We start from the raw sequence: 119,525 nt of genomic DNA, 5'->3' as shown, positions 1-119,525 counted from the left end.
ATTTTTTGAGACCCTTTAAATGACATGAACATCACATGACGTAACACCCTCCCATAAAGAGATTACTACTACAAATGATCTTAACATCGTCCATATATGTACAACTCTGTGTGTATATAATCTCTTATTTTTTATTTTCCTTAATATTATATTAAGTTATCTAAGATTTCATATATTTTAGGTCTATAAAAATATCTTTAAATCTATAAATATTCACTAGATAACTATTAATGTTATTATATTAATTAACTAGTTTTATAACCCGTGTAACACACGGGATGATCTAAATAGTTAAGTTACAAATAAAACAATACATAATCTATATAAAAAAATGTATTGCATCTATGCTTGTATTATTATATATAAATTGATTTTATTTATATCACAAAATGATTTTTTCAAAAGAAAAATTAACTTAATAAAAAAAATAATGCACGTACAAAAACATACCCAAAAACACTCTATCTATTGAAAAATTATTCTCAGTATCATATATTTATAATTGAAAGAAATTTTGTTATGAACCAATTTCGGAGAATAAATCTCATATAATAATAGTTATGAGCTACACCATAAAAAAGATTTTGATAAGTTTGAGGAGCTTCTTGACTTTGCCAATTGAAAAAAAATAGCAGGTTAACCCGTTAAATTTTGTGAATATTTTGCTTCACTTGAGCATAATTTGTACGATATGCTTCACATACAATATTCTTATCACTATTCAAGGAAAAATCAATGTTGACACAAATGTTTCTAATTTGATAAAAGTTATAAGCATTGATAGCCCTGAAACTCTAGAAGTGGCATGTCGAAAGTGTTTATCATTTTTTCTTAAATTTTAATAGTCATGGAAAAAATAATCAATGTGCAAAATCCCGAATATTTTGACTATTTCCAAAAATGTCCTTAAAAAAATTCGAAACCCAATCGCATTTGAAATTATAACTTTCATTTTTTTTTTTACATTTTCTACTCAAAACTTTGAACCCGTAACAGGTTTGACGATAAATCTATTTACATTCTCAATTTTTTTAAAATATTCAGATTACCCTTTTTTTACCCGTAACAAATTTGAGCCAAATGTATTTAATTTATACCAAACGATCTATTTATCAGCTTTTAACCTGTAACAATCAAATTTAAGTTTACAGTATTCAACAATATACATAGTATAATATGTTAATGATAACATTTAAAATTATTGTATTTTCAATATTTAACAAACACGGTTTGTTGTTGATTTTTGGATTTCACCAAGTGTATTGTGAAATATATTTTAACAATGTATAGTAGCACAATATGTAAATATTTATTTTTATAAAAGTGTATAGATATAATATAAACAGAGTTTAAAGAAAAGTGAATAATTTAATTATATTATAGATATAATATAAATAGAGTGTAAAAGGAAAGTGAATATTTATTGATCTATGAAATATATTAGTTTTGGAGGGAAAAAATTGTAAGGATTAACCATAAACTGACACGTGTCTACAGTTATTTTACTTTATTAGAATAGGTATATAGATTATTTAATTAAATTTCCATTGTAGACAATCATATAATTTTAATTGATATTATTGTGTTAGCTAAACTTAGTTGTTAACTTTGTAAGTTATTTAGATATACAATTTCAAGTTCAGTGAACCTTTATCTATATCATTATTATACGAGTAAACTGCGGTTTTCGTCCCTATGATTTGTTCAAATATGCGGTTTTAGTCCAGTAGTTTCAAATTTGCGATTTTCGTCCCTGTGGTTTCATTTCACTTGCAATTAAACCCGAATTCATTAACCTCGTTAAGTCTGGCCGTTAAACCCATCAACGTGAGGGACATTTTTGTCCTTTTACTCCCCAAATAAACCCCAGTTGTAATTCGCAAGCCCCCCTTACGTGAGGGGCTGAGGTGCATTTGGGAAAAAAAGGACAAAAATGCCCCTTACGTGAAGTGTACGTTGATGGGTTTAACGACCATACTTAACAGTGTTAATGAATTCGGGTTTAATTGCAAGTGAAATGAAACCACAGGGACGAAAATCACAAATTTGAAACTTTTGGACTAAAACCGCAGATTTAAACTAACCATATGGACGAAAACCGCAGTTTACTCTTATTATACGCATTTAAAAATTCAACAAAAAATTTCCTTATTTTTACATGCATGTGTCATGTCTAGTTAATTCTATATGTTGGCACCAAAAAATCTAGACAGCTTCTTCAAATTGTACATCTAAAAATGGCATGCAAAATGCTAAATCTTCATATCCTTTTCATTTATGTGAAATATTCATGTTTCCAGGAAATGTACAAAAATTATTCCTTTATATGAAGCATAGGAAAAATCAAATACTTCTTTGTAAATTGCTTATTTTTTTATATGTGACGTAAACACAAACTATTTATAATTCAAAACTTAATCTCTCTTAAGAAAATTCAAAGTTCTACCTAACAAATAAACGGTATGACAGTATGACACAAACATAGTTCACTAAATGACATCACAATGTGACATACTAATGTTCACAACATATTTTATCCCCAAGAGGCAACACCCAAATGGATTAAAAGTATATTTTTATATTGAGAGAACGCTATTTAACTATGAATACTTTGTGTACGTAATCACGCAATATTATGATTATATACACATATTCTTACAAAATTATATTTATAGGACTATATGCATATGATGATATGGTAAGAGAAAATAATATAAATGATCAATTTGACGAATGGAAAAAGCTCTTTTGATCAAACTTTTGCACCTTTAGCCATTTTAACTTCGTATAATATTGACTAGGGGTGAGCAATTAACTTAACCGTCATAACCGTTTAACCGAACCATAACCAATATAACCGAACCGATTTTAACCGATAACCGACATAACCAGTGGGTCGGTTTAGTGAATTTTCAAAAACCGTCAATATGGGTCGGTTTTGGTTAAAGATAATTCCAAACCCGCCATAACCGAACCGACCCATTTATTTAACCAACAATACGTTTGAGGCTAACTTCCACCGAACATATGGTCGGAATATACCATTTTGATGGAATTTCATTGTTGGATTATATGTTGCCGCTTTTCTTTTTTAAATATTTGGTATTAGTATTATGGATTATATATTTTGTCGGACTATGTAATGTCATTTTTTTGTAATAACTGGTACCAAACTTTTAGGCGTAGATACATTGTTTTGGTTACGGTTAACCGACCCAAACCAACTCGTTATACCTTCAAAACCGATTAACCGAAACCGCCATAATAGATTGGTTATGGTTATGAATATCCATTAATCGACATATCGGTTATGGTTATGGATTTGGCTTATAATCGCCCCAAACCGACCCATGCACACCCCTAATTTTGCCCATAAACGAAAAGAAGGGGATGTTTTCTATTTTATCGGATGTACGATGAAAACCGATTTAGGATAAAGTTTCACTTAATAAATGATTTTGGATGTGTTTTAATAAATTATGTATTATTAATCAACTATCAATAGTAGTAGAATAAAGATAATTACAAAGTAAACAAAATAAATAATATTTCCTAACTATGATTATAATATAATACTAAACTCTGATAATATATTTTCAAATAATCAAGTGGAAGGAAAACGCACAAAAGCTCAGACAAATGTATGATAAAAGACTAATTTATCTAGTTAATATTGTTATATATACTTTTGATATTGTTTTTATTAACACTATTATCACTGGCGGATACATGTTAAGCCCAGGGGGAGGACATACCCCCACTCAACTTTAGCCCAATAATATGGTATTTTTTAAAAACTAGGTCCAATAGGTCCAATCAAAATAGACCCCTTCAATTTTTGTTCCCTCAACTGCCACCCTTCAATTGTTTTTCATTTGCAATTGTTTTATACTTTACTATTTTTTAATTTGTATCCAATTGAATTTATATTGGCATTTAAATCGCAGGTGGTTGAACTATATATTCTTTTGTGTTTGTTGTACTTTGTTAGCCAATATTCACTCAATTTAGCTTTGTCAAATTGTTCTATCACTTCTTTTAGTGTCATAATTGTGGGAATTTCGTTTGTTACCGTTCATTATAATTTTTTTTACTGGACCCATTATGAATTACACATTCTAACATGATACATTTATTTTACCCCCACTGACAAAAGTTTCTGAATCCGCCACTGACTATTATTATCATCATTATTTCTCAAGTTATTTCAATATTGTTACATTAATTACTGTCACTAATTTTTTGGTCATTTTCAACAAAATATAACTTTACTTCCCAATATTCCAATGTAAATATTAATGAGAACGGAGTTGTGTTCATAATAAAATATTTTTTTAAATGAGGAAATGATTTCACACATGCAATGGTTAGATAGTAAACACGCATGTATAAAGTTCCTCACAAACATTTTGAATAGTTACAACTTACAAAGAAATACCTTGGTTGGCCGGTGTTGTAAGCATTGTCACATTTTGAAATTACTAATTTAATGATTTAATATCTTATATAATATATATTAAATATTAGTTAATTAAATGCCACTAGTTCATAATGGATCATGGTTTATAGTCTTAATATCCTTCTTTTTATAAAAGGAATATTGACTAACGAGAGACATCCAAACACAAGTATTCAAGTCATAAGTCTAAAAGATTCAACACGTAAAACGATCATGGTTTCTGAAGAGGTAGGTCCCAGCAGAGCCCAGTTGGACCCGCAAGACTCACCTTAAACAGGGACGTCTGCGCAGAGACCAACTGGATCCGCAGGACCAACCATGCTCAGAGACGTGACGTCCTTACGCGCAGTACGCAAGCTGGTCCCGCAGGAAATGCCTCCCAATGGTGAAGGACTCCGCCTGTCCCCGCAGCCTCGGATACAAGCCATTAGGGAAGGCCACCCGCGCAGCATGGCTACACGCACAAGGCACTTAGCTCTCAATCGTTCAGTGTCACCTGAAGGAATGAGCCAAGCCGGGAGCAATCCCGCACAGAGGCGGGAGGGGGAATACTCCCGCCCAAATAAGCCAGTCCGTATACTGAAGGATCTTTTACTGTACCTGACGAGGTATGGGCAAAAGATCTGATCAGAGATGCGACAGCTCACTGACAGCAGCATGGCAGACAGCACGCCACAGCACTGTGACCAATAGCCGCCGCCTACCCACCAACTCCTGCCATACCACGTGCCTAGCCTGTAGTTGGCAGAAGAGGAAGAGTGCACGACACGCCTGCTCTGTGTCAGCCGCTACCTATCCACCACTCACAGGCAGGGCACGTGCATAGGTTACAGTTGGTAGCGTGTTGGGCCGGCTAAACCCCTTGGAAACCTACCTTCGGCTATAAATACCACAAATGGTATGATCATCTCATCTTATCATATCTTACAACATCTTATCATATCTTACAACATCTTATCATATTATACCTGATATCTGCTCTAGCAATCTCTTAATATACTTTTATATTTAAAGAGCAATCTAGTCTGATTCTCACGCCGGAGGGTGGTCACAAGGAGGAACCCCCCCCCTTCTCAGTGACGAGCTCACGGTGTCTGTTTTGCAGGTTATCAGAAGAACCATCTTCCAAGGGTCTAACCCCTCGTGGGAAACATCTCTCCAACCCCCAGGTTACCAGTAACCTGCCCGGGGTCCGGTTAGTGTTTCTTCATTGGCGCCATCCGTGCATAAAGCTAGAACTACAATTTTCTCCAGTTTTTTCAAAACTTTATACAAAAGATGGTTAGAGAAATTCCGGTAACCACAACCCCAGCTATTGGGGGGAATACCGGCAACACAGTTTTTACAAACACTACTCCGGCTACCGAAGCCGGAGCAAGTGAAGTAAATTTTACGAACACTACCCCACTTACTAAAGCAGGGGCAAGTGCAGTAAATGACCGCCTACTGGGATCCACCGATACCCAGTTTGAAAAACGAAGACTCCCCCGCCAGACTCTCGACGAAGTCAAGGCATGGGCGGAGGCACGACAAAAGGAATTCCAGGCTGAGTTAAATGAACGCTTGCGTTCCGTGCAACAGGCCGACGAATTCGAATACTGGGAGGATGACTCGGAGGAATCCGACTCCGACGCGAACCCTCGTCATAAAGCAAAAGGGAAGCGTAAAGAAACGGAAACCCAACCGAAAAGGCATTTTGGACAAGCCTTCAAACCAAAAAGCATAGATGGAAGTCCACGAGACTTCTCTAAAACGTTCAGACCAAACGTTACAAATGCAGGAACGTCCAAATTTGCAAGGGACATTGCTGAAGCAATTGCCCCGAAAAGTGCTAAACAAATGCCTAACATAGGCACATATGACGGCCTATCTGATCCAGACGATCATTTGAACAGGTTCATAGCGGGGGCAACCGTTAGCAATTGGACGGAACCCACGTGGTGTTACATGTTCCAAATGACGCTGGTGGGGGCTGCTAGGGCTTGGTTTGATCGTTTACCGGTTAACCACATTTACGACTGGGCAGACTTCCAGCAGAAGTTTAGCCAACACTTCAGCCAGCAGCGAAAGTATACCGAGGAGCAATGGACAATCCTCAAATGCACACGGGAAGAAGATGAATCTCTGCCAAACTTCATCACTCGCTTCAACTCAAAGAAGTTAAGTTTGGGCAATATCAGCGAGGATCTTGTTCGCGCAGCCTTCATCCAGGGCGCGCAAGACCCAGAGCTTATCCGCACCCTAACGGGTAAAGATGGAATGCCATCCACATGGGATGGCATCATGACAGCAGCCAAACGCTATGCGGAAAAGGAGAAGCAACTGGGTAGAGACCTTCCGCAGAACACAAACCTTTACACCCAGAGGACGAGAGAGGACAACGTCCTCACCGCCCGATTGAACAAAAAACGGAAGCAAGGCATTTGGCAGTCAAGGGTAAACTTTGACACCTCATCCGGCTTACAGCACCGATTGGGTGAAAGGGATAATGTAAAGCCGCACTGGAACTCCAGATGGACGCCACTTACCAAAAGCGTCACTGACATATTTGCTACTGAGGAGCTCCCATGGCCAAAGCCTCCAGTAATCCGGCATCGTCACGATGCTGATCGGAGCAAGTACTGTGACTATCACAGAACAAAAGGCCACAACACTGAAGAATGCATAGACGTAAAAGACACGGTCGAAACATTCGTCAGAGATGGGACGCTCGCGCACCTCGTGGCGAAATAAAAGCTAGGCAGGCGAGTGCGTATAGAACCCCAGCTGGGGAAAACACGAACCAATTCCAGCTTCAAAATCGAGACTACATGCTGCGTAAAGAACGAGATCCCGAACCAGGTGCGTATCGGCTCGATGGCACTCCCATCCCAACATGGAAGGGAGTTCAATTACACAGTTTGCATGTAATCAATTCCAATTTGTAAAGAGAAGGCCAAGAGCCACTTCTAATGGAAATGATTCTCTTTAAGAATATCGAAGCTGATGATTTTACATTTATACTTTTCTGGACACTAATATGCCGGTTTTCACCGCATAATTACGTGAAGTCATTGCATGGGAAGGCGGTCCTACCCGCACGAACCCAATAACGTGACAAACCTTCACGCAGGTCAGTTGAAGGGGAAAAAGTTCAGCACCCAAAAATGAAAGTGCTGGTCTATCCGCATGAATCATTAAGGAAACTGAATAATAACCTGTCAACAACCGCGCGTCGAACGGTTAAAACTATCCAACACTGGTGACGACATTCACATTACGTGAAGTCGTTGCGTGGGAAGGCGGTCTTACCCGCACGAACCCAATAACGTGGCAAACCTTCACGCAGGTCAGTTGAAAGAGTTCATCCCATTAAATGAAAGTGCCGGTCTATCCGCATGAATCATGAAAGGAAAATGAACACTAACCTATCGACAACCGCGCGTCGAACGGTTCAAAACAAAATTCTTAAAAAGATGAGAAAAACCTACACGCAGGTCAGATAAGGGTAAAGTTCTGCCATCCTACTAAGTGCAAGTGACGGTTCTACCCGCACAATCACGAAAGAGGAAGCAAAACTTCACCTATTATCAACCACGTTCAAAGGTTAACTTATCCTCAAAAGATGAGAAAAACCTACACGCAGGTCAGATAAGGGTAAAGTTCTGCCATCCTACTAAGTGCAAGTGACGGTTCTACCCGCACAATCACGAAAGAGGAAGCAAAACTTCACACCTATTATCAACCACGTTCAAAGGTTAACTTATCCTCAAAAGATGAGAAACCTACACGCAGGTCAGATAAGGGTAAAGTTCTGCCATCCTAAGTGCAAGTGACGGTTCTACCCGCACAATCACGAAAGAGGAAGCAAAACTTCACATCTATTATCAACCACGTTCAAAGGTTAACTTATCCTAAAAAAGTAAGAAAAACCAGCACGCAGGTTAGATAAAAGTTAAAGTTTAGCCATCCTACCAAGTGCAAGTGACGGTTCTACCCGCACAATCACGAAAGAGGAAGCAAAACTTCACACCTATTATCAACCACGTTCAAAGGTTAACTTATCCTAAAAAAGTAAGAAAAACCAGCACGCAGGTTAGATAAAAGTTAAAGTTTAGCCATCCTACCAAGTGCAAGTGACGGTTCTACCCGCACAATCACGAAGGAGGAAGCGAAACTTTAACCCACTATCAACCACGTTCAAAGGTTCTTATTCTGAACACTTGGAAAATTGCTAATTTAAACATGCAAGTCATAAGTTTATAAAGCAAGGAACCCAAAGAAGGAAATAACAGTCTTATACGCAAAAAGATTAATATTTCAATGATGTATTACAACAGTGGCCGGGTAACTACCCGCCTAAAAGAAATCTATACAAAGCTAAGTCTATCCTAGCGGTGGGAAGAGATCTTCAGGATCAGGCTTCAGGGCCACCTCCGCTTGGACCAGCACCGTCTGAGCGTGGCTGCCCAAGGAAAGCCTTAAGGATGTTTAGCCCATCATCAGCAGCAGCAGCCTCATTCACCTTCTCCACCACTGGATGCGGGAAGGCAGCGTACTGGTTCACAGCTTGGTCATAAGCAGCTTCAGTATTAACATTGAATAAAGGGAAGTTGGAGGGCGGAAAGCCTCTCTCAGCAAACCCTAGACCAAGCAGGAAGCCAGTCTTCTCCCCATCCTCATGAGAAGCGTTGAGGGCTGCGCTCATCGCATCGTCATAAGAGGTCTCTGAAAGGACCCGACGCGCAACCTACAAAAGAATACAAGTTAGAACATTTTCTAATTACGAGCGGAAAGCGTAAAGAAAAAGATAAAGATACCTGAGGCAACGCTTCTCGAAGCAGCCATTGGAGGGTAGCTTGACTTTCTTTGTAAGCACGTTCGGCTCCGTTTTTATCAAGGTTGGCAAGTTGAACTTCCTTGGCGGCAGCCTCTTCGACGCTTTTGAGTTTCCTTTCAGTGCGGTCAAGCACCCCCCTCTGGTCAAGGATCTCCTGCAGCTTCTTGGCATCTTCCATTGCCAAGGCGTCATGAGCATGCTGAAGAGCCTTTAATTTGCATTTAAGCTGCTCATTCTCTTCGCGAAGCGGCTCAACAACAGCTTCAGCCTTGGCAGCCCTCTCAGTTGAGTTTCGCGCAGTCTCCTTGGCCAGCCGAAGCTGTTCATTCACAGCTTGGGCAGCCTTGGAGCGGGCCTCGAGTCGCGCCTGGACTTCAACCTCGAGGGCCTTGAATGCCTTCTCCTTCTCGGCTGCGGCAGCGGCCAACTGCCGGTTCTCCTCCCGAAGAGCCCGCGCTTCAGATACATCTTTGGCGCGAGCTGCTTTTAACTTGTCGTTTTCACGACAAAGCAGCTCGACGCGGGGCTGCGTCCGGGCCTGGAGAACCCGAAGCTCATTGGTTAGCCTACCCTCTTGGTAGCTAGCCATGGCTTCCCCCAACGCACCATGAGGAGCAGCGTGGCGAGCCCAGTCCACGCACTCCACAGGGGTACGAAGGGTTGTTCCTCGGCGTATGTTCCATCTTGGAACATACACTTCATTGGAATCCGACACTGCAAAAGAAACAAAGGCAGTTAGGAAAAGATGATAAAAATATATAAGGGAAAAAGAACCCTACGTACCTGTAGGGTCAATAACAGGCCGATAGCCGCCAAACCCATCACCTGAACCTAAAGGAAATCCATCCAACAGGTCAGGCAGACGGGAAGGTGGCATAGATCGGCGGGAAGCCTGGCGCATACCTGATGGTCCGGCCGTCGGGGCCGGTGGCGCAGGTATAGTGGCAGCCGCTGTGGTAGCCATGTTTGGCGCCACCTCCTCAGCAACAGTAACCGCCGGCTCCGTGAAAGATGCTGTAAAAATTGCACTCACGGCCGGCGGAGACACCTTCTCAGCTGGAACAGCCTCAGGAAGGCTGGAACCAGCGGAAGCAGGCGTAGACGCCTGGGTCGACGCCTCGGGAAGGCTGACCGAGCCTACCGTCATTGGCGGGGGAATACTTGCTCCAACTCCACCCTGGAATGCGTCAACATCCACACCTGCACAAGCAAAAGTGTTAGAAAAATTTATTTGAAACAACAAATCTAGACAAGAATTATGGGGGTACTCACGGGGTTTCTTGAGCTTGAACGCACGGACGAGCGGGGGCGAACCCGATGGAGCCGGCCTCTTGACACCGGTAACCGTCGTCGTCGCTGCCTCCCCGGAGGTAACACCTGCAGCCTCCGGAGCGGTGGTCTCCTCACCACCGGGCTTCCCCGCCACCTCTGCATTATCTGACTCCGAGTCAGATAGGACTACCGGGTCGGCCGTAGAGGCCACCTTCTCCTTGCCCTTCCCGACGGCAGCCTTTTTCTTCCGCACCAGTGGAGGACCTTCTGCGGATTCCTCAGAAGAAGAAATGTCATGAACTCCAGCAGCAGGCACAGCATTGAGAGGTTCAGGGTAGAAGATAGGCTTACCTGGCCGTCGGTGGCTCAGGATCTCTTGGCCTGGCGGGTAAACCTCCACGAACCGACCCGCGGTCTGCTCTAAGATGGGCAACTCGTTCTCGTCCAGAGCACGAGTACCCATCCGCGCGGGACCATCTTCCTCCCGCGGGTTCAGGAGCGACTGAAGATCGTTCCCCTCTGAAATCAACAAGAAAGTTAGTAAAAATCGAAGTCAGCAAAATGAAACAAGACGTACCATAAGGGACAGAGTTCGAACCATATTCAAGGACGATCGGAACCTTATCCGCATTCGCCGCCTTCCACACCCGGCTCATCCCCAACATCACCATCGCCGACTCCGGAAAACGGAAAACCGGGGACTGGACCCGGGAAATCTTCGAGAACCATTCCGCCTCCTCGTAGTTGAGGGCGGGAAGGTTCGGAAGCGCCTGGCCATTCTTGAACTTCATGGCGATGGGGATGGCGCGAGCGGATATGAAGAAGAACTCTCTTCTCCATGAGCGAAGACTCCGCTCGGTGGTACAAATCTTTAAACCCTTGATACGGGTTGTAAGAGTGTACCACCCTTGGATGCACCTCCATGTATAGAAGGTCATCAGGCGATCAACGAGGGGCTCAAGGCCCAGTATCCGGCACACCCACTCAAAGTGCCGGACCTTGGCAATGGCCATGGGGTGCACCTCTGTCAGGTGCACACCGTGCCTCTCTAGGACACGGTACACAAACTTTGTCAACGGAAACCTAAGGTTCCCGTAGACAAAGAATGCAGCATAAACCCCGATCTTGCCACTAGGGGCATCGTACACAGTATGGTGGGGTTCAGGAAACTCAGGCTCGAGAGACTCGAGCATGAACTTCCTGATGATATACTGGTACAGATCGACAGGAAGAGAGCACTGGCATTCGCCAGCAGTCTTCTGGTCATCAGCATCATGAGAAGACATGGTGGAAGAAAGACGAAAAGAGATTTCAGGGTAATGCTTTACTGAACAGAAAAATTCGCCGGAAATTACTTGAGAAGAAGAGATGAAAGTGGAAAGTGTGAATTGCAAATAACCCTCTCCCCCTTTATATAGTAATCGCAATTAATGCGGTGAATTTAATGCGGAGGAGAGAGAAATCAAATGTGCAATGAAACTATGACACGTGGCAAAAAGCAAGCTGGCAACAGCTGTTGAAAGGACGTGTGCCAGTAATTTCGCGGCCACGCGCCCGAAAAATCGCTCTCACGCGCCTGAAAAAGCGACTGGAATGACCATGTTCTGTCACGTCACCATAACTTCCTGCACGTCCTGACACAGTCAGAAGAAACCGTCGCACGACGTTTCAGAGGTTTATCTTTTCACCAACTCTTCGAATTTCAAAATTCAAAATTCGAAAGTATTAAAAAGTAAGCGGGAAAATACCCCTTACCCCTTGGCAAGCAAGTAACCGTAAGACGGATGCGGGTACAGTGTAAAGGCAAAACCCTTCACATACCTAGCACCCGCAGGGAATTGAAGCCAAATAAACCTTGGCAAACAAGTAACCGTAAGCCGGCTGCGGGTACAGTGTTAAGGCAAAACCCTTCACATACCTAGCACCTGCAGGGAATTGAAGCCAAGAACCTTGGTGAACAAGTAACCGTAAGACGGATGCGGGTACAGTGTTAAGGCAAAACCCTTCACATACCTAGCACCCGCAGGGAATTGACGCCAGGAATACCTTGAGAGTAAAGTAACCGTAAGACGAGCGCAGGTACAGTGTTAAGGCAAAACCCTTCACATACCTAGCGCTCCGCTGGGAATTGAAACCAAGAAGGATCTTCTGGGCAATGCTTGCGGAAACGGAAATAGCATCCCCGCATAGCGGGAACATCGAGAACTACGTTGTTTGAAGCTCCAGGATGGAATTGGTGGTCTTAACATAATTGATCACTATGTTCAAAACTACCAAAACCTCATGGAAAATACATACAACTGGGACTCAATGCTCCTGACTTGCGAGGAGGTTACAGACCTACCCGCATCATACCCAAAGACCAAGCAGGAAACTCGGGCATTTCTGCAAGTGACAAGGACTTCCGCGGAAAGAATCCCCATGGAAAACCTTACAAAACCCTTTTCAAAACCCTTTGCTCAAGTCCAAAAGTTCACCTCACTTCATTAAACACTCATGAGAAGAACATTGGACTGGGGGGACTTGAAGAGGTAGGTCCCAGCAGAGCCCAGTTGGACCCGCAAGACTCACCTTAAACAGGGACGTCTGCGCAGAGACCAACTGGATCCGCAGGACCAACCATGCTCAGAGACGTGACGTCCTTACGCGCAGTACGCAAGCTGGTCCCGCAGGAAATGCCTCCCAATGGTGAAGGACTCCGCCTGTCCCCGCAGCCTCGGATACAAGCCATTAGGGAAGGCCACCCGCGCAGCATGGCTACACGCACAAGGCACTTAGCTCTCAATCGTTCAGTGTCACCTGAAGGAATGAGCCAAGCCGGGAGCAATCCCGCACAGAGGCGGGAGGGGGAATACTCCCGCCCAAATAAGCCAGTCCGTATACTGAAGGATCTTTTACTGTACCTGACGAGGTATGGGCAAAAGATCTGATCAGAGATGCGACAGCTCACTGACAGCAGCATGGCAGACAGCACGCCACAGCACTGTGACCAATAGCCGCCGCCTACCCACCAACTCCTGCCATACCACGTGCCTAGCCTGTAGTTGGCAGAAGAGGAAGAGTGCACGACACGCCTGCTCTGTGTCAGCCGCTACCTATCCACCACTCACAGGCAGGGCACGTGCATAGGTTACAGTTGGTAGCGTGTTGGGCCGGCTAAACCCCTTGGAAACCTACCTTCGGCTATAAATACCACAAATGGTATGATCATCTCATCTTATCATATCTTACAACATCTTATCATATCTTACAACATCTTATCATATTATACCTGATATCTGCTCTAGCAATCTCTTAATATACTTTTATATTTAAAGAGCAATCTAGTCTGATTCTCACGCCGGAGGGTGGTCACAAGGAGGAACCCCCCCCCCTTCTCAGTGACGAGCTCACGGTGTCTGTTTTGCAGGTTATCAGAAGAACCATCTTCCAAGGGTCTAACCCCTCGTGGGAAACATCTCTCCAACCCCCAGGTTACCAGTAACCTGCCCGGGGTCCGGTTAGTGTTTCTTCAGTTTCAATATTGATCAACATGCATGTACAAGTAGAAAACTCGTAACATGCATCGACTTTTCATCTTGATCTACGTGTACTCCTAGAAAAAACCATCGAACATGCATCGACTTTTGGACGAACGATCAAATAGTTTCTATTCATTTGGCCATTTGACAAGAAAAGAATAAAAAAATCATATTAGCAATGAATTTCTTTGAAATTTAATTAAATAAAGACAAACATTTATTTTTCTCTCTTTATATAACATATATTTCAGTTTTATTTAAATAAAATAAGGCCAAACAATTCATTTTTCTCGGGAGGGGCGCATGTTATTCCCGCCCCAAACTGCAATTTAGTCTATATAATACGTGTTTGGATAAAATACAAATAACATATTTTGTACAAAATGCACAAATCAAAGATAAAAGGGACACGTGTCAAAATGTATATAATAAAGTCTGCTCGATCAATTGATATAACAAAGCTCTAGTTAAATAAAGTAATTACTATTGTTTTATATTTACCCTACTTGTGAAAATAATTACTCTATATTAGAAATTATAAGTTTATAACACTACAAACAAATATGGTAGTTAAACAACTTAATTACTCTAGTTCACAATTTAATTATATAATTACTTTAGTTACGCAAACATTTACTCTAGTTTTGATCAAATAATTGTTCTAGTTATACAAGCAATCAATAAGTTATGATTAAATAACTACTCTAGTTATAAAAATAATTAGGTAGTGTTTGGTACATATAAATGACAAACGGAATTGAATGATGGGAATGAAATAAAAAAAGTGTTTAGTGGGTCAATGAAATGAAAACAACGATTACACAATGAATCATATTTCATCAAAACTATTCATTCGCAAATTACTCTTTCTTTTTCCATTCCAGTCTTCTTTCTTATGACTTTCTTGACACCACCGTTGTCGCCGCCTCCTCCTAACCACCAACACCGTCGTCGCCATTGTCATTTTTTTTGAGGTGGGATATTTTTTGTCATTTGTATTCTATTATGCGTCTGTTTGTGCATACCAAATAACATAAAATAATTATAATATTTCCATAAGCTAACCAAACAAGACAATTAATGGTAATGATATATTTCATTTTATTCTCCATTTATTAATTTCCTCGCCATTCCACTTCATATCTATTTGTTACACCATACCAAATATAGCCTTACTCTAACTATGCAAACACTTATAGGAGCCACAACGGGCTACGACCTAGAGGTCAGGAGGATATGGCCAAGCAACGAGCGAGAGGGAAGCGTTGTGGAAAGAGGTCTGGCTGGGGAGGGTTTGTTGCTACAGACGGACGAGCGGACGTAAAGGTGGCCCCCGCTCTCACTTTCTCACATCACACACACACACACATATATATATATATAATTTTAATAATTTTTTAATGAGTTTATGGAGATTTGGTGTTACGGATGAAAATAAGAGTTTTTTGAGATAAAGTTTGACATTTGATGTGACGGTTTTTGAATGTTTAACATTGTGGATGTTCTTACTCTATTTGTGATTAAATAATTACTCTAGTTATGTATATGCATGCACTAAACTTCATCGGATTCAAAAGTCCAAGCTTGTATTTTGAAAATCAAATTTCATCAAATTCAAAATTTATTCTTCCACAATATTCATTCCAGTCCTACGCATATTCATTTACGATTGTTAATCAAGAGTCAAATTCAGTTCATGTTCTCGTTAGCAATCAATTTCAAATTCACACCTCATTATCAATCACATTCATATCCTCCATAACTATTTCGTAAGATTCTATATTATATTTCGCTATAAAAAGTTTACAACTTTAGTTGAGAAGGAGAGTTAATATCTTTTATCTTTACACAATAGTTACGTGTTTCCAACCTATGTGTATGTATACTTTTATTCTATAATATAGTTTGGTTGTTAATTATACGTCACCGGTGATGAATATTCTGACGTCATGCCATTCGTGCTATTTTGTTATCTAGGGTTCTCGGGTGTAAATAATAAACTTTCTTTTTTTCTTTTGACTAACATGTACGTTGTAAATTTCGTCTTTGTCATTGCTTCATAAACGTGAAACTAAAAAGTTTAATCAATAATTTATATGATAAAGACTTTAAATTAAACATTTAATAAATTTATGTATAATAAGTTGTCTACGATTTAGCAAAGTCTAAAGCTTAATCATATGTTAAATTTTGGGTTGATCGTGGCCATTCGAAGATCTCATCTTTCTGGAGCTTTGAAAGACAAATATATAAATTTCTTTTAAAATAGCAGTTCATGATAGTTATGTATTCTCTCTCTTAAAATCCGGTTGATGACTATATTATACTATATGTATTCCCTTCCCAAAGGTTATTATTGATGGAGGATGACAATGGCGACGTTGTTGGTGGTGGTGCGGTATCATCATCATCTTTGGCACATTGAATGAATTGATTTTTGTCTATTACATAAAAATGAGGACAATTCAAAAAAAATGTTTCAAAATTTAACTTAACATAATTTATAAATGTCACGTTAAAGTTCATCTTTTAAAGATATATATTGTCGACTGTATGTGTTAACAGATTATATTATTTTGTATAACTATACCCGTTTAATATATGGGTTTATTCAACAAATGAAAAGACTTTTTTAAGATGAAATGAATAATAAAACATTGTAATGTTTTGAAAACACTCCTAGCAATTCTCGCGGAAGAAGGTATGATCCAGTTTCATTATTCTCACAAACGATATAATCCACCAATATGAAGATGAGAATCGTTTGATATGTTTAAAGAAACTAGATCCTTGAAAATCAAGATACATTGACGTGTAGAAGTTGACATAAAACACACATAAGCCTTCTATCCAAAATAAACTATTTGCTATGCATCGCTACAAGAGCGGTTTTACACTTTTTAGGAAAAAAATGTTTTTCCGAAGAACCCTATTATATATAGGGAAATGATTATCTAAAAAGTCTATTTTATCTAGGTATGTTACGAGTGATTTTTGTTTTGGATTGAAACTGACTCAACTGAATTCTGATTGAACTCATTCCAGGCTTCCAGTGGTGTGTAATCGACTCCTTAAACTGTAAACCTAAACTCTAAAGCTAAAATCATAGTGTTAAACTCTACCGGCTAAACCCATAAATCGTAAAACTGAATCCAAAAACTAAAATGATAGAGTTCGATGAGCCATCTCCAACACCATTGGCCGGAATAAGTTCAATCGAAGTTTGTTTGTGCCGGGTTACCAATAAAACAAAAATTCTTCTTATTTAATACCACCCTATGCATGCCGTATACACGCACTAACAAGTTCTTTTCTTACAATAAATATATACTATCTCGTAATTTCCTGGAACTTTCTCCATGTGCATCCCAATCCAATCCCCTATAGCTAAGCACCTTTAAAAAAAAGGAAAAGAAGACCTTGACTTGTTATCCATATCTTTCTATAAAAACTTCAAGATATCCTTCTTGGGTTCTTCATTATCTTGACCAACACAAGACTTGGTTAATAACAATGGTGGAGACTTCTCATGGTATTGATCTTAACGTCACCCCCTTTCACAAAACTGATAATATCCATGTAAGTATATCTCAATCCGGTCTATGCAAATCGATCACATCAATATTTAGTGAATCCGAATCAAATACAAATTTAAGCTATATATTCGTGAGAAGTATGCGAAAAATAAGTGTCCGCTTTACAAAGTTATTAATAACTTAATTACTAATGCACAACATCAATTTATGTTAGTGGATTCAGAAAAAGATGCACTTAATGCACAACTTCTTACACAACTCACAAATATTTAGCATGTATATATATGGTTTATACATATGTATATCTAGGTATTATATGTGTTTTGTATCATTGTATGTATACAAATATCAGAATATCAATGATGATTCGGTTGGAGAGCTAAACAAAAATATGTGCTTAGAGAACAAGAAGCTAAAGGAGATGCTAACACTTGTTTGGGACAACAACAATTTCCTCGAAAATCAAGTAAACAAATTAATAAGAGACCATGATTTACTGACATCTAATTCTGTCAAAAGAAAGTTTAGTGAGTGTGTCGATCAGTGCAACACAAGCGGAAGCAAGGAGTATCATCATCAAGCATCGTTGAAAAGGCAAAACAACGGCATCTCACAAGTTTATAGACGGACAGATCCGTCTGAAAAAAGCATGGTACTTTACATGTTATCATGATTTTCTTTTACAATCTTTAAAGGGTAGCACAATGATGAGCGCTCGAGTCCTTTAGCAAGGTCTCATGTTCGAATCCAAATTTCACTAGTTTTCTATCTCTAACCCCTTAAAGACGTAACTGGCAAAAACTAAAGATTTTTAGTTATATATATATGTAACGAAATTTAGGTTTTGTTGAATGTGTTGTGTAGGTCGTAGAAGATGGATATCAATGGAGAAAGTATGGGCAGAAAGTGACCAAAGATAACCCTTCTCCTAGAGCTTATTACAAGTGTTCTTTTGCACCATCCTGCCCAGTCAAAAAGAAGGTTGTATGTCTATCAATAGTCTATTTAACCTCGTTTAAATAAACTAAAATTATGACATGATAACAATAAAAACTGCTAACAACTTAAATTTGTCATTTCTAATGTTGTGTAGTAAGCATGGATTTATCAACGGAGACCCAAGTTCAATCTCCAATTACAACACTTTGGGGGAACATGGGTGGCCTCGTAAAGGAAGACTGAGATCTTTGTAATCTCCAGTCGATCATGAAGGGCGTCCATATGTAAAAATCATATATGGTTGGTTTATACAAATTACACATGCTTCCTTAAGTTCGATCATATATAAGCCATATATTGGTAAACAATATATGGTGTAATTTGTATGGACGTGCTTAAGGATTAAACTGGACGCCCTTCGGATCAATCTGGACATATGTGGTTTATAGGTATATATGCATATCTGCTACATTTATATGTCCATATGTACATATGGAAAACCATATATGGTTTATACGTTAGCATGTTACCACCAGTGGGCCTTCGGACGAGTTGGTTTTCTCTGGAACTGGAGATAACTTGAAGGCGCTTAAGGGTTCTGTATGGCTGGCAGTGGTCTTTTGCCATTGGGTCACCCCGTACGAAGTACCTAGACATTCTATGTTTATTGGTCATTTAAAAAAAACTTAAATAGTTAAATGGATATACATCCATCAATAAACGTTTCTAGGTGTGTTTTAATAACATTTTGATCTACTGATCAATATTTCAAGACAACTAAATGTAGTGGACTTCAATTTCAGGTACAAAGAAGTGTGGATGATGCCGACCTTCTAGTCGTGATCTATGAAGGGGAACACAACCACAAATCAAGCGTGGAGAAAGAACACAAAACGGATGTGCAGAAATTTGATGAGGTGTTTGTTGAAAATATGGCTAATTCGTTAAAAAGAAACCCTGATTTCATCGAAGAGCTTGCCGAGGCCATTTTCTCCAAAGTTATGGAACAAGATATTAATTTATCTTGACACATTATAATGGATAGGTCTTGGTTCTTGCAGAGATAACGTAACCTAACCATATCATATGCTCTTTCTGGCCGAATTGCGGTCGCTAAGAGTAGTTGGTTGAAAACGTGGTCACAAAAGTCATTCGCAAACAAAGTTTAAGCCTAAACCGGTCACAAAACACTCACAAAATGGCATTTACGAAAAGTGCTCCTTAAATTTTGGGTTAGGAAATTAAATGTAATGTTCTATGATATGAGGGTAGATATCTTTATTGTCATCCATGTAGGTGCACGTTATCTGTGGAAGAACTGGTACATATTCATTTAACCAAGACTCATTCGATCAGAAGGATCTTTAAACGAAGACCATTGAATATATAATATAAAATTAACATCTTTTTGAGTTTGTTGTTATGGAACTAATAATAAAATAAAGATGGAAGGAGAAAATAATCACGGTACCAACTACCAAAAGTTAAATCAAATATTAAGTTGGGTGCTACAAATATGTATTTCATGCATGGAATAAGAAACTTGTACAACTATTACAAACACACACATTAAACTACCTTTAACTAATTAATCATATTTAGCTTTCGATTTCAAGCCACAAAAATGATCACACAATCAAGCCACTGAGGAATTAATAACAGTAATTCTACACGAAGAGAAGGCGTCTAAAGGATTTATAGATCCGGAGTTTATGTATTACTGAACATAAAGATGGGGAGATTTAAACATGACATGGTTAGATGATAGCATGTTATAGACCTAAGGCATTAAAAATCGGTTGTGGAGATTAGGCCGGATGATCACCACAATAATATCACAACCAGTCCGGTTGATATTTAAACCATGCGTAGTGAGGCATTATGGATGCCACATAGCACCCCAAACCCCCACCCCACCCCCACCCAATTTTGGTCTCCGGCGTTATGTATATAGCACCTCCCCCACCTACTTCAACCAATTATGTTTTTCCTTCACAAACTCTATCCAATAAAATATTTATGGTATTTTATTTAATTATAATTACAAGATTAATTTGGAAGGTTACCTATTACACATTTTTTGAGACCCTTTAAATGACATGAACATCACATGACGTAACACCCTCCCATAAAGAGATTACTACTACAAATGATCTTAACATCGTCCATATATGTACAACTCTGTGTGTATATAATCTCTTATTTTTTATTTTCCTTAATATTATATTAAGTTATCTAAGATTTCATATATTTTAGGTCTATAAAAATATCTTTAAATCTATAAATATTCACTAGATAACTATTAATGTTATTATATTAATTAACTAGTTTTATAACCCGTGTAACACACGGGATGATCTAAATAGTTAAGTTACAAATAAAACAATACATAATCTATATAAAAAAATGTATTGCATCTATGCTTGTATTATTATATATAAATTGATTTTATTTATATCACAAAATGATTTTTTCAAAAGAAAAATTAACTTAATAAAAAAAATAATGCACGTACAAAAACATACCCAAAAACACTCTATCTATTGAAAAATTATTCTCAGTATCATATATTTATAATTGAAAGAAATTTTGTTATGAACCAATTTCGGAGAATAAATCTCATATAATAATAGTTATGAGCTACACCATAAAAAAGATTTTGATAAGTTTGAGGAGCTTCTTGACTTTGCCAATTGAAAAAAAATAGCAGGTTAACCCGTTAAATTTTGTGAATATTTTGCTTCACTTGAGCATAATTTGTACGATATGCTTCACATACAATATTCTTATCACTATTCAAGGAAAAATCAATGTTGACACAAATGTTTCTAATTTGATAAAAGTTATAAGCATTGATAGCCCTGAAACTCTAGAAGTGGCATGTCGAAAGTGTTTATCATTTTTTCTTAAATTTTAATAGTCATGGAAAAAATAATCAATGTGCAAAATCCCGAATATTTTGACTATTTCCAAAAATGTCCTTAAAAAAATTCGAAACCCAATCGCATTTGAAATTATAACTTTCATTTTTTTTTTTACATTTTCTACTCAAAACTTTGAACCCGTAACAGGTTTGACGATAAATCTATTTACATTCTCAATTTTTTTAAAATATTCAGATTACCCTTTTTTTACCCGTAACAAATTTGAGCCAAATGTATTTAATTTATACCAAACGATCTATTTATCAGCTTTTAACCTGTAACAATCAAATTTAAGTTTACAGTATTCAACAATATACATAGTATAATATGTTAATGATAACATTTAAAATTATTGTATTTTCAATATTTAACAAACACGGTTTGTTGTTGATTTTTGGATTTCACCAAGTGTATTGTGAAATATATTTTAACAATGTATAGTAGCACAATATGTAAATATTTATTTTTATAAAAGTGTATAGATATAATATAAACAGAGTTTAAAGAAAAGTGAATAATTTAATTATATTATAGATATAATATAAATAGAGTGTAAAAGGAAAGTGAATATTTATTGATCTATGAAATATATTAGTTTTGGAGGGAAAAAATTGTAAGGATTAACCATAAACTGACACGTGTCTACAGTTATTTTACTTTATTAGAATAGGTATATAGATTATTTAATTAAATTTCCATTGTAGACAATCATATAATTTTAATTGATATTATTGTGTTAGCTAAACTTAGTTGTTAACTTTGTAAGTTATTTAGATATACAATTTCAAGTTCAGTGAACCTTTATCTATATCATTATTATACGAGTAAACTGCGGTTTTCGTCCCTATGATTTGTTCAAATATGCGGTTTTAGTCCAGTAGTTTCAAATTTGCGATTTTCGTCCCTGTGGTTTCATTTCACTTGCAATTAAACCCGAATTCATTAACCTCGTTAAGTCTGGCCGTTAAACCCATCAACGTGAGGGACATTTTTGTCCTTTTACTCCCCAAATAAACCCCAGTTGTAATTCGCAAGCCCCCCTTACGTGAGGGGCTGAGGTGCATTTGGGAAAAAAAGGACAAAAATGCCCCTTACGTGAAGTGTACGTTGATGGGTTTAACGACCATACTTAACAGTGTTAATGAATTCGGGTTTAATTGCAAGTGAAATGAAACCACAGGGACGAAAATCACAAATTTGAAACTTTTGGACTAAAACCGCAGATTTAAACTAACCATATGGACGAAAACCGCAGTTTACTCTTATTATACGCATTTAAAAATTCAACAAAAAATTTCCTTATTTTTACATGCATGTGTCATGTCTAGTTAATTCTATATGTTGGCACCAAAAAATCTAGACAGCTTCTTCAAATTGTACATCTAAAAATGGCATGCAAAATGCTAAATCTTCATATCCTTTTCATTTATGTGAAATATTCATGTTTCCAGGAAATGTACAAAAATTATTCCTTTATATGAAGCATAGGAAAAATCAAATACTTCTTTGTAAATTGCTTATTTTTTTATATGTGACGTAAACACAAACTATTTATAATTCAAAACTTAATCTCTCTTAAGAAAATTCAAAGTTCTACCTAACAAATAAACGGTATGACAGTATGACACAAACATAGTTCACTAAATGACATCACAATGTGACATACTAATGTTCACAACATATTTTATCCCCAAGAGGCAACACCCAAATGGATTAAAAGTATATTTTTATATTGAGAGAACGCTATTTAACTATGAATACTTTGTGTACGTAATCACGCAATATTATGATTATATACACATATTCTTACAAAATTATATTTATAGGACTATATGCATATGATGATATGGTAAGAGAAAATAATATAAATGATCAATTTGACGAATGGAAAAAGCTCTTTTGATCAAACTTTTGCACCTTTAGCCATTTTAACTTCGTATAATATTGACTAGGGGTGAGCAATTAACTTAACCGTCATAACCGTTTAACCGAACCATAACCAATATAACCGAACCGATTTTAACCGATAACCGACATAACCAGTGGGTCGGTTTAGTGAATTTTCAAAAACCGTCAATATGGGTCGGTTTTGGTTAAAGATAATTCCAAACCCGCCATAACCGAACCGACCCATTTATTTAACCAACAATACGTTTGAGGCTAACTTCCACCGAACATATGGTCGGAATATACCATTTTGATGGAATTTCATTGTTGGATTATATGTTGCCGCTTTTCTTTTTTAAATATTTGGTATTAGTATTATGGATTATATATTTTGTCGGACTATGTAATGTCATTTTTTTGTAATAACTGGTACCAAACTTTTAGGCGTAGATACATTGTTTTGGTTACGGTTAACCGACCCAAACCAACTCGTTATACCTTCAAAACCGATTAACCGAAACCGCCATAATAGATTGGTTATGGTTATGAATATCCATTAATCGACATATCGGTTATGGTTATGGATTTGGCTTATAATCGCCCCAAACCGACCCATGCACACCCCTAATTTTGCCCATAAACGAAAAGAAGGGGATGTTTTCTATTTTATCGGATGTACGATGAAAACCGATTTAGGATAAAGTTTCACTTAATAAATGATTTTGGATGTGTTTTAATAAATTATGTATTATTAATCAACTATCAATAGTAGTAGAATAAAGATAATTACAAAGTAAACAAAATAAATAATATTTCCTAACTATGATTATAATATAATACTAAACTCTGATAATATATTTTCAAATAATCAAGTGGAAGGAAAACGCACAAAAGCTCAGACAAATGTATGATAAAAGACTAATTTATCTAGTTAATATTGTTATATATACTTTTGATATTGTTTTTATTAACACTATTATCACTGGCGGATACATGTTAAGCCCAGGGGGAGGACATACCCCCACTCAACTTTAGCCCAATAATATGGTATTTTTTAAAAACTAGGTCCAATAGGTCCAATCAAAATAGACCCCTTCAATTTTTGTTCCCTCAACTGCCACCCTTCAATTGTTTTTCATTTGCAATTGTTTTATACTTTACTATTTTTTAATTTGTATCCAATTGAATTTATATTGGCATTTAAATCGCAGGTTGTTGAACTATATATTCTTTTGTGTTTGTTGTACTTTGTTAGCCAATATTCACTCAATTTAGCTTTGTCAAATTGTTCTATCACTTCTTTTAGTGTCATAATTGTGGGAATTTCGTTTGTTACCGTTCATTATAATTTTTTTTACTGGACCCATTATGAATTACACATTCTAACATGATACATTTATTTTACCCCCACTGACAAAAGTTTCTGAATCCGCCACTGACTATTATTATCATCATTATTTCTCAAGTTATTTCAATATTGTTACATTAATTACTGTCACTAATTTTTTGGTCATTTTCAACAAAATATAACTTTACTTCCCAATATTCCAATGTAAATATTAATGAGAACGGAGTTGTGTTCATAATAAAATATTTTTTTAAATGAGGAAATGATTTCACACATGCAATGGTTAGATAGTAAACACGCATGTATAAAGTTCCTCACAAACATTTTGAATAGTTACAACTTACAAAGAAATACCTTGGTTGGCCGGTGTTGTAAGCATTGTCACATTTTGAAATTACTAATTTAATGATTTAATATCTTATATAATATATATTAAATATTAGTTAATTAAATGCCACTAGTTCATAATGGATCATGGTTTATAGTCTTAATATCCTTCTTTTTATAAAAGGAATATTGACTAACGAGAGACATCCAAACACAAGTATTCAAGTCATAAGTCTAAAAGATTCAACACGTAAAACGATCATGGTTTCAATATTGATCAACATGCATGTACAAGTAGAAAACTCGTAACATGCATCGACTTTTCATCTTGATCTACGTGTACTCCTAGAAAAAACCATCGAACATGCATCGACATTTGGACGAACGATCAAATAGTTTCTATTCATTTGGCCATTTGACAAGAAAAGAATAAAAAAATCATATTAGCAATGAATTTCTTTGAAATTTAATTAAATAAAGACAAACATTTATTTTTCTCTCTTTATATAACATATATTTCAGTTTTATTTAAATAAAATAAGGCCAAACAATTCATTTTTCTCGGGAGGGGCGCATGTTATTCCCGCCCCAAACTGCAATTTAGTCTATATAATACGTGTTTGGATAAAATACAAATAACATATTTTGTACAAAATGCACAAATCAAAGATAAAAGGGACACGTGTCAAAATGTATATAATAAAGTCTGCTCGATCAATTGATATAACAAAGCTCTAGTTAAATAAAGTAATTACTATTGTTTTATATTTACCCTACTTGTGAAAATAATTACTCTATATTAGAAATTATAAGTTTATAACACTACAAACAAATATGGTAGTTAAACAACTTAATTACTCTAGTTCACAATTTAATTATATAATTACTTTAGTTACGCAAACATTTACTCTAGTTTTGATCAAATAATTGTTCTAGTTATACAAGCAATCAATAAGTTATGATTAAATAACTACTCTAGTTATAAAAATAATTAGGTAGTGTTTGGTACATATAAATGACAAACGGAATTGAATGATGGGAATGAAATAAAAAAAGTGTTTAGTGGGTCAATGAAATGAAAACAACGATTACACAATGAATCATATTTCATCAAAACTATTCATTCGCAAATTACTCTTTCTTTTTCCATTCCAGTCTTCTTTCTTATGACTTTCTTGACACCACCGTTGTCGCCGCCTCCTCCTAACCACCAACACCGTCGTCGCCATTGTCATTTTTTTTTTGAGGTGGGATATTTTTTGTCATTTGTATTCTATTATGCGTCTGTTTGTGCATACCAAATAACATAAAATAATTATAATATTTCCATAAGCTAACCAAACAAGACAATTAATGGTAATGATATATTTCATTTTATTCTCCATTTATTAATTTCCTCGCCATTCCACTTCATATCTATTTGTTACACCATACCAAATATAGCCTTACTCTAACTATGCAAACACTTATAGGAGCCACAACGGGCTACGACCTAGAGGTCAGGAGGATATGGCCAAGCAACGAGCGAGAGGGAAGCGTTGTGGAAAGAGGTCTGGCTGGGGAGGGTTTGTTGCTACAGACGGACGAGCGGACGTAAAGGTGGCCCCCGCTCTCACTTTCTCACATCACACACACACACATATATATATATATATATATATATAATTTTAATAATTTTTTAATGAGTTTATGGAGATTTGGTGTTACGGATGAAAATAAGAGTTTTTTGAGATAAAGTTTGACATTTGATGTGACGGTTTTTGAATGTTTAACATTGTGGATGTTCTTACTCTATTTGTGATTAAATAATTACTCTAGTTATGTATATGCATGCACTAAACTTCATCGGATTCAAAAGTCCAAGCTTGTATTTTGAAAATCAAATTTCATCAAATTCAAAATTTATTCTTCCACAATATTCATTCCAGTCCTACGCATATTCATTTACGATTGTTAATCAAGAGTCAAATTCAGTTCATGTTCTCGTTAGCAATCAATTTCAAATTCACACCTCATTATCAATCACATTCATATCCTCCATAACTATTTCGTAAGATTCTATATTATATTTCGCTATAAAAAGTTTACAACTTTAGTTGAGAAGGAGAGTTAATATCTTTTATCTTTACACAATAGTTACGTGTTTCCAACCTATGTGTATGTATACTTTTATTCTATAATATAGTTTGGTTGTTAATTATACGTCACCGGTGATGAATATTCTGACGTCATGCCATTCGTGCTATTTTGTTATCTAGGGTTCTAGGGTGTAAATAATAAACTTTCTTTTTTTCTTTTGACTAACATGTACGTTGTAAATTTCGTCTTTGTCATTGCTTCATAAACGTGAAACTAAAAAGTTTAATCAATAATTTATATGATAAAGACTTTAAATTAAACATTTAATAAATTTATATATAATAAGTTGTCTACGATTTAGCAAAGTCTAAAGCTTAATCATATGTTAAATTTTGGGTTGATCGTGGCCATTCGAAGATCTCATCTTTCTGGAGCTTTGAAAGACAAATATATAAATTTCTTTTAAAATAGCAGTTCATGATAGTTATGTATTCTCTCTCTTAAAATCCGGTTGATGACTATATTATACTATATGTATTCCCTTCCCAAAGGTTATTATTGATGGAGGATGACAATGGCGACGTTGTTGGTGGTGGTGCGGTATCATCATCATCTTTGGCACATTGAATGAATTGATTTTTGTCTATTACATAAAAATGAGGACAATTCAAAAAAAATGTTTCAAAATTTAACTTAACATAATTTACAAATGTCACGTTAAAGTTCATCTTTTAAAGATATAAATTGTCGACTGTATGTGTTAACAGATTATATTATTTTGTATAACTATACCCGTTTAATATATGGGTTTATTCAACAAATGAAAAGACTTTTTTAAGATGAAATGAATAATAAAACATTGTAATGTTTTGAAAACACTCCTAGCAATTCTCGCGGAAGAAGGTATGATCCAGTTTCATTATTCTCACAAACGATATAATCCACCAATATGAAGATGAGAATCGTTTGATATGTTTAAAGAAACTAGATCCTTGAAAATCAAGATACATTGACGTGTAGAAGTTGACATAAAACACACATAAGCCTTCTATCCAAAATAAACTATTTGCTATGCATCGCTACAAGAGCGGTTTTACACTTTTTAGGAAAAAAATGTTTTTCCGAAGAACCCTATTATATATAGGGAAATGATTATCTAAAAAGTCTATTTTATCTAGGTATGTTACGAGTGATTTTTGTTTTGGATTGAAACTGACTCAACTGAATTCTGATTGAACTCATTCCAGGCTTCCAGTGGTGTCAGGGGCGGACCCACATAGTGTGGATCGGGGTCCCGGGACACCAATGTTTTTTAAAAATTTATTAGAAGCGGTATATTAAATTTTTTGAGGACCCCATAAGATTTAATACTTGGAACCCATACTATTATTGTTGATGTGGTCTGGTGGAAAGTCCCTTGTTTTATCTTTGAAAGGTCATGTGTTCAAGTCTTACAAGGCTCAGTTTTTGGTTTTTTGTGTTAATTTTTAGTGTTAATCAATCATTTGATTGCTAATGTTGCAATGATAACTTTGGAAACATTCAAACACCTCTAAAATACATATAATTGTTTTCAACTTTATGCATGGTTTTCTTTAGAAACATTCAAACACTTTAAAATATCAGTTTTATTTTTCACTAGTTTAAGTTAATGGTTTTCAACACATGCTTATGAAAGGGTGGATCTAGGTTCTATCTCAAAAATGTTTAAGAAAGGGAAAACAAAGTGTTTATGTGTCAACCCGACCCATTTTGACCCGTTCAGGTAGTGATGATTGAAAAGAAAGTTTTATTATGATATTGTTTTTTATTATGTTCTTCGCCTCGACCCGACCTGAACAACGACCGACCCAAAAAATTTGAACACCGAAAATATGGGACCCCATTGGCAAAAAATCCTGGGTCCGCCACTGAGTGGTGTGTAATCGACTCCTTAAACTGTAAACCTAAACTCTAAAGCTAAAATCATAGTGTTAAACTCTACCGGCTAAACCCATAAATCGTAAAACTGAATCCAAAAACTAAAATGATAGAGTTCGATGAGCCATCTCCAACACCATTGGCCAGAATGAGTTCAATCGAAATTTGTTTGTGCCGGGTTACCAATAAAAAAAAATTTCTTCTTATTTAATACCACCCTATGCATGCCGTATACGCACTAACAAGTTCTTTTCTTACAATAAATATATACTATCTCGTAATTTCCTGGAACTTTCTCCATGTGCATCCCAATCCAATCCCCTATAGCTAAGCACCTTTAAAAAAAAGGAAAAGAAGACCTTGACTTGTTATCCATATCTTTCTATAAAAACTTCAAGATATCCTTCTTGGGTTCTTCATTATCTTGACCAACACAATACTTGGTTAATAACAATGGTGGAGACTTCTCATGGTATTGATCTTAACGTCACCCCCTTTCACAAAACTGATAATATCCATGTAAGTATATCTCAATCCGGTCTATGCAAATCGATCACATCAATATTTAGTGAATCCGAATCAAATACAAATTTAAGCTATATATTCGTGAGAAGTATGCGAAAAATAAGTGTCCGCTTTACAAAGTTATTAATAACTTAATTACTAATGCACAACATCAATTTATGTTAGTGGATTCAGAAAAAGATGCACTTAATGCACAACTTCTTACACAACTCACAAATATTTAGCATGTATATATATGGTTTATACATATGTATATCTAGGTATTATATGTGTTTTGTATCATTGTATGTATACAAATATCAGAATATCAATGATGATTCGGTTGGAGAGCTAAACAAAAATATGTGCTTAGAGAACAAGAAGCTAAAGGAGATGCTAACACTTGTATGGGACAACAACAATTTCCTCGAAAATCAAGTAAACAAATTAATAAGAGACCATGATTTACTGACATCTAATTCTGTCAAAAGAAAGTTTAGTGAGTGTGTCGATCAGTGCAACACAAGCGGAAGCAAGGAGTATCATCATCAAGCATCGTTGAAAAGGCAAAACAACGGCATCTCACAAGTTTATAGACGGACAGATCCGTCTGAAAAAAGCATGGTACTTTACATGTTATCATGATTTTCTTTTACAATCTTTAAAGGGTAGCACAATGATGAGCGCTCGAGTCCTTTAGCATGTTCGAATCCAAATTTCACTAGTTTTCTATCTCTAACCCCTTAAAGACGTAACTGGCAAAAACTAAAGATTTTTAGTTATATATATATGTAACGAAATTTAGGTTTTGTTGAATGTGTTGTGTAGGTCGTAGAAGATGGATATCAATGGAGAAAGTATGGGCAGAAAGTGACCAAAGATAACCCTTCTCCTAGAGCTTATTACAAGTGTTCTTTTGCACCATCCTGCCCAGTCAAAAAGAAGGTTGTATGTCTATCAATAGTCTATTTAACCTCGTTTAAATAAACTAAAATTATGACATGATAACAATAAAAACTGCTAACAACTTAAATTTGTCATTTCTAATGTTGTGTAGTAAGCATGGATTTATCAACGGAGACCCAAGTTCAATCTCCAATTACAACACTTTGGGGGAACATGGGTGGCCTCGTAAAGGAAGACTGAGATCTTTGTAATCTCCAGTCGATCATGAAGGGCGTCCATATGTAAAAATCATATATGGTTGGTTTATACAAATTACACATGCTTCCTTAAGTTCGATCATATATAAGCCATATATGGTAAACAATATATGGTGTAATTTGTATGGACGTGCTTAAGGATTAAACTGGACGCCCTTCGGATCGATCTGGACATATGTGGTTTATAGGTATATATGCATATCTGCTACATTTATATGTCCATATGTACATATGGAAAACCATATATGGTTTATACGTTAGCATGTTACCACCAGTGGGCCTTCGGACGAGTTGGTTTTCTCTAGAACTGGAGATAACTTGAAGGCGCTTAAGGGTTCTGTATGGCTGGCAGTGGTCTTTTGCCATTGGGTCACCCCGTACGAAGTACCTAGACATTCTATGTTTATTGGTCATTTAAAAAAAACTTAAATAGTTAAATGGATATACATCCATCAATAAACGTTTCTAGGTGTGTTTTAATAACATTTTGATCTACTGATCAATATTTCAAGACAACTAAATGTAGTGGACTTCAATTTCAGGTACAAAGAAGTGTGGATGATGCCGACCTTCTAGTCGTGATCTATGAAGGGGAACACAACCACAAATCAAGCGTGGAGAAAGAACACAAAACGGATGTGCAGAAATTTGATGAGGTGTTTGTTGAAAATATGGCTAATTCGTTAAAAAGAAACCCTGATTTCATCGAAGAGCTTGCCGAGGCCATTTTCTCCAAAGTTATGGAACAAGATATTAATTTATCTTGACACATTATAATGGATAGGTCTTGGTTCTTGCAGAGATAACGTAACCTAACCATATCATATGCTCTTTCTGGCCGAATTGCGGTCGCTAAGAGTAGTTGGTTGAAAACGTGGTCACAAAAGTCATTCGCAAACAAAGTTTAAGCCTAAACCGGTCACAAAACACTCACAAAATGGCATTTACGAAAAGTGCTCCTTAAATTTTGGGTTAGGAAATTAAATGTAATGTTCTATGATATGAGGGTAGATATCTTTATTGTCATCCATGTAGGTGCACGTTATCTGTGGAAGAACCGGTACATATTCATTTAACCAAGACTCATTCGATCAGAAGGATCTTTAAACGAAGACCATTGAATATATAATATAAAATTAACATCTTTTTGAGTTTGTTGTTATGGAACTAATAATAAAATAAAGATGGAAGGAGAAAATAATCTACGGTACCAACTACCAAAAGTTAAATCAAATATTAAGTTGGGTGCTACAAATATGTATTTCATGCATGGAATAAGAAACTTGTACAACTATTACAAACACACACATTAAACTACCTTTAACTAATTAATCATATTTAGCTTTCGATTTCAAGCCACAAAAATGATCACACAATCAAGCCACTGAGGAATTAATAACAGTAATTCTACACGAAGAGAAGGCGTCTAAAGGATATATAGATCCGGAGTTTATGTATTACTGAACATAAAGATGGGGAGATTTAAACATGACATGGTTAGATGATAGCATGTTATAGACCTAAGGCGTTAAAAATCGGTTGTGGAGATTAGGCCGGATGATCACCACAATAATATCACAACCAGTCCGGTTGATATTTAAACTATGCGTAGTGAGGCATTATGGATGCCACATAGCACCCCAAACCCCCACCCCCACCCAATTTTGGTCTCCGGCGTTATGTATATAGCACCTCCCCCACCTACTTCAACCAATTATGTTTTTCCTTCACAAACTCTATCCAATAAAATATTTATGGTATTTTATTTAATTATAATTACAAGATTAATTTGGAAGGTTACCTATTACACATTTTTGAGACCCTTTAAATGACATGAACATCACATGACGTAACACCCTCCCATAAAGAGATTACTACTACAAATGATCTTAACATCGTCCATATATGTACAACTCTGTGTGTATATAATCTCTTATTTTTTATTTTCCTTAATATTATATTAAGTTATCTAAGATTTCATATATTTTAGGTCTATAAAAATATCTTTAAATCTATAAATATTCACTAGATAACTATTAATGTTATTATATTAATTAACTAGTTTTATAACCCGTGTAACACACGGGATGATCTAAATAATTAAGTTACAAATAAAACAATACATAATCTATATAAAAAAATGTATTGCATCTATGCTTGTATTATTATATATAAATTGATTTTATTTATATCACAAAATGATTTTTTCAAAAGAAAAATTAACTTAATAAAAAAAATAATGCACGTACAAAAACATACCCAAAAACACTCTATCTATTGAAAAATTATTCTCAGTATCATATATTTATAATTGAAAGAAATTTTGTTATGAACCAATTTCGGAGAATAATTCTCATATAATAATAGTTATGAGCTACACCATTAAAAATATTTTGATAAGTTTGAGGAGCTTCTCGACTTTGCCAATTGAAAAAAAATAGCAGGTTAACCCGTTAAATTTTGTGAATATTTTGCTTCACTTGAGCATAATTTGTACGATATGCTTCACATACAATATTCTTATCACTATTCAAGGAAAAATCAATGTTGACACAAATGTTTCTAATTTGATAAAAGTTATAAGCATTGATAGCCCTGAAACTCTAGAAGTGGCATGTCGAAAGTGTTTATCATTTTTTCTTAAATTTTAATAGTCATGGAAAAAATAATCAATGTGCAAAATCCCGAATATTTTGACTATTTCCAAAAATGTCCTTAAAAAAATTCGAAACCCAATCGCATTTGAAATTATAACTTTCATTTTTTTTTTACATTTTCTACTCAAAACTTTGAACCCGTAACAGGTTTGACGATAAATCTATTTACATTCTCAATTTTTTTAAAATATTCAGATTACCCTTTTTTTACCCGTAACAAATTTGAGCCAAATGTATTTAATTTATACCAAACGATCTATTTATCAGCTTTTAACCCGTAACAATCAAATTTAAGTTTACAGTATTCAACAATATACATAGTATAATATGTTAATGATAACATTTAAAATTATTGTATTTTCAATATTTAACAAACACGGTTTGTTGTTGATTTTTGGATTTCACCAAGTGTATTGTGAAATATATTTTAACAATGTATAGTAGCACAATATGTAAATATTTATTTTTATAAAAGTGTATAGATATAATATAAACAGAGTTTAAAGAAAAGTAAATAATTTAATTATATTATAGATATAATATAAATAGTGTGTAAAAGGAAAGTGAATATTTATTGATCTATGAAATATATTAGTTTTGGAGGGAAAAAATTGTAAGGATTAACCATAAACTGACACGTGTCTAAAGTTATTTTACTTTATTAGAATAGGTATATAGATTATTTAATTAAATTTCCATTGTAGACAATCATATAATTTTAATTGATATTATTGTGTTAGCTAAACTTAGTTGTTAACTTTGTAAGTTATTTAGATATACAATTTCAAGTTCAGTGGACCCTTATCTATATCATTATTATACTAGTAAACTGCGGTTTTCGTCCCTATGATTTGTTCAAATATGCGGTTTTAGTCCAGTAGTTTCAAATTTGCGATTTTCGTCCCTGTGGTTTCATTTCACTTGCAATTAAACCCGAATTCATTAACCTCGTTAAGTCTGGCCGTTAAACCCATCAACGTGAGGGACATTTTGTCCTTTTACTCCCCAAATAAACCCCAGTTGTAATTCGCAAGCCCCCCTTACGTGAGGGGCTGAGGTGCATTTGGGAAAAAAAGGACAAAAATGCCCCTTACGTGAAGTGTACGTTGATGGGTTTAACGACCATACTTAACAGTGTTAATGAATTCGGGTTTAATTGCAAGTGAAATGAAACCACAGGGACGAAAATCACAAATTTGAAACTATTGGACTAAAACCGCAGATTTAAACTAACCATATGGACGAAAACCGCAGTTTACTCTTATTATACGCATTTAAAAATTCAACAAAAAATTTCCTTATTTTTACATGCATGTGTCATGTCTAGTTAATTCTATATGTTGGCACCAAAAAATCTAGAAAGCTTCTTCAAATTGTACATCTAAAAATGGCATGCAAAATGCTAAATCTTCATATCCTTTTCATTTATGTGAAATATTCATGTTTCCAGGAAATGTACAAAAATTATTCCTTTATATGAAGCATAGGAAAAATCAAATACTTCTTTGTAAATTGCTTATTTTTTTATATGTGACGTAAACACAAACTATTTATAATTCAAAACTTAATCTCTCTTAAGAAAATTCAAAGTTCTACCTAACAAATAAACGGTATGACAGTATGACACAAACATAGTTCACTAAATGACATCACAATGTGACGTACTAATGTTCACAACATATTTTATCCCCAAGAGGCAACACCCAAATGGATTAAAAGTATATTTTTATATTGAGAGAACGCTATTTAACTATGAATACTTTGTGTACGTAATCACGCAATATTATGATTATATACACATATTCTTACAAAATTATATTTATAGGACTATATGCATATGATGATATGGTAAGAGAAAATAATATAAATGATCAATTTGACGAATGGAAAAAGCTCTTTTGATCAAACTTTTGCACCTTTAGCCATTTTAACTTCGTATAATATTGACTAGGGGTGAGCAATTAACTTAACCGTCATAACCGTTTAACCGAACCATAACCAATATAACCGAACCGATTTTAACCGATAACCGACATAACCAGTGGGTCGGTTTAGTGAATTTTCAAAAACCGTCAATATGGGTCGGTTTTGGTTAAAGATAATTCCAAACCCGCCATAACCGAACCGACCCATTTATTTAACCAACAATACGTTTGAGGCTAACTTCCACCGAACATATGGTCGGAATATACCATTTTGATGGAATTTCATTGTTGGATTATATGTTGCTGCTTTTCTTTTTTAAATATTTGGTATTAGTATTATGGATTATATATTTTGTTGGACTATGTAATGTCATTTTTTTGTAATAACTGGTACCAAACTTTTAGGCGTAGATACATTGTTTTGGTTACGGTTAACCGACCCAAACCAACTCGTTATACCTTCAAAACCGATTAACCGAAACCGCCATAATAGATTGGTTATGGTTATGAATATCCATTAATCGACATATCGGTTATGGTTATGGATTTGGCTTATAATCGCCCCAAACGACCCATGCACACCCCTAATTTTGCCCATAAACGAAAAGAAGGGGATGTTTTCTATTTTATCGGATGTACGATGAAAACCGATTTAGGATAAAGTTTCACTTAATAAATGATTTTGGATGTGTTTTAATAAATTATGTATTATTAATCAACTATCAATAGTAGTAGAATAAAGATAATTACAAAGTAAACAAAATAAATAATATTTCCTAACTATGATTATAATATAATACTAAACTCTGATAATATATTTTCAAATAATCAAGTGGAAGGAAAACGCACAAAAGCTCAGACAAATGTGGAAAAAATATGTAGATACATGATCGGTTGTCACGTAAAGCAAGAACAAAGTCGACGATAGTTAAGCGATCAAAGCAAATCAACTGCAGCAACGACTATTTTTTTTTTGGTTTTTCTTGTTTATTAATTACATGAAACGTGAAAGAATCAAATTCTTTGTAAAATGCATCATTTTCTGTACTTTATTTAAGGTAAACACTAAAAATTTAGTTATAATTCACGACCTAATCTCTTTCTCGAAGAAAATTCAAAGTGTCAACGATTTATTACCCACTCCTAGAGGTGTTCAAATTCAGTTGACCGTGGGTTCGATTAATTAACGGTTTGGTTAGATCGAAAAGTCTTAACCATAGTTGATAGTTAGTTAACCATGGTTCGGTTAACCCAACGGTTATGGCTATTTCGGGTTTTTTTTAGCGTTTTGAGTTTGGTGCATAATTAAACCTAAGTTTTCCACTCTTTTTTATCGATAGTTAGAATCATATTTCAATTCAAAGTGGTCGGTGCAAATATTAGAACTTTTGTTCTTCAATTCCTGGTCTTTGATTCAATTTGAAGTTGTTTGATCTAGTAATGACAAGCTTGAAGAAGAATCATTGCAAGGTTAATGTCTAGATATGTAGCTTGTGTGCATTATCATAGGTTGACCTCAAAAGTACTAAGAACGTATGACTAACTACAATTTGTGCTACAAAGAAGGAAGCTGGCAAGGTATAAACTTTAAAGACATTCAAAGTATGACAAGCAACCATTCACAAATCTATTATATTGACCAATATATATCAAAGTAGAAATGTAAATATGGAAAATATTCCTGTGAAAAATAAATGTTTCCTGGGTTGTGTTCGGTTAAAGTCAGTTAACGAGAATACCTTAACCGTAACCATAGCCGAATAGTCAGTTAATCACATTCACTTAACCACAGCCGATAGATTTGGCCAATTTTCGGTTAATTTCAGTTAACTTTCCGGTTATTGGTTCGATTATTTGCTCGCCCCTATACTTCTACTTCTACCTAAAAAATAAATGGTACGACACAAACATCGTTCACTGCAATGTCATCATAATTAGACCAAACCCTTATCTTTTTCCTAAAGTGTGGTTGGTGGTTCGGCCTATAATTTATCAAAACCGCTCTAAACGGACCATGAACATCATGCAGTTTTAATAATGAACCACCTTTTACCCGGATTACAAACGCAGACCGTTGTTGTAAACTTTGCATGAGACTAGCTAGTGGCAATCTTAAATCTTGAAGTTTATTTAGGGTTGGTTTGTTATAACTTATAGCCAACAATCATCATGACATACAACAATAATTAAACCATCTACCACCAGTGCCTATGACATTACTTTCTACTCATGGTCCTATATATAATTCATGGTCAATTAAACATACTACAAATTCCACAAAAGCAAAAAATGCTAATGATATTGATTGCACAAAACTTGATTCCTTATATTTACCAAACAATATAAAAGTCATGATGATGTTTTAAGCATAATGACTCCCAAAACAGCCCCCATGCACTAGGCATAACCTTGTATATGTGCATTGAAACATAAGTGAAATACACACCAGAACAGCACCAGGTTCCATTTAGCAAACTTCTCTAAGAATGCAATATATTTCATATCAAATTCTCAATCCTTTTTTTCTCCTAAAACGACTCGTTTCAATTTGAGCCGAGCCCATTTTTATTAAACTCGTTTTAATCCGGACTTAACTAACACATATCTCAATATTTTGACACCCTATTAATTTGCTATATATTAAATCTTGGGAAGCAAATTCAAAATGTTATAAAAACATTCATTCTAAATGTTATAGTTACACTGACAACTTTGAAACACATATCTAAACATCTTTAAAACCATTAACCTCTTTGACGATCCAAATTCATCAGATTTATTTTGTAAACCTAAGTTTCTTCCGGAAACATGAGTTGGCCGGACACTCTAGTTATAGGCATCCGGCCAACATGAATTGCGTTGAAATACTTTTGTACAATTTGTGCGTCAATCAGATTCCAACGAAATGACAGTTTCAAATGCACCAACCAACGCGCTCACCTTAGTCTTTCGTTTTTCACGAAGCTTGTTTACGGTCTCCTCTATCACATTATTATACGCCGTATTATCATTTTTCTCAAGACCCACCCCTACATGGCTGTTCACAGCCACCATATTCGCCGCTGTTTCTCTATCCTTTGCCGCCTTTCCACCACCGTCTCCCACCTGTTCATTGCCTTCCCTTTTCACTTCTTCTACCTTTTTGGATTCCACCTTTTTCGGTTCTTGATTTTCTTGGGCTACATTGGGCACCAGGAACCGGCTAGCAATAAGAGCAATCTTAGGCTGTTGCTTGGGCTGTGGCTTCTTGTTCGGCTCAGGCTCTAACTTCGGTTCAAGCTTATGCTCTTCTTCGGGCTTTGGGCTTATTTCTAGCTCCAACTTTGGCTCTGGCTTATGCTCTACTTCAGGCTCTTTTATCTGTTCCATTTCAAGCTTAGGTTCTAATTCGGCTTCCAGATTTGGCTCCGGCTTATACTCCGCTTCTGGTTCTGGCTCCGGTTTTGACCCTGGCTTTTGCGGCTCAGGCTCTAATTCCGGTTCCATAGTTTGCTCTGGCTTATTCTCTACTTCTGGTTCCGGCTCTAACTCATGCTCCAATATTGGCTCCGGTTTCTTCTCCACAACATGATACGACTCGGACTCTTGATCTAGCTCTGGCTTATGCTCAGCCTCAATTTCCTGCTCTGATTCTGGTTCCGGTTTTGGCTCTAGTTCTGGCTCCGGCTTATGCTCCACATCAACATTCATCTCCGGTTCTGGTTCTGGTTCTGGTTCTGGTTCTGGTTCTGGTTCTGGTTCTGGTTCTGGTTCTGATTCTGATTCTGATTCATCTTGACGACTTCTTATTTCTTGTTGATCATCAACCGATTCGTTACATAGAGAACTCACTTCCGACGCATCGCATGATGGAGGCATAGAGTGATCATACTCCATTACCACCGAAGACCGCCTCGAATCAATAGATTCAATATCCATTTCACTCTCATCTCCATGTTGACTCTTGTCATAATCTTGGTCAAGATTCAATGCATTTTGATCGTCTTTCGGTTTTGATTTCGGAACAAGCTTTGTCTTTGGTTGTTTAATTACCTTCTTGTTGGTACCTCCATTACTAGAACTCTCCTTCTTAACACTTGTTGGGCTTCTCTTAGTTCCTGGTTTAGGAAGTGGAGGAGATTTCACAGGTGCTTTAGTCTTTCCCGTCAAATTGGGCGTTTTCAATGATAAAGATTTTGTGCTTTTTTCTCTAATGTTTGGAGAAGGGCTGCGTAATCTATCTCGAATATTTGGAGAAGGACTACGTACTCTATCTCTAACATTCGGAGAGGGGCTGCGTAATCTGTTATTAACGCTTGGGGAAGGGCTGCGTAATCTATTATTAACGCCTGGGGAAGGGCTACGTAATCTATTATTAATATTTGGGGAAGGGCTGCGTAATCTGTTATTGATATTGGGAGAAGGACTGCGTACGCTAGGTGAACGTCCTCGAGCAGGCGATGGTTGTTGTTTTTTGGTGGTTTGGGTACTAGAAGAATCAGGGTTTGGTTGAACCTTTTTGGTTTCGTTTGGGGACGAGGCTGCTTTCTTCATCGAGGCAGGATTCGTGGCCGGTTTCTTTTGTTGGGCAGAAGTTGTGGTTGCGGGTTTTTGTGTTGATGTTGATGAAGATGTTTTTTTATCCTTCGTGGCCGCTTTTGACGCCATTCGTCGAGCCTGCAATATTTGCAAGGATATTTGTTGATAGATAGAGGTTGATGAAAATGGAATCTTTAAGGGGTGAAGGGGATCATAGGACATGAAAAAGGAATCATTGTCTACAATCTGTTCCTTAATGTTTTGATTCCATAAAAGTTGGAATGCATGTGTTGGTTTGAGATAATGTATGACAATTTGTGATGTTCCAAAGAAATTGGCATGCTTTGTGGGACATCAAGATTGTGTCTTAATGATTTGTTGATCAATCCATAAAACTTGGAATGCATATATTTGGATAATGGATGTTTATAGGATAAAAAGGGAGGGGAGGTAGATGAGGGCATGGTTGTGGTGATTCGGGTAGTGACAGCGTGGTGCTAACAGTCGTTTAAAAGAAAATGAGAAAAATATAAAAGAGTAAACTGTCAAAATCGTCTTCAAGATTTGTAAAGGATATATTAGAAACCAGTTAATCGATATTTGTACCTCTATATTCTAGATTATACTGATTAGTTAACAGATCTCTTGGGCTTTTAAGCCCAAAAAACCTAATTACTTAAAGGCCCAATCGAAGGTTTGACTTAGCTTAACTCTTAAGTCTCTTATTTAGGCTATTTACTTTGTTTCATTCATACATTCAATTCTTTAATCCATTTATTAAATGTACACTCTTAATAGTAACTATAATCAGTGGCGGACTCATGATTTATGGCCAATGGGTCCCACTTTTTGGTGTTCAAAATTTTTAGATTGGTCGTTATTTAAGTCGGGCCGGGTCGAGACGAATCGAGAACATAATAAAAAACAATATTATTATAATAAAACACACAAAATCATAGGTGGTCACCTCATTAAAATGATCTCCGAGCTTTTTATTTGCATATCTAATCCCGTGTTAATATTTTCAACTTTATAATAATAACGACTTGTGACGTAAGTTTTTTTTACTAGTTCTTGTTCACATGAACTAAAAAAATGGTTTTTATGAAGATTCTTGGCTCTAATTCTCTAAACATGGGTTGAGTTCCATCCTTTTGACTATATTGTCTCCATGTATCTATAAATTTTGATTTTTTACTAACAAAAAGCATTCTTTTAAAAGGTAATGAAGAATTTTGTCTAGGATAGCTGAAGAATCTTCTTGAGAGTTTGAGATGTGTTTGTTGTAATATATGCACACAGTAAGCTTAAATGTTTGGATCCGTAACTAAATAAGTAATATTGAGTAGGGTTTAAAAAAAGATAATAAATAACAGGGCTCTTGTAGAGCTCAAACTTTGGACCATTCATAGGGAAAACAAAGGACTTTTCACTAGACCACATCAATATTATTGACAATGGGTTCCAAGTGTTAATTCTTATGGGTTTCTTAAAAAAAATTTATATACCGCTTCTAGAAAATTCTTAAAAAACATGGTGTCCCGGGATCCCGATGGCGCCTATGTGGGTCCGCCCCTGACTATAATAAAACTACGTTTTCATGTATCAAAGTTTTAATTTTCTGTTATTGGTATGTATGACATGTACAAATATATATGGCCTATCATGTTTTTTTTTCTTTTACATCAAGTAGCTTTACTTATTCGATACACACCTTCACCGTCACCATGACCACCTTTACAACACGATGATAAACACTCCCCAAACACCCCGATTACCACCTCTGGCCAACAAAAGATGAAACACACTCAAACCAAAACATAATTAATGAAACCCGTCACCACATCCGACACCATAATAGTCAAACACCCAACCCTGAGGAATACGGCCGTCCATAAGAGAGGGGCGATCGCTACTGGCTACTTGCCATTAGAAACGATGACGTGGTGATTAGTTTGTCTTGTTAACGTCTTATATGATAACTTATGCAATGTCATCAATCAAACCTCTACTAAAGTAAGTTTTGAAAGTTTAATACATCAAAATATAAGTTTGTTCAATCAATATTCGTAGCATGACTGACATTAAAACATCTATAAAAATCCTTAACATGTGTGATTTCTAATCTAATGCTTAGCTATATTTTTTCATAAATACCGGGTAAGGATCCTAAGAGAATCCTTTGAAAATTGAGAACTTTCAGAACAATTTTAAGTAAAAAAAAAACCTCTAAAGAAAAATATTTAAAAAAATCATAAAACAAAAAATAACAAAAATTTTAAAAAAGTAAAAAAACCAAAATTCTTATACGTTCCGGTTTCATAAAAAAAACTTCGTATTATACACATGTGTATAATTTCATTTAATCTCTAGTTACGTAATGTACACATATGTACATTATCATATACCTTAATTTGTACATATGTGTATAAATATATATATATATATACTATATATAATGCATCACTCATGGGCAAATTAAGACACCTACATTTTAAGTAATTCACAACTTGTAAAGCTTAAGGTACACCTTCTATAGCATGTAAGATAGGAACAAACTTGTCCATTTGAAAATATACATGAAAAAAGTTACAACATTACCCCCTCATCACTCAACTTTAGTAGATTTAAAAAATTATTACAACTTTGAACCTTCATCTTTACCTATGTATTCTTTTTTATTTTAATTGTAACCAACTTCCCACCAATGATTTTCCAACGGCCGTAACTTTTTCATACGTTAATATATTTTTTTTAAAATTACACCATAAAAACGAGCATTTTATTGTCTTTAATTTGGGTATGGTATTACTATAGTTTTTTTCAATTAAAAAAAATTAACTTGTTACATATAGATGTTTACAATTCAGTTTTAACGGTTTCTAAGTTAAATAGTGAGCTAAACCGTTGGTTTGATTTTTTTTCATTGAAAACGAAAATTAAAGCGTCGAAAATTTAAACTGAATCGTTACTAATGGTTTGGTTTCACGCATTGAGTTTCAATTATAAGTTTACGGTCCAGTCCGGTTTTATATGGCCTATTTTTTGTATAAACCGTAAACCGAACTGTTTCTATGGTTTGAACATTCAGAAACCATCTAATCAAAAGTGGCTATTGGTTTAAACGTTTTCAAGATTTCAAACGAACTTTGAACATCCGTAATTGTGACATGATTACTAGGATTTTGGTTTCCCGCAGCATCGCGCGGGCACCCGTCTAGTATATATATATATATATATAATTTAAAAAATAAGTATTATACATATGTGTATAATTTTGTTAAACTGATATTTTTTTTCAATTTTTTTGTTTTTTTTATAAAACCGGGATGAAAAATAAAAACTTTTGGTTTTTTTACTCTTTTAATTTTCGAGTTTTTTTTTGTTTTATAATTTTTTTTTGTTAAAATGGGTGTTTTTTGTGGTTTAAAATAGTTCTCAAAGTTCTCAATTTCAAAATAGTTCTCACATGATCCTAATACTAATCCTATATATATTATATATAGGTTAGTTTTCAAGGGTTTTTTCAAGTTCTTAAATAATTTAACAGTTCTGTAATGATAGTTATCATATATATATATATAAAGAAAATACAGAATAACAACTGAAAAGGCCTCACTTAATACTATTATATTAATTTGAAACATTAATGAAAAGAAATTTTATTTATATAAATAGAAAAGGATAATATATTTATGTCCAGCTTTACTCTTGTTAATCTTGTCATGTTGCACTTAACTATGGTCGCTGCTTTTTTTTATCAATGAAACAAAATATTTTATTTCTAAACTTTTATTTAAATAATGTCAATTATTTGGAAATCCTAAAAGAAAATAAAAACTAACATACCTACCAACCAATCACACATATATGGTATGCCGTTACCAGTTAACAAATAATAATGTCTTCATGTATCTTTTGCTATTTAAAAATTAAGAAGTACAGTAACTTTGCTTGCATATTTCTTTTACAGCAAGTGTATACTGAGTCAATGAATTCTATACTAAGATATAGACATATAGTCATCGTTATATTCTTTTTCACTAACATGTTTTTTGATACATATTTTACCAAGTCATGAAGTTATCCAAAATGTATATCCAAATTGGTGAAGAAGTCTGTGAAGTCCCCTGCGGAAGTCTCAGTGGCGTCTGGTTGCGAGACCATGAGAACCAACCCGATATGATCTCCCAGCTTGACATACAAAATGTAGTAAATATGAGTACTCTAAGATAAAAACTTTACTCATAAATATGTAAAAGTAGTTATAAATAGAATAATTAGATAAATAATAAGAAGGCGAGTTCAAAGATCGAACTTAAAATAGCTACATACGAACCGAGATCAAACTTAGACAACAATGATATTGGTTCATTTTCATCCCTAGACAAAATGACCATGTAACCAAACTATACGCTTATCTTGCTGGATCTATTATTATTTTAACCGTGATTAATGAGCTTTGGTTTAGAAGTGAGGTAAGTAGCACATGACGATGTTGTAACTTGCGCTGGACAGGAGGTACGTGTCAATTAATAGACGGTTGAACAGAATAAAAAAGTGCTCAAAAGGAGTCGACTCCACGTTCTACCTGTAAATGCTACAGATTTTAAAACAAAAATATGATTCCTGCATAACCAATTTTAGTTTGTTTCTATAATGGCATGTGATTCAAATGAAATATTTTTTATTTCATACACTGCTTCCATGTACCAATATGATTATCTTTTGCTTCTCAGCTTTTGTGTTCACTTGGTATATTTAGATACTAGTTTGAGGCCCGTGTATTATTCGGGTAATTGTTGAAAATTTTGCACTTTAACCTTTAAGTGAAATATAGTTAACAACATGATCATATATTTTATGCTGTTACAATTTACATTAAAATTACAAAAATTATATAACTAAGATTACACAAACATGTTACAAATAAGTAAAACAGTCTTTGTACACTACATTTGTGATTGTATTGGTTGGGATACATTGTTTATCACAAATCAATCCTTTAGTCTATGTCTGCTTGTAACTCTTGATAAGGTAACATATAGGTATGTTTATACTCCTGATATAGCCACGTATAATTATCCGTGTGATAAATAAGATTTTTCTACTGCATACCAACCCTAAATAAATGATAATAAAACTAACAAAAAAAAATTCATACACGCAAAATATCATACCTATTAATCAATTAATATATACAATGTCATTTGAGATCATGTACTCATGTTTATCCCAAAAACATGATTATTCAATAAAACATATTACCTGAACTTTGATGATATAGTCATCCTTATAATTTTTAGAATCTGAAATTGATTGATCATGATAAATTCGGTGTCATTAATATTCTGTGTATGACAAATTATTACTTGATTTTATATATTACAATTAACAATTGTATAATCAAGCCACATATAAAACCGGAAATTAAAATATAACAAAATGACTTTTTTCATTTCATATTAATGGAAAATAACAATGACATACTAACATTAGAGCCATGTTTAAATAAAAGTGATTATTCTGAGTTAGTAGAATAATAGAAGATTTAAATTTGTATACAGTAAAGGTAGTGATTGTTATTTATAAAAGTTGAAAGTATTTGATAAGAAATGTTTAGATTTTTAATATTAATACCCTGTTATTTGTTAATATTATGGAAGTTGTTGGAATATTTAATTAATCGATATATATATATATATATATATATATATAAACTTATAGAAAAAAATACAAAAATTTCGGATTTGTAGGAAGTATGGTAAATGACTTTTAACCGAATTAACTATTTTTTTAAAAAAAATTAACATAAAAATATATGTTCAGGAGCATTTTGATCTGAATTATAAAAAAAATATTGAAAACTAAATATTGATTTTTTTATTGTGAAAACCCTTTATACTACACAATAAAATCATATAAATAAATGACATATACTTTATATAGTAAATCGGTATACATATAGATTATAAATATATAATTCAACTTCAATAATATAATGCTAAACACCAAGATATATAATAGGTATTCTCTATGTTTGCAATATTTATACAACACGTTTGGAGAATATTAAGAAAATACATATTTTCCCGTGTTCAAATGTATATGAGAAGATTTTAAATCCAAATTTGAAACCAAGCTTATATAAAAAAATTATGCACTGTTGCTCGAATCCCAGTTTAAAAAACAAATTTTAGTTTACCATACAAATCCAAATTTTTCGACAATAATGCACCTTTATTTGCTTTAATTTGCAATTATTTGTGACTTTAAAATTATATTCTAACAAACCTGTAACGATAAATTGATGAAACAATAGCGAGTCCAGTAGCGGCTTCAGCAGTTGCAATAGCTATAACAAAAATAGAAAAAATAGACCCTTTAGTTGACGACTATCAAAAAAATCAGAAAATGTTACAAAATTGAGATTAACCTCATTTAATATAAGTTCAAGACACATAAGAGCCCTAACCATATTTCGACTTGTAATCAATCCATATAGACCAATAGAAAATAAATAAGCACTCAAAAAAAGTACATGATCCAATTTTAATATTTCCTTATTTTTTTATTTCACCGTTAATGTTAACGAATGAATTGATTAGGATTTACATATAACAAAACAAACTTGAATTCATATATTGACATGGCTTAAAAGATAAGGACCATATATTGAAATAAGTGAAAAAAATATGGGGAGGGCTATGAGGATGACAAGTGGCAAAAATATGTAGTCTTTTATTAGAATAGATAGATAGATTGTAGATTTAGTCAATTTAAAATTGAATATAATTAACATCTTGATTTATAAATCATATCACAACTATATATATTTTATTAGACAATCTATATACATATATAATATTATAGATTATGGCGGCAAATCATAACACGACAAAATGTAACCCGTTTAATAAAATGGTTAACCTCTTGAAATTTGTGGATTAAGTTACGCTAAAAGAATTTAAACATTATATAAAAAAGAAGTAAGTAAATAAATAAATTATTTGTATGTATTGCATAGGTTATTTGCATATGGATGTTGTGTGTTTATTACAGAACAGTTTGAGGAGAAGTGAAAATGGTTAGATGGGAAATTAAAAATAAATTATAGTTTAATCATCAATCCACATGCTCTTCTAGATATAAGCAATATTAGATGAGCTGTTGTAAATTATTTATTACTATAAAAATGATGATGTATATAAATTAGTATATATCCTATAATAGCAAGACTCGATGCAATGGGAAACAATTTATAAAATAGAGGATACAGACTTCAGAGGATTAAAGGTTACAAACCATTCTATCCATCAAACGACTCGTAGTCTAATGGTATCGAGGATTTAAAGGAGTGTGATTTTCAAATAACAAGGATTCAAGTCTTATTACAAATCATGTATATTTATGAATAACAAATAAATGTGTATATAAAAAGTTTGACATGATCACATACAAGGGTACTCTTAATTCCTACTTCAAACGGGACAAAATAATTGAATTTTAATTATCATGTCTAACTCATTTAATAAACAGATCATGTATGTACGGGTTGACCTACTTAATTAATTCGAATCATGTCAATTGTTCTAATTTACATAGTTAACAAGTTAAGAGGCTTTAATATATTAAAATCAAAATTATTGCACCTCTTCAAAAAAAATTAAAAGATAAATTGAATTTTGATAACTCAAACTATCTCTTTTAATCCTTATTCTCGTTATGACACTCATAACTTTCAACTTCGTCGTAAAACACAATCACAATAACATAATCAAATGAAAAAGTAACTTGGTGTCCCCTAATGAATAACAACCGTATTTTTGTTCATTCATAATGTTATAACTAGTTTTGAAACAACATAAACAAAAGCTAGGAGCAAAAGGAGTATATATTAGTTTTAGTAAGAATGTCCTTGACAAACAAAATGAATATTAGGAGTATCATTGGCTACATTGACTATATAAATTATTTCAGTCAATCAATCACAGTTTGGATCACTAAAATTTAATTATCTTCTTTTTTTTTTTGGTTACTAACTTGTTTATGTCCCCATCCTAAAATACAACACTTAACAAATCTCTGGTTGAAATCTTTTTCTTGGAATATAATCACTCCAACAAAATTCCCATCTTAGGAATCTTTTTCCCCTATATATATTATTAAGTATTTTATTACAATCAATAAAAAAAACTAATGAGCATAAGAAGCCAGACATTTGTCAGGAACACATTTATGTGTTGTAAAATTATATATATATATATATATAATTTGCTGTTCAATGCATATAGCCTTTTGAGCTTCTCTTCTTCACATGCTTCATCTCTCCATTCTCTATGCACCATTGATTGAACTTATTTGTTTATTCATTGACTCATGCATCCATCATCACTTTACAGATCTACACACCAACCAATATGCATGATTGATTTGCAAGCTCAGATTGCCACCATTTTGTTGTTAACAAGCCAGTAATAATATTTACAAATTATTGAATATTGTTAACTTGTTAATTTCAACTGAAACAAATTGTTGTGTTTTGATCATATGTTCTAAAGTTTTGTGGCTGTTTTTGCATAGCAATCAACAGTATTGATTTCTCAGGTTTCTTTCTTGGAATACCCGCCATTTATTATTTTTTTATATATACATATAAAGTTGGGTTTTGATCATTTGTGGTTGGATGTATATTTTGTGGGGTTTTTTTGCCATTTTTTTCAAAGACTGAATAGCATTAAGTTCTCCAGTTTCTTGATTTGGGCCCCACTATGAAACTGATTTGGTTGTATAAATTTTGGCAATTAATTATTTTTTTTAATGATGTTGGGAGTTTCAAGTTTCAATCTTTACTTGAAAATTTTTGATGGTTTTGTTCATTTTTTGCAGATTTCTGAGCTTTCTTGATTCTCCATTTGAATCAGTTCATGTTCTTCTTCAAACACAGTAGATCAAATTGACCGGTAAGTGATTGACTTGATGAAACAAGTTGTCCTTTTTGATTACATTAATCGTTTGCATATTATTGTATATATGATGATTATTGCTTGAAAGTTGAAACAGTTATTTGTTGTATACTATATGGGAAGTGTGCAATATATTCTTGTTATCAGTATTTCCTTTAAAAAAATTGAATTTTTATTGTTTTATGACTATAATCTTTGGAATTTAATTTATTTTGGATAATATGAATTTGAATGACCCAGTTAACTTAGTTATCAAGTTGAAGTCTCTATTAATGGTTAATTTAGAAGTCAAAGGTAGATCTTAATTTGACATTTGAAGTGTCAAGCAAGGTACTTTTAAACGTCTAAATTGACGAAAACGGCATTGTGTAAACTAAAAAGTTTGATAGGTACTATTAAGTATTTAATATGGGGTATGATGTTGAAAAAAAATGTAGTTAAGAGATATGAACATATGGTAATTATTCGAATTTAAAAACTTACTACAGTTTAACAGTCAAAATTAACCTTTTCTTTAGTAACTTTCTGATCATTTCAATGCAGAATCAAACGATAAATGTTGTTCACATAATCTGAAACCAACAAATTTCACTACAAAAACGTATCTAAACATCGATATATGATCATCCAACTATTCTGAACCCGAGTTCAAAATGGAAGACGACAATGCCGAAGACATGGAGGTCGAAATCTTGTCTTCAATGTGGCCCGAAGACATCGATGCAGCTGGAAACAAGTTCAATGTGGAAGGACCGGGTGTTGATCAAGACTTATTAGAAGATTTGACTTTAACTGAAGAACCGAGCATAGCTGACTTCAAACGACTAGTTGAGCTCACAAACTATAGTGAAAAGGGGTCTTCTCAATTATCCTACCTCGTAAAAAACTGGGAATGGAAACAAGAAAACGCGGTGAGACTTTTGAGAGAAGAACTCGAGACTTTAAGGAAACAACAACATGGATTTGAGCTCAAGAAGTTAGAGATTTTAGAAGAACATAAGTTTGAAAACGATTGTTATGCTGACGTTAAACGCCCGGTTTCTATACTTGATGAAGTTTGTGAAATCTTTCAAGATGTTCCCAAGAGGAAAACTGGTGTTATTGTTCAAGATGAGAGGTTTGAAATAGAGGATGAATATGATACAAATACGGTTAAGTATTGGAAACAACGCGCATTGCATATGGAGAAACTATTGAACGCGAGTGTCCAACGGGAGCGTATACTTTTGGAAAAGTTGGAAGAAAGTCTTGAAAAGCTCGAGAAGCAATCTTCACCTGTTGAAGAGCTTTCGCAAATCTTGAAACGAGCTGATAATTACTTGCATTTTGTTCTTCAAAATGCTCCCGTTGTCATTGGCCATCAAGATAAAGAGTTGAGATACCGGTTCATTTATAATCATTTTCCAAGCTTGAGAGAAGAGGTAAATAAATAAAAATGTAATATGCTATAATGATCACACCAAATGATAATATTGATGAAAGTTTAATACTTGTTTTAGGATATTATTGGGAAAACAGACGTCGAGATATTCAAAGGTGGCGGTGTTAAGGAATCTCAAGATTTTAAAAGGGAAGTTCTTGAAAAAGGAGTACCGGGAAAGAGGGAAATTACATTTGAAACCGAGTTATTTGGGGCCAAGATGTTCTTGATATATGTCGAGCCCGTTTTCAGCAAAGCAGGCGAGACGATTGGTGTGAGTTATATGGGAATGGAAATAACAGACCAGGTAAGACTCATTGTCATCTATACATCAACTTAAAAAAAAAAAAAAAATCCTACCCAACTCGTTTTGGACCGAACTTAAACCCAGTCCGTTATGCAATCTATGATCATTAATGTGTATGTTTTCAAAGTTTCTACTTTTCAAACTTTTGGGAAATCATGTAGGTGAGAAGAAGAGAAAAGATGGCAAAGCTTCGAGAGGAAATAGCCGTGCAAAAGGCCCAGGAAACCGAGCTTAACAAAACTATTCATATAACAGGTTTAGTGCCTTATTTTTTGCTTTCATCATTTATTATTATTGCTTACTGATTTATGCAATTTAAATGTAGAGGAAACAATGAGAGCGAAACAAATGTTAGCAACCATGTCACACGAGATAAGATCTCCTTTATCTGGGATCATTAGCATGGTGGAAATATTGTCGACTACAAAGGTTGATAAAGATCAAAAACAACTCTTGAATGTCATGTTATCTTCGGGTGATTTAGTCTTACAACTTATAAATGACATTCTCGACTTCTCTAAAGTTGAATCAGGTTGACTTTCTATCCTTTCTTGTATCATTTTCAGTTGACCATTATGTTACATTTGCCTTAATGTTTAATGGTTTTTTAAAGGTGTTATGAAGCTTGAAGCTACAAAATTTAGACTGCGAGAGGTGATCAAGCATGTACTCCAAACCGCTGCAGCGTCACTGAAAAAGATGCTAATATTGGAAGGGCACGTGGCGGATGATGTCCCCATTGAGGTGAGATATATATTTTTCATATTTACCTAAACTAGTATTCCTTTTATCCTATGAAAAATGTGTCGGTCTACCCGGTCCGTTTCAACATGTACATTAACAGCGTAACAAATTTGCAGGTTATTGGTGATGTTCTTCGAATTCGACAAATCCTCACCAACTTGATCAGGTAGATTCATTTAGTCATACTACTTTTTCAAAGCATACAATCTGGCCCGACCCGTTTTGACCAGTAACCTGTTTTAATTGTTTTACCACTTAAATTCTTTTATTTATTTTTAAGTCGTTTCGTGCAGCAATGCCGTCAAATTCACCCACGAAGGGAAGATTAAGATAAAACTTTATCTAATAACGGACCCATGTCCCGAACATCAGAAAAAACATGAGAACAACGAACCGCAGTCACACGAAACAGTTGTGTGGATACGATGCGACGTTCAAGATACCGGGATTGGAATCCCAGGTACATTTCTACATTCTTAATCTTCCAAAAAAAACATTTTTCTGGTTTCTGACCCACATTTTTGTCGATGTAACTTGACGGAAACCGCATTACCGACCCTGTTTAAAAAATACATGCAAGCTGGCGCTGATACAGCTCGTAAATATGGCGGGACCGGATTAGGCTTAGCCATATGCAAACAACTGGTAATGTTTTTTAAAACATTCTTTTTGGAAACAACATGTTTCTTAAACAAGGTTTCTGTCAACAGGTTGAACTCATGGGTGGACGACTCACAGTTACTAGTAAAGTAAATCATGGATCTACATTCACTTTTGTCCTACCGCACAAAGTTCCACAAGCGTGTGACAGCTCAGATGAAACTGATGAATTCGAAGACGGACATGACAATGGTTCCATGGAAGAAGATGATGAGGATGTAAACTGCGGGTTTTTCCAGTTCAAGACACGGACTTTAGGCTCTCTTTTTACTTCTAACGGGTCCGACCCAACACATGACAAAGTAGACAGAATCAGTGTTCTAGAGAATAATAATAATAATAATAATAATAACAACAACAACATGAGTGTCGATCAAGACCGTCCATTTCACGATCCATGTATCCAGAAAAACCGTCCCTCTGTAATGAGGGTGGACTCTAATCAAACTACTAGCAAATCATCGGTAAGGCATAAAATACTTCTTGTTGAAGATTATGTTGTGAATGTGATGGTGGCAAAGCGGATGATGAGGCAGTTGAATCAAGATATGGATGTTGTGAATAACGGGGTTGAAGCCTTGCGTGCGATTCAACGTTATGATTACTCAATCATTCTTATGGTAACTATTATTAGTGTTCTTATTATTAAGTCACCATCAATGTACACATATGTTTACAAATGTTATGGTTTTTATGGTGTAGGATGTATGCATGCCTGTTATGGATGGTCTTCAAGCTACACGCTTGATCCGGTCATACAAATGGCAACTGGGATGAAGCACGCTTAGCCGGAGTTGACTTTCCGGAACAAATATTAAAGCAGTCCAGAAAGAGAATTCCTATAATTGCTGTAAGTAGATGGAACTGTTTGAAGGTTATTTTGGTCATTTTTATTGTTTTAACTCGGGTTAAAAACTTGATGGTCTTGTAGATGACTGCAAATGCAATGTCTGAAAGTGCAGAAGAATGCTATGCCAACGGTATGGATTCGTTCATAACAAAGCCGGTTACGCTTCAGAATTTAAACCAATGTCTTGAAAAGTATTTGCCTTCATAAGGCACCTTGTGAATATATATGTGAAGTTTGTATAGCAAGTGAATACGAGTTATTTAGGGAATTTTTTAATTGTTTTTTTCCTGATTCGGGTTAAGTTTTGTCCTCAAAATTCGGGTTTTAGATGGGTTGAATGGACATATATTGAGTTAGACATTGACAAAAGAAAGTTACTATGTGGTTTGGAATTGTAACTATCAAGTAGTGACTATGAAATAAACTGTTTCTGAAATAAGTAATATCTGTTATGATCTGCCAATGACAGACATGGTACTGATAGTAGATATGGAGTTAGACCTGTTTTATTCCATTATTTTTTAAACAAAGAATTTCAAATTTTGTTCCTTAAACATACATTGACAATTTATGAACTAAGTTTAAAATGTTTACTTTCAATCGTTGTCCTTTATATGACAAAGTGTCTCGCTTTTAGTCCTTTGTTAAACATGAATAACTTTTTTATACTTTAATTTTCAAAACAAGTTATCATAAAATACAAAAAAAAAAATCTTTAATTACAACATTGTGTTATTTTAATATAGTATTGCTATATTAGAAAAAAAAAAATTAAAGTGTCTTGGGCATGTATAACATTATAAAGAATTTTTGAACAGTTAGTAGCATATATTTGTACTCTGGAGGGTGCAAATGAACCAAGCTGCTTGCAAGCTACTCGAGCTTGGATCAATAAAAAGCTTAAAAAGAGCCGAGCTTTTTCGGGCTCGAGCTCGAGCTAAGCCCGGGCCTTAAATAAAGCATGTTCAGTTATTAACCCCGAGCTCAAGCCTTGTATGGAAAGCTTGTTTAGGTTTGTCAAGCCTTATGTGTTTTTAGATTTTAGAAAAAGAGCTCGAAACAAGTTAAGCTCAAAACCCAACCCATCAACCTACACAGCATTTTTTAACATATTATACGTTATGGAGATGGGCTTGTACCCAACACAAACCTTATTCACAAAAAAGTTCAAATCTTCAATGAACCATCAACTCATCAAGCAGCATAAAAAGCACACATCTACTTGAAAATTCAAAAATATTGATAAAATTATGGAGCCACAGTTCCTGGATGCATTTATACCAAACCAATTGTACACAACAACACTAAATTTAACAATATTCCTTGCTGCTAACCTAAAAAAAACAGAACCAATAATTATGCATTCTAAGGAACAAAGATACCAAGACTCATTAACTTCAGCTGTCTACCAACCTGAAATATATAATATCATTAATCCAATCCACCATGCCAGGTTTAGCAAGCAACTCCAATAAACCAAAAACTCCCATTTCATAAACCAACTTCAGAAACTTGATTCTTCCTTTACACTCTTGAGTTCCTCAATATGTACAAAGGAACCGTTCTCGGCTGATGACGAAATGATGTCACGCTGATGCAATCGTAGGCGTTGGAGAAGCAGATAACTGTTCTTCAACACCGTTACTGAACTTACCACTCTGTTGTCGGACTTTAAAACTACCATGTCTCACGGGCCTCGGCACATAAAGAGAATTTAACATTTTTTCAAGAGATTGAGCGGTGAACTTTGCATACTTGCTAGCACTAGAATCTTGTTCGACAAGTGGCCCGTAATTCTGCATATAGCTTCGGTAAACAGGCACAATTGCTTGAATAATAAGATGGCATGTCTTTTCTCTCAACTCTTTATCCAAAAGAACCCAAGTTGAGTTCTTTTTGTAAATCTCATCAAAGGCTTCATTAAAAGCTTTAAGTCTCTTTTTCACGAGATCCCGTGCAGTGGCTCGCCCTCCTGAGAACAAAATCAAACCTTCCCGGCTTAAATGAGACGGAAGTTTTGACCAACTTTCTCTTAAAAAGAGAGCCGAAAAATATTCTACATAATCTTGGTGACCTTTTAACCATTGATCACCTAATAAAGCTCCAATCTTTGTACCTTTAAGATGCTTATAAAGATGCCAGTGATTATTCATCAAGAAAACATACGAAAGAATTTGATCATTATAAACTTTTGACCAAGTTTCAAGATTCAATTCAATGGCTCGGATGAGGTTAAGAAGCTCATCATGAAGAAGACTTTCTTGAAACTTTTCATGTTTCCAACTTCGTTCAATGGCTAAAACTTGGTTCAAGATTGGCTTATAGTTGCTTCCCATAAGCCGATTAGAGTAATCAGTTATAAAACTCACAAGTCTCGGTACACCGCCATCTGGTGGTGGCGGTGCTTGTCTTTGCAACTCCACTTGAAGCAGAAGCTCCCAGAAAATCTCGGATGCGCCTTCGATCACCCGTTTGATAAGATCCCGTGTGAGATTTTGAATCTCAGCACATGCGGCCCCACCAAAAAGACGGTTAAAATCCAATCTTAAACGATTTAAAGATGCAAAAATGTCTAGTAACTTCAATAATTTAATCGGATCCTTCTTACTCTCGGTGACCGTTTTCCCAAACTGCAAAAACGCAAGCATTCCCGCTTGTGCTGCTATATTTGCAAAACAACCCCTCCATACATCCAACCCTAGTTTCTCAAAAACATCATTACAAAGCTTATATTCAGCCTCAAACAAATGCTTAACTGCAAACTCTAAATGCTTACTCCAATTCGCTATGTAACCTTCAATATTCTGCACATTATTAAACTCCGAAACCGAAATCTCCAAATAATCCAAGTTCAACACGCGTAAGCTCGCTCTAACGATCGAGCTACGCACATCAACATAAATAGATTTGCAGTTTTCTAGCCGGTTGTTTGCAATCAAGCCCCCGAGAATCTCTTGCAACTTTTTAATAACAGGAACGGGTAACGGAGACGGTGAAATTACAGCCGGTTCATCTTTCAAAGGAGATGATGCCATAGGTAACGGGATACTATTATCAGTCAACAGGCGGCGGAACTCGCCTTCTAACCTATCTAACGCCGCCACTAAAAGCCCACCATCAAGCCTACCCTTTTCTTCATTCTGCAACTCCTTTAAATAATCTAGTGCCTTTTTCAAACTAGAAGTATATCTTTCATCCGCCACATTATTATCCTGCAAATACTCGACAATATCATCCAACCACTCAATAGCCATCCCACAATTATCCGACAAAAACTGCAACGCCTCCTGTAAATTATCCAACACCTTAAGATACCCCGAAAGATCCGACTGCGGGTCCGACAACGACTTCTCCAACCCGTGAATCGCATCAAACACCTTCAACACCGCCGCAGCCGGCACAACCGCTTTATTAATATGCCCACCGACCGCATCAAGCGCGTCACGTTGCGCCCGAATCGGACGAACCGCAGCTTCTAAACACGGCAACCTCTGATTAATCTCATCTAACCTCGGCCCGGCTTTTTGTAAACTTAGCCCTAAATCTTTCGACTTTTTGAAATTAACCTTCAATAACTTCCTTGCAGACACCAAATTCATAATACCCTCTTCACCTACCGACTCCATATTATCCAATTTCACAAACCCTAGACCCAAATTACCCAAATTAAACTACCTGACCAGATCTAGGGCACAATCGATTAACTTCTAGAGACACGAATCAGTTCCAATTGAGGGAATAACACATCAAAATCGAAACTTGAAGATCACAAAGCCTAGAATTGAAAAATGAGATTTGAAATTGAGAGGTGGGTGAAAGAGGAGCTTACGATTGGATGACAATTGATGTGATTTGTGAAGTATGAAGGTTCAATTGAGTGTTTATAGCGTGAAAGTGTGAGTAATTGGAATTGGAATTGAAGAAATTGGGGGAAAATAAGAAAACCCTAAAAGGAGAGAGATACAATACAAATACAGTGAGGACTGACTGAACACACGGTTTTGTGGCTTTTTGAGACTACTTTTTATCTCTTTTTGCCTGTTTGAGGCATAAATTCATGTTTAAAGCTTTTATATTTTGCTTTCAAAAAAATTTTTGGTGCAACTACGATTGTGGGAAATGAGACTCGTGGTTGGTTACGGTACGTTTTTGTTTTAAGTGTGATATGAAAATAGACGGGTTGTATACCAACTATAATATATATTATGTATAGTTTATCAGGTTCTCATAGTTTTTAATATAAAATTGCATCTGAAAAAACATGAAAAAAAACTATAAAAAATTGACTGTATGTCTTCTTGAATTCTACGTTCTATTTTACATGTAGAATTGATATTGGAGTGGGTGATTATCAAATGCTTGAATACTGAAAATTACAACTTTACCCGAGAAAACTAAACGGTGAACGATATGAGAAACCAAGGGTTTGTGAAGGTGTTACAAAATAGTGATGCATTTTAGTCTAAGGGTCGGGACAAGAGGAGGGTGCGGGCCTCGACGGTTGTTTAGTGTCTGATTTCAATATACTCAATCGGATTATCGATACACCTACTGGATTTCTAAGGCCCCATTAATCATTTACGTACATTAATTGGATGCTAGCAGAATTTCATGATTTCTTAGCTTTGTCTTGATTATTGTTATTATAACTATCGTCGCTCTTTGAAAAATATTATATATTTTATAGTACTCGTATAAGGCATCCAAAATGTCAAAGGCATACCATACCATATCTAATCTTCATGCATATGTGCTCTACCACCATCTCCCCTTTTAAAAAATACTCAAAAACTATTTAAACATTGAATAGTAGTGCATTTTAGTGTTATTGGATCCAAAGTGCTTTAGGAAAAAACCAATTTAACATAAAGAATATTCTTCAGAAAACTGACTTTATGGTTGAATATTTGAAAGAAGAAAAAACCTTACATGTGGTCTTAATTATTTTATGCACCTCCTTCGAGATGAAGAAAGCAAATAATAAAAAATGCTATAATGCTATGGATTTATATTGTGGTATTTTAATATTATTCATACATTTTCAAATATAAAACTAAGTATGTATTAAAAATCAATGTCGGCGGGGTGGTGATGGTTTTAATATGATAAGGCTGTGGGGGTGTGGGGGGCGCGAGAGGGGGCGCGAGTGGGGGCGCCAGCCAATAATATTGTGACGTGTGGCAGAGAGAGAAACTTGATAAGATGGGTGTTGGTAGTGGTGCTCGCGCCCGGGGGCATGGTGTGGAGGGGCGCGAGAGGGGGCGCGAGCGGTTTTTTTTTTTATTTTTTTATAAATGTATTAAAAAAACGTATTATTAAAAAAACTCATAAATTAATTAAAAAACACACATTAATTAAAAAAACACATTAATATCTAAAAAAAAAATTAAAGTACTAAAAAAAACATTGTTCTTATTCTTCGGCTTGGTCTTCTTCGATCAACCTCTTCCGGATACGTTCCTTTTGTTTTTCCATCAGCATTTGGTCGACCGGATTTAGGTTACTGAAGTCTCTTGTAAGGAATTCCAAATCTCTCATTCTTTTTTTTTCCTTTTTGTCATTAGAGACCACCTCCATGGTTTTGTTGAATTTATTGAGGGATTCAACAAGATCGTTGATGTTTACGGCTTCCCCCTCAGCAGGTTTTTTGCCCCTGGCGTCCCTTCCCAATGGCCGCCTCCTCGGCGGTGAAGACGTTTCCTCCCCCGCAACGTTTAGGTCGAATCCAACCCGGCAATCCGACCCGGCGGAAGTGCTGTACGCTCCAGACGAACTAGTTTTGGTCCGTTTCGGCCGTACTTCCGCATCAACGTCCGGCGCCACCAGCTCAACCCACTTAGAACACCTTCTCAACCTCTCCCACACCTTTACATCGTCCCACGTCTTCACCGTCCCATACCTCCGCAGGCACTCCTGCTTCCACTCTTCGACGGTGAAATTATAAACCGCCAAATCGTCACTGCCACTTGGTCTCATACGACCGGCGTTCCTGTTGAACAGATTAGTAAACAAGCCGACAAATTTTCTGATTTCGGTCCACCGACCCGAAATCATATCGGCGTTCCGCTCTGTACTCCCAACGAGCGAATAGAACGTCTCCCTAACCTTTGTCCAAAAGACTTTGCTCTTTTGGTAGTCCGCTGCAAAATGCATAAATAAATTTGTATGTCATTTAACTTTTTTATTTAACTTTTTTATTAAAAATCATTTTTAAAAACGTTAAAACAATTACCGCAACGCCGATCCTCAGAAGTGACTATCCAAGCCCGACACAGGGCTTCCTTCTCATCCGATGACCACGGAGTGATTTTCCGTTTCGTCCTTCCGGTCGAAGCCGAACCCGACCCGTCCGTTGCAATTTGTTTTTTCCGGTGGACGCGTCTTCTTTGTCCCGCAGCTTCACCTTCTGGTTCTTGTGTCTCCGGAACTACAAAGTTAGGAGACGGTTGTATGTTGGATGGTTGAAAGCCGGATGGTTGTTGCGACCCCGAATAAAACATCGCTTGGTCCGGTGCCGACCATAAATCGTCGTAACTGTAATCTGAATCTAGGTTTGGGTACCAATTTCCAGCCATGTTTTTAAAAAAAGGTTTGGAAGATGGGGTGATTTTGGGTTTTGGGTGTGGTATGTGATATTGGTATGTGATATTGGTATGTGATATTGGTGTTGGTTTGGGTTTGATATATGTTTAATAGAGAGAAAATTGTATGTTTTATTTTGATGTTGGTATGTATTTGATATAGATATATATAGAGAAAAAAAATTTTTTTTTTTATTAACTAAAGAGCCAACGGCTCATTTTTACCACCTCCAACGTCTCTTTCCCATTTCCCAAAGTCCCTTTACGCCCATCAGCTCCCGCGAGACCCCTTGCGCCTGCCTCTTTTTCCGCGCTCGCGCCCCTCTCGCGCCTCGGTGGTGTGGTCCTCGCGCCCCGGGGCGCGACCGGCTACCCTCTTGCGCCCTTTCTAGCGCTCCACACCCCTCAGCCTAAGTCCAATACGCTATGGGCGCGGAAGGGGCTGCCTTGGGGCGCAAAAGGCCCAGCACACTGCCGAGGGGCGTGGTTCAGGGGGTGCCCAGCTTTACAGACCGACGCCTTTGTATCAAATGTGTGGGCCCTCACTCTTTCTCCCTCTCATACACACACATGACACACACACACACACACATATATATATAGGGGCATCCTTTGAATCATAGCGGGACGTTATCGCGAAGGGCTTTGAAGCCCTGTTTTCTACGTGGCAATGACGTGGCACCATCGAAAACAGCCTAAGGTTCTTATATGGTGCCACCAAAGTTCTATAAGATTATACAAAAAAACCCTTAAATTAAAGTTATACAAATAACCCATCAATTTTGACAAAGTTATACAAAAAATCTTGAACTTCCTTTTACTTAGAACTCAGAAGTCAAAACCAATACCGATCAAAACTCGCTGCAACACGCAATTAGATCGCAACTACTTTTACATCAAGTTCTAAATGTTTTACTTACCTTAAAAATTTATTGATATTAGGCGTTTAAAGATGTGAACATTCTTTCCAAAAGTTATTACATTTTTTTAAATAAATTACCTAAATGAAACATACGAATTCTAACTAGACAATCCATATCGCCCGTGTTTTTAAGTTGTGGGGCCGCATTTGGATGGGGTGCATGAAGTTGATGATCCATATCGCCCGGTATCCAATGGTATGTTCTTTGTGTTTTTTATGTTTGCTGTTTGGTCAATCTACTATTATAATAAACAAAAATGATAGTTCAACCACATATTCCCTAATTGGCCTAATATGTTGCCAAGTGGCACCCCTAACTTTTCATCTTTAATTCTTAATTATTTTATTAATATAAATCATTTAAAACCTTCCATAATGTATCCATTTATCTATATCACATCAAAACACCATAATACTAACATGATTTTTCCGGTTAAATTTATTTTTAACAAAAACAAATGTTCCTTAATGATATCCTTTTACAATACATGTTTTAAAAGTTTAATATAACATTCTATTGTTTTTTTTGCTAATTTAATGACTTATACAAAATAATAGTCTTAGTATTTTTATATTTAAAAATGAATGCTTTCAATTTTGTACTTGATCTTATTTTTAATTTAAACTATAAACTACATTTAACACTTTAATTCTTCAAAACCATTCATGATTTTTAAAATCGCGCTTTCCGACTATAATTATAACTTCTATTATATTCCAAATAAAATAATAATAATAATAATAATAGTAATACTGATAATAATAACTTGCTAAAAAGCATATAAACTAATTTTTATATAATCTTACTATCATATATTTTTTATTAAAATTGGTTTATTTCAATTAAAAACAAATGCTTAAATTAGTTTTGGACAATCATCCAACAACGGCAATTTTCATTGTCGGTCATGCGGTATTACATGTTAATGTGCATCAAATTTAAATAAATACATTTCAGAAAAAATATGTGTGAATATTACCAAAATATCTGATGGCCGTTGTTATCCAAAATCTATAATGGTTTCATGTTGTTTGAGATGTTTGTTGCTTTAAAAAGGTGAAGCTGTTTTTTATATTTAAGATAATATTTTTTTATGTTTTAAAGTACTTTTTCAGAATTTGTGGATTAACATTGTTTTAAACTTTTAGATTTGTTTTTTTGCTTATTTGATTTTTAAAAAGTAAAAGTCAATTTTGAAAAGCTCCATTTTGAAGCTTTTGGAGAAGCTTTTCTAAACATCTTTTGTTTTTCAACAAACAGATAGCAAATAAGCGTGTTTTAGAAGTTTACCCAAACACCCCCTTATTATCCAGTGTTATGCTTATATTTTTTTAAAATGTTAAACCCATATATTAATTTATATTGCTTTATAATATTATATATTTATTTAAACTTTGTGTATTGTTTATTTAAGTATTTGTATGAGTTATATCAATCTTTTTTATTAAACACTATTATTCTCAAAAATATAAATCTCTTTATGTCAGTACAAACTGATTTATGTTTTTAGTAACAATCGTGTGTTATTAGTAAGAAAAGTTAATTAAATAAATTTTACACGTTATATACAAGGAAAGTTTTTAGAGATTTAAGTCGCACTTTTTAGATAAAGAGTGTAACTATAAAATATTGTATATGAAGAAATTTTTAAAGATTTATGAAAATTTACCGTCTAATTTTTATTTTATTTTATTCAACATTGTAATACATATTCATATTCATTCATCTAATACCAAATTAGTATAAGTATTTCACATTGTTTTGTTATTTTGTTAATATAGTTTATCCAACCCGTATATGCACAGGTATTTAACCTAGTTTTATAATAAATAAATATATTAAGTGTACAATAAATGTGCCAACTAGAGAAGGTATTTATGAAAACGAAAAAATAAATGTAGAAAACAGATATGATGTTGAAATGAAAGAATTTGTAAAAACGTAAGGATAGAGAGGAAATGAGTGTTTTTAAAATACTAGTAAAAATATGATGTGACAGCTACATGTTAGTACTATAACACATTAAATAAAAAAATCCTTTCAATATAGTTGGAATCCAATGGCTGACCTTTTCCAGGTTTTTTTATTTGATATCTTACATCAAGTTAGTATCAAAAGTAGTTCCTTTTCCTATTAATCATGTGTTAGTATAGTAACACACTGTTAAAAAAATCATATCCAAATTGCTGCAAATCACTTTACCAAATAGTAGCACCACAAACCACTATACACGAAAAAACTGTGCATGCTGGCCGCTTGTATTTAATGCAGTAAAAACTGTACCTTGCTAAAATAAAACAAACATATCAAAACCCCAAGTTTCACTGCTCAACAATCTTTGCAACCATCTTATAACAAGTAAACCCAAGAATATGGGGTATAACAGAACTACACATATATATGCAACTTTACCTGTCCTACACAAAATAAAAAATCTTTCAAAACATTTTCAAGGGCCAAACTCATCTTCATACTATATGAATTAGAAATCTTGATTGTGAAGCATTCTGCAGAGCTAGCCCAATTTATTGGTGAGGTTTTAAAATTCACTGAACAAGATTTGTGATTTTCTGATAAAAGATGAAGAAATCACACCCACTTGTACTCGCTGTAACTATGTAAGATATAAACGCATCAAAGACGAACCAATCTACGGTTTTTAAACATCATCATATCTTCTAATAAATGAGAACCTGCAAGTAAAACAAAATGTTAGTTAAATTTAAAACTTAAAAGCAATATGTATTTACCATGAAACATAAAACTAAAAGAAGAATCTAACCAGATCAGCTGCTTCTCAAACTACAAAAACTGCAAGAAGTGCATGTATCAAAGCCCAATATAGAATAAGACTTAGTCGAAGAGCAGGCTGTCGCATCAATGTCCTATCACATGAAACCCTGAAAGATAACACGTTTCATATATCACACACATATGCGTGTACAAGTGTCTATGTATGTAACTTTTAGAGAGAGAGAATATACCATAAGCCATCAACAAAATCTGTAACGGGCCTTGTGAATCTTGGAACAAGTTTTGATGTAGCAAGAGACTTGAAACCATGAGCTGGATGAAAAAATAAATGACTGTTATACCCTTAAACCAAAAAAGAGAAGACAGTTATATTTTTAAGCAAAATATGACCAATACCTTTATCATCATCGTCATCATCTAGCTTATCTCTATCATCTGAATCCACATCATCTATAGAAATCGCAAGCTGATCGTTGTTTACTTTACGCAAGCTTCGAACTTGAGGTGCCACAGAGGTCCCTTGTGATGGCCATTTATTTAACTGCACAGAAATTATGAAGATAAAAATTGTTTTTATTCATGAACCTGGTAGACTTTGTTTGTAACTTAGTTAAAAATCACTTACCAGAGGTTCAACTTCAACAATTTCGGAGGTCACAGATGTTTGTTGTGTAGAAGAACCTTCATTTTCATGAAAAGTTAATCGAGTTTCCTTTTCCCTTAACGAACGCGCCAACTCATCAACTTTGCTTCTCTCTGCATGCAATTGAACATCTTTGATTTGTGCCACCTGGCTTGTATCTTTTAATTCTGAGATTATATTTGTGATTTGCTTCTTGAGTATTTCTTTATATTCCTGAACTTGGTCGTTTTTGTTGTCATCAAGATTCACATCGCGTGTTTCTACTCCAGAAGCCATTGAATCTAACCAAGTCAAAATGTCTTGGAACTCGGTCAAACCTCGTTCATCAGTTTTCAGTGTTTGCAAGGATTCACTGGTGATGCGTGTAATTTCATCCCTCAAGAACGAGATTTCTGAATCACGTTCTTGAAGCTGAGACTGAAGCTTATCAACTTCAGAAACTAGGGTTTCTGATAAATGATGAAGTTCATCAAATTTGCTCACGGTTACTGAAAGCTTCTTCAAAGCTTTTCCACGTGCTGACTCAGCACTTTCCAAATCAAGATTCTTTTGCTTAACAACTTGTTCCAATTCAGTGATCTTGTTTGTCAAGTCTTCCATTTGAGCCTCCTCTTCATCAAGAGCCTGCAACAATGCTTCATTTTCTGCAATCAACAAATAAATTTTGTTAAATAATAATAATAAATTATATAACTAAAACGGTGCAGAATCAAGATCAAGACCTTGTTCCTTTGCTGTCATTGCTTCTGTAAGTGATTTGACTTTTTCTTGTAAGTCAACCAATACGGATTCTTGACCTTTGAGCTCTTTGACCCTTTGTTCCAACACGTTATACTGATCCTTCAAATCTTCTATATGAGCTTTTGCAGATTCAAGTTCTTGCAAGTGGCTCATAGCAGTCGCTTCGGCTCGCTTAATCTGGCTCACAAGTTCCACAGAGATTCTATCTTTCTGAACATCTTTTTCTGTAAGTTCTTTTTGTAAATTGGAAATGGTAGCCTTCATTTCCTTCAATTCAACTTCCACATTTTCAGTCTGAGCACTGTGAATATCCTTCACAGCCGACAATAATCTGTTTGTAATACTCGTGACACCTTCTTCAGATACGGAAACAGTTTCTCCACCTATAATATCTTCAACAAACGAATCATCTGCAACCATTTGACCTTTGCTTTTCTCAATTTCCAAAACTGAATTCTTGCAAGCTTCATACAAAATTGAAATGTTTTTACGTAGCATTAAAATTTCAGTTTCTTTTTGTTTCCCTGTGGATTCTAACCAAGCAATCTCTTCATTTGCAGATTCAATGGAGTGTTTTTGGGAAGTGATTTCTTTAAAAAGAGTCGGTACTGTCTCACATAAATGGATAGCTTCTTCATGTAAGGATTTTGAATGGTTCTGCAGCTTTTCTTCAAGAGAAGTGATATTGATTATTAAATCTTGCACGTGGGACCCAACAAACCTCCATAAATCGATGATGGTGCTGTCATTGTGTAGCTCTTCTGTCTTGCTGTCTAAGAAAGATTTGAACTGCACATTGACATGTAATAAGCGTCTAATTAGAAGTATAAAGGAGTAACAAAATAGCATGAGTTGCAAAATTAACTTAAATAGAAAAGGAGCAGATGCAATCTGAAGTTATAAGACTAAGAAGTACAACTGATTGCTTACCTTGGACTCTGACCTGGAAGTTTTTAGGGTTTGACCACCAACATTAGAAGCATCACCTGATTCAAGTAATGATTTAACACCAGCTTCAAGATTATAAAGATAATCTAAGTCTTTAGGCAAGACATTGTTAAGCAGATTGGAGATTTTGCTTAATCCAGGAGTTAATTGTTCTAAACCAGATTTCAAATTTACAAGTTCAGAAAACTGGCTACTTCTTTCCTCCGAATGAAGAGCAGATAACTGTTCAAAGCGTGTTTGAGATTCACGTTTAGAAGCTTCTGCTGAATCCCTTTGCCTTGACAATTCTGAAATTTCTTCTAGAAGATCTTCATTTCTTTCTTGTACTTCATTCAGCTCAGCAAGAAGTAATTCAGCTGCTCTTTTGGATTTTCTTGAATCTTGTTCAGCAGATGCTGTTGCAGCTTGTAAATCTTGAATTACTTGCTCAATCTGTTTCATTTGCTCAAATGGGTCATTAGTTCTCGAGTCAACTCCAAGTTCAATTTCAGATAAAGCACCTAAAATCATGCTCACCGTCTTTCTTTTATCAACCAGCTCGTTTTCGGATTCATATAGACGGTTTTTAAGGGATTGAATTTCAGAATCTTTATTTTCCACCACTTCTTGTGAAACAAATAAATCCTGCATCTTTTGTTGGAACTCCAAAATTGTATTTTCCCGAGCTTTAATTTCGCCATTCAAACGCTCAACCTGAGAGGTCAAATCATTGATGGTTTGCTTCATACTGTCTCTCACTTGAACCAAAGATTTCCCTTTTCTAACTGCAACATTTAACTTCTCTTTAACTGTAGCAGTCTTCTGCTCTTCCTGAACAAGTAAATTCTTCAATTCTTGATTCTTTAACTCTAACGCTTCAACTTCAGTGGTCAAAGTTTGAATTTTTTCCACAAGTCTCTCTCTTTCATCCTTCGCTTGCTCTAAATCACCTTCAACTGCCTCCAACTTTCTTTCCAACTCATCTTTAACTGCAGCAGTGTTCTGTTCTTCTTGCACAAGTAAATTCTTCAATTCTTGATTCTTGACCTCCAACGCTTCAATTTCGTTAGTCAAAGTTTGACTTTTCTCCACAAGTCTCTCTCTTTCATCCTTCACTTGCACTAAATCACCTTCAACGGCCTCCAGCTTTCTTTCCAACTCTTCTTGCATGTTTGACTGGTCAAGGCTTCTTTCTTCATACTGAGTGATGTGTTTGTCTGCTAGCTTTTTCAGTAACCCTTCCAGACACTGAATATCACTTGTATTTGAAACAAGATCTTCTATTTCTGAAACTTGAAGCATCTCCTTAACAAAACCCTGCAACCGCCTTATTTCACCATGAATATGATGTATTTGCTCCTCATCCACACATTTTTCATCCAATTTTGAATGCAACGTATCAACTTCAATTTTAAGTTTTTCATTCTCGGTTTTGTATAATGCAGCTTTCTCAGAAATTTCATTATAATCACGACCTTGAGCTTCACAACTAGCAGACAGCTGTTCTCGCTCATCAGTGACAGCCTTTAGAGTGGACTCAATGTCAACTAATCTCCTTTGACTTTCTTCAAGATCAGCAGCAAGTGATTCACGAGTCTGTTCCAGTTCACTAATATCTTGCTGAAGGAGGGCACAACGGTCATTTGACTCCAAAAGAGCAACTCTTAGCCACTCGATTCTATCTTCTGGCTCCAATGATCTAAACTGTGAGGGCATATTTATCTTATCTAAAACTTCTTCCCACCTCTGCACAAGATTATTTCTCTCCATTAATGATTGTTCTAGCATCTCATTTTGCTCAGCCAACCCGTAAAACTTATTTTGAAGTTCCTCATAATTTCTTCTCAATTCATCATCAAGACCTGAAGAAGGTTCTAGAACTTCCCTCCAACCATCCAAATCCCTTGAACCGGATTCAGGATACGAGCGTGTTCTTTCAATTGTACCAGGTTGATTTGATGCAGGAAAAGAGTTTTGAGACTGAGAAACTGATTTTGCTAACCAATCAATTTTGTCAATGATATCTCGGTCATGGAAATCTTCCGGAAGATCCAAATCTTCAAGAATTTCTTCGATTCTCTGAAGAACAGAATCTTTAAGAAGAAAAGATTCTCTCAATGCAGTAGCTGAGTTTCGAATGTAAGAAAGCTCGGATTCAAGAGCTTCCATTCTCTCACCAGCTTCAGAATATGTTCTAAGTTTTGCTTCGGTTTCTTGAAGTGTGGCATCTTTTAACTGTAACTCATGCAAGCATTTCTCCAGCTCGCTGGAAGTGGATGCAAGATTCTGTTTTAAGCTTTCACGTTGTTGAATTAAACCTTTTCCTTTTGTAACAGCAATGTGAAGTTTTTCCCTTAAAGCAGATACACGTTGCTCGGATTGACCAAGTTCAGTTTCTTTTAATTGAGTATCAGATTGAAGATTAACAATCTGCTCCATTGCAGTAATCAAACTTCCTTCTAAAACGTGACTTTGAATTTCATAAGAAACAATTGAGGACGTTAAATGGTCGATTTCATTCTGCAAATCGATCACTTTCGTTTCATTATTCTTCAAATTCTTGATCAGGAAATGAATAATAGACTCAAGGGAAGACAGTGGTTCATCCGGTTTGATCTCGATGTTGAGTAGTGTAACCGAACTCTGAATATCTTCAAAGAACTTGAAAATAGCATCAGGATTAATGCACCTTTTATTTAATGCCTCCAAATCTTTCATCCTTCTCAATATCTCCAAGTTGTATGCTCTGTTCTTTGATTCAAGTTGTGCCCGTTCACGAAGTACCATTATTTGTCTTTCTATAAAGACATCATAATTGCTGATTTCAAGATGATCCAGCTGCTCACGTGCAGTATCATCTTCACTTTGTTCTGTAGCCGGGCCCAAATCTTCTACAAGTTTCTGAAGATTATCAAAAACCTTGTGTATCACATAGGACGCCAGCTCATTTGTACTTTCTAAATCCTTGTTCGTCTCAGTCATATGATCTGCCTGCTGCTGCAATTCATCCACTTGTTCCTGCAATTCTTGGATTCTTGATTCAGTGTTGAATAACTTTTCTGTAAGCTCAGAGCTCTTTGTTCTAGAAGTGATCACTTCCTGCCTCAAGTTTTCACATAAAGTTACAAGTTCACCCTTTTTGCCTTCAACAGTGAACACGTATTGCTTCACATATTCATCCAAGATCGCTTTTTGTAGAAAAGTTTCCTCATATTCCACCTGGAGATCATTTATTAAGGTTTTGCAGTTAGTTAATTCTGCCAAAGCCTCCTCCTTTTCAACAGTCAAACGGTTGACTTCTTCTCCGACTCTGATTTTCTCTTTTGTTACCAAATCAAGATTCTCACTTAACTTAGCAATTTCTGCCTGTAACCTTTCCACTAACTGCTGTGATTCTGATAACTCCAAAGAAACTTCCTTACTACTGTGGACAAATTGCTCATTTAATTTGGCATTCTCTGCATGTGATAATTCCAGCAAATATCTGAAGTTTGTTAATTCGGTCAAAGCCTCCTCCTTTTCAACAGTCAACTGGTTCATTTCTTCTCGAAGTCTTGTTTCCTCCTTTGTTGCCAACTCAGCATTCTCATTTAAATTGGCAATTTCTGAACGTAAACTTTCAACCAATTCTTTAGATTCCAACAACTCCATAGATAACTTCTTAATCTCCTTCACAACGTCCTCTTTCATTTCCTTTTCAACAGCCAAACAGTTGACTTCGTCTCCAAGTCTGGTTTTCTCTTTTGTTACCAAATCAAGATTCTCACTTGACTTAGCAATTTCTGCATGTAAACTTTCCACCAAGTGTTGTGATTCTACATATTCCAAAGCAACTTCCTTACTACTGAGAGCAAACTGCTCATTTAAATTGGCATTTTCCGCATGAGATAATTCCAACATGGATTTGCAGTTTGTTAATTCTGTCAAAGCCTCCTCCTTTTCAAAGATCAACTGTTTGACTTCTTCCCCAAGTCTTGTTTCCTCCTGTGTTACCGACTCAAGATTCTCCTTCAGTTTAGCAATTTCTGAACGTAAGCCTTCCACCAAATCTTGAGATTCCGACAACTCCAAAGAAAATTTCTTATCTTTCTCTTCCACTTCAACAGTCAAACGATTGACTTCTTCTACAAGTCTGCTTTTCTCCTTTGTTAACAAATCAAGATTCGCACTTGATTTAGCAATTTCTGCGTGTAACCTTTCCACCAACTGCTGTGATTCAGAGAACTCCAACGGAACTTCCTTACTACTTTGAGCAAACTGCTCATTTAAACTAGCAGTCTCCGCATGTGATAATTCCAGTAGAGATCTGCAGTTTGTTAGTTCTGTCAAAGCCGCCTCCTTTTCAATGGTCAACTGTTTGACTTCTTCTCCAAGTCTTGTTTCCTCCTTTGCTACCAACTCAAGATTCTCATTTAGTTTAGCAATTTCTGAACGTAAACTTTCCACCAGTTCTTTAGATTCCAACAGCTCGAGAGAAAACTTTTTAGTCTCCTTCACAAAGCCCTCTTTTTCTTCCTTTTCAACAGCCAAATGATTGACTTCTTCTTCAAGTTTTGTTTTCTCTTTTGTCACCAAATCAAGACTTTCACTTAATTTAGCAATCTTTTCTTGTAACCCTTCCACCAAGAGCTGTGATTCTGATAACTCCAAAGAAACTTTCTTACTACTTTGGGCAAACTGCTCATTTAAATTGGCAGTCTCCGCATGTGATAGTTCCAGTAATGATTTGCAGTTTGTTAGCTCTGTCAAAGCCTCCTCCTTTTCAGTGGTCAACTGTTTGACTTCTTCTCCAAGACGTGTTTCCTCCTTCGTTACCAACTCAAGATTATCATTCAGTTTAGCAATTTCTGAACGTAAACTTTCCACCAGTTCTTGAGATTCCAACAACTCCAGAGAAAATTTCTTAGTCTCCTTCGCAAAGCCCTCTTTCTCTTCCTTTTCAACGGTCAAATGATTGACTTCTTCTTCTAGCCTTGTTTTCTCTTTTGTCACCAAATCAAGACTTTCACTTAATTTAGCAATTTTTTCTTGTAACCCTTCCACCAAGAGCTGCGATTCTGATAACTCCATAGAAACTTTCGTACTACTGTGGGCAAATTGCTCATTTAAATTGGCAGTCTCTGCTTGTGATAATTCCAGTAAAGATTGGCAGTTTGTTAATTCTGCCAAAGCCTGCTCCTTTTCAACGATCAACCGGTTCACTTCTTCTCCGAGTCTCGTTTCCTCCTTTGTTACCAACTCAAGATTCTCATTTAATTTAGCAATTTCTGAACATAAACTTTCAACCAAATCTTGAGATTCAGTCAACTCCATGGAAAACTTCTTATTCTCATTCACAAAGTGCTCATATTCAGAAACATATTTTTCTTTTTCTTCTTCCAGTTTAGCAAGACTTTCTTTAAAGTTGACATTTTCAGCTTGTGATAATTCAAGTAAAGATTTGCACTCCATTAATTCCTTCTTAAACTTCTCATTATCCATATTCAAATCTTCTTTCTCTTTCTCCAGTGAATGTTTTTCCTCAGTCAACGAAAAAACATTCACACTCAGGTTTTCTTGCTTCAGCTGCAATTCTGACAACAAATTCCTGCTGTCAACCAATTCAGATGACACATTTGACAACTCATCTTCAGACCTTTTAAGTTCAATCTGAAGCGTCTCCATTTCACCTCTAACACGGTCCAGTTCAGATTGACATGCAGCAAGCTCTTCAGAGAAAACTTTGTTCTTCCCTTCAACATCACGAAGGGAAGTACTAAGAGATGATTTCTCAGAATCAATTTTCTTCCATACATCCCATTCTTCACACAGTTGCAAATAAGTCAACTCTTTTTCAAAATTATTGATATATAACTGCTCTTTAAGTCTTTCAGGTAACTCGGCAGGGTCACGCTTCATATCACCATCATTAACTGCCTCTCTTGCTGCTAGCACAAACTTAAGTTCATCTTCACTAAGAAGTTTTAACGCCTTTGCAAGCTGAGTGAGGCTAGCTGGAATGAACTCAGAATCACCCGATTTATGAGGCAACTTTACACCCCCGTCATCATGAAATCCTGCCACGTCATCTTCCTTTGGCTGAATTGTAGATCCAGGACCAGAAGATTGAGGCCCATGTTCACTAGTTTGTTCAAAAGCACTGTTTGCATGTTCCATCTTCGTGTCTTCTTCAAGTTCCCCTGATTTAACTTGATCTCTATCATCCTTTTCAACATGTATAGAACTGACTGTATTATCTGGTACTGAAGGTGAATGATCAAGTTCCTGCGTAGTTCCTACCAACAACAATAAGGCTCGATTATAAACCATAGAAACGAATAGCTTAAAATTTTGGGGACCCAGTTTCATTTAAATAGTTAAAGCATGTATATTTGTAAGAAATGGTAATTGAGAACAAGAGAATACAGGCACAACCTACATCTGGTACCTGATCTTCCCCACATGCAGCTTCCACGTCACCTGATTTACCAGCAAAATTATCAACAGGTTCCGTAGACACATGATCACTTTCAGGTTTTCCTTCAATATCAATTGATTTTAAAGATAAATCAGTTGGCATTGCATCATTAAGATTAGAACTTTGAAGGTTTTCTTCTGAAACTGAAGTATTAATTGACACATCAGTCTCCGAAATTTCTGATGGTAAATCTGATGTGGATGAGAGATCAGGAGTCGCCATGTCAGCATTAGATGAATCAACAGACTCTGTGGCTGAATCTTGAGCGGGCACTGGAGATTGTTTCTTTCCCTTTGTTGGTTTAGCAACTGAAGATGATTCATCAGTAATCACATCAGGATCAGGTTTATTAGCCTTACCTGAGGATTTGCTGCCTTTACCATCCTTCTTCTGCCGATATTGTTGAAGCTGATAAAAAAACAAACAATGTCAATTTCACCGTATCTACAGTGTACTGCAGAAATCAATACAAGAAAACTTTCTGAATGAAACTTATATCTTTTTCATGCTATTTCATTATAGCAAAACCAATTAACACAATTCAATATACTGTATGAGTTTGCACTTTACGTTCTGACACCATAAGTAAGATGCCTTTCAATTTATTTTGCTTGTTATAATATAGCATAAGCTATCAAATAAAGGTTGCCAAAAAGACCAGGCTAATCCTTATGATTCGTCAACTTGGCGGTTCGCTTATTGTGAATAACTAGATAGGAACAAACTCTCAACTCTCTGTTCTCCAACTGATGATTTAATCAAATAATAGCCAACAGAATGATGTGGTAATTTAACCACAAGTTAAATGCGTTTGTGGTATAGAGCTGGTTTTCAAAGTCAATTAGGCAGCAACACTAGGATCGACAACTATTCCAATGAAATAAAATAATACTTTCGTTGTCTAAAAATTGAAATGCAGCGACGCACAATGTACAATGGATCGATGTGTATATTTTGATTTCAGTATGATTACATTAATCACGAGCAAAGAAAGCTTTCAAGAAGAATAATCATACTAATTCAGATAATTCCAGTTTCCAAGAAGGCACATCTCTAAGGTATCTCTAGTTTGCATGACGAAAACAAAGCAAATCTACCACTTACATATTTTAAGCCAATATGAGACACAAAACTTATATAACTGACAGCTCAATAAATTGTTAGTGGAATTAGTGAATGAAGGAAAGTAGCCAGTAGGTTTGTCTTTCTGTTAATTAAACCTTGCTAACAAGGTTTTAATATCTTAAAGCTTCAAGGGTATTACCTTAATATGCAAACACAAATGTGACAATATACTATTTGGAGAATACAAATAATGGATTGACAAAATACGTAGATTTTTATATCGTTTTATGTGCATTTTCAATATAACTATTGCTACTTGCAGAATTAGAATCAAATCATAAAATGGTAAAATCTTCGGTTTCTTACAGCCACATCTAACTCACAATTAAAAATCATTGCTTTGACCTAAATTAATCAAAACATCATAACATATCGAAAACCCTCATAAGATTAACCAAGCTTTATGCAAATTAGGTTTTAGGGTTCTACAATTCCCCCTTTTTAACAATGTCAAAATTTGATAAAAACCCAAATCCTAAACTAACAATAGCAATCAAATTCCATTCAATTAGCAACGCAAGATCAGCAAAATCAATTAATAAGCAAAAAAAGGCTAACCTTTTTACGGCCAGCAGCGAGCAGATCGGTTCGGTTTTTATTCTTATCCATCAAAGCTAATTATTATTATTACTATTATTACAATGAAATGGTGAAAAGGCAGATCATGCTAAGAATATCAACCCACAATAGATCATCAAACACCTGCAGCAATTGGACATCAAAATGATTGAATTGATTTGATAGATCGAGTAATAATAAGATAAGATAAGAGGAATCGATGAAGCTAACCTGCAACGAGCTGAATGAGGGATTTGGATAGATCTTGTGGGTTGAATTGAAAGAAATTGAAAGGTTCGTTAGGTCTGTTAGATCTAAAATGCAACAAGAGGAGGTGTTTTTGTTACGTTTGGTCTGGTCTGGTCTGGTCTGGTTTGGTAAATAATAAAATGCAGGTGAGGTGTGTTTTTAGGGTATGGGTATCTTTCAAAATTACAATTTGGTTGGAGGTTGGTTTATGTCAAACCTATATTTATTAAATTATTAATTAACTAATTAATTCTTACGACTTTTAAATGGCCGTAACTTTTTCACGCGTTAAATTTAAAAAAAAAACTTACATAAAAGCGAACATTTTATTATCTTTAATTTGATACCCAAAGCTTGACTACCAAGTTTGTAATTCATTTTCTACTCTTTTAACCTACTCCTATCGAAAAAAATTAGCCGGTTGTGTATAGTGGCGTCAATATGCGAAATTTACCTTATGCAAATCAAAAACACCCCTTTAGAGGAACTCCTGATAATGCAATAAGCAAACCTAATGTATAGAAAATTGAAAAATGAAAGACAACACACTGCAATAATAACTGTAAGTTTTCACTTTTCAGTATTATTAATTAATTAAAAATAATGATAAATAAGTTAATCAAACGTGAGTTTGAGCTTAAGCCTAAAAGTAAGCTCGTTTGATAATTAAGCCCGAAATCGAGCCGGCTCGCGAGCCTAAACGAACCTGTTATTTATATATATTTTAAAATATATATTTAATAATTATTCATTAATATATACAATGTTATGAAAAAGTAAATCCAAATAACTAGATACTATATATATTTTTATACATAAAATTATAATAGAAAAAAAAATATAAAAATAATTATAATTATATAAAAAATAATTGATAAATAGTAAACAAGCCGGGCTCGAGCTTGATAATCTACTCACGAGCCGAGGTCGAGCTTTGAAAATAGAGCTCGAAATAAGTTGAGCTCGAGCTTTGTGTAAGTTAACAAGCCGAGCTTGAGCCTAGTCAAGCTCGGGCTCAGCTCGACTCGTTTGCACAACTAAACGGAAGTGATAACTCTATCGGAAAGAAAGTGAAGATTTGTGTCAGATATTGCATGGTTTCAACTTTCAAGTTTGGATCCTATCCTAACTTCGGTTTTATCGTAGTGGGCATTCGGGTGACGGACTTTCCTAGAACAATAAATGGTGGGCTTGGATTACCATAGTTAGTTGTGTTCGTGGGCGTATATGGTCATCTTTTATCATGGTTACCCCAAATAGTCGAACTTCTATCGTTGATCATTCAAAACACAATAACAATTAATAATAACAATAATAACTAAACTATAGTAGAGATTGAAGTTGGTTCTAAGTTTCCACGACATAACTTTATATCTGAAATATCTAAGACGCATAGTATCATGAAATGCCCTAGAATAACAATTTGTTATGTAATATATACAAATATATAAATAGTATATCAAACTTATTACAAAATTGGGATTATTACAACGATATAATTAATTAATTATTACATATATGATAGAATATTTCATATTTTAAATCGGTTTTAGTGCAAGCTTAAGATCAGTCTTATAATAATGAGCATCTAAATATGATAACCAAATTGATATATACCATACTTGCGGAATTGGTAATAGATGCCTGACGTGATAGCTTTATAATCAAATACGTAATTTGATATAACAAATTATTTATTCAAACAAGAAAAAGGGAAATGAAAGACACACTTTTGAAAAAAATATAAGAATTTAGTTATTAAAGAACTAGATTTGACCTTTTTATTTGTTTGGACTTTGGACTCACGATTCAAGCTTTTATTCATAAATTAATGACAATGTTTTATTAAATTAAGAAATTTTGATTTGGATTGAGCCAGTTGAGACCAAGGATAAGTTTTTTTAGTGAATGGAACCATCTTTTAGGCTATGCGTAGTGGGCGTCGATTTGGGCGACTTTTGGGCGACATTGGGCGCGAACACCCCCCCCCCCCCCCGGCGATATGTGGGCGATTTGGAGCGAGGGCGAGGTGTTTTCATCGCCTGGAAGAAGTATATGTATATGTATATATGTTGTGTGTGTATATATATGTATATGTATATATGTTGTGTGGTGATATATATGTATATATGTTGTGTGTGTATATATATATATGTATATGTATATACGTTGTGTGTGTGTATATATGTATATGCAAAATGAATCATAGAAACAATCCGAACCACCCATTCTCTCCTTTCGGTCAACACCATGGTTCGCAAAACCAACCGAACGTGAACTTACAATGGAACCCAATGAACCTAAACCAACCGAGCTATCCGTTTCAATTTACCGACCCGAACCTAAGCATGTACGCCAACCGAGCTATATGTTTTTTTATATTTTTAGTTATGTATTTTTTTGTATTTTTTTTTAATTTTAATGCATTTTTATTTAATTATTTGAAGAAATTGGTTTTTATTTGATTAGTTTAATTATAAAAAATAATAGTAAAAAAAGATACTGTATGCCCAACTTATAGCCCCTACACCATTACACCCCAAAAACAAATTCGCCCTATTTGTTGACTGGGCGTCACGTGTCACAATTCGTCCCCATTTGTAGTCCATCCATTACACATATCCTTAGGATGACAAAGAAAGTAGTTGTTTTTGTCTTTACGTGTATCTATTTAAAAATATCATTGAAAGCCCAAATGTGATTTTGGTGAAAATAGTTTAACATAAACAAGCCGTCATCAATTTTCTACATTTACAATTTTTATATTGACTTTGTTTGAATCCTTATTAATTCCAAAGTAGACAACTATAGAGGTTAAAGAATTTTGTTGTGATGTTTGATTGATCATTGAAGGTAAATATTATAAAATAGATTATGAGACTAGTGTTGAAAAACTTTCACGGGTATGGGCTAGGTATGGGATATGGTGATAACAGACCCGTTTACTCGAAAACACAAACTCGTTTACCCGAACTATATACCCAAATTATAAACTCAAAAATTTTAATTATTAATTTCATTTTTCCTTAACCCTTATTTAATAACATTTTATTTTTGTAGGTTCACTATACGGAAAAAAAATACATTGTATTAAGACATGTATTTAAAAAATATTATTTATATTTTATATGTTACCATGTTTATACATAAAATTATAATACTATTGTTTATTTATGATAACGCTTATATGTATATAAATTGTAGTGTGTCATATTTTAATTTATATAGTTCATATATAAATAAAATATATATATACGATAAATATAATGGTAAAAAAATATATTTTGAAATCCTAACATAATTTTTTTAACAATCAAACGAACCCGAGGGGTAGTGGGCCGGGTATGAGACTGAATTTTATAACGGGGTACAAGTATGAGATTAGCGATAGACGACCTGAACTCGACTCATTGACATCCCATATGAAAATATCAGTGGGCGCTTTATCTAATTTAGGATCTTGACGGGTTGTTTGGTTTGGCAATTGTTTGCTATATTAATATGAGACCTGACTGATTATGAGAGAACATTTGAATCATTCACCATGTTTCTGTAAATTAACCATAGAAGCTCCATGAGCCATCAGCGCCGGCCCAACCATTTTAAAAGTCCAAAGCGAATTGATAATATGGGCTCCTTTCCTTTTTTTATTATTATTTTATATTGGTTTGATTATAATGATGTGCATTGAGAACTTCCAACTTTAAATTAAAATGATGGAATTGAGCTATAAAAATCAATGCAAATATGACACAAAGAAGATAAAGAGTAAAAAATGATAATAGTTAATGAGTACATATTTTATATTTTTTCATATCATAAATACAATTTAGATATTGTCATGTATGTCTTATTCGTTAAAAATATTATTATTTAATTTTACAAAAAGTTGGATTTTGATTAATCTTTTAGGCTGAAAGAAACTAGATTATAAAAGAAGGGAAATAAATGTACAGTTTCATGAATCAAACCAAAACCACAGGGAATGAAAATGGGATTCTAACTAAACCACAATAATAATATGTTTAATTCTTTAAATAAACTTAACATATACCCAGGCTATATTTATTTTTAAAAATTAGGGACCTTTTTATTTTTGGGGACCTAAAGCTCTGGCTTTGGTTGCTATGACTAATAGACCGGTCTTGGAGCCATTAAGAGGTATAACAAAATAATCTTGATTTCAAGAAATCCAAAAATCTTAGACTTCTGGAAATCCAAAATATCAAATCAAATATCGAACAAAACTAAGGTTTAACGAAATCAAAAGAGAAGGTGAAATTGAATCAAAAATATGAAAAACAAGGTGTTCACAAATGATCAAATTGTGAGTAGATTTTGATTGTGATTTGCGAGTTTGTGAGACAATAGTATAAATGATTGAAACGAGTCCCGATAGTTGGTTGTGATTGTTCCAAAATATGAGAAACAATTTAAAATCTATTTCATTCAGAGGTATTAATTTTTTTTTTAAGTTAGATGAACTTTTAATAAAAAACAAACAAGCAAAGTAGTAATTACATTGAAAATAAAGGCAATCAACAAGTTGCGCTGCTACTCTTTTTTAATTGCAAACCCAATATTTTAAAAATCACATTCGTTAATCTTGGAGTCATAACATTACTATGCATAATTGTATAACCCGTTGAACTCGGCTAAGTAATTATACAACTTCAGACGCGGGGAAACCAGAAGTGTTTGGTCACTTTTGTGACTTTCATCCAAACCTCCTGGACGATTTTAGCCGTTTACCATTAGAGGCCTTCGACATATAGCCATAGAGGTGCACAAATCAGGGTTTTTCAAATACCCGGGTTCGGGAATGATCGGGTATTGGTAATAACCGGGTCGGGTTCGGGTCCGAGTATTGTCTCTAAAAACCATACCCTAAACATAAGGTTCGGGTCGGGTATAGAACCGAATATTCAAAAACCGGGTATTTGAATATCCTATTTTCGGGTATTGAGAAAACCCTATTTTCGGGTTTTTTTGGGATTTTTTCGGGGTATTTTTCGGATATGGATTGGATTTTTTAAAGGTTTTCACTTTTCAGGGGTATTTTTCGGGTATACATCGGGTATTGGAAAAGCCCGGTTCCGTATATGGAACCGGTTCGGGTTTTCGGGTATTACCGGGTACAAATCGGGTCCGGTTCAGGTTCGGGTTTAGTACCGAAATGCATTCCCTATCCGTACCCTACGGGTAGGGTCGGGTACGGGTTCGGGTATTAACAACCCGGTATTAAAAAACCGGTTCGGGTTTTTATTTCGGGTTCGATTATGGGTTTGGGTTTTTTTCACCTCTAAATACTGATTAGGGGTGTGCAAATGAGTTAACCCGACCCGACCCGCGTAAAACCCGACCCGACCCGAGACCGAAATTCATAGAAAATCCAAAACCGAAAACTGGACCTTCACATAATAACGGGTATTGGGTATATCAGGGTTCGGTTCTTTGTGTTTGTAGGCAAAAACCGAAACCGAAAAAAAAAAGATTGAATTGATGGTGAAATTAACGTTGAATGTCGTTGAATTTCCATTTTCTCTCTGATGAACACTCGTTAGGGTGGTGAACGGTTTAAGAAGGAGAAGAGAATGATAAAGAGAAAAGAAATCAATGTTAAAACTCGTCTGCAACGTCAACAAGAAGAAGATAGAAAGATGAAAAACAGAACTATGTTGAATAGTGAGGAGAGATAATAAAGCATAAAAAAACTCAAAAAGTAATTAATAGATGTGGTTTTCAGTAATGACACAAGAAACTTTTTGGTGTGAATAAGTCAAATTAAAAAGTAAAAGGATTAATCATAACTAAATGTGGGTAAAGAAACTAGCATTTAGAATTTGGTTCTAAAACTAGTTGGACTTTTCAAGGGAAATTTAAGAGACGTTATTTTCAAAACTAACAAAATAATGCTACAAGCTTGCTTTTTATTCTCATTACTTTACTATCTCTCTTCTCTCATCTCTTTCTTTCTCTAAAGCTTTACGAAAGAACAGGTTCTTTGAAGATAAAGAGTGATATTTAGATCATATACAGTATGAAGAAGATAACAATCCGGATAAGACAGGTGCTTGCATGGATGATGGAGACCACGCAAGAGGCTATCGGTCCGGTCTTTAGAGAGTCGGGTTTACTCAGGTAAAGACCGAGAACCGACCCGAAACCGAAATCATTTGAAACCTAGGACCGATGGGCACCCGAAAAACATATATACGGGTCAGTTTTCGGGCTTTTTCGGGTTACCCGATATTTGCTCACCCCTAATCACTGATCATAGCGTGGAGCCTTCGACATGTTGTAAACGTTGGACTAATATAATTATTATACTTGTTGGCCCAACCCAAACTTAAGCTATAAATGAAATTGATAAATTCCCAAAAACCCGTTAGTTGGTGGCCCTTAGTTAATCGTTATCACCCACGACACAATTAATAGAGCAAAAAGTGTAGTGGGACCCTTATCCAGACTTTCCAACCATTCTATCCTTACACGTGGCCAGTTAGTTGCTAACTAACTCCAACCACATACTAACTTCAACCTTCAAACAATCAAACCTCCAAATGATCAACTCATAATAATAATAATAATAATAATAATAATATTCAACCAAACCCCCAATTCCACATCCAATTCATATTCCTAGGGCTCCATATGAATAATAACATGGCCACTGCTAGCTATCATCCACATCTACACACACCGTTCATCAACTCCAGTTGCTACAGAACCACCTGTTTACCTATTATTGTTAGTAGTAATCGGAGATCGGTACGGAAGAAGGTTTTGAAGGTTACGAAGGCCGTTGCTACCGCTTCGACAGGTCGTACTCGTGGTGACGTCACCGGAGGTAATCGGAGTGGAGAGGAGTTGCAGGTGACGTCGAAGCCGTCAACTAGTAGCAGTGCGTTGGAGCAGTTGGATATCGAGCGTGGCGTTTGTATTCCGTTTCGAAAGTATACACCTGAAACTGTGAGTTAAGACTTTCTGGTTTAGTTAATTTATCAAGTTATTATGAAATATGGATTATGTGTTAGGATCAAATACAAAAAGCTTACAAATAACTAGATTAATTATGCCAACACTCAGAGTTGTTTTTTTCAAGCTCGGGCTCGGCGTGTTAAATATATGATAATTAATTTATATATGTTTATAATTATTTATATATATTTTGAGAAAAACCTTAAATGAAGCCCAAGCTCGGCTCGAGCTCGTGTAGTACCTTAAACGAGCCAACACTTGGCTCAAGCTCGGTTGTGCGGTATACACTTAATACATTGAAGTCCAAAATAGGTAAAATTCGACGAGCATAAACGAGCTTCCCATACAAGGCTCGAGCTCGAAAAATCTCGGATTGTTTCGAGCTTTTTATTGATCTGAGCTCGAGTAGCTCGTGAGTAGATCGGCTCGTTTGCACCCGTAATTTTAGAGTTTACTCTAGTTCAAAACTGTAGATTAATAATAAATTACTCTAGCTATATGTACATTTATTAGGTTAACATCGTTTGTACCGGATCCCACCCCTATAAATTATAATCACATAGTTTTGAATTATTCCTGAATGAAATATGAATCGTGTGTTTTTGAGTATTGAAGGTTAAGAGTAAAGTGTTGGAATCACAAGGTGCGATTCTGTCACTGGTTGGTAGAGGAGTTGAGATTGTGTGGAAGTTAGGGTTTTACTGGACTAGATTGGTGTATGATTACTTAGTTGGTAGGGATGAAGAAGTTGTTCCGTTTCGTGCTCGCCAGCTCAGGAACTTGTTATGTGATTTGGGGCCTTCCTTCATTAAAGCTGGCCAGGTTAGTTTTTCAATTCTAATCTCTCGTTGGATTGCTTTAGCAAGTTAGTTTTAATTTATTTACACTATTGCAATTTTCCACAGGTTCTTGCAAACAGACCTGATATTATTAGGGAAGATTATATGAATGAACTTTGCATTCTTCAAGATGATGTTCCTCCTTTCCCCAATCAGGTTATGATCTGATATATGGTATATGATATATATATAGTCCCTGCAAGAAACATTTTTACTTATTGGCTTATACATTCTTTAATCTGTGAGTGGTTAATGATGATTTAGGTTGCTTTCAGCATTATAGAAGAGGAATTAGGGCAACCTCTAGAAGCTATTTTCAGCAAAATTTCATCAGAGACTATAGCTGCTGCAAGTTTAGGCCAAGTTTACAGGGCTACTCTACGTGCATCAGGAGAGGATGTTGCTATTAAGGTTAGACAGGCTAATGAATCTCACTCTGTGTTTTGTTTCTGTTTATAATTGTGGTTGGAATTGCAACTTGCTATAAATGGAGATTGGAGCATAACTGTTGTTTTTGCAGGTTCAAAGGCCTGAAATAGAGCCTATAATATACAGGGATCTTTTCCTTTTTAGAACACTTGCTTCATTTTTAAATGGAATCAGTCTACAAAAGCTGGGTTGCAATGCAGAGCTTATTGTTGATGAATTTGGTGAGAAGCTTCTTGAGGAGCTTGATTACACATTGGTACTATTCAGATTATAGTGTTTCATTTCTGGAAGAAGTATAAATGAGACAGTATTAATTACTTGATAACTTGAGTTCTTTTGTTTGGTAATAATCAGGAAGCTCGCAACATTGAAGATTTTCTCGAAAACTTCAAGGGTGATCCGACCGTTAAAATTCCCAGGGCCTACAGACAGCTATCTGGTTCACGTGTTCTGGTTATGGAATGGATTGATGGAATCCGGTGCACTGATCCACAGGTAATATGATACGTATAAGTGTTTCAGAAAGTATGAACCATTAGATCACGCTTGATGCTATTGATTTCTTTTTTCATTTATCTCAGGCCATTAAGGAGGCTGGTATAGATGTAAATGGATTTTTGACTGTCGGTGTTAGTGCTGCTTTGAGACAGTTGCTAGAATTTGGGTTGTTTCATGGTGATCCTCACCCTGGAAATATCTTTGCCATGCGTGATGGGCGTATTGCTTATGTGGACTTTGGGAATGTTGCTCAGCTAAGTCAAGTAATGTTTACACTGCACTATTTTTACTGCTATATGAGTGTAATGTTGCCGTGATTGCCGTTTTAAAACCAATCTGTTGTTTTCTGTCTGTGTTCAGCAAAACAAGCAGATTTTGATTGATGCTGTTGTGCATGCCGTAAATGAAGATTATGCTGAAATGGCAAATGATTTCACAAGACTTGGATTCCTTGCAAAAGGAACGGATGTCTCACCCATAATTCCAGCATTGGAAGCAATTTGGCAGAATTCGGCTGGAAAAGGACTAGCTGATTTTAATTTTAGAAGTGTTACAGGTAAACTTTGTATTTTGATTATATATATGTATAACTGGCCACTCATTTAGTGTATATCATGTAATTAACAATCTTTGATGAAATTCATTTTGATGCAGGAAAATTTAATCAACTTGTTTACCAGTACCCTATTCGGATCCCTGAAAGATTCTCTTTAGTCATCCGTTCGTTATTGACTCAAGAAGGCATATGTTTTACATTGAAACCAGATTTTAAATTTCTCGAGGTAAAACTGCTCTTAAATGTCACATAATGTATCCTTTTGAGGAGTGTTATTGAAAGTGATTATTCATTTTCTGTAAAATAGTTTGTATCGCATTACATATTAATAGCATAACACTTTACCAGGTCGCATATCCATATGTTGCAAAGCGTCTTTTGACAGACCCAAACCCTGCTCTTCGAGAACGCCTCATACAGGTCAGTTATTTGCTATTTTTCACAGTTTCTTTAAATCTTAAATTCTTGAAAGTCATGTGTCTCATTTTTTCTTACTTTAATCGATTTCATTTATATGTTAGGTTCTTTTCAAAGATGGTGTTTTTCAATGGAAGCGTCTTGAAAACTTAATTGTGCTGGCAAAGGAGAATGTGTCAAAGATGAGCAGTAATCCTGCACTTCAAGGAAATAACATGTGCGTATTTAAATTATATAAACGCGTGTGAATGTATATCTCTTTTATCCCTTTCCCCCCTAAAATGAAAACAAACAAATTAGTTATGAATCTAAAGTATAACATTTGGACTTATGATCAGAGAAAGCTCCAGAGAGTTGAAGGTTCAAAAGAAATTGGATCTAACAGACACCATTAAAGACGGAGCTCGACTTTTTCTTGTTGATGAAGGAATACGTAGACAACTTCTTCTTGCATTAACAGAAGACTCTAAGCTTCATGTTGAAGAGGTATGTAGAATATGACGGTTTATGTAAGAGTGGGAAAATGGGCGGGCCGGGCAGTGGGTCAAAATATCCACTTCACGTTATCTTGAATTCCTATGTCGCTTCCAACTTACATGGCCTATCTATTTTGTAGCTTGTTGACGTGTATAGGCTTGTTGAAGACCAAATAGACATACCCTCAGTTGCATTGGAAGTAGTCCGAGGTATGATTTATTGACTTATGCCATCTTACATTCTTAGTTTCTTACCTAAGTTAGTTTCGTACTTTCATAAAAACAAGAAATATAATTTTTGGAATATTGAACAATCAGAATAATATAGTCTTAGTTAATGAACGTTTTAATCTGCCTGCAGATTTACCTTCAGCTGCCCGAGATTTTATGCTTTCCTGGAGCGCATCTGTCTTGTCTGATAAATGATTCAGGTTTTTTGCACGTCTATTTTCCATCTACACATTTTTTATTTATTTATTCCCCTTACAATTTCCAGATAAGCCATAGAAAGATCCCCACATTTGTTGTTGATAAATGATAAGAAAAAGGAAATAATACTTACAGCTGTATAGAATCCACCAGATAATTGGCTAAACATATTTCATTAGTTGTTAGGGTGATATATATTATTATGTATATAACACAGCGATATTGGTTTTTAGGGGCATATAATGTATTTTGAAGGACATTAAGGCATGCAAAATGATTGAAAGAGATGTTGTAACATATAGATTATCTTGCAGTGAGTTTGATATAATGGGCGTTGAATCTGAAACTTGACGATGCACAAATGGTGTTGTGGTTGTACATTTACTCTTATTCAATAATAATGACATTTGTGCACGTGAGCCACATCATCATATCCTGGGAAATTTACTTTGGCTTTCCCGCCACATATAAAACCCCTCTTCTCAATTTTGCCAAAATTGAGGAGTGTTCGTCTACACCATTTTTTATTGTCACTAAAGACGAAATAAGCTACCACAGTAAAGTTACATTACATACAACTCTTCGCAATATGCTACTAATATATATTATATACATATCACCAGATAGTAGAATATTAGTTCAAATACATATAGATAAAGCCTAGACTAAAACCAGCAAACTAGAAGTTGCAGGAAGATTTAGATCTGTCAACACAAGAATGTAAACTCTAAAGCTTACACTCGATTTGCTAATCAATACACCCTAAATTTGTAGCAAGATTTGGATCTGTCAGGTTCAACTTTATTCATATAATCATTTGCCTCGGGGCCTGCCTCTTTTAGTGTTGTATATTCTCGCTGCTCGTTTTACACTCGGGCTATCGGTCTCGTTAGTAGAAGCGGGGTCATTGGAACTGCCCTCAGAAGAAAGAATGACATCAGCCACTTCTGCGTATTCACTATTCCCTTTGACACGATTCACATCATCACCCGTTTTATCATCTTTAAGCTCTTTTTTCTCTGCACTCTGAAGCACAACAAAAATGAACAAATCATGTAAGTCGAAATAATCGAACAGTTTTTAGTCAGCCGTGTAATTGGTCAAAACGGGTAATTTTCAACATTTTCTATCCAAACTTGATATTTTACAAATAATTAATGTATGAAAAAATTACAGTGGTGTTTTGTGGTCATTGAGGTTACCTGATGTCTCGCCTTGATTATCGGAAGGGATGACAAGGTTGGGGTTGCTACATTATCTAGAGTGGTTCTCGTATCTGAAGCGAAAAAAAACATGAAATTAAAAACGCATACAAGGCTGTTGATTAAGAAAATATAAATGTGAGTATGTGACTAATAGTAGAAATCACTTATAAACATGAGACGAAAAACCAACCTTTTGAAGCCATGTTCACAGTGTCATTACCAGGTTTTGGTGCTTGTAAAGCGAATAGTTTTTTAGGTTTAATATACTCTATGGCCTTGGAATGCAACCGTTGCACTTCATTCTGAATATTCCATGATCCACCAGAAAAATAATTCCTCTGTGACATCAAAATGTGCTCAAAAGATGGATAAAAAATTCAGTGAATATTAAAATTAAAAATAAATATATATAAAAACAAACAAGAGTCTTACCGGGTTTTCTGTAATTAATTTTCTTGCTTCCATGATCACTTTGTTGCTAATATTTGGATTATCTGTTTATGGTTAAACAAAAACATTATCTACACATATTCAAGAAAGAACTCAACAGTCAAATTGGAGACGTTAATGATCAAAATCTTACTTGATTCAGCATCCACTCCCTCTTTCATGGAATAATCTGCAAGTCGCGAATTGACGATCTTTATTATTCTATCACACTCTTCCCTGTTAAAAGATTTGTAAAACATATTCATTAGTAAAACAAAAAATATGAAATATAAAGAACTGCAACATGTGATGGCAAAAGATTGTTACCTTGAAAAGCGATCGAGCATGAGTAATTGTTCAACTAAATATAAAATCTCACTCTTCCCTGACGAACTGCATTTATTCTGGTGTAACAAAAAATACATAACACAGTTTAGAAAAAAAAATATGGATTAACGTATGTGGATGCCACCCAAGTAAATATCCTTTTTTATGAAGCCGTCCATATATAGAAAGTATAACCTACTTTACAGGCAATCAGATTATGTATCATGTTTCATTCATACCAACTTTAGCCGAAAACATGTCTAATATTGAAAATGCCATTAAAAATCTTAATAAGACAAAAGGTTATAAAAAATTAAAAATCGTTAATGACGATTAATAACCTATGCAATTACCTGATTAAGCTCAGCACCATCACCTTGTTCATTATCTTCTTCTATACCACCTTCTGTGAAAACAAATATAATAAAATATTTCAAATCCAAATCAATAAACTAGAAGACAGAAAAGGGAACCACCAACCAACCAACCAACAAATAGTGAGGCTTGTTTTTTACATTACAACAATTTAAACATTTGTTTGTTAATAACCTAATATGTATTGATTTCAATGGATCTATCATCAAAGTAAGATTTCTTTGACAAATAGTCAAACATTTGACTTAATTTGTGCCAAGTCAACCTATTAATTTCGCATTTTTCTTCTTGCTTCAACAAGAATTGACACCAACAGTGCACACAATTAACGTTTCTCTGGCTCGTATATATAATTGTAAAAATATATATATATATGCCACAATACTCTTAGCTTTTCAACTTTGACTACAAAACTTTTGCCACCAGACTTTTATTTAGCCTTTCAACTTTGGCCACAAAGTGACAAAACTATTAAATTTTACAAACTGCACAAAACTTTTAGTCTTTCAAGTTTGACTACAAACTTTTACAAATTGCACTAAACTTTTAGCCTTTCAACTTTGACCACTTTTACAAACCGGTCACATAAAACCTTTTTACTTTTAACCCAAACACTTTATACTTTCAACTTTGGTCACAAATTTTTTTTTTCTGACGGTAACCAAATCGATCCTGACCAAGTTCCCACCGCAACGTGCGTGATTAAAGCAATCAAAATACTCACATTTACCAAAACTATAATCCAAATGACACAAAGATTAAACTAATAAACCACATTTTATTAACATGTCTATTTTTACACTAACCAAACCCTATAATATTAAACCAATTCCAATACCTGAATCAGACTCGGTCTCCGAAGAAGAAGCCGAACACTCGCCCCAAGTTTTTGGGTTCCAAAGCGATGAAATAAGTTTACCCGAACCGCCGGCAACATACTTACCCGAAACAACAATTGCATTACGCCAATTAGGGTTTACATTTACACGTTGCAGTTGCGGGGTATGGCGGTCATACGGCGTCTTTCTGGCGGCAATTCGTCGCCGTTTCAGTATTTTGCCACCGGATCCGCCGTCTACGGCGGGCTGAGTACTGGAATCCATGGCGGGAAGTTGAAATTGATTGAAAAGATGTGAAATGTGATGATAATTGAATTGGTGTTGACAGTTATTAATATTATTATTGTGGCGGTTGATGATATGATGAAATGGTTTATATAGTTGTTGGTAAGTTACATTTGTAGTCCCTCAAGATATGGTATGTTGTGTGTATATATATTGTAGTATGTGACTAGATCAAATACTATCAGATAAATTTATTTGTGTGGGACATACATTAATAATGTATTGGATTAGACCGAGAACCCTGATCACGGAATTAGAGAGAATCCTTGTAATCGTATGTTCTCTTCTTCATATGTGATCCATCGAGAGAACAAAAAAAACAGAGAAAAACACTTTTTCCAAAGTAATAACAATCGGCACCTATAAATCATTGATTCATCATTTTATTTTATTTTGTTATTAAAACAACAAGGCCTTCAGTCTAGCTCAAGTGCTAAAAAAACCCAGTGTTATTATAAAGGCCAAATAACATTTTTAGAATTAAAATCGAGGTTGAAATCCCGCGTCAGCTTACTCGTTTAATCAATAAACGTTATTTTCTCGATTGACAAGTTAATCCAATAGTGTACTAAAATGACCAACATGGTATCCTTCGATTGGTCAACAATCTCCCTCCAATCATAGACAAGAACTGTAAACTTCGATTTTTTTTATATAGTATAATCGGTATTTTTTTTTCCATGAAGTATTAAAGGTCTCATGCTAATTCTTCAGTTTAAAAATATGGTTGAGACTGATTCCACCTTATGTTTAAGTGCATCAAAAGTAGCTGCGTATGTGGTAGTATCTACCCAGGTCGGTTGCAACACATGAACAGTGGGAATTGCTAAGAATTGTTTCCAAGTGGCAGTAGCCTAGGAGTAGTAGCAATGTCGGTATTAACATTGCTATAGTAACAATGTCTTTAGCAAACTATGAGCGATGTCCTAATCATCTTACATACCACTCATATTCATTCTCGTTTTTGTAGCTTTAACAATTTAAACACTAATTCTAGTTTTATTTTGGACAAGATTTGGTTTGTTGTGAATCCAATAAATGATACGTATTTTAGCTCTAAATGATAAAAAAAACACTCACGAAAACTCATTTTTATCAACGCTTGTTACTTCACTCCTATCCATTTAATTTAGTTTTTATGTTTTTTTTTTTCAAAAGAATTTTATTAAAACAAACAAAAAAGCAAACCACATGTTGGCCCCTCCAGATACATGAGGAACAACACCCAAAAAACAGACTTACACAAATTGTCCCATTCCCAATTCGATATTTAGATCTATATTTTAGCCAACAAAAGCTCAATGTTTTAAGATCACCCACTATATCTTCGATCTTGACCTCTTTACCTTCATGAAGTTTTTCATTTATCATAAATGTTTTTTGTTCCACTAATTTAATTTGTTTTCATGCTATATTAATTTTTTATATTAATTTTGTTTTTGTGTTGTTGATGGATGAGTAATAAAATACTATTATTAATTATTTCTTAATATTAGAGTAAATTATATCATTTTTAATGACAATGTTTTATTAAGCAAGAAGAGGAACTAGCAGGAGGCTAGACAACTTAAACACCGTATAAAACAATAATAAACAAACATCAAACAATCAGACCAACACTAACAACCGACCTAAAACCAAAAGCAACTATATCACAACATCAAACTTGCACCATTGTTCCCAACTTGCTATAATCTTCTTAATCTCGACGTAACCCATAAAAAGCTCAAAAGTTTTAATTTGATCCATTATGTTGTTTACAAGGTTGTTTATTTTATCAAACACCTTGTTTTTTCTCGTCTTTCAGATGCTCTAGCTAGTGATATAAAAAATGGCTTGGACCACTTTATGCTAATTATCGCTTCTATTTGTTAAACATGTAGTATTCCATGACGTCATAGACGTGAAAACATAGAATCGTGGCAATTTACACCAGGCCACTATGTTTTGCCATACCTAATCCACTAAAGAACAAGTGGATAAGTGATTCAAAGTTTCCAAGAACTCGGAACAATTAGGACGCAACCGAGGGGACCTGTATGCTCATTTTAGCCAAAGCCATAAGCATCGCGATCCTCTCCATTTGGGCCCTCCAACGAAAGATGTTAACCCCTTTTAGAATCCAATTATTCCAATTTTATGCACAAATTGATTGTTCTTACCTGTCCCATAAACGACCACTTTAACTCCGATAAATTAGGACACAAATTTTACCTTTTCTATGTATTTCTTCATATTTGAAATAAATGCCGAAAAGTTATACTTTCCTAATTCTTTTCAACTTTACATTTAATAAAGTAGAATAAGCACAATATGGTAATTTGACTTTGGGAGTTAGGGGTTTGAAAAGAAAAGGATATAGTCAATAACTACTTTCAATATTTAACAAACAAATCAACAATACTTTGTCTAGGTTCAATGAATCTATGGGTGCATAAAACATATCTTTTGATAGGGAACAAGGTTTTTAGTTTTCAATGCTATTAATTATTATAAAAGTAAAAAAGTATACAGTATTACGAGTAAACGAAATAAGTTTGAAAATAATAATGTTGTTTAATAAATAGTTTTGAATAAGATTTGAATATAAAAATATAAGTTTTACACGTCTTTATATGGCCCAATTGTTTTTTCTAACGACCATTTGGATCATCGACAGGATACTCTGCTCACTCACTCAATCATTTTCATTTCACCCTTAAAAGAAATCCACCATAGATTAATTAGAGAACCCTTGACTTAACCTGAAACATTCTATTTTTTTGTCACATATGAAACCTGAACTCTGACCCTAAATATATTTCTTATTTCTATCTTTCTTTAAATAATAATAATGATAATTAGTTTGTTTAATAATTTTAATTGTATAAACCACGTAATATGTATTTTTTAAAAAACTAAGTTTAATAGTTTTTGTTTATTTATTCTCTTTTTATTATGGAACAGAATTATATTCTCTTTATATTGTGGAACAAGATAATTATTATTCTCTTTTGAATCTTGAAGTTATTGCCATTTCTATTTGCAAATCAAACGTGCAATGTAATCAATGAAAGATGCGCGGTTTATAAAAGACTAAACGCATGAGTGTCCAGGTTCAATGAACCTACCCAGTCTATGCATATATGGTTCACATGCATGCACATCATGATGCATCATCTATGTATATCCTTTTTCAACTTATTCATTTGTACAAACTGAACCTTTTATGTATAGATATTTAAAAAGGTAAGTAACAAATTAAAAAAAAAAAAAAAGAATCATGCCTCATGCATGCTTCTTTTACTTGATACATACATCATCCATATATACATGTCATCCATCATGATGATACCAGCAGTTTCATCAAATGGCTGGTAAATGCTCCTTCTATAAATAGGCCGCTTTCTTACATTTTATCATCGCATCATTCATTCATTCACCCGGCATTTTAATATTATTAATATTAACATACTCGCCGGAATATTCCCTCAAAACCCTAGCTTTCCGTTCAATTACATCTTCTCTTCTGCAAGTCGTCTGACGATCAGCTTGTCAGATTGTTTAAGCGCTGCACATTACTCTAATTTGCTTCTTCTTATTACGTAAGCATTCAATCAATCAATCAATCAATTCATGTCTTCTTATTTTAATAATTTCTGCTGCTATATATATGTATATATATATTTAGGTATTTGTATAAATGTTGACAAAATAACTGATATTTGAGAATTTAGAAATTATATTTGGATTTGGTAGATCTGATTGGTACTTTTAGCTATTTTGGATTCTATATTATATTATTATTATTATTATTATTATTATTATTATTATTATTATTATTATTATTCAAGTCAATCATGAATATGGTTCCAGTCACTTGTGTGTGTATTTTATTATTATTAACTTATTATGAACACAAAAGTAAAATCAGAAATGATTCATGATTGGGCCTAGTTTTGTGATAAACCCTAAAAGGACTAATTTGGTTTTTGCTACTTTAAATTATTATTATCACTAATTTGTATAGATGGTAACATAATCTATACCAATTTTCATATATTTGACAAAAAAAAGTCACATATGAACATTTGAGTAAAAATAAAATAATGGTATTATATTTTAATGTTATTGTTACGAGCATGATGCTGTATACTTACTATATTGTGGTACACATCAACTTTCAAAAGTCAAAACAACTTATTTTGTTTTGCTGTTTATATGATAATTGTTTCTGGTTCAATGTACAACTCTGTTTTGGAAAAAAGTTAATTGATTTTTAATTTATGATATATATGTGACTAATTTTTTTAATTGTTTTTAACAAACAATTTGTAGTTTGTGAAGAGTAGTAAATCATGGTTTTCTGGGTGTTTGGATATGGCTCATTGGTGTGGAACCCAGGGTTTGAGTATGATGAGAAAATCATAGGGTACATCAAGGATTACCGTCGCGTATTCGATCTTGGTAAATATTTGTGCAAAATGCTTTAACTTTTTTCCTTTTTATGCATCTCTATTGATCTTGTTTAATGATCATATAATTTGTATGTCACAGCATGCATTGATCACAGAGGTACACCCGAGCATCCTGCAAGGACCTGCACACTTGAATATAAGGAAGGAGCCATCTGCGTAAGTACCGCCAATTCAAATCATACCATTAGCTATCTTAATTATTGATTAGAAAGTAATATTCTTTGTTTAACCTGAGATTTCTTGTTTTTTTCAGTGGGGAGCTGTGTATTGTGTTAGAGGAGGTGAAGAGAAAGAAAGATTTGCTATGAAGGTAAATATTGCTTCTGGAAGTTAAATCAATAATTTACCATAATATTGTTTTTGTGAAAACAATTAGTTTATGCATCCAAAGAGGTTCCAATGAACAGGATCAAAACATATTACATTTATTAGATTAAACTTGACTTATATTTATTTTCAAATTCATTTCAGTATTTAGAGAACAGAGAATGCGAGTACGATAAGAAGACCACTGTTGACTTTTTCAAGGTTAGGATACTTCCAAGTTCCATATGTGTATTTTGTCATTATGTTTAATCACATAACTAAAAGTCTGCATTTTTGTTAATTCTTGATTTAGGAAGGGGAGACCGACGAGCCTACTTTATCAGAAGTCATAGTGTAAGTTGTTACAGCTTATTTCAATTCCATGTAAATCCACATATCTAAAGTTTTGTAATAATAAAATGTGTTACTTGTTACAGTTTCACATCCACTCCAGACAAGGAATCAAACAAGTACTACCTCGGGCCTGCGCTGTTAGAAGATATGGCAAGGTAACATACTTACTAATTACTATTCTGTAATATTAATCTGTTTTTAAATCTGTAATTATTGACCAGTTTCTAATTAATTTACATTTTCAGACAAATTGCTACTGCTTTTGGCCCGTGTGGAAACAACCGAGACTACATTTTCTTGCTGGAGAAAGCGATGTTTGATATTGGTGCGTTACTACATACATTTCCACTGTGGTCATTTCAAGTATTTTTCAACTTTATTCATGCCCATAATGTGGATACCATATTTTGGCCATTTTAACTTCTGTTTGTCGTGCGAAAAATTCATTGGTTCCGTGATAGGGACGTCTATTTGCTTTTGCACCACTAGATTCTTGTTTTATCGTTCTTGATGGGCATCTTTGACAAACAAGAAAAGATTCTATTACGATCTCTTTCGTTTATCATGCCAATCACTTCAAGCATATTAAATCTTTTCATCGTCCTACCAGTATGCTTTGTCCCCACAACTTTTATTCCAAAATGCCCCCGAGAAAATTGGAACGTCTTCTTTTTGGCATCTTATCGTTTAACAACGATTCCGTGACTACAAAAATTCAAACGGTCGCTTGAATAACAAAAAAAACTAAAACTTTTTTTTAATATCTGTTAAACAGGCCATGAAGATGACATGGTCATAGAGTTGGCAAATGAAGTCAGAAAAGTACTTGGGATCATGGATCTGGGAGCCTGGAAAGAAAACAGCAGCAACAGATTAACCGGGCCTTCTCTTAAGCCGAAGTCCCCGATGTCACCTCATAAACTGCTTCACCGTCCTGAAGCAATTGCCTTGGACACCAAATAACGCAAGAGTGTGAGCAATAACTTGGTTTACTTAACCCTATTGATATATCTGGCAATAACGTGACACACCGCGCTTAATTACTTCCGTTTTTAGTCTGTTAACCGATCGGCCCTTTGAATTGGGTTCGTTACTTATGTTAGTTTGAGTACTTTCTTATTATGAAGGCAATAGAATTGAATGATTATATTTTCATTTACATGTTTATAAGTTGTTATGAATGCTTGAATGTGTAGTCTTTAATTGGTTGGTGTGAAATGGTTTGAGAGAAGTGGATAACAATGAGCCATGGACCACCTCATAAGCACCATAGGCTCTAAGTTCATGGACCATTGTGGCCCCTTAATGTAGAGCTATAGCCTACAGGGTACCTTATGCTTAGACCTGTACTATTGAGGACCACCTAGCTCATTGCTATGGTGGTATCATATGCTCCCAAGTAGGTTATGGCCATGTTATCAAGGCACCAACTCACCAAGATATTTGTGGACCAAGTTAAGTTCGAATTCGACTTTTGATTATTTGGTTAGGATATGAACTCCATGCGAATCGGGTCTAGGTACCCAAGGGCCTTCGGCCTGTTGGTGTTAAATGCTTAAGTGTTGGATAAGGCTTTGCCTTTGAGGGATTAAATCTCATGGCCTCATGGGTGACAAAATTAAAAATAAAAAGTCGTTGAAAAAAAGGTACCCGAGAAAACCAATAACATCAATCACAAGATTTGCATGTTGCTAACGAACAGGTCCTAATTTTCTAACATGTCATAGATAATAGCATTATAATGCTCATCTGGTGGGATTTTAAAACTCTGTGTTTAGTTTTGTTATCCTCATTCATGTATGTATGCAAGTTAGCACTCTTGTTGCATCAAGGCATGCCTTAGAAATTAGATTAATAAACTAGTGATATTCATTAACTAAATCATGGTTACAGGGTAATTGATCATACTAAAAACATGAATACCTTTTAATAAGGTTTGAATTTGGATAAATAAATCATAGTTATATCAGGTGAGATATAATCGGCTAATATGTGCAAACGTCACAAACATGGAGTCTTTGAGCTATCACCATGTATCGCGTGAAGTGCGTATATCTAGATGTATGGTACGCTTAATGCTAGTGAAAGACTGGATTATCTGCTAGGAATGTGGCGCCAAGGTAGTCACACCACAAGGTGGGTAGAATAGGTAGTGTAATATGAAGCTTAGTTAGTATAAACAATATCTAGTGATTGGGTGTAATGCGAGCAAGAGTCACATACTTTGCCTCAACGCTAGATCTAGCGATTGTGTGTCGTTTTTTGAAACTAGAACTAATAAGGTCCAAGAAAAAAAGTTGTAAAATACGGTAGATCAACGATAAGAGCACATTCAATAGGGATTCTTGGGAATTCTTACATCCTACACCATTGGAGTGGCAAGGTTTTTGAAAGTTTGTGGATGACATATTCTTCCACACGAGCAAGAACGTGTTTATGCAGGAAAAAAGGGAATATGGGACCGGTCATGGATTGGGTTTTATTTAAATATATATAATTATTAATTCTTTGTTCGAAAATATGTAGATATTATAAATTATATATTTATATATGTGTACAACAGTACTATAAAATATAAAATACTTTATAAATTATAAACCATAAATATTATAAATTAAAATGATTTATTATTTTAGATTTTAAATTAAATAGTCAATTATTTTAGTATTGTAACGTTTAGGTATTGTAATATTTAATTAAAAAACTAAATTAATTATTTATTTTAGTTTATAATATGGACTGTTTATAATTAATCAGGTAGTTTTATATTTTATAACTATATTATTACTAAGTGTGTGTATTACTCAAAAAGAAGAATATATACTTTTTTAAATAAAAACCCATCTCGTGGCCCACATATCCTACATTTTCCTGTATAAACTAGTTTTTAGTAGATTCTTGTGGAAGAATATGGCATCCAAAAACCTCTAAAAATTTAGCCACCCCAAGGCAATAGTGTAGTAGATAGGAATCTTCACGTGGATATACCAACTTCCAGGAATCCCCTATTGGGGTCTGGGGATGCTCTAAGGCAAGTAAACCTACGAATAATGAGTCGTCATCTTTCAAGATATCGAAGAACACGCTAAATTACAACCCAATGACGATAAGTAGGGAGCTGAATAAACTGTGAAACCTTACTAACTACATAAGTGATCAAAGACAGGATGAATCAAGACACTGCGAGCACAAACTATGTTCCTGTATGTCAACGGGTCCTCCACGGGTGCCCCTCTTGTAAGTACCTCTGCCGATAAGATGCAAAGGAACATGAGTAAAGGTGGCTTTATCACCACAAAACTTGAGAGCGGGTGTTAAAAAGATCGTCACACAAACCAATACATAACTAGTAACCGGGTCACGCCAATAAAACAAATTACTTTCGGATGTGCATGGCTTAAACCCATATGATCTAAGAGTTATACACATCTTAAAGAGACTTCTCAAGAAGGCAAACATGAAGTGGTCTGGACAAGTCTCCACGCAAAAATGCATTGTTGACATCCAACCTGTCCAGCAGCCAGTGAGGGTCTCCAAATGTCATAATGTATAACTATGCAAGCATGTCGGTCATCTGGTTGAACGTCAAAAATACCATACATGCGCATGATAATAAGAATTACACAACTATAACAGTGCCCAAACAAATACACCATATTGATGTAGAACTCAATATATTACCTAGCATAATAATGTATCATCATTCATCAATTTAATGGTTCTAACTGTAATTTTAAAATGCCATCATAAATAATCACACTAACTTGGAATATTATAAGACCAAAAAATATTCTCAATGTCTATAAGAACAAGAACAAATATAATACAGAAAAAAAACGTGGACACGAAATAAAATAAGTTAAAACTAACATCAATATACATCTGCACGTATCAAGATGAAAAGAAACAAGAACGACCCATTTTAAATATGACAAGCCAAAAAAATATAATAATCACATAGGCGAGAAAATCGAGCATAAATACTGCAAAACAAACACTTGTGGAAGAAGACGCTTGTGCTAAAATACACAAGGCAAGAATTTTAATTCCTTACTGTCCATCTGCTCAAAAGAATATTTCAAGCGTTTAATCTTGATATTGCCAAGATTCTCCATAATAACACGCTAATCATCACTGGAATCATAGAAATCACTTGGGCATGGTGTCATGACCTCTGATTCAAGTGTTTGAACAACCCGGTGCATTGTGGGTCGGTCTTCTGGTGTTGAAGATACACATTGAATCGCAACCGAAAGCAAAGCATTTAGGGTTTCTGACTCGACTCCCTCACAGTTCACATCAATTATCTCACGTTGCCTACCTTCTGTTATTAAATAATTTAACTGAAAAGAATAACAGAGTTAATGTAAAAAAAAAGCAATATAAGCTACTTGTTTGTAAAATTAAGAAAATTAAACATACCCAGCCAACAATATTAAGACCCTTCTCGATAAACGAAGCATCGGTAGGCCTTTTTCCACTTATCAATTCGAGCACAAGTACTCCAAAACTATAAATATCCGTCTTCTCGGTTGCTCTACCACTCTGCATATACTCTGCAGTAAACGTTACAACATACAAAACTTAAAATTATTGTTTTCGATCGATAATCTATGTAACATGCAACCGTAACTTATGATCCTACCTGGCGCTAGGTATCCAAAAGTACCAGCAACAATGGTTGTAATGTGAGAATCCTCGTCTTTTAACAACTTTGCAAGTCCAAAGTCTGAAACCCGAGCCTCGAAATTTCCATCAAGTAAAATGTTACTTGATTTTATATCTCGGTGTATGATTCTAGGTGAACAATCATGATGCAAATATGCCAACCCTTTTGCAGCTCCCATTATTATGTTAAGTCGAGCATCCCAATCTAATTGCTCAGCTTTTTCTGCAAATATATTTAAGTTAAATATTTATCAATTACAATAATCTAATAGACCAATTTGACATCTTGATTACATTACCATGAAGAGCTTCATCTAGACTGCCACCCGATAAGTAATCATAGATTAGCAATTTTGATGTTGGAGAATTGCAATATCCTCTTAGGTTTACTAAATATCTGTGCTTAATGCTTCCAAGAATTTCAAGCTCGCGTTCAAAGAACCGATCGAAACCCTCGTTTAATTTCACGATTCTTTTTAAAGCAAATACATTTCCATCATCCATTGATAGTTTGTATACTGTTCCAAAACCACCAGCACCAATCACGTGTTCTTCATTCAAAGTTTCCAACTTTGTTATAATATCTTTTGAAGAATACGGTAAGTCTCCATGAAACATAACAATCGATGCACCTAAACCAATAACAATTCAGTATTAGATCTTTGAAAGTAATATCATGATATACGCGCAGAAGTGTTTGAAAAGCTCACCTCCACTCACATCCATTGCAAGACCTTTGACTTCATTTTTACCAAGTTTCTTGTAAAGAAAGCAGCCCCAGAAACACATGAGTGCAACCAGAAGCAATGCACCAACAGTAGCAGAAGCACTAATAAGCAACCGTCCAGAATTCTTCTTCACACTCTGGCCTCCTGTTATTATTGCATATTTATTAATCTAATAATACAAGAAAAGCAAGCAATTAGAATACAATATACTGTAAAAGGTTATAGCAGACCTTTAGGATGTGAACCAGCTGGACCTCCATCATTTTTGCACGACTGATTTATATGGGTCCCACACAAGCCACGGTTTCCAAGAAAACTGAGCAATCAACCAAAAATTACAATCTGCTGTACTTCAATAAATCATAGTACAGTTGCACCAAATTATCATTTGAAAAATTTATAGAATATTCAATAGTTAATGATTTCTGTACAAGTGAGCATTAAATGCTAGATAATAATAACTAGATGTGATTTTTTAATCTTAAATGTAATATTATATGCACACGAAATGAAAATTCAGAACTCACGAGTCGGTCCCAAATTGATCAAGAGCACCATTAGATGGGATTGGTCCAGTCAGAAAATTGTTAGAGACGTTGCTTCACAAGTACAAAGAACGGAAGTAAATAAAAGATTCAATAATAAAATATAAAAATGTTTAAAAAAACTCAAATGGGAAGCATTACAAAATTGAAAGGCTTCTCAAACTCCCAAGTGATGCTGGTATATTTCCACTAAGAGAGTTACTAGAGATATCCCTGCAACATACAGAAACAAAATCTCAATTAATTCTGGGAGCAAATTATCCATTGACCAAAATCTCAACACTCGCGTGAAATGTCAACTCTTAATAAAATACTAGCATGTAAATAATAAGGATGACAACATTATAAAATAGAAGTTAAGAAGTATCTTGATGAAATTACAGAAAATAATCAAATATCTTACAATGTTTGAAGCTTTGAAATATTTCCTAATTCAGTAGGAATAACTCCACTTAAATAATTATTCTGCAAAAACCTGTCAAAAAAATTTATTATTATTACAACAAATAAAGATCATCAATATCTCAAAAAACTAAACTGACAAATATTTGAAGAAACTTAGACATCATACAACTAAAACTACTGTACTTACAATCCTTGCAGCTCTGTACAGTTTGCTAATTCTGGAGGAATTGCTCCATAAAAGTTGTTGTAATGAAGATCTCTACATCAGATTATATATATAGCATCGTTAATTAGTTGCATACTGTGTTTGTAAATATCATGCACAAAAGAGTATTGGGATATAGCAAGATAGAGTCTCAAAATCACATACAAAAATGTTAAACGATCTAGCTTTCCAATATCTGGTGATATGGGTCCACTCAGTTTGTGATTTGAAAGATTCCTGCAAAATTATATAGAAAAAAGACCAAAGAAATTACAATGATTTCATAAAGAGTAACTAACGCATCAATGATAAAGTTTAAGGCTTTAAAATCTTACAAATATACAACTCTTTTGGTTTTGAAATCACATGTTACCCCTTTCCATCCACATGGATCTGGATCCTCTGGCCTCCATTGACGAAGAAGGCCATCTGAACTAATAATATTTGTTCGGAAATTAACAAGAGCTTCCCCTGAAAAATAAAACAAATAATATTATATTTCATATAAAATAACTAGATATTTATTGCTTGCTATTTGCTTCAATTGACATACCGTCACTAGTAAGACCTTGAAGTTTGTTCACCAGACAGCAAAGCAATAGAAAGTAGAGTAGCAATGGCCCTTGAAATACTGTAAAGAGAATGCCCATTGCTGTGCTGATCAAGCATCCTACAACTCATGATAATAACTGACAGCTGTCAGCCTGCAAGAATATAAAAAATTTAAACAACTGTAACAAGAAAAAGAATAATTAAAAAGGAGTTAAAAACAGATACTAAGATTGAAAACGAAGAACGGCTGAGGATAGCACTTACATCGTGTAGAAAAATAAGGCTACTAAAGCATAAGAAACAAAATGCCACAGAAATCCAGTAGGTACAAAATGAATCGGTTTATATGATATTTAAGTTAGTCCAGGCCAATGCAAGTAGCTTTGGGCAAGGACTATTGGATGTAAGCACCTGCAGAACATAATGTAAACCGTGATATATTATACATAAGTTGGATATTAATAAACACACTTATACACATTCATGCAGTCAAATGACATCTATGATTTGGACAAGATTGACTTGGTTTTTCTTTTTGTGGATTTGATTTACATGGTGTAAGTAGCAACTAAATCACTAATCGAGTGTCCAATTTACTTGATTATAAGAAAAAAAAAGATAAGATTCAAAAAAGGTGCAGAACCTAACACCGCCACTTCCACTTGGAACTATGTTACATATAAACACTGACCACTATAACCTACAAAGTTCATACTGAATCACTATCTAAGCAGAATGTAAGGAATCACAACACCAAAATTATTCCTTTTCGAGCTTTTACAATTACATACTAGTTGGTTGTATGAATAATTTACCTTGCACAAGCAGGTTTGCATGCCTCATTAATGAACACTCCAAAATTAGAAACATCACACACTTGAACATGCTAAACATATAACTTGTACACAACATGATCCTGAATAATCACATACATTTTTCTAAAACTTAAGTGAATAGACAACTAGCACTAGCAATGACTCAATGTGACTCCATTTCATGTTCAAAAACAATTTCAATTCATTCTAATCACAGTGTGCTTTTCCATCTACTCCGCTATTACTTACCATGATCTGTTACTTAAACAGTGATCAACAGGCTACCTAATCATACAGCACCTTTTAGATTCCACACTCCTAATAACATAATAAACATCATCCATAAAGCTGGAAAACCTTGAAATATGTCAGAACCAACCGGTATAATCATATGAGTTTTTCCAAAAATGGAAAGTCAGTGAGCAGACCACTAGATCAAACAATGTGGCTCCAATTCATATTCATAAACTCTTTTCAGTTCATTCTGTAATTTTCCTTATAAGTCCAGTACTTCCTAAACCAGTTACTTAAATCAGTGATTAATAATAGACTACACTGTTCAGTCAACTACCTAATCATACAGCACTCCTAATAGCATAATAATACAATAAACATCATCCATTAAAAAAATCCCCAAACTAAACTAAACTAAACCTAACATTCACATTACATCAGCAAACTAATAACATTATAATGATTCGCATAACCTAATAAGTGATCAGTTGTAGTAGTATAACAGAGTTTAATTAATTAATTAAAGTATTAAGTTAACCTAACAATAATGTAAGCAAGTGAAGTACAAGTGTGGTAAAATTAGAAGAATCTCAGCAGTTGAAAATAGATCGGAAATAAAGCATTAAGTTAACCTGTGTGTTGGATCTGTGATTGATTAGCAAAAGTAGTAATAGAACGAAAGAAGAATCTGGATTTGTGCGATTGAAGAAAGAAAGAAAGAGAATAGAATGAATATGAATGTGTGAAGATGATGATGATGAAAGAGAGAGAGATTATTAATTATTATTATTATTGTGTGTCCGTACTTGCGACCGACGCTAGTTGGACTGCGAGATGCGGCTCCACGGCCTATAAACTGACGACGAGATGTAATATACTTTTACTTTTACTCTTGCTGGTAATCGGTTCGGTTTATTTAGTTAATTTGTAAATGGAAGGCGGCGAAAAACAAAATTGAAGGCGAAGGCGAAGGCTCGAGAGTGGACAGTCAAAGACAACGCAAACACAACAAAATGACAATGATTATATTCTTCGGGGTTGTGATATTTATGGGTTGGACTCTGATTATGGGTGTGCGATGGATCGTTTACGTACTTCACTTCCAAATTTTGATCTTAGCGGGTTCCCTAATAAGGACACCCCCCCTAAATCCCAACATGTTGTGGCGAGTGCCTTATTTAGTGGAATCGTCAAGAGTTTAGAAGTGAAGTTTGATCTATCCCCTCGCCAAAAGGCGGTGTTTGAATGCCTTCGGGCTCCTCGGGCTCAGGATTTTCTAACGGCCATCCCCATTGAAGGATTAGGCCAACGTATGTCGGGTTTGGAGTATCGGGCTATCCTTAAGTACCGGTTAATGATCCCTATGTTCCCGACGGATGAACCTTGCCCAATTTATCGCAAGGTCTGTTTGGATTCTTTTGGTAACCATGCGGTGCATTGCAAAGAATTGCCTGGCTTTAAATACAGACATGATCTGGTTAGGGATGTTCTGTGTGATGTTCTTAAACAGGCAGGGATTTCTGCTAAAAAGGAGGCTCCTGTTAACTTTCTCACGGATCCTCTTGAAGGGAGGTCTACTTTACGACCAGCTGATATTCTTGTGTTCGGGTGGGCAGGGGGAAACACGTCTGTGTGGATCTTACAGGAGTGTCTCCTCTTGTTGGGCTCAGGGACCATGGGTTTGTTGTGGGTCAGGCTGCGTTGAAGGCTGAATCGGGCAAAGTTGTTAAACACGAGAAAGCTTGTTTAGATAATCAACATGTCTTTCTACCATTTGCCTTTGATACATTTGGTTTTCTGGCTCCAGAGGCTGTGAAATTTTTGAGTAGGGTTCAGCGCGTCGTACACGGAACCTCTTCAGCTTCTAGTTCCCAAAGCTTCGTTTTTAGCAGGATTGGCTTTGCTATTCAAAAGGGGGTTGCGGCGCAGCTTGTTGCCCGTTTGCCTGCCACTTTATTGTAATCGTTTTATAGTAAATTATACAAAACTTCATTGTTTGTTATTAATTTGCTTTTCTAGTTTAATAAGGTGAGTTTGTTATACATTTTAGTAGTTAATTATTTTTTGGGATATTGGTTTTTAATACTTCCAACTTTCACTCATTGGTAGATAACACTTCCAACTTTCGATTTGTCACCCGCCACTCCCAACTTTTACCCTATTTTCCTGTACCACTCCCCGTCTAAATGAACACTAATCTCGTTAATGTTTTGGACTAAAAATGTCATTCAAATTAGTTGAGGGGGTAAAGCAGAATTTTTACTTTTAACACACAACCTCCATTTCCGGTGACCTCGTTTTTCCGGCGACCTCGTTTTTTCCGGCGAATTTGAGTTTTCCGGCTTCTCGTCTTTCAGAAAATGGAGATGGTTCACCGGTATAAAAAGGTGATGGAGATCATGAAGATTGTGCACCGGTGGAGATATGATGAAGATGGTGCTCGCCGGGAACCTGCAACTCGATTTTCCGGCACGCAGGCGATCCCGGAAGGTGGCTGGGTGAGACACTGTTGGTGGTGGGGGGGCGGGGGTTGCGGTTTTGGGGCGGTTGGCGGTGAAATGATGGATATGATGTTCGCCGGAAACCTGCAACTCGCCGGAAAACTCAAATTCATATGTGAAGCTCGGTGAAATGATGGATATGGTGTTCTGAAAGACGAGATAGCCGAAAAACTCAAATGATGGATGGAGATGGTTCACCGGTATAAAAAGGTGATGGAGATCATGAAGATTGTGCACCGGTGGAGATATGATGAAGATGGTGCTCGCCGGGAACCTGCAACTCGATTTTCCGGCACGCAGGCGATCCCGGAAGGTGGCTGGGTGAGACACTGTTGGTGGTGGGGGGGCGGGGGTTGCGGTTTTGGGGCGGTTGGCGGTGAAATGATGGATATGATGTTCGCCGGAAACCTGCAACTCGCCGGAAAACTCAAATTCATATGTGAAGCTCGGTGAAATGATGGATATGGTGTTCTGAAAGACGAGATAGCCGAAAAACTCAAATTCTCCGGAAAAAACAAGGTCGCCGGAAAAACGAGGTCACCGGAAATGGAGGTTGTGTGTTAAAAATAAAATTTCTGTTTTACCCCCTCAACTAATTTGAATGACATTTTTAGTCCAAAACATTAACGAGATTAGTGTTCATTTAGACGGGGAGTGGTACAGGAAAATAAGGTGAAAGTTGGGAGTGGTGGGTGACAAATCGAAAGTTGGAAGTGTTATCTACCAATGAGGGAAAGTTGAGAGTATTAAAAACCAATATCCCTTATTTTTTAATAAAACCAGTTATTTCAGCCGGTATATTTTAACTAGTTAGGTTAATGACTGAAACCGGTTCGACATGCTAGCGTTTTCAAACCCAAAAACTGGTTACTAATTGTAATCGGTTATGATCAATAACTGGTTAACCGATATTCGCATTTCTTGGTGGGAGTTAGACCGACTACTGTCAATTGTGGCTTAACCAACAAAATTTGAGTGGGCCAATATTCTGGATCGGCCAAATTACACAATTCGTATGGTCCATGGCCCATCCAACTCAAAGAGCATCTACAATAGAGCAAATCCGGTTTTTTCAGGAACCAGATCCAGTTAGGAATCGATTCCAAGTTTGGTCAATAAAGTCAAGAACCGGAACCAGGTAGAAACTGGTTCCGGTACGGTCGGGGTTTTTGACCGGGTTTGCCAGATTTTTTTCTAGTTTTGACGGGATCCGGTCGAGGTTTAGACCGGGTAGGGAGGGAACCGGTTCGTTAAGTTCAAAACCAGGTTTTTTACCCACCTCTAGTCTACCGAGTACCGACTACATTTTTGTTTACAAACTACTAGAAGAAAACAAAAACATAAATGCCATTTAAATAAAGGCCTATTGGTTTATAATACTCTCAACTTTCTCTCGTTGGTAGATAACACTCCCAACTTTCACTTTGTCTCCCGGTACTCCTAACTTTCAACATATTTGTTTTTATCACTCCCCCGTTAAGTTAAGGCTAACACCGTTAACTGAGATGCTGACGTGGCTTTGTTTATAATATTTTATTATTTTACTCAGCTGACGTGTCAGCTTACGTGGCATGCCAACATGGAAATTGTTTATTTTTTTGGTTTTTTTAGCAAACATCAATTAAAACACAGGATGATGGTGACGGACGGTAGGTGGTGGTGGTGGTTGGTGGTTAATGTTGGTGGCGGTCCAGCGGACAATGGTGGAGGTTGGTGGACGATGGTGGCGGCGGACAGTGGGGGTGGGGGTGGATGGTGGTGGTGGCGAACGGCGGGTGGTGGTAGCGGTCCTGCAGACAATGGTGGAGGTTGGTGGACGATGGTGGCGGCGGACAGTGGTGGTGGGGGTGGATGGTGGTGGTGGCGAACGACGGGTGGTGGTGGCGGTCTGGAGAACAATGGTGGAGGTTGGTGGACAATGGTGGTGGCGGTCCGGCGGACAATGGTGGAGGTTGGTGGACGATGGAGGTGGCGGACAATGGTGGTGGGGGTGGATGGTGGTGGTGGCGAATGGCGGATGGTGATGGTAGACGGTGGGTGGTGGATGGTGGTGGTGGTAAAAGGCAGTGGTGGACAGCGGTGGTGTCGGACGATGGTGGTGGACGGTTGTGGTTGGTGGTTGGCTTTGTTTATAATAGGTGTTGTGTTTTAATTGATGTTTGCTAAAAAAACAAAAAAAAACAATTTCCATGTTGGCACGCCACGTAAGCTGACACATCAGCTATCAGCTGAGTAAAATAACATAATAAAATAAACAAAGTCACGTCAGTGTCTCAGTTAACGACGTTAGCCTTAACTTAACGGGGGAGTGATAGAAACAAATAGGTTGAAAGTTGAGGTCAGTGGAAAACAAAGTGAAAGTTGAGAGTGTTATCTACCAACGAGAGAGAAAGTTGGGAGTATTATAAACCAATAAGCCTTAAATAAAATCTTTGACTTATGTTACAGTAAGTCCATGTGGGATACAGCTGTGTATGAAGACTTGTACTTATGCAAAGTATAGCATATTCTCATCCATACAAATAATTGATCTAATCTATTTACTCACTCTGTGTGAATATTCATTCACATACACTTGGGTTCCTATAATAGAAATCAAAACCCCTAAAAGGTAGCAAAAATATTTTTTATTTCCCAATGGCTGTTGCTGAAATCTGTTCAACTCTCCAGCATTTAGCTTATGAAATAGATGATGTTCTTGATGATTTGACCACTGAATCCATCATGCAACAGTTGAAAGAAGAATCTAATGCCAACACCAGCACAAGAACTAGTAAGGTAATAAGGATTATTCCAAGTTCTTGTACTAGTTTTACTCCTCATGCCTTAAAGTATGGTAGTAAGATGAGTTCTAAGCTCAATGAGATTACAACCAACTTGAATGCACTTGTTGTGGAGAAAAATATATTGGGTTTGGTTAATAATGTGGAAAGATGTAATAGAACAAGTAGACGGTTAGAGGATATTTCGCTCGTTGATTTATCGAGATTTGTGGGTCGTGATGGGGATAAAAAGGCATCGCTCGAGAAGTTGTTGGGCAACGAATTGTGCGTTGATGTCAGCATCGTGTCAATTGTTGGCTTGGGTGGGATAGGTAAAACCACTTTGCGTATCTGATAGCAAGGCTAATTTTTAAGATGTTGGTGGGGAGGACACAAAATTTGAAACTCTTAACCAGCTTCAAGTAGCCTTTACAGAAAAGCTTTTAAATAAAATGTTTCTACTCGTTCTCGACGATGTCTGGAATGAAAACTATAACGAGTGGGAACTCCTCCAACGTCCTTTGATCGTGGCACGTGGGAGTAAAATTATTGTGACAACACGGAAGACCATGGTTCCATGGGTTCTTACAGCTTACTGAAACAACAGTAATAAGTCATTTCTATCCAGGAGAAAGAGAGAAAAATATGTATAATTTTAGCAAAGTTTTTATAAAAGCAATTATACTGCCACAAAAATGGGGATTAAGCACCTTAAAAGAAAGGGAATTCATATATCCCGAGACAGGTGGCAGGCAAATTTATAAATATAATTACTGGGATTATATCCAAGGGTTTGAAAAATGCTTATTTTACGAAAATCCAAAAAGAAAACATTCATGGTTCATAAAGATTAGTGATAATATCTTTAAACAAGGTATACCTTGTTGGTTCATCCATGATGGACTCTTTTCAAGCTTACCCTATCGATCTTTTGTCACATGAAGAAGCTCTATCTTTGTTTGCCCAGCATGCTTTAGGTAAACAAAACTTTGATTCACATCCAACACTTAAATCACATGGTGAAGGTATTGGGAAGAAATGTGGTGGATTGCCTTTGGCTTTGATAACTCTAGGAAGTGGTGTTGAGAACCAAGTCAAATGATGAAGAATGGGAGGAGTTGTTGAATAGTGAGATGTGGCTTTTACATAATGAAAATAAAGTTCTTCCGGCTCTAAGGCTTAAGCTACTACGAACTCCCACCACATCTGAAGCAAATGTTTGCGTATTGTTGCTTGTTCCCTAAGGATTACGTGTTTGAAAATGTTGCTTGTTGCGAGAGAGTTCTTTCTTATGTTGGGTGATAAAATGGACCTCTATGACACGAAAGAATCTTTGGAAAAGTTCTACCACCTCTCATTTATTCGTGAATCATATGGAATATACAGAAGTTCAAGACATTACATAAAGCTAGACGTTTGAGAACTTTCTTAGCTATGTCAGTTACAAGGTTGAATACGTGGCAAAGATTATACTTATCGAGCAAGGTTCTTATAGAACTACTACCCAAACTACAGTTCTTGAGGGTGCTAAGCCTTGGTCATCTATGGTTTGTTGTTAGTTTCTGCAGTTATAAATATTCAGCAATTTGGTTTGTTGAGCTATCTTTGGTTAGTTTCATAACTTTGCTTTTATTATTAGAATATTAAAAGTTGTAATATTGATGTATATTGGGAAGAGATCAATGAAAATATTCATTCAAGCAATTAATTCCTTCATGTATTTTGGAATTATTAGTCATTATAAGTTATACAATACAACATACAGCCTAGTAGGGAACCCAAGCTATCACATTTTCGACAAGAAAATGACAAACAGCAGTATTGGTTCCTGGTTTTACGTTAAGCACCAGGAATGCTAGATGTTTCGGATTCCATGAGGATGTATCTTCATGGCATACTAATGTTGCTTTCGCCTTTACATTGTTTTTGTTTTCTCCAACCAAAGACACCATATACGCACTGATTTTAGGCGTCTTATGACAATAATAGACCGCGTAGCCATAGTATTCTTGGTGGCAGACAACGCCATCATCTCCGTTCAAACGTTTAACCTCTTCAACTTTGTACCCTTGTAACGGTGCCCTCTCGTTACCATCAACTTGTGTTTCAAACGCCTTAACTCTTTTCCCTAACTTTGAAGCAACAAAATCCGCCACTGCCTCCAAAGAAGTTGCACAATACTCGTCTTCTCCTTGGTTCGAAGCCTGCTCGCACTCCTTGACCGTTTCATTCACTAGTTTTGCTTCTAACGAGTCGGGATTAACTTTGAACTCTTTGTAAATATCTTGCAGCTTGTTTGATGCAATGGGCATTGAATCCGCAATTTCACGAGGTATAAATGGAGGTGTCGCGGTTGCGTCTTTACTGATTTGCAGGTTGACTATTTTGCCAGCATGCAGATCATTTTCCAAGAAGAAAAGTGCAGTTGTTTTCTTGTCCATCATCTGTTCAGGTGTTGCAGCGCAATGGTATTTGTAATTCGGGAATACTTTTTTTGTGTTGCCTAAAACATATGAAATGTTTCCCTTGTGGTTTGTGTTGATGGAGATGTCTGGTTTGTCACAATTGAATGCATATATCAGTTACTTCAATAATAATAATAATAACAACGTACACGAACATCATCCTTAATACATAGAGTTGTGTTATGTTATTACTAACCATTTGATTCATTTGATAGAGAATGTTTGATTGTTTTTGGAATTTGAGTGTTTGGTAACACAGATTTGAAGTAAGTTTCTGGATCTACAGTTGCATGACCTTCAGCAAGTACAAGCTAAAACCAAATGTAACATGATATATATATGAGAATTAGTAAACATTTGAATATTTTTAAAAGTTATGAAATGCAAATAATTATAGATGTTATTCTTACAAAAAGAAGTGCTAAAACTTGAAGAGGATGGAACTTCATTGTGACTGAACCCGAAAAGTGTTAGTTGGTAACAAAATAAAAATGAAAAGCCAAGTTATGAAAGAAGACGATGGTTTTCTGAGTTATTTATAGGGTTCTCGCCTCATAAAAGGCGATTTTGACACATGAAAAGATATTCTTTGACACATGATGTAACAACCCGGGCATTTCACATGAAATGTTGCGAGTTTGCTTGTTGTTTACTTGAGTTTTTGTTTTTGTGTGAAACTGTGAACTTCAAGTAACCATCATTACTTTGTTTGTATATGAACCACAATTATCATGTGATTAGTCATATAAACTTGATGAATATTTTTCGAGTTGGGTCATCAAAATTAACCAAAAATCTAATCATAAATTACACTTTAGTATTATAAAATGCACATATAATAGTAATTAAAACTATGGGTTAGGTTATTCAATAAAGTGGGGATAAAAATGAGAAGGATAAAAAGGAAAAAAAAACCCCTAAAAAACTAATAAAAAAATTATAACTCAAAAAAAATAAAAACAGAAAAATGTTTCCACCAATTTTCCCCGTTCTAAGAAAAAGATGCAACGTTGAAGAAAAAAGATCAATATTGTGTTTTTATTATTGATATTATGTTATATTACTCAACATTGTGTTATATTTTATGATCTATTCTATTGAGTTTTTTTTATTTATCATTGTGTTTTTTGTTTATTTTCGTCATTGTATCTTTTACTCAGCATTGTGTCTTTTTGTCACACCCAATGTTTTGAAACCCGGCCCGGCCGGTCGGACCGGGACCCGGCAATAGCGCGGGCGCCGGTTGGCCTGGACCCCGCGGTCAGCCCGACAATTTTTATTTTTTCCTGTTTTTTAATGAAAATTAATCGGATCTGTAAATTGTATCACATATCAAACACACCAACCATAGTTACTAAACCCTATTCACACCACCACCGCCGCTCCTTGTGCACCGGCGCTGTAACACACCGCCGGAATTGCAGTAGAAGTTGCCAAATCAGTGAATTGAAAACAAAATAGAAGAAAAGAAGATGTTGCGCTATTGCCGGATCTAAGGTCGTTAGTATCATCAGTGGCGGTGAACAAAGGTGGATGTGGGCGGCGGCGGCTGACGGTGTTGATAGAGAAGTAGAACATGGCTATGTGTGTATCTCATTTAGGGTTTGAAAGAAAAGGTTATAAATATATCGGAGAGAAATAGAGAACAATATGGGGTGTCATTTTTAAGTGTGAATATTGCCTTTTAGTCCATTATTATATCTATTTTACATATTTTGATTCTTTAAAATTTCACTAAATATTAAATAGTCTTTCAATATCAATTATATTTTATATGAAAAGTAAATACATTATTTATGACCTCATCCGGGTTAATGACCGGTCCGACCTGTGACCCAGTAAGCAGTCCGGGTCAATCTCTGGTCCGGGTCTGAAAACATTGGTCACACCCTCCCAGGATGGGGCACTTACAGTGACCAATCAACATAGACTTACAGCGAAACTGTAATATTATATAAAAACTAAAATATTTGTTACATGTCTAACTATTACATTTACTAGAAAATGTAATGGTAGCTGGATAAACATCTAAACTCTTCCAACGTCTAGCAACTAATCTCCATGCCCTTATTTATCAACCTGTAATACATGCTCGGGTAAAAATACGTCAGCACAAAGCTGGTTAGTCACATAAACCGACATTTAATAAAATTGTACTAAAACAGTTTTATTGATCAAGTATGAGCTCATTGCATGACATGCCATAATTATAACATGCCCGCTTCACGTTAAAATCGGGTCAGCGTTATATATTCGCACATACAGACCTTACGCACGACTAATGCTGTATAAAGTGCATGTCTCTTCAGAAAAGTATAATGATCATTATAATATATATAACACCTTGGGTGCCACTCATATGTGTCCTGCAAATACATGAGCAATCACAATCGAAATGGTTTTACGAGCATGTATCACAATCGAAAATGTAATGGTAACCGGATAAAACATTACATTTACTAGAAAATGTAATAGTTTAACAATCGAAGATTACATGAGCAATCACAATCGAAATAGTTTAAGTAACTTATCTGAACAAACTTTCCTTAGTTACATTGGCTCCTCCCACTTTAATTGGAATTTATTATTTAATATACAAGGTTACTTATTTATATATATGGAATAATATTATAATACTCATAGGCCCTTCAAGAAGACTCCATGATATTTAATTTCTATAGATGTTTTCTAATACTCACTATTGGTACGCTTGTTAGATAAAACTATGCTACTCAATTTCAAAAGACTTGGAATAAATCCATAATTTCTCAAAGATTACAGATACTTGTATATTTTATAACACGTTAGTACTCTCAATCTGTCCGATTGGTGTTATATTAGCATGAGTTGTAAAAGATGTTATATTGCACTCAACTTGGCTAAAAGGATCATATTATACACTAGGCCCAATGACCAAAGGAGCAGTAGTGCTTGGTGTTCGCCGGTTGGAGTCTCATTCGTGACAAAATGTCATGCGCAACCAAGTGTTTACCATAGTGGGCCTAAGTGGGTTTCCCTGGGTCACCAACGCTGTCTTCACTCTTCGATATCCCAAAATCTGAAATATAGTTTTTAGATTTGAATCAGCCCGTTTCTACCTGTATGGATGTATCCTTTTAGGTATAAACTCGTCCTGATTTGAATCAAAATAATCATTTTTAAATTTGCATGTTCTGACTTTAACCCGCCCTGACTTGAACCAAAATAACCATTTTTAAAACCAGTCGGTCCTAACCCAAACCCATCCTAACCAGAACGGGTTCTGACCCTTTTTAAGGTTTTGTTAGTTAGATTCTTACCACTTTGGCCATGCCCTCCAAAGAAAATTTTCTGGGAAACTATTAGACCAATTTCAGTTGACCTGTAAAGAAAAAAAACAGATCAAAACTTTTGGGATATTAGATTTAACATATGCTAAAACAAAGCCATGTCAAAACTAGAAATAATGAGAATTGAATGGAATAAAAATCGCCCAAATTTGGATTCTACACCGCGGTAATTTACACGATGGCAGTGCAGTTGAAAGAATAATCTTCAAGTAGAAATGCAAATTAATTCAACAAAATAAGAAAGGAAAAACAAGTGTATTATGGGCTAAAATGTCCAAATGATATTTCATAAGTGTCATTTCCAGATTTATGGACCAGATATCAGCAAGCATACAAGCAATGTAACCAATATTACAGCTTTTAGTATCCTAGCTAATAATAAAACAAGCAAAACTATGCAACTAATTAAAGATAGCTTAAGGCTCAACAAACTCTATTACTGAATATTTGTTACTGCAGAAACTAACAAACCGTAGTACTTGTCTTTTCATGGCTAACTAACTGTTGTAAACATAAATAATGAATATATCTTCATAAAATATGAGAGCAAGGAGAAGACATACATGCGATCAATATAACTGATGGTCCGGGATTTGGGAGATGATGCGCCGGTACTTCCCATTTCTGTTATGACACTTTTTTCTTAGTTCCGGGGATAAATAATCCACCCGACAAACGTGAAAGTGAAGGGAGTAGTGTCACTGGCAGATCTGTAAGCTTCGGGCATGACACAATAACAAGTTCTTCAAGGCAAGTGAGGTGTTGCAGGCCCGTTGAAAGTGATTCCAAGTCCGTAAAATCACGGATATACAGATAAGTTAGAGATGGCGGAAGAAAAAGAGATGAAGTAGTATTCTTGCTATTTCTCATATCTTTCGCTTTTGCAAAGGAAACCACTCCTGAATTTTTGCCAGATAAGATTAGTGTGACAAGTGAGGCTGGGAAGTTTTGCTGCCCCCATTCTGAAACAGGCTTTTTTAAGCCGCCAATAAATAATGAACTTAAATTAGGAGGCCACGAACCACAAGGAAAGGCGTGGTCCATTTTTGGACAATTACTTATCCGCATTTCTTCCAACGATGTTAGACTTTGCAAATGCTCGGGTGGAAATGGCTTCAGATTCTTGCAATTAGCGATCACGAGAGATCTTAGGCTAAGAAATGGAAGAAAGCCAAAACCTTTACCTGGAATGGTTTTAATCTTATCGCAACCTGAAATTATCAATGTGGTGTGATGAACTAGGCATTCTTCATGAAACAGCATCGCATTTGGCATTTTGAAAATAACTAGAGATTCAAGTGATGACAGGAAGTCGCTATGCAGCCAATTCACTTCCAGATTATGACAATCCTCAATGTTAAGAATCTTCAAAGTGGATGGGCAGTCGTTCATCGTTTGGAAGGTCAAGGATGTAATGGAATCACAACGGTATATTTTCAACTTCTCGATACTATTTGGACAGTAGAAACTCTCTGAAGAGGTATGTACCCGCCTCAACACCAATCAAGGCGGGTCAACCCGCAAGATAAAGACATTATGAAGGCACAAAGCCAAAACCCAGGCGCATGGCGCATACAAAACATGCTCAGGCATCATATGCTCGCGCATCACATATGCGCGCGGCGCATATCGCATGCTCTTGCACATCACATATGCTCGCGCGTCACATATGCGCGTGGCGCACCAGCGCGCGGCGCATATCACACGCTCGTGCATATCACACCTGCGCATGAAATATCTGCGCGTGAGAATAAAAAGAAGACTTCGCGCATCCTCAGGATGGGCGCATATCACACGTGCACATAATCAACCTCGTCCTTATCCAAATCAGGGTTAGGGCAACCTTGATTGTGCACGTCAGACAATCTTCTAGAAGGCATCTTTTTAAGGAGTAAGAATATGCTGATGTTGACAGCTGCCAAATGAAAGGTCGACAACTCAGCATGACACATGTGCTACCACATGATTACAACCAACGAGAAAGCGCCAGGTGTCCCAGAGGACACATGGCGCAGTGCGGTTGGAGGAGGCCAACGAGGCTGAGCCCAACCAGTGGAAACCCTAGCACTATAAATACAGCATCAACTCCACTTTGATGACACATTCATTCACACTCAATCATTGACAGTTACAAGCAGTGATATCACATTCAATCATATTGAATCATACTCACTCACAGTCAGTTACAGAAAGACACACAGTCACATCATCAAGGGTATTCAGCGATTCAGCAATACTCTTGAGATTCACTTACATACAACATTATTATCTTCTCCAAAAGATACTGATTCTCACGCCGGAGGGTTACCCCAAAGAGGACCCCTCTGTCCCTTTCTGAGGGGTAAGTAACGGCGCTGTTCATTTTGTAGGTGGAAGAACTCGGATCCAGAAGAACCATCGGTGAAATAGTTTAATCACACCCGAGGAAAGTAGATCTGCTACTAGTGAGTAGATCCACGTTTCTTCATTGGCGCCATCCACTGTTACAAACGGCAATCAGATCTCATCCAGATCTAAAAAATTCAATCACCATGGTTTCTGGAGTTCGTAACGTTGATCAAGCTCTGGAGGATATTGAACGTGAGGGTGTTAACGACGGACAGCAGGTTCTGAGGGTTCCGCGTGATTCTACGCGTACCACCAGCAACCGTCCCTTCGTCACAACCCCTCACGGCCAGACTGAAACTCCTCCAGACGATCGCACGTTACAAAATATGGCCGGCGCGAAGCTGAAGGGACCAATGGGTCCAGAAGATGAAGCAGACGATCCGAATGAATGGCTCATAAATGAGCAACGGCGTCTGATGGAAAAGTACACTGAAATGATCAAACAGAAGAAGCTAGCCGACCAAACACAAAGGCAAGCGATGGAGAAGCAGCCCACAAAAAGGCCGCGCGCGCCGGAAGAAGGGCATTCTGTTCACACTGCACACACAGAGTTCAGTGATGAAGAGGTGCATAGCATGAGAAAGACAAGGGATACTCATGCAGGAGGCTCGCAGCTCCGCGCGCCTGTGAACATGGCGCCAGGAGCCAGAGCAGATCCGGATCTGCACATGCCATACAGCCCACCGGTCAGAGGGCAAGTGGACGTAACCACACCCTACAGACCAGCCATCCTGGTAAAACACTCAAAGTTTACTGCGCGCATCGCGCAGGCTCCCATCCAGCATAAGACCAAGATGCCAAGTGGTCTGGGGAAATATGATGGCACGACAGATCCAGATGACTTTTTGCAAGGTTTCTATAACACGGGAAACCTAGAGAGCTGGACGATGCCAACGTGGTGTCATATGTTTGCCCGCTGCCTCACGGGCGCAGCGCGAGTATGGTTCGAGAGCTTGCCGACAGGGCAAATTGATGGGTTCGAGGAACTATTAGAAAAGTTCCAGGCCCACTTCGTACAGCAGCGCAGGCACACGCGCGATCCTGATGACATCATGCACTGCATCCGCAGGAATGATGAAACGATTGAAGATTACATCACTCGTTTCAATCAGGAGTCCCTGGCAATCGGGGGCATAACTGAGCAGCTCCTGCGCGTGGCCTTTATACAAGGCGCGCGCAGTGATCAGTTACGACGAGCTCTCGTAAGCAAAGATGGTATGCCCACCACGTGGGCCAAGTTAATGGAGGCATCGCGAGTTTTCGCGAGAAATGAGAAACAGATTGCCCAAGATAGGGCAAGAGAAAGAGCGCATCAGGCTGAATCACCGCGCAGCAAAGAGAAGAGGGCCAAACAGAACTCTGTATGGTCCAGGTTGCAGCCAACAAGTTTTTCTTCCGCGGAAAAACAAGCGCAACCAAGCTCACCCCAGCCCCAAAAGGATGCTCGTAAACACGGGGAGGGTGACAAGAGGGAGGGCGGCAGAGATCCTAGCAGACCTCTGCCAAGAATATGGACTCCTCTCACTAAAACACCTTCACAGGTGTTAAGTACTGAGAATGTCCAATTCAAGCCTCCCAAGCAACTACACTACAAGGGGCCGCAAAACAGTGGTAAATATTGTGAATTTCACAGGTCCCCGGGCCACAACACCGACGCATGCCATCATTTAAAGGATGCGATCGAGAAGGATGTAAAGTCTGGCAGGCTGGCTCACTTGGTGAAAAACCAAAGAATAGAAGATGAGCAACCGGAGGGAGCCTCTGCCAGCAAGAAGTACAAAAGAATCTGTGTGGCTGAGGGGGGACGACAAGGGCAGACGTCAAGAAAGAGAAGCGCGCAAATTCACGGAGATTGGCTGCGAGCAGCAAGTCATCTTCCCAAGAATCAGGGGAGGCCCTTCAATAAGCAGTCCTCTCGTTATTACCACACACATTGCTCATTACGAAGTGTCAAAGGTCCTGGTGGACACTGGAAGCGAATCTGACATTATGTATGAGCAGTGTTTCAGAAAGTTAGACCCGGCAGACCAAGCTCGGCTCGAAATTGTGAACGCACCAATCTGTGGTGTCTCAAATGAAATCATACATCCCCTAGGCCAGATTCAATTTGAACTAACTATGGGGGATGATGAGCACAAGCGAGCCGAAGTTGTTAACTTCTTGGTCTTGCCCACCACGTCATGCCACAATATGATCCTGGGTAGGGGAACAATTGCCCAATTTAATGCTGTACCATCGCCAGCGCACGGCGCATTGGGGATCCCTACACCAACAGGCGTAGCATTTGTTTACCGCGATCATTTGTGCGCAGTGACAACCACGCCGCGGGAAGGGAGAATGAAACTTCCAACGGCGGACAATGCGCCAGAGAAGTGGATTTTAAACCCAAAATTCCCCGACCAAACGGTCACAATTGGCGCTACCATTTCAGACGACACGAGATTGAGAGTGAAAAGGTTGCTCACAAAATACATGTCGGTCTTCGCGTGGCAACACTCCGATATGACTGGGGTCCCGCGAGACTTGGCGCAACACTCTCTTAACACGTTCAAGTCGGTGGAGCCAATTGCTCAGAAGAAGAGAATCATGGGGGATGAAAAGGCGAAGGCCATGAATGAGCAAGTTGAGGACTTGTTGCGCGCAAACATTATCCGCCCGATCCGATACCAGACGTGGGTAGCCAATCCTGTGATGGTAAAGAAAAGCAACGGGTCATGGAGGATGTGTATTGACTTCAAGGACCTCAACAAAGCATGTCCGAAAGACTGTTACCCACTACCAAACATCGACGCAAAGGTGGACTCCGTGGCGCCTTTCAAGCTCAAATGTTTCCTGGATGCCTACAAAGGCTATCACCAGATTCAAATGGCACCACAGGATGAAGACAAGACGGCCTTCAGAACCGACAAGGGTGTTTTTTGTTACACAAAAATGCCCTTTGGTTTAAAGAATGCGGGCGCAACCTATCAGAGACTTATGGATTCGGTTTTCAGTGAACAAATCGGAAGAAATCTAGAAGTCTACGTCGATGATTTGGTGATCAAGAGCAGGGAGGAGAGACAAATGCTCAACGACATCGAGGAAACTCTTCAGCGCCTAACGGAAGTTAACATGAAGCTCAACCCGAGCAAATGTACTTTTGGCGCGGAAGAGGGGAAATTTCTTGGTGTAATGGTCACTAAGGAGGGTTTCAAGGTGAATCCTGAGAAGGTGGAAGCCATCCTTGACATGCCTTCACCATCCACCATGAAAGAGGTTCAGAAGCTGAATGGTAGATTGGTGTCAATCAACAGGTTCCTAGCGAACCACGCCAGCAAATCTACTCCATTCGTTAACACCTTGAGGAACTGTTTGAAGAAGAGCCAATTCAAGTGGACGCCTGAGGCTGAGCAAGCTTTCAATGAGATAAAAGAATGTCTCATAAAGCTGCCCGCGCTCACAGCCCCACTTCCTGGCGAAACCCTTACATTGTACTTGTCAGCTGGAGATCGCGCCATTGGCGCAGTATTATTGGTGGATCGCAAGGGGATCCAAACGCCAATATACTATGTGAGTCGAGTGCTCACAGACCCTGAGACGCGCTATTCCATCATGGAAAAATTAGTTTTGTCACTAACACACGCGTCGCGCAAGCTACATAGATATTTCAATGGTCATCCTATTGAAGTACTGACTGGTTACAACATCCAGCAAGTCTTGCGACGTCCCGCGCTCTCCGGAAGGCTGACAAAGTGGGCGCTGGAATTAGGTGAACACACGATCACTTATAAGCCCCGTCCAGCAATAAAGGGTCAAGTTTTGGCGGATTTCATCACGGAAATCCCAGAGGGAAAGATTGAAGAAGCTCAGCGCGAGGTAGACCCTCCGCGACCAAATGATGAAGAAGATGTTTGGAGGCTATTCACTGATGGAGCCTCCAACAGCGAAGGGTCTGGCGCAGGTCTCAAACTGGTGGACCCTGATAATCATGAATATACTTATGCTATCAGGTTGGACTTCAAGAGTACCAACAATGAGGCTGAGTATGAAGCCCTGCTGGCTGGTCTGCGCATCGCGCGCAAGTTTGGGGTTAAAAGACTAGAGGCGCATGTTGATTCTTACTTGGTAGCTGCTCAGGTCAACGGCCTATATGACGCCAAGGAGAACACAATGCCTCTGTATCTAGAGCAGGCAAAAAAGCTCGTTGAGCAGTTTGACTTCTTCAGAATCATACACATCTCGCGAAGCGAAAACAAGTCCGCAGACGCGTTGAGTAAAATGGCATCAACTAATTTTGATCACTTTGGCAAAGATGTCAGGGTGGAAATAATGAGCAGCCCGTCAGTGCAAACGCAATCGGTCCTGGTAATTTCATACAACTCCTTCATCCTGGATAACTCCAATAATGGAATTCTTGAAAGAGGGGAAGTTACCGGATGATCGCGCACAGGCGAGAAAGATAAGACACAAGGCGCAGAACTATGAACTACTTGATGGTACAGTGTATCGGCGCTCTTATCTTGGACCGCTCATGAAATGCCTGGATGCGGAAGAAGCAAGCTATGTGATTAGGGAGATTCATGAAGGAATCTGTGGAATTCACGCTGGTCCGCGCATGGTGGTTACCAAGGCGATGAGCTCGGGCTACTATTGGCCAGGCATGTACTTGGATGCGCTAAAAGAAATCCAAAAATGCAAGGCATGTCAGAGCTACGCGCCAAACACCATGCGTCCAAAAAACAACTTGATTCCAGTCACCTCAGCATGGCCTTTCCACAAATGGGCCATTGATATTGTGGGGCCCCTGCCGCAAGCGCAAGGGCGGGTGAAATTTTTGGTAGTGGCGATAGACTATTTCACAAAATGGGTTGAAGCCAAGCCACTAGCAAAAATCACAGCTGAGGCGATGAAGCAATTCATCTGGAGCCACATCATTTGTCGTTTTGGCCTTCCTCTGGAAATTGTGAGCGACAATGGCAAACAATTCACTGACAGGAAGATATCAAGCTGGCTCAAAGAATTGCACATCAACCAAATCTTCACG

The 119,525-nt window shown here is 35.9% G+C and overlaps 11 protein-coding genes and 1 pseudogene across 13 annotated transcripts; 6 read left to right on the top strand and 6 right to left on the bottom strand.

The window, feature by feature from the left end:
• The first annotated feature begins 17,420 nt into the window (after positions 1–17,420).
• On the top strand, positions 17,421–19,848 carry LOC143635197 (putative WRKY transcription factor 40). Its single transcript, XM_077103081.1, has 4 exons — positions 17,421–17,650; positions 17,960–18,259; positions 18,472–18,588; positions 19,350–19,848. The coding sequence occupies exons 1-4, from the start codon at positions 17,585–17,587 to the stop codon at positions 19,572–19,574; spliced, it is 708 nt and encodes a 235-aa protein (XP_076959196.1). The 5' UTR covers positions 17,421–17,584; the 3' UTR covers positions 19,575–19,848.
• Positions 19,849–29,459: 9,611 nt separating this feature from the next.
• LOC143635196 (putative WRKY transcription factor 40) lies at positions 29,460–31,783 on the top strand. The gene is made up of 4 exons (XM_077103080.1): positions 29,460–29,550; positions 29,860–30,159; positions 30,364–30,480; positions 31,241–31,783. Exons 1-4 carry the CDS (start codon positions 29,485–29,487, stop codon positions 31,463–31,465), a joined length of 708 nt encoding a protein of 235 aa, XP_076959195.1. The 5' UTR covers positions 29,460–29,484; the 3' UTR covers positions 31,466–31,783.
• Positions 31,784–38,129: 6,346 nt separating this feature from the next.
• LOC143635195 (uncharacterized) lies at positions 38,130–39,975 on the bottom strand. Its single transcript, XM_077103079.1, has one exon. It carries the CDS (start codon positions 39,925–39,927, stop codon positions 38,167–38,169), a length of 1,761 nt encoding a protein of 586 aa, XP_076959194.1. The 5' UTR covers positions 39,928–39,975; the 3' UTR covers positions 38,130–38,166.
• Positions 39,976–49,294: 9,319 nt separating this feature from the next.
• LOC143635194 (histidine kinase 5-like) lies at positions 49,295–53,183 on the top strand. The gene is made up of 9 exons (XM_077103078.1): positions 49,295–50,185; positions 50,264–50,491; positions 50,653–50,746; positions 50,817–51,023; positions 51,105–51,235; positions 51,352–51,401; positions 51,529–51,699; positions 51,781–51,880; positions 51,946–53,183. Exons 1-9 carry the CDS (start codon positions 49,418–49,420, stop codon positions 52,681–52,683), a joined length of 2,487 nt encoding a protein of 828 aa, XP_076959193.1. The 5' UTR covers positions 49,295–49,417; the 3' UTR covers positions 52,684–53,183.
• Positions 53,184–53,914: 731 nt separating this feature from the next.
• Positions 53,915–56,844, bottom strand: LOC143635250 (exocyst complex component EXO70A1-like). Its single transcript, XM_077103128.1, has one exon. It carries the CDS (start codon positions 56,369–56,371, stop codon positions 54,332–54,334), a length of 2,040 nt encoding a protein of 679 aa, XP_076959243.1. The 5' UTR covers positions 56,372–56,844; the 3' UTR covers positions 53,915–54,331.
• Positions 56,845–62,495: 5,651 nt separating this feature from the next.
• Positions 62,496–73,811, bottom strand: LOC143635248 (uncharacterized). Of its 2 annotated transcripts, XM_077103126.1 has the most exons (10): positions 73,686–73,811; positions 73,455–73,598; positions 71,729–72,179; positions 65,318–71,589; positions 64,369–65,176; positions 63,629–64,290; positions 63,400–63,544; positions 63,234–63,315; positions 63,032–63,149; positions 62,496–62,942 (listed from the first exon to the last, which is right to left on the bottom strand). In XM_077103126.1, the coding sequence occupies exons 2-9, from the start codon at positions 73,503–73,505 to the stop codon at positions 63,047–63,049; spliced, it is 8,574 nt and encodes a 2,857-aa protein (XP_076959241.1). In that variant the 5' UTR covers positions 73,506–73,598; positions 73,686–73,811; the 3' UTR covers positions 62,496–62,942; positions 63,032–63,046. The 2 variants fall into 2 exon arrangements, with proteins under 2 accessions (XP_076959241.1, XP_076959242.1); XM_077103127.1 differs by lacking the exons at positions 73,455–73,598; positions 73,686–73,811 and having other exon boundaries at positions 71,742–71,945.
• A 6,484-nt stretch (positions 73,812–80,295) lies between these two features.
• Positions 80,296–84,659, top strand: LOC143635246 (protein ACTIVITY OF BC1 COMPLEX KINASE 1, chloroplastic-like). The gene is made up of 14 exons (XM_077103124.1): positions 80,296–80,675; positions 81,300–81,506; positions 81,590–81,679; positions 81,788–81,934; positions 82,044–82,208; positions 82,307–82,447; positions 82,534–82,713; positions 82,811–83,006; positions 83,105–83,232; positions 83,355–83,426; positions 83,528–83,640; positions 83,762–83,909; positions 84,040–84,109; positions 84,261–84,659. The coding sequence occupies exons 1-14, from the start codon at positions 80,358–80,360 to the stop codon at positions 84,323–84,325; spliced, it is 2,040 nt and encodes a 679-aa protein (XP_076959239.1). The 5' UTR covers positions 80,296–80,357; the 3' UTR covers positions 84,326–84,659.
• A 33-nt stretch (positions 84,660–84,692) lies between these two features.
• Positions 84,693–87,881, bottom strand: LOC143635247 (protein KAKU4-like). Its single transcript, XM_077103125.1, has 8 exons — positions 87,503–87,881; positions 86,643–86,695; positions 86,290–86,366; positions 86,117–86,199; positions 85,951–86,027; positions 85,724–85,871; positions 85,531–85,604; positions 84,693–85,354 (listed from the first exon to the last, which is right to left on the bottom strand). The coding sequence occupies exons 1-8, from the start codon at positions 87,765–87,767 to the stop codon at positions 85,142–85,144; spliced, it is 990 nt and encodes a 329-aa protein (XP_076959240.1). The 5' UTR covers positions 87,768–87,881; the 3' UTR covers positions 84,693–85,141.
• A 3,237-nt stretch (positions 87,882–91,118) lies between these two features.
• Positions 91,119–94,064, top strand: LOC143635193 (gamma-glutamylcyclotransferase 2-1-like). The gene is made up of 9 exons (XM_077103077.1): positions 91,119–91,372; positions 92,106–92,234; positions 92,325–92,401; positions 92,499–92,555; positions 92,717–92,773; positions 92,865–92,905; positions 92,989–93,060; positions 93,151–93,230; positions 93,681–94,064. Exons 2-9 carry the CDS (start codon positions 92,126–92,128, stop codon positions 93,866–93,868), a joined length of 681 nt encoding a protein of 226 aa, XP_076959192.1. The 5' UTR covers positions 91,119–91,372; positions 92,106–92,125; the 3' UTR covers positions 93,869–94,064.
• Positions 94,065–96,733: 2,669 nt separating this feature from the next.
• On the bottom strand, positions 96,734–101,786 carry LOC143635245 (LRR receptor-like serine/threonine-protein kinase FEI 1). 2 transcript variants are annotated; one of them, XM_077103120.1, is made up of 15 exons: positions 101,690–101,786; positions 100,273–100,419; positions 100,010–100,160; positions 99,792–99,927; positions 99,622–99,693; positions 99,439–99,510; positions 99,250–99,321; positions 98,988–99,059; positions 98,829–98,900; positions 98,532–98,617; positions 98,284–98,445; positions 97,873–98,205; positions 97,551–97,796; positions 97,328–97,461; positions 96,734–97,248 (listed from the first exon to the last, which is right to left on the bottom strand). In XM_077103120.1, exons 3-15 carry the CDS (start codon positions 100,104–100,106, stop codon positions 97,030–97,032), a joined length of 1,773 nt encoding a protein of 590 aa, XP_076959235.1. In that variant the 5' UTR covers positions 100,107–100,160; positions 100,273–100,419; positions 101,690–101,786; the 3' UTR covers positions 96,734–97,029. The 2 variants fall into 2 exon arrangements, with proteins under 2 accessions (XP_076959235.1, XP_076959238.1); XM_077103123.1 differs by lacking the exon at positions 101,690–101,786 and having other exon boundaries at positions 100,273–100,486.
• A 4,409-nt stretch (positions 101,787–106,195) lies between these two features.
• Positions 106,196–106,675, top strand: LOC143635216 (putative disease resistance RPP13-like protein 1). Its single transcript, XM_077103096.1, has one exon. It carries the CDS (start codon positions 106,196–106,198, stop codon positions 106,673–106,675), a length of 480 nt encoding a protein of 159 aa, XP_076959211.1.
• Positions 106,676–107,910: 1,235 nt separating this feature from the next.
• Positions 107,911–109,111, bottom strand: LOC143635192 (BURP domain protein RD22 pseudogene; annotated as a pseudogene).
• Between the last annotated feature and the right edge of the window lie 10,414 nt (positions 109,112–119,525).

Source organism: Bidens hawaiensis, unplaced genomic scaffold, assembly GCF_021521415.1.
Source record: "Bidens hawaiensis isolate Kalapana, Puna unplaced genomic scaffold, B.hawaiensis_p1.1 tig00007413_1, whole genome shotgun sequence".
In the NCBI taxonomy this organism is placed as follows: domain Eukaryota; kingdom Viridiplantae; phylum Streptophyta; class Magnoliopsida; order Asterales; family Asteraceae; genus Bidens; species Bidens hawaiensis.
The sequence above is the reverse complement of the archived record's forward strand: the minus strand, read 5'-3'. Positions and strand labels throughout refer to the sequence as shown.

Bases quoted from the DNA above. Each gene is read 5' to 3' on its own strand.
- LOC143635245 (XM_077103120.1), bottom strand. From the start codon at position 100,106: ATGGGCATTCTCTTTACAGTATTTCAAGGGCCATTGCTACTCTACTTT. The intron at 99,511-99,621 runs GTATGTGATTTT...AATCTGATGTAG, and splicing joins CTAGATCGTTTAACATTTTT to AGATCTTCATTACAACAACT. The intron at 99,060-99,249 runs GTAAGATATTTG...TGTATGTTGCAG, and splicing joins ATTTCAAAGCTTCAAACATT to GGATATCTCTAGTAACTCTC.
- LOC143635195 (XM_077103079.1), bottom strand. From the start codon at position 39,927: ATGGCGTCAAAAGCGGCCACGAAGGATAAAAAAACATCTTCATCAACA.
- LOC143635250 (XM_077103128.1), bottom strand. From the start codon at position 56,371: ATGGAGTCGGTAGGTGAAGAGGGTATTATGAATTTGGTGTCTGCAAGG.
- LOC143635196 (XM_077103080.1), top strand. From the start codon at position 29,485: ATGGTGGAGACTTCTCATGGTATTGATCTTAACGTCACCCCCTTTCAC. The intron at 30,160-30,363 runs GTACTTTACATG...TGTGTTGTGTAG, and splicing joins ATCCGTCTGAAAAAAGCATG to GTCGTAGAAGATGGATATCA. The intron at 30,481-31,240 runs GTTGTATGTCTA...CTTCAATTTCAG, and splicing joins CCTGCCCAGTCAAAAAGAAG to GTACAAAGAAGTGTGGATGA.
- LOC143635247 (XM_077103125.1), bottom strand. From the start codon at position 87,767: ATGGATTCCAGTACTCAGCCCGCCGTAGACGGCGGATCCGGTGGCAAA. The intron at 86,367-86,642 runs GTAATTGCATAG...TTGTTACACCAG, and splicing joins ATGGTGCTGAGCTTAATCAG to AATAAATGCAGTTCGTCAGG. The intron at 86,200-86,289 runs GTAACAATCTTT...ATCTTTTAACAG, and splicing joins ATGCTCGATCGCTTTTCAAG to GGAAGAGTGTGATAGAATAA.
- LOC143635193 (XM_077103077.1), top strand. From the start codon at position 92,126: ATGGTTTTCTGGGTGTTTGGATATGGCTCATTGGTGTGGAACCCAGGG. The intron at 92,402-92,498 runs GTAAGTACCGCC...TGTTTTTTTCAG, and splicing joins ATAAGGAAGGAGCCATCTGC to TGGGGAGCTGTGTATTGTGT. The intron at 92,906-92,988 runs GTAAGTTGTTAC...TACTTGTTACAG, and splicing joins ACTTTATCAGAAGTCATAGT to TTTCACATCCACTCCAGACA.
- LOC143635246 (XM_077103124.1), top strand. From the start codon at position 80,358: ATGAATAATAACATGGCCACTGCTAGCTATCATCCACATCTACACACA. The intron at 81,507-81,589 runs GTTAGTTTTTCA...AATTTTCCACAG, and splicing joins CCTTCATTAAAGCTGGCCAG to GTTCTTGCAAACAGACCTGA. The intron at 81,680-81,787 runs GTTATGATCTGA...ATGATGATTTAG, and splicing joins TTCCTCCTTTCCCCAATCAG to GTTGCTTTCAGCATTATAGA.
- LOC143635216 (XM_077103096.1), top strand. From the start codon at position 106,196: ATGGCTGTTGCTGAAATCTGTTCAACTCTCCAGCATTTAGCTTATGAA.
- LOC143635194 (XM_077103078.1), top strand. From the start codon at position 49,418: ATGGAAGACGACAATGCCGAAGACATGGAGGTCGAAATCTTGTCTTCA. The intron at 50,186-50,263 runs GTAAATAAATAA...TACTTGTTTTAG, and splicing joins TTCCAAGCTTGAGAGAAGAG to GATATTATTGGGAAAACAGA. The intron at 51,700-51,780 runs ATTTCTACATTC...CTTGACGGAAAC, and splicing joins GGGATTGGAATCCCAGGTAC to CGCATTACCGACCCTGTTTA.
- LOC143635248 (XM_077103126.1), bottom strand. From the start codon at position 73,505: ATGGATAAGAATAAAAACCGAACCGATCTGCTCGCTGCTGGCCGTAAA. The intron at 72,180-73,454 runs GTTAGCCTTTTT...TTTTTTTATCAG, and splicing joins TCGCTGCTGGCCGTAAAAAG to CTTCAACAATATCGGCAGAA. The intron at 63,545-63,628 runs GTAAGTGATTTT...ATTTCTGTGCAG, and splicing joins TTGTTGAAGTTGAACCTCTG to TTAAATAAATGGCCATCACA.
- LOC143635197 (XM_077103081.1), top strand. From the start codon at position 17,585: ATGGTGGAGACTTCTCATGGTATTGATCTTAACGTCACCCCCTTTCAC. The intron at 17,651-17,959 runs GTAAGTATATCT...TACAAATATCAG, and splicing joins ACAAAACTGATAATATCCAT to AATATCAATGATGATTCGGT. The intron at 18,260-18,471 runs GTACTTTACATG...TGTGTTGTGTAG, and splicing joins ATCCGTCTGAAAAAAGCATG to GTCGTAGAAGATGGATATCA.